At 39.0% G+C, this 144,179-nt stretch overlaps 4 protein-coding genes across 8 annotated transcripts; 2 read left to right on the forward strand and 2 right to left on the reverse strand.

Moving 5' to 3' along the window:
• The first annotated feature begins 242 nt into the window (after nucleotides 1–242).
• Nucleotides 243–23,236, forward strand: Eif3j (eukaryotic translation initiation factor 3 subunit J). Its single transcript, XM_046461812.2, has 8 exons — nucleotides 243–403; nucleotides 490–593; nucleotides 13,227–13,281; nucleotides 13,763–13,854; nucleotides 17,942–18,056; nucleotides 20,363–20,524; nucleotides 21,747–21,820; nucleotides 22,174–23,236. The coding sequence occupies exons 1-8, from the start codon at nucleotides 358–360 to the stop codon at nucleotides 22,303–22,305; spliced, it is 780 nt and encodes a 259-aa protein (XP_046317768.1). The 5' UTR covers nucleotides 243–357; the 3' UTR covers nucleotides 22,306–23,236.
• A 561-nt stretch (nucleotides 23,237–23,797) lies between these two features.
• Spg11 (SPG11 vesicle trafficking associated, spatacsin) lies at nucleotides 23,798–99,453 on the reverse strand. Of its 5 annotated transcripts, none has more exons than XM_046461810.2 (40): nucleotides 99,164–99,452; nucleotides 96,085–96,266; nucleotides 94,610–94,834; nucleotides 93,468–93,666; nucleotides 88,104–88,241; nucleotides 87,480–87,928; nucleotides 86,217–86,362; nucleotides 76,517–76,652; nucleotides 73,846–74,001; nucleotides 73,330–73,505; nucleotides 71,727–71,903; nucleotides 69,022–69,093; nucleotides 68,448–68,575; nucleotides 68,004–68,179; nucleotides 66,525–66,738; nucleotides 65,330–65,533; nucleotides 63,583–63,689; nucleotides 62,816–62,961; nucleotides 61,197–61,358; nucleotides 57,458–57,524; nucleotides 52,243–52,408; nucleotides 48,842–49,047; nucleotides 48,263–48,371; nucleotides 47,683–47,842; nucleotides 46,904–47,176; nucleotides 46,162–46,362; nucleotides 45,138–45,245; nucleotides 41,374–41,536; nucleotides 38,850–39,064; nucleotides 37,664–38,411; nucleotides 33,550–33,689; nucleotides 32,352–32,550; nucleotides 31,810–31,947; nucleotides 29,617–29,750; nucleotides 28,411–28,518; nucleotides 26,628–26,796; nucleotides 26,152–26,240; nucleotides 25,785–25,940; nucleotides 25,091–25,242; nucleotides 23,798–24,384 (listed from the first exon to the last, which is right to left on the reverse strand). In XM_046461810.2, the coding sequence occupies exons 1-40, from the start codon at nucleotides 99,418–99,420 to the stop codon at nucleotides 24,204–24,206; spliced, it is 7,332 nt and encodes a 2,443-aa protein (XP_046317766.1). In that variant the 5' UTR covers nucleotides 99,421–99,452; the 3' UTR covers nucleotides 23,798–24,203. The 5 variants fall into 5 exon arrangements, with proteins under 5 accessions (XP_046317766.1, XP_046317765.1, XP_058440746.1 ...); XM_046461809.2 differs by having other exon boundaries at nucleotides 26,152–26,243; XM_058584763.1 differs by lacking the exon at nucleotides 71,727–71,903 and having other exon boundaries at nucleotides 26,152–26,243; nucleotides 99,164–99,453.
• Nucleotides 99,454–99,498: 45 nt separating this feature from the next.
• On the reverse strand, nucleotides 99,499–110,789 carry Patl2 (PAT1 homolog 2). Its single transcript, XM_046460731.1, has 15 exons — nucleotides 110,774–110,789; nucleotides 109,971–110,167; nucleotides 109,311–109,386; nucleotides 108,375–108,510; nucleotides 107,812–107,877; nucleotides 107,449–107,590; nucleotides 105,807–105,927; nucleotides 105,623–105,720; nucleotides 105,229–105,282; nucleotides 104,992–105,125; nucleotides 104,674–104,833; nucleotides 104,038–104,178; nucleotides 102,543–102,640; nucleotides 101,630–101,779; nucleotides 99,499–99,619 (listed from the first exon to the last, which is right to left on the reverse strand). Exons 1-15 carry the CDS (start codon nucleotides 110,787–110,789, stop codon nucleotides 99,499–99,501), a joined length of 1,710 nt encoding a protein of 569 aa, XP_046316687.1.
• A 19,009-nt stretch (nucleotides 110,790–129,798) lies between these two features.
• On the forward strand, nucleotides 129,799–139,588 carry B2m (beta-2-microglobulin). Its single transcript, XM_046461427.2, has 4 exons — nucleotides 129,799–129,935; nucleotides 135,670–135,948; nucleotides 136,449–136,494; nucleotides 137,645–139,588. The coding sequence occupies exons 1-3, from the start codon at nucleotides 129,857–129,859 to the stop codon at nucleotides 136,460–136,462; spliced, it is 372 nt and encodes a 123-aa protein (XP_046317383.1). The 5' UTR covers nucleotides 129,799–129,856; the 3' UTR covers nucleotides 136,463–136,494; nucleotides 137,645–139,588.
• The last annotated feature ends 4,591 nt before the right edge of the window (nucleotides 139,589–144,179 follow it).

Genomic DNA, 144,179 nt, shown 5'->3' on the forward strand with positions numbered 1-144,179 from the left:
CCAGGCAAGGGACTGCCCTACTAACCTTCCCGCTCTTACTTCTCCCAGGGACCCAGGATGGTGTCGCCGTCGCCCTGCCCAACTAGTAGTGTCCAGGACTGCCCAGCATCGCAAGGAACAGCACACACAGCCCAGCCCCGAACAGCGACCTACGCTCTGCCGGCCCCGGTCCACGCCCCCTCCCCGCCGCGCGCGTCGCCGGCGCCGCCAGAGGGGGCGGGGCCTCGGCCCGACGCACAGTCAGCCACGGTCCCAGCTTGCTCCGCGCGGGCCAACGAGAGCAAGCCCAGTGACTCACCTCCGCCGCGCTAACTCTTCGTAGCTTTCCCCCTCACACACGCTCACACCCGGCTCGAGATGGCGGCAGCGGCGGCGGCAGCGGCTGGGGACTCCGACTCTTGGGGTAAGCAGAAGTTTCCGGGGCAGGGTCCGGGCCGGCACCGGTCCCACGCCGAGGCAGGCACTAACGCGTCTCGCTCTTTTCCGCAGACGCGGACACGTTCTCCGTGGAAGACCCGGTGCGAAAGGTGGGGGGCGGCGGCACTGCCGGCGGGGACCGCTGGGAAGGCGAGGACGAGGACGAGGACGTCAAGGTGGGTTCGGGCTGGGACGCCCGACAGCGCGAGAGAGGGCTGGCGCTGTTGCGGGTGGAGTTGCCTCCGGCGGGCTGGCGGGTGGGCCGACTCTCGGCCCAGGGGCCCCGCCCGGGCCTGCGGGCCGTGTGTCCGGGCGCGAGCGTAGGGCTAGCAGTGTTCTCTTCCCCTTCGCATGCCGGCCATGTGGGCTGGAGACGGCAGCCTGTCTTCCCGGACTCACTCGTCGAGGGCGGTGGCGGCCTGCGCGCCAGCCTTTCTTTGGGGGTCCGCGCACCGGCCTAGATCCCACCCGCCAACTGGCTACGAGAGGTGACAGCAGCAGTCGGACTGGCCCACGTGCAAGCCTCGCAGTCCACTACCGGAATGAGACTGGCAAATTGGGGATTGAACTCCGAGGTTTATCCCATATGGAAAGTATTGAAACCCTCCTGCCTTTTCAGCCTCAGGTCTTCCCAGGGTCAACAACTCACTTATGATCCTAACGGCCCATATATAGAGTTTGTTCGGATGATTCGATGAGTGGAATATTATGGTTTAAATTCGACTTTTCTTTCTACAGCAGACAAATAGAAACAGTGAAGTAAAATAACTTTTAGCTCTCCCTTCCCCCACCCTGTGGTAAAAAGGATGAACTGAGCACAGAGATAACATCATTTAGTGGATAGAAACCTAGGTAGTCCACGCAGCAATATGAGTAATGGAGAGTTGATAGATATACTTTCATCTGCATATGAATGAGGCCTAAGAAAATATTGACGATTTGGTGGTTGTAGTAGACTAGGGGCCAGCATTTTTTGTTTTATTTTTTCTTTCTCCTATGCTTTGTGAATCTATACCATATTCACTTTGTGGTTTGTGTTTGAAAACTTCCAGGGGATTATCATATGGTTTTAGATCATACTATCTCATGTGCTGGTTTTTTTTTTTTTTTTTTTGGGGAGGTGGGGACACCCAGGAATTGAACTAACTGAGCCATATACCCAGACCTATTTTATATTTTATTTAGAGACAGGGTCTCACTGAGTTGCTTAGCACCTCACTTTTGCTGAGGCTGACTTTGAATTCCTGATTCTCCTGTCTCAGCCTCTTGAGTTGCTGGGATTAGAGGTGTGTGCCACTGCATCTGGCTTACATACTTTTTTAATTTTTAAATTTTTATAAGTAGCAATGAGTCTCAAGTTCATAATCATTCCTTTTTTTTATATACTGGGGATTGAACCCAGGGGTTCTTTACCTCTGAACTATGTCCAGCCCTTTTTATTTTTTAGTTTGAGACAAAGTCTTGGTAAGTTGCTGAGGCTGGTCTTAAAATGTGTGATCCTCCTGCCTCTGCCTCCATAGTTGCTAGGATTATAGGCCTGCACCATTATGCTGGGCAAGTCCAGAATTTTAAGATTATAATTACAAACTTTTAAAAAATCTTATGTTTGTGAAGATGAAGTTTTATGTTAACGGGAAAATGATTTTTTTGTTTGTTTTAATTAATCTAGTGAATGTTTTACTCTCCTAATGCTCTTTGTCATAAACTTTATAAAAATCTTTATTTTTGTGTTGGAAAATTTTAAGACAGATAAATCACTATGAGCTTGAGTCTGTTGAGACAAATGTCCAATTTATCAGTCTCAGTTTCAGGTATAATGTGAGCCATGTGAACATAGGAGTTAGTAAATGAATAGTGCTTACTTTTGATACCAGAATTGAACCAGTTGCACTTAATCACTGAGCCACACCCCCAGCCCTTTTTATTTTTTTAATTTTAATTTTATTTATTTATTTATTGAGATAGGATCTTGCTCAGTCCTTAGGACCTCAACTAAATTCCTGAGGCTGGCTTTGATTCTCCTGCCTCAGCCTTCTGAGCTGCTGGAATCACAGGTGTGTGCCACCTTACTTGCCAAACAGTATTATTTTTGACTGAGGATACTTAAATGTGTCCTTTACCTGTTTTATTTTTTTAGTATTTTCTTCTAGGAGTTTCAATTTTATTTTTATTTTTTAAATATTTTATTAGTTGTTGATGGACCTTTTATTTACATGTGATGCCGAGAATTGAACCTAGTGCTTCACACATTCTAGGCAAGCACTCTACCACTGAACCACAACCCTAGCCTATCTTGATGAATGTAATTTTGATGACAGTTTTGGAGATTTACAAGTTGTAAGTGTCCAGTTTTTCAGTCCAGAATTTCTTTTATATAAATGACCTTTTTTCATATTTATTTTTTAGTTGTAGTTGGACACAATACCTTTATTTAATTTATTTATTTTTATATGGTACTGAGGATAGAACCCAGGAGGACCTCGTATATGCTAGGAGAGTACTGCTAAGCCCAAAGACCCTTTTTTTTTTTTTTTTTTTTAATATAAAGTTTGAAGTTGATCTTGGAGGTTGAAAGCTGAATTTATTATACTCTATTATATTCCTACGTTGAAATGAAATTCTCATTTCATGTTGTGGTCTAATTTTTTTTTTCCTTTTTGCATTACTGGGGATTGAACCCAGGGGCACTTGACCACAGAGCCACATCCCCAGTTTTGTTTTTTTTTGAGCAGGGTCTTACTAAATTGCCAAGGTTAACTTCAACTTGTGATCCTCTTGCCTCATTCTCCCCAGATGGTGGGATTGTAGATGAGTGCTATGGTACTTGGCTTATAGTCTTTTTTTTTTTTTTGGCTATGGAAAACATGTTCAGAGTGTTAAGATCTAGTATCTTTGTGGGGCTGGAGTTGAAGCTCAGTGGTAGAGCGTTTGCCTAATATGTGTAAAGCACTGCATTTGATTCTCAGCACCACATATAAATAAATATCTATCAACAACTAAAAATGTTTTTTTAAAAAAAAAAAAAACATTCACTTGGCATATATGGCTGGGCTCCTTCCCCATTATTGAAATGATGTATAGAGTGTGTTGACTGAGAAAGCACTGGAAGCAGGGACAACGCATATTTTACTCCATTGTCTCCCAGCATATCAGTAGAACAGGTTAGAAATAAGTTTTATTCGAAGGATGTGTAGACATTGTTTTGAGGAAACTTCTGGTTGTGTTCAACTGTCTTAGGCATTTGCTTCTATTACTGTATTATAGAATTTCTTAAAAAGAGATCCTAGGGCTGGGGCTTTAGCTCAGTGGTAGAGCACTTGCCTAGCATGTGTGAGGCACTGGGTTGGATCTTTAGCACTACATACAAACAAATAAATAGATAGATCCTAGCTGGGTGTGGTGACACACACCTATAATCCCAGCTATTCAGGAGGCTGAAGCAGGAGAATTACAAGTTTGAGGCCAGCCTCAGCAATTAAGCAAGATCCAGTCTCAAAAAACAAAAAGGACTGGGATCTAGCTCAGTGGTAAATTACCTTTGGATTCAATCCCTAGTACCCAAAAAAAGAGAGATCCTTAAGAACTGACTCAATTCAAAACTGCTTGTCTTACTTGTTCACCTTCTGTTAAGATCCCTTCCTGATTGATAATTTATACCTACCAGAGTAAGGACATTTTTCATGCAATGGAAACATCATTTCTGAAGAATGGGATCCATATTGTAGAGAAATGTGAAGTTATTGGAAAAAAACTCAAAGTACCTGTTATATCAGAAAATTCATATCTTAAAGAGAGGTAAATTTATGTGTGTGTAACTTTTTTCTTTTTGGGGGGTCCTGGGGATTGAACCCAGGGTCACTTACCACTGAGCCATATCCCCAACCCTTTTTATTTTTTATCTTGGGACAGGGTTTCACTAAGTTGCTGAGGGTGGCCTCAAACTTGCCATCCTTCTGCCTCAGCTTCCCAAATTGCTGGGATTACAGGCATGTGTCACTACACCAGCAGGAAACATTTTTTGTTGAAAAATATTTACCTGTTGTATATGTCACGCTGGACCATTGAAAATAAATAAGAGCCTTGTATAGTGTTTAGTGTCTTAATCTTGACCTTGCTTAGCCAGTAATTTAAAGTAAAATTAATGAATAACTTGAATTAAATGAAGTAGAGTTTACTAAGGCAGGTACAGTAGCTTGAGAGATCAGCATAGTTCTGAGAGGTTGGAAGAGGATTTGATTTGAGCCTTATTATTATTATTTTGTACCAGGAATTGAACTCGGGGGCACTCAAACACTGAGTCACATTGCCAGCCCTAGTTTGTATTTTATTTAGAGACAGGGTCTCACTGAGTTGCTTAGCACCTCACTTTTGCTGAGGCTGGCTTTGAACTCATGATCCTCCTATCTCAACCTCCTGAGCTGCTGAGATTACAGGAATGTGCCACCACGCCTGGCTTGAGGTTTTTTAAAAAACTGAACTTTGCTGGGATATCTAACCTTGCCAGACTCCCATTACAGAGTTCTGAGGCTTCACAGAACAGAACCCACAAGACTTATAGAACACCAAGAAACAGCTTTTTTTCCCAGCAAGATATTATACCATATCTATACCACGTATTTAAAGAAAAAAGGAAAAGAATGTTAGCTCCTGGGCTGTTGCTCTGAGGCAAAACAATTTTACTACTCTTTGAAAGCTACTCTTATTTGACAATCTATAAATATATCTTGCTTAAGTTGGAAAACATTTTCAGCCCTAAATGTGTTCTCTCATTGCATGTGACATTCTGTAGTTGCATATTATAAAAATGGCAGTACCAGCCAACTGCTGGCTGCATTGTTAGAAATAAAAAGAAAATGGTGTTTAAAATTTTCCTGTTTTGTTTTTAATAGTCATATTCATTTGGAAGAAGGTTTTAAACTTGAAAAACAGCCATTTCTTTTAGAGAGAAAGTCCAAATCTGCAGGGCAAGCGTATAGATGAGCAAGGAATTTATAAACAGCCTCTATTGAAAAGAAGCTAACCATTTTAGGAGAGCAGCGTAGGTGATATCACTCTTCCCCCAGGACTGGGGATTTAACCCAGGGCTGCTCTACTAGCCGAACTACATCCCCAGCCCTTTTAAAATTTCCTAAAATTTTACTTATTTTTTGGTACTGGAAATCCTTTACCACTGAACTACATCACCATTCCTTTTCTTTGTCCCCGCCCTGCCCCCTCCCCCTTTTTTTTGGTACTGGGGATTGAACTCAGGGGCAATCAACCACTGAGCCACATCCCCAGCCCTATTTTATTTAGAGACAGGGTCTCATTGAATTGTTTAGCGCAACACTTTTACTGAGGCTGGTTTTGAACTCACAGTCCTCCTGCCTCAGCCTCCTGAGCCACTGGGATTATAGGCTTACAACACCATGCTTGGTTCTGAGTCCTTTTTTATTTAAAGACAGGGTCTCGCTGAGGTACTCACACTGGTATCAAACTTGTCATTCTTCTGCCTGAGCTTCCAGGGTCACTGTGACTACAAATAAGCAGATACCACCACACCTCTTTCTAGATGATTCTTTTGAAAATAAACTGGATATCATAATTGGGAAATATATTATTTACCAAAAATATTTGGGAAGGAAATTTTTTGTTTGTTTTTTATGGTGTTGAGAATTGAACCTAGGGCCTAGTATATGATAGGAAAGCACTCTACTACCAAGCTACATCCCAGCCCAGGGAAGGGATTTTTACCAAATAACCATTTAGGGTTCTTTTGAGGTGAGTTGTAGACTTACTCCCAATTTTAAGTGTTAAATTTAAGTCTTTCTCTAGGAACCCTTTTTGCGTTTTCTCTTTTTTTTTTTTGGTCCGCATTTACAAAGTTCTAATATTCACAGGAAGTTGGGCAAAATTTTCTCAAGCATTGTTGCAAACATTGTGCCATAGGTTTCAGGTACTTGCTAATATCATAATTAAGGAAATAAAAATTTTCAGTTATTGGGGAAATTAACCTAATCTTATATATAATCTATATAATCATAAAGATTACAATTATTTGCAAATACAACCTGCCTCTTTTTTGCTGAGATTACTATGCTCTCTTCTTTAGGGAAGAGGTGCTTGTTTGGTAGTAATTTTAGAGCAGACTTATTGAAAGGATTTGGTGTGAGGGTGACAGGCAAGGCTTGCTTTTCATGGTGGTCCTTTAAAGAACTGAGGAACAATTGTCATGACTTCTCAGGATTTGTGATAGGAGCTCCTTTTGCTACTAAAATCCATTCTGTGATGGAATGAGGAGTTTCCAGGTAACCTCATTATGTCTGCATTGATGGGTGTCTAGGGTAAGGTTCATCCTTTGATGGGGAAACCAGGGGCATGATAGAGATGGGACATAGAGTTGGTAGGAATGAGGAGCATTGATATGAGTAGGCTAGAGATGATGTTTTGCTGGGAATGGGCACCGAAGAGCATCAGCATTGAACAGAAATGTTACTCTATGTTGAAGGTATTGTGATGGAATCCCTTATTTTCAGAGGTACTTCTCCCTTTGGCTTCTTATTACCAGAGGATTCTAGACCAGTTTCTTAAAATTCACAGAAAACCACTGTAAGCAGTTTGAGGTTTGAAGTGGGTAATTGACATAACTATAACTCAGTATGAACTGTAATTTTTTTTTAGGAGTGGGAGTGGGGGTACTGGATATTTAACCCAGGGGTGATTTACCACTGGACTACATCTCCAGTCCTTTTTAAATTTCGAGTTGCTTGCTAAGTTGCTGAGACTGGTCTTAAATTTGTGATCCTCCTGACTCAGTCTCCCAAGCTGCTGGAATAATAGGTATGTACCACCATGCCTGGCTATGACTCCCCCACACACTTTTTTTTAAATGAGATTCACTGTGATTCCATGGGAGTTTATTCTAGAACTAACTGAAAGAATGGATTTGGGTGGGGAGGGACTTAATTCCCTGGTTGGCATTTTGTATTTCAGGATGCAAAGAAGCAATTACCTTCACTATGATACTTGAAGGAACTTTGGTCCATTCAGAGCAGGTCTCTTCGTTGTTTTTCACTGAGTCTGGGATAGCTATCCCTGGGCCTCAGTTCATTTATGTGCAGAATGGGGATGATGCCACCTTGCTTCCCAAAGTAATGTTGAGGATTAACCATGTTATTGCTCTTTGCACAGAGTCTGGTACAAAGAGAGCACTCAGTAAATGCTTTCTTTCTTTCTCTCTTTTTTTTTTTTTTCTGTATACCGGGAATTGAACTGAGGGGCACTTCACTGAGCCAGATCCCCAGCCCTATTTTGTATCTTGTTTAAAGATAGGGTCTCAGAGTTGCTTAGCACCTTGCTTTTCCCGAGGCTGGCTTTGAACTTGCAATCCTTCTGTGTCAACTGGGATTATAGGCCTGCGCCACTGCGCAGGGCCCTTTCCCAGCCCTTAAATATTTATTTTTTTAGTTATCATTTGACACAATACCCTTATACCCTTATAATAGTGAAAATAGTGATATGGTCCTTCTTTCTGAAGCACTGCTTAAGCAGCATATCACAGATCCAGTCTTTCTATCTTCTGTGAAGATTAAATCAACAACAAAAACACTTAGTAGTTAACTTCTAGCTCTTTGGTTCTTTTTGAACTGCAGTGTTATTTTTTATTTGTTTGGGTACCAGGGATTGAACTCAGGGGCACTCAGCCACACTTGGTCTGTTAAAACTGTAAACCCTGCATTAAATTACAAAGGTAAGATGACTATAAAAATATGTTTACTTTTTGACTTGGGAGACTGAGGCAGGAGGATTGAGAGTTCAAAGCCAGCCTTAGCAAAAGCAAGGCACTAAGCAACTCAGTGAGACTCTGTCTCTAAATAAATTGGGCTGGGATGTGACCGAGTACCCCTAAGTTCAATCCCCCATACCCCACCCCCAAAAATGTGTACTTTTTATATAAGATTTTTCCCACTCAGCTTTTACCCCCCATGACAGTTTTAGGGTGTTGGATTTTTTATTTCTTTGTTGGACTTACAGAATGTTATTAAGAATCAAGATTCAGTTTGTTTATATACCTAGACTGATAAACATTTATGATCTGTTTTGCTTATAAAACCAGAAGCTTGGTGTCATAGTTGTGGCACAATAGTTAGCCTTTGCATCTTCTAGTAGCATCAGGGCCTCCTGCTTTGCATCTGCTGTTCTGTAGATCAGCTTCACATGGCATTTCAGTGTGGCTTGGTAGTTGCCGGGACAGTGTCTAGGCTACATATAAATTAAAGCCCTCTTTAATGACTGGGTTACCTATTCCTTTTATTTTGTTTATTTGTTTTGTGTTGCTGAGCCTTGTGCATACGAGGCAAGCACTCTACCAATTAAGCTGTATCCCCAGCTCGTGTATCTATTCCTTTATTTATTTAAAATATTTATTTTATTTTGTGTTTTAGTTGTAGTTGGACACGCACTACCTTTATTTTATTTTTATGTGGTGCTGAGAATCAAACCTAACACCCCACACATGGTAGGTAAGCGCTCCACCACTGAGCCAAAACCCCAGCCCTTAAATATTTATTTTTTAGTTATTGTTTGACACAATACCCTTATTTTTATGTGGTGCTGAGGATCAAACCCAGTGCTGAACCTAGGGCCTCATGCATTCTAGGTGAGTGCTCTGCCACTGAACCACAACCCCAGCCCCATCTATTCCTTTTAAATTAGAATCTTCTAAATTCTGTGGAGCCTTTAGGAAATTGTGGGTCCTTTATCTTTCTTTCTTTCTTTGTGGTACTAGGGATTGACTCCTGCCTTTCCCCCAGGGAATTCATGCTTGTTAGGCAAGTGCTCTTGCCTAGACCAGAAAAATGTTTGATAATTTTTATTTATTTATTTATTTATTTTCATAAACGGAGCATAACTTTTCAGTGCTCTGGTTGAACATGATGTAGAGTTACACTATTTGTGCAATCATACCCATATATAGGGTAATAATGTCCATCTCATTCCACCATCTCCCCTCCTCACCCCCTCTCTTCTTCTTTGTTCCCTCTGCCTAATCCAAAGTTCCTCCATTCTTCCCTCCCCCTCCCCACCCACCACTCCCTATGGATCAGTGTCCATTTATCAGAGAAAACATTTGGCCTTTGGTTTTTTTGTAATTGGCTTACTTCACTTAGCATGTTCTCCAACTCCATCCATTTACCTGTAAATGCTATAATTTCATTCTTTTTCAAGGCTGAGGAATATTCCATTGTGTATATATATCACAGTTTCTTTATCCATTTATCTATTAAAGGGCATCGAGATTGGTTCCACAGTTTGGCTATTGTGAATTGAGCTGCTATAAACATTGATGTGGCTGCTTTGCTGTTAGTATGTTGATTTTAAGTCCTTTGGGTATAGACCGAAGAGTAGGATAACTGGGTAAAATAGTGGTTCCATTCCAAGTTTTCTAAGGAATCTTCATACAGCTTTGCAAAGTGGTTGCACCATTTTGCAGTCCCACTAGCAATGAATCAGTATACCTTTTCCCCCACATCCTTGCCAGCACTTATTATTGCTTGAATTCTTAATAATTGCCATGCTGACTGGAATGAGATGAAATCTTAGAGTAGTTTTGATTTACATTTCTCTAATTGCTAGAGATATTGAACCTTTTTTCATATATTTGTTGATCTAATGTGTATCATCTTCTGTGAAGTGTCTGCTCATTTCTTTATCCCATTTATTGATTGCATTATTTATTTATTTATTTTGGTGTTGATTTTTTTGAGTTCTTTGTATATTCTGGAGATTAGTGCTGTATCTGATGTGCGCGTAATAAAGATTTTCTTCCATTCTGTTGGCTTTCTTTTCACACGGTTATTTTTTCCTTTGCTACAAAGAAGCTTTTTAGTTTAAATCCATCCCATTTATTGATTCTTGTTTTTATTTCTTATGCTTTAGGAGTCTTGTTAAGGAAGTCAGGTCCTAAGGTGACATGATGAAGATTTGGGCCGATTAGACACAGAGTCTCTAGTCTAAATCCTAGGTCCTTGATCCACTTTTGAGTTTTGTACAGGATGAGAGATAGAGGTTTAATTTCAGTTTGCTGCATAAGAATTTCCAGTTTTCCCAGCACCATTTTTGAAGAGGTTATCTTTTCTCCAATGTATGTTTTTGGCCCCTTTGTCTAGTATGAGATAACTGTATTTATGTAGGTTTGTCTCTGTGTGCTCTATTGTGTACCATTGGTCTACATGTCTATTTTGGTGCCAATACCAGAGCGTTTTTGTTACTGTAGCTCTGTAGTATAGTTTAAGGTCTGGTATTGTGATGTTCCTACTTCACTCTTCTTGCTAAGGATTGCTTTGACTATTCTGGGTCTTTTACTTTTTCAAATGAATTTCATGATTCTTTTTCTGTTTCTGTGAGAATTTGTTTATATTTAGCTCAGTGATTGAGTTAGGCATAGGGAAGACAGAATGTAGATCTGAGTGCCTGCCCAAGTTTGGGAATAGAATCCATAAACATTTAACCAGGTCATGACTCTTCATTAAACCCAGGCTTAGTATATAGATTTATTTCATTAGTCAGCATTGTATTGCATGGAATATTGCTTGAAATAAATGACCCATCAGCTAGAGTATGGAATACTTTTTACATTTGCTAAAGTTTCTTTCAATCTTCTATTTAAATCAACTGCAAATCATTTTTTTGCAGGGGGGACACAGAGGTTTTCTTCCACTGAGCCATATCCAAGCCCATTATATTTTATGTTTTTGAGACAGGGTCTCACTGTTACCAAAGACTTGCTAAATTACCAAGACTGGCCTCGAATTTGTGATCCTGCTGTCTCAGCTTCCTGAGCCTGGGAGTTGCTGAGATTACAGGCACACACCACCATGCCTGGTGCAAATCACTTTTTAAGGCTATTAGTTTTGGTTTGGTTGTCTTGTATTTTAATTACTAATAAAGAAGCTTTTTTTAATGTAGTTAGATAAGTTGATATAAAGGTCCGTATGAAAAACAAACATGCAAGAATCGTCAGGAAAGCATTAAAAAACTACATGGGAGAACTAGCACTAGTGGACATTAAAGCATACCATAAAAGCTCTATAATTAAAACAGTGTGGTGCTGATATATGAAGTCTGTATGTATGACAGTAGCATAAGATAGAAAGTCCAGAAGTATTCCAAGTACATAAGGAAATTAAGTATATGGTAAATCATGGGGCAAAGAAGGACTTTTTAGTAAATGATGCTGTGACAACTGACTAGGTATTTGGAGAAATAGATAATAGATCCATGCTTTATATCATACACAAGTGAAAAACTCTAAATGGGTCAGAAATCTAAATGAAAAACTAATGAAACCGTATATATTCTAGAAGAAAATATTAGTGAATTCTTTGGTATAAGACTTCTTAGCAGACAAAAATTCAGAGATAATAAATTAAATGATTGATAAATTTATTGCATAAACTTGGCTCCATGGGGAAAATCCACAGGCAGTTTTATTAAGAAGGGAAAGAGGAAGGCGGCAAGGTTGCTCATTATCTATACAGCATTGTACTTAGAGGTTTAGCTATTGCCATTAGATAAATCAATTGTGGAGGTAGAATAATTGGTATCAAAAGTAGTCCAGCTGTCTTGTTTGCAGATGATGTGGTAGTACAGGTTGGGTATCCTTATTTGAAATGCTTGGGATCAGAAGTGTTTTGGTTTTGGGTATTATTTCAGAATTTGAAATCTTTGCATATATATTATGAGTTGAAACGTAAAATTCTTTTTTTTTTCCTTTTATGTTTTATATATACCTTTTACACATAGCCTGAAGGTAATTTTAAACAAAGTTCTGAATTTTGGAGCATTGCAGATTTCAGATATTCAGGTTAGAGTGTTCCACCTATCTTAGAAAAACCCTAAAGAATCTATTATAAATCTAACTTTTTTTTTTTTTTTGTAGTATTGGGTTCCATCCTAGAGGCTTACACATGCTACACAAACTCTCCACTGCTGAGCTACATCCCCAGCCCTTATTTCATTTTTTAAAATATTTTTCAGTTGTTGTTGGACACAGTATTTTTCTTTTATTTATTTATTTTTATGTGGTGCTGAGGATTAAACCCAGGGCCTTGCACATGCTAGGCGGGTGCTCTACTGCTGAGCCACAACCCCAGCCCCCCTTATTTCATTTTGAGATAGGATCTTACTAAATTGCTAAAGGTAGCCTTGAACTTGGAATTGTCGTGCTTCAGCCTCCTTTGTAGCTGGTATTATAGGCATGCTCTTTTAAATTTTGTATTTTGAGACACAGTCTCACTATGTTGAACAGGTTGTCCTTGAACTTAGAATCCTTCTGCATTAGCCTCCCAAGTCAATTTTAAAACTAATGTAGAAAGTAAAATTTTGAACCTCTAAATAGCTGGAATTACAGTTGTGTGTCACCCAGTGTAAGTGATAAATGAATTCAGTAAGATAATAAGATTAACATAAAAATATCATTAGATATTTCTGTATAAAAATAACCAGTTTTTAGAGAATATAACTGGAGAGAAAAACCCTATTTACAAAAGCAGTTTAGGACCTTATGAAATACTTAGGAAAAACCTACAGAGAAATGTATAAAACCTCTTGGAAACTTTCCAACTCTCTTAAAAAATAAAAAAGTGGACTCAAACAATTGGGAAGAGCCCTTTTATAGGGAGCTCAGGTATTTAAAGGTGTCAGTTCTTCCTACATTAATTTATTATGTAATGCATTAACAAAACCCAAAAGTTTGTCTCCATAAAGTTAGACAAGTTGATAATAAAGGCCTCATGGAACATATATATATGTATTTTTTTTTTCTTTAGGATAACTGGGATGATGATGATGAAGAAAAAAAAGAGGAAGCAGAAATAAAACCAGGTGAGCCACTAGTGCTCTTCCATTTTTGGTTTTATATCTTGGTGTAGGCATTTAGTGCTTAAATAACAAAATGCTCACAAAATTGTTGGTATATTGAAACTAAGCATTCTTCTATTTCTTCTTTATTTTCTTTTTCCTGCATCTCTTCTTTGTCTCCTCAAATGTAATCAGATATCTCCTCTTTTTCTTTTTGAGTGCTGGGCTATGAAGAGAGAGCAGAGGGAGTGCAGCATTATAGTTATTTGAATGCTGTTGGTCTTGCTTAAAGGGTGGTAGGAATATATGTAGAGATATTTGATCTTATGGGTCAGATTAGAGAGGAAAAGACTTCTAGAACTTTACCACTTTAATTTTCTAGAATATTACCATATGAATCTGAAAGCTGGGAAAAGTTTGGTCTCTTAAAGTATGTAAGTATCTTATCTGTCCCATCCTTGAACTGCAAAGTACTTAATAATCGTGAATAAAATATTTCTTTCAGAAATAAAAATTTCAGAAAAGAAAAAAATAGCAGAGAAGATAAAAGAGAAAGAAAGGCAACAGAAGAAAAGGCAAGAAGAAATTAAAAAGAGGGTTAGTACTGTTCATTTTCTAAAATACATACAGAATTCTAACATCAGTAGTGGTACAATGTTTAACAGACGATTTGATTTGAAGGGCCCTGTGAAGAATGTAAATAAATGGATACTTATATAGCTAGGTAAATCCCAAAACAAATTGATATGTGGTTTTTGCAAAAATAGAATCCAGATGCTGTATGTATTTCAGGAACAGTCACAATTGCACAGTAACCACAGCCAGTGATTTTTTTTGTCAGTGTTTGCAGTTCTTTCTAGTCATGATTATTTGTGGTGTACATACTGAGTAAAATACAGAAAGCATTCATTTCTGTGTCATACACTATATAAATATTTTTGTTCTTGATTATTTGGAGCAAGATCAGTAATATTGTATTAATTTGCTTTTTGAATAGAAAGTACATTTACAGAATTCAAAAATCAAGATAGTTTAACTCATTTATACTGTATATTTTCCTCTATCCCACAGTAAGGCTTTCTTATCTTTTCCAGGTGTCTTTATGAACTTGATGTGTCTGGATATAACTACATTTTCTTTTCTTTTTTTTTTTTTAATTTGATACTGAGGATGGAACCCAGAAGCACTTAACCACTGAGCCATTTTTTTTTTCCCCCACTCTTCGTGTACTGGTGATTGAGCCCAAGGATACTAAATCCCCAGTCCCCACCCCCACCTCCCCTTTTTTCCCTTGGTACTGGGTATTGAACTCAGGGGCACTTGACCATTGAGCCACATCCCCAGCCCTACTTTGTATTTTATTTAGAGACAGAGCCTGAAGTTGCTTATTAGCACCTTGTTTTTTGCTGAGGCTGGCTTTGAACTTTTCATCCTCCTGCCTCAGCCTCCCCAGCTAGCTGGGTTTAGAGGTGTGTGCCACTGTGCCCAACCCCCCAGCCCTTTTTATTTTTTATTTTGAAACAGGATTTCACTGAGTTGCTGAGCCTGGACTTAAACTTGCAATCCTCCTGCCTCAGCCTACTCTCCTAAGTTGCTGGGAGTACAGGTGTGTACTGCCATGCCCAGACACCTTTTTATTTGATATACCATAAAGATCCTTTCATACAGGTCATAGAAAGCTTTATTCTTTTCCTTGACTTTTTATTAAGAATATTTTCAAACATAAAAAGTAGAGAAAATAAAATAATGAGTAATATGTAGCACCTAAATTTGTCATTATATTGCCAAATTTGCTTCAACTATTTTTGTCTTGCTAAAATACAATAATAAACTTTATGCATTTTGTCTTTAGTTCAGTACACATTTCTGAAAACGGATATTTCTAATACGATTACAATCATATCTCACCTAAAAAATGAACAGTAATTTTTAAACATAATCTAGTATCCTATTTACATACAAATTTCTGATTATCATAAGATGTCTTTTAGGTATGGTCTGCTCAAATAAGGATCATGCATTGCATTTGGTTGTTAATGTATCATAAATCTCTTAGAGTATCCCTCTTTTTCTGTCTCTCTCCCTTCTCCACTTCCTTTCTCTTTCTCTTCATTAACTTGTTGAAGAGACCAGGCTAATTGTCTTATTGAACATCCCACTTTCTATATTTATCTGATTACTTACTCATAATTTCAGTTTCTTCAATTTGGCAATTGAGTATAAAATTTTGGTTAGATTCATATTTGATATTTTAAGCTGGACTACTTTGGAAGTAATGCTGTATGTTTCATCCTATAACACATCAGGAGTCATCTCTCCTGTGTTATTGATGCTAAAATTGGTCACTGGATTAAAATGTTGACATCCTGATGCTTCTGTCTTTCCTTTTATGGGTAATCCAAAATCACATCAACCTCTCACCCAGTTTTAATGTCTTTGATGCTCATTGCCTAATTATTTAATTAGGGATTGCAGAATGATGTTTCTCATAATGGTGACTTTTCTTTTTATTGGCTGGCTCTTTTTTCTTTTTGTTATTTGGTTACTTTGAATATGGTTTGTATTAGAAAGGTAGAGTTAAAAACTTAATCCTCTAATTACCAATTTTCAGAGTAAGAAGGGGGAGTGTAATGTCAGTGAAAGATGAGAGGCAGTAACAGGTTTTTGTAAACTCAAACTCATTTGTAGATTCATTGTGTTTTAATCAATACAGTGTCACAACCCCTGCCTCACCCACCAGTACTAGGAACCAGATCCTAGGGGCGCCTACCACTGTGCTACAACTCTAGCCCCCTCCCCGCCCCCCACCTCTTTTTTGTTTTGACAGTGTCTCCCTTAAACTGTGAGGAATAGCTGGGATTACAGGTGTGTGCTACAGAGTCCCACTTTTCTCTTTTGTATTCAACTTTGTTTTTTTCAGAAATTAAAGCTATATAAAAGTGGCATACTCAGAAACATTTCAAATTGATGAAAGTAGATCAGTTTTTTGTTGTTTTTTAATATTTTTTAGTTGTAGTTGGACAATACCTTTGTTTTATTTGTTTTTATGTGGTGCTGAGGATCAAACCCAGGGCCTTACCTGCACTAGGCCAGTGCTCTACCGCTGAGCCATAACCCCAGCCCAGATCAAAGTATGTGAAGTGACAAATATACTACTGTCCAGCTTGATTTAGTCATTTCACAATGTATATATCAGATTGTATACTGAAAATATATACAGTGTCAATCATACAGGGGAGGAAGATCTCAAACATCCATTCCTCTCCTCTCCCTTTTCCCTATAACTGCCTGTGGAAACTGTTTTCATTAATTTCTGGTTTATTCTAAATCAGTTTTTTGGTAGCTATGTAACATTACATTATCTGGACGTACCATAATTTATTTTACCAGTTCCCCATTGATGGTCAGTTAGATTTGTCGATCCTGTCTTTGATAAATAATACTTCAGTGACTAACCATTACATATTGTTACTTCTAACACATGTATCCGTGTTTGTAGAATAAATTTCCAAAGATGGGAATGCTAGGTAATGGGTACATTTTTTTAATATTTATTTTTTTTTTTAGTTCTTGGCGGACACAACATCTTTATTTTATTTTTATGTGGTGCTGAGGATCGAACCCAGTGCCCAGCGCATGCCAGGCGAGCGCGCTACCACTTGAGCCACATTCCCAGCCCCATGGGTACATTTGTCTCACAAGTATTTCCAAATTGCCCTCCATGTATTGTTGTAATAACTGTATATGTTTCTCTGATCAGTATAAGCAATTGAATCTTAAAACTCGGTCTAAGGAGTTGTATTGATTGACTCTTTCCTGGTCATCTAAGTTAGAATTATACTGTTATATTTTTATATTAGTCTCTAATATGAAGAAACCTTAATTTTAAAAAAAATGAAATGAGTGTGAGATATTGGAAATTGAACCCAGAGATGCTCTACCACTGAGCTATATCCCCAACCCTTTTTTACTTTTTATTTTCAGACAGAATCTTGCCAAATTGCCAAAGGTGGCTTCAAACTTGAGATCTTCCTGCCTCAGCCTTCTTGAGTTGCTGGTTTTACAGGCATACGCCACCATACCTGGCAAAAAGAATGTTTTCAGATGCTTCAAAGAAAATGTGTTCTTAATGGCTATTACTATTGTTGTTGGACATTTTAGGTGGTCTCTGAATTGACTTGTAATTAATAATAATACTTTCAGTGGCTTAAATAAATATGTGCATCTTAGATTTCTTAAGCTAAATACCTGGAAATGGAATTACTTAATTAAAGCATATTAAAGAATTTTAAGACTTGATAAATATTTTAAGTTGCCCTTAGAAAGGTTGTTCCCAATATAGTAATAACAGTATATGAGAGTGCATTTTTCTCTTGCCTACAATTTTAATTCCTTGTTTTTAAAAAAGGCAATAGGAATAATCCCAGTGTTCCTGGGTTCAAATCTTACCTCTGTTAACATTACTAGCTGTGTTACTATCTGTTATCTGTGCTTCTGGGGTTTTTTTCCTGTGTAATTGGGATAAAAATATCTAAAGTGTTTAGAAGAATGTCTGAAATATAGTCATCACTTTATAAATGCTTGCTTATTTATAATTAAGTACTTATAAAAAAATTCATACACTATAGAATTATACCAGGTCCATCATAATCACAGCTCTTTTAAAACTTCTGTTTCATTTCAGTTAGAAGAACCTGAAGAACCTAAAGTGCTAACGCCAGAAGAACAATTAGCAGATAAACTGCGGCTTAAGAAATTACAGGAAGAGTCAGATCTTGAATTAGCTAAAGAAACTTTTGGTAAGATGGGTGTGTGATTTTAGTGCAATACTGAATTATTGTAGCTGAAAACTCTAGGAGTCTTTTAAGTTGTGAAAGTTCAATTTTGCCTTTTTTTTTTTTTTTTTTTTTTGTGGTGTTGAAGAGCAAACCCAGTACCTTGCTAAGGCAAAGCCCCATCACTGAACTGACTTTTGGTACTGGGGATTAAACCCAGGGGCACATAAATACTAAGCCACATCTCCAGCCCTTTTTATTTTCTGTTTTCAGACAGGGTCTCCCTAAGTTGCTGAGGCTGGTTTGAACTTGCTATTCTCCTACCACAGCCTCCTGAGCTGTTGGGATTACAGGTGTGTGCCCCTGCTCCTGGCAAACATCATTTTTTAAGTCTTCGGAAATTTTTTTAACATAATCCTGTCAAATTTAGATATTTGAAAGCAGTTTTGAGATTTCATTACTTGAAGGCAAGTGCATGTTCAGATTTTTGAGTAACTGTTTGTAGTATACTAAAAGATTAAGTCGTCATTGGATCCAAATAAAGTACATCATTGCCTAGCATGTATCAGCTGGGTGAAACTTGAATGAAGTCTGAGGTCTGTAACTTTTTTTTTTTTTTTTTTTTGAGGTCTGTAACTGAAATTTAAGTAGTGAACTTACTATAGTGCTATTATGGGCCATCTAAGACAAGACTTGTAGTAGGTAATAGGATGACAGTCCATGTGACATTCATCTTTGTGCCTTCTTGTACTCAGTTGTTTCTTTGTGTGGTCCTCTCCTCCTTGGCCTTCACCATGCCCTTTCTTTCAGGGGCCACCATTTCTGTGTATCATGCCTGCAGCTGTGGTTCAGGATCCTATACATTTGGTGTGTTTCAGGGGAGATTCACATGACAGGGGTAACCAAGTTTGTTGTTAGGTATTGAGTACTTTTCAGACTAGAAGATCCTGTTAAATCAGTTAAATAACATTGAAACTGAAATCTATAACCAAGAAGGCTCTAGTTGACCTGAGGTTTTGCCAGTCCTTTTCTCAAGTGCATCAGGGGACGATTGCAGTGATCATTCTCTTTATAGAGATCTATGACCTTATTTCTCAGTCAGTCTTTAGCAATTTCAAGTGTGACTATGGGCTGGGCTGGGCCAGGCCAGGCTGGGGACATAACTCAGTAGTAGAATACTTGCCTAGTGTATGAAAGGGCCTTAGTTTGATCCCCATCATCCAAAAAAAAAAAAGTGGCTGCCAAAGACGCTCCTGCTTGGCAAGTCCTAAAAGTACTCATCTAATTATAGAGGGCACTGGGCCCTTATTTCATGTCTTCATAGGATGTTAAAAGCTGCTCATATGCTTATTAAAGAGGTGGGTTTATGCATTGTGCTCTTATAAAGCCTAGTATGGAATACCAATTACAAATTAAAAAGTAAAATTATATGCATCCATATACAGTCATTGTTTAATTAATAGAATTTTACTGTTGTGTTTCTCATACTAAAATACTCAATACATGATTTTAACAACTAATTTACTCTTGCCCTTGAGAAGGATACAGAATCATACTGTCATTTAGTCTATAATTCTTTTAGGTCAGATTAATTTTTCTGTTGGGATTTAACACATGGCATACCTCTGCTTAGCTTTTGGATTTGACTGGGTATTAAGGCTCCATCTTTGTTTCTTACGTTTTTTTCCCCCTTTCCATACTTTGCTGTGGCTGAACTTTTGGACAGACCCTTTAAGAACATCCCTTTTGTGCCATGGGATTCTTTGGCAGCGTGGTGAATTTATGGGCCCTTTTGTAGCATAATATTTTCAAATGAATACAATAAATGCATAGAATTTTATTTACAAAGGAAACCTATAATTGAAAATAGATATCAAAATACTAAAATAATGAATTTATTACAGAATTTTTTTTTTTTTTTTTTTATTACACAGTACATTCCTTCCCCACCTCCCCCTTGTATTGGGGATTGAACCCAGGGCCTCGTGCATATTAGGTCCTCTACCACTGAGTTGCACTCCCGGCCTGTGTAGGCTTTTTTATTAATAAGATCCAGTGGCAAATCTAATAAAAAAAAGGTTTTTTTGAAGGTAATGACCATACAATATTGTAAGATATCTGCTAAAACTATAATGTGATATGAAATTATTTATGGTCTCTATTAGTGAAAATCAAAATGTAAATTTCTCTCATTCAAGTTCATAGGGCATGCTCCCCCCCATACTCCATCCCCAGATCTGTCCAAGGGCTTCAATGGGTCTAAGATTAAGAATCTGTTTTAGAATGAAACAAAACTTTCTGATATTCCTAGTGTTTCTTCTCTTCTACAGGTGTTAACAATACAGTTTATGGAATAGATGCTATGAACCCATCTTCAAGAGATGATTTCACAGAGTTTGGAAAGTTACTAAAAGATAAAATTACCCAATATGAAAAGTCACTATATTATGCCAGTTTTTTGGAAGCCTTAGTTCGAGATGTGTGTATTTCATGTAAGTAATTCTCATTTCTAGTCCCTGTGGGTAGATTTTAAGTGAAATTATACTCAGGGAGAAGCAGGGATGGGGGATTTTTTTTTTTTTCTTTTAATTCTGTTGTAGAAACTCAGGATTTGCTTCTTTTGTTCTACATGTACAGTTAGTGTGAGTGTTGGGTTTTTTGGGTGTGTGTGGGCAGGGGTAGGCTGCCTTCACTGGTGTCCCAAAGAGACATCTGGGCTTGTCAGCAAAGCAACTGAGTAAATTTTTTTATTTCTTGAAAGGGAGGTATCTTTTGGGGGAAATGGCCTCTGGGCTTTCAGGATTTGCAGGTGAGTGAGAGACTTCCAATGTTTGGAAGCTTAAGACAAAATACTTAATAGAGCTGGCACCCATCCTCTGGGGTGCTGCTGTGGTGCCACACCCCAAGGAGTCATACCTTTCAGAGTGACAGCTATGGGTGATACAGTAGTAATGTGGAAAGGACTGGTTTTGCTAGTATTTGCTGTTTGAAAAAAAGGAATCCTACATAATAAATTATAAATTGGGTTTTCTTTGAGAAATGATCAGTAAGCTGGGGCTTCTAAAATTAATCAGTGAAGTAACCAGAGTTGGTATTTCATTCTGCTGTACTAATTTTCCTATTTTGGGAGGTTCTGTATCCCAAACTGAACATTTTCTGATAGCTAAAAGCTAGATATCTTTTTATAAGGATGGGAAGGTATGTTCACCACTTAACAGGCCTGTCACCTTATAGCACACTGAGATAAATCAGTTTTCATTCTAGTTCTGTGATAGAAAATGGAGTCCCCCTAGGGGTATGGGGTTTTCTTCTGCAGGTTCAAGAAATCTTAACACATCCTTGATGCTCAATGAGCAATTCGGAAGTGCATGGTTATCCATCTGTTTAGACTGAAGGAAAGATAGAAGGGAGAGTACTGTGCAGTATTAAGTCACTTTTAGTTTCTGTATGATTGAACAATAGTATGTTGTTGTAGGTCATTATAAAGTTGAATTTTTGTTACTGAATTCACCATTTTTAAGTAGTTCTACCTTGAGCTGAGCCATAAACTCTTGATTTCCTAACCCCTTATGTTTTTAAAAGTTCAGTCATTTTCAGGGTTACTTGATGGACAAATTAGGCTTCTCAAAACATTTTTGGAAGGATATCTATTTTGCTTTAGTTTTCAAAATGCTTAAAATTTGAAGATCAGTGTCTTTTTTTTTTTTTTAATAGTGGAAATTGATGACTTGAAAAAGATTACCAATTCATTGACTGTGCTTTGCAGTGAAAAACAGAAGCAAGAAAAGGTAAGGACAAGCTGTGCAGGGAAACAAGTATTATGTTAGGATGGGGTTGTGAGAAAATTCTCAAATATAATAGGAGTCTGTCAAAAACATAAAAGTCAAGCACTACCAATATCATTTAAGTTGGAATAGAACAGGAGTATGGGTGCCAATACTGTCCTTTTGTTTATAGACATGTTCGCATTTCTCCTCTCAATATTAATAGAAATTGCTATAGATGAGGCTTGAGCTCTCCCTTAAAGAATTAAGGTTTCTTCTGGGACCAGATGCTTTTGATATTTCTATGAGGGTTGCTGTATCAGATAAAATGTCCATAGCAGATAAAGTCTCTTGAAATAACTCTTTCTCATCTTTAGCAAAGCAAAGCCAAAAAGAAGAAGAAAGGCGTGGTTCCTGGAGGGGGATTAAAGGCCACCATGAAAGATGATCTGGCAGATTATGGTGGTTATGATGGAGGCTATGTACAAGACTATGAAGACTTCATGTGACATTTTATCTTCTCCTGGTGTCTTCTTTCTGTTGCCCACAATCCCTTCAACATGTAGCACAACTTCCTTTCCTTTCAGTTCTGCCAAATGCTACAATCAGAAGTGCAGTATCTTTTGTGCTGGTTATTTTACCCCTTGACACTTAGGTGCTAATGTGCAAATGAGGGAACGTGGATCTTGCTGCCAAGGGGTTAAAATTGGGGAACCTCAATTGCTACTAAATCATAGTTTCAAACAAACAAACCTAATAATGTTGTCATTGTTGCTGTTTGATTCCATAGCAGCAGCCACTAAATTGGAAACAAAGGTTGCAACATGACAAAAAATTATGTAGTATTTACCAGCACCATTCAGTAATACAGCCTTAACCATACCTCCTTGAACTACTTCATAACTTGTCAAGAAAAGCAGTTTGCAGCAAGGGCATGTGGTGTGCACCTAGTATTAAAATTGCTTTGTTTTAAATTGAGCGTGAGGATGTTAAAAATACATTGTGAAGAAGACTGCTTATCTCAGACTGAAGATACTGCAGCTGAAAAGTACTAGTGTGATACTTAAAAATTAAATGACCAAAACCCTCCAACTTTGAAGCTGAAGAAGGTAAACTTCTCCATTTTTGCAGTACAGTAAAAGTTGTGGAATCTCTTTATTTATCAAGACTATTTTTACTGATGAAGTGCTTCAGATGGGGGAGGGAAACTCTGTTTTTATTTGCCTGATTCAAGTGTCTGAGAAACAAATCTCTTTGTTCTCCTAGGCTGCAATGGAACAACTTTAACAGGGTTTTGGCATTTCCTTTCCTTTATAAAACATGCTCAGCAAACTGCACCAGTTAACTACAGTTTGGTAAATTGTTATGTTAACAATTATGACATCTGCAATGTTTTATAAAGCAACTAATTTAATAAAATCACTATTGTGAGGACTTAAATTTTGTGTTACCTCCCAAGAGATATTTTTGGAGAGTACAGAATGCACCTCTTGGGACTAGAGTTCTTTATATACTTAATAAAGCTTAATCAGTGCTTGATGTAGTTAACAGCTTTAAAACAATGATTTGCCAGGTCTTTAACAGTGTCACTGTAGAGCAACAAAGGTGTAGGGCTGTCTTCCTCTTACTTGGGAAGTTATTTTGTTTTTAGATACTAAGGCCTAATGAAGTATCTAGAACAACTATTTATTTGGAATTATAGAGTCTACAACTCAGGATATGGCTCTAAGCATAAATTGTGGGATCTTTTTTATTATATCTTAAGTGATTTGACCAAATTTGTGGTTTGAGTCTTTGTTTCCTTAATTGTCATAATCAGAATATAAGAAATATTTCTCATTTTCCATAGGAAATAAACCTCAAAGCTCTATAGACTACTAAGTGGAAAACATGACCATCTAAATGACCAGAAGGCCATGATTACACAGCAATAATTATAGTAAATGTTGTTTTAAGGCAGACAAGGGCTAAGATTTCCTTAGCAGTAATAATGACATACACTGAATTTAAAATCTATTTTATTATAGAAAGATCAGTTTCTAACAAATGAAAATGTATCATCTGTTCCTTAATTGTGTAAATAATATTAAATATATTTGAAACTGGAATCTACAGGCATAGGTATTCTTTAATCATTACTGTATCACCTCCTAATACAGAAGCCATCTTGAGGAAGAAGAATACCAGTATCCATATAAAATGGGATAGATGAACAATAACTTCAAAGTAGAAATTTTCCTGGTGAAGTCTCGCCTTCATTACCTACCACCTACAAAGACTGATATGGTACAGTCCTGAGCTTTTCTAATTCAGACAACAAAGATCCCCAGTGCATTATTCTACTCTGATCATGAACATCTGTCAGAACCTCACATCAGAACAAGAAAACAGGCACCTTTGAGATCATCTAACCTGAAAGCATATCCTTTAGACAGCAACCTGTTTGAGGGTCCTTCAGAAGTACATTTATAATTTCATAAAATTTGTGTTCATATGCCAACTTGTAATACAGGTAGATATCTTCACAGTATGAAAGTAACTTCTTCAAGTTTTCTGTGACCTTGTTGGTAGGCTGATGTTGTTTATATCTAGACAAAAGAAACATAAGAATGTAAAGGGTAAAATTCTCTATCTTTAAAGGGATGTCAGCTCTTAAAAACCACTACTTATAAGAGAATGCTGTAGCCTTGAAATTTATCAAACACCCCCAATAATAGTTTGAGATAAAATATTTTATTAAAGTATGTATGTCAATGCTTAACTTAATAATTATAGTAAGTTTAGGACTCCAAAAGGCATCTCAGGCAAACTGAGTAGCTATCCTTCCATTTTAAGTACAAAACACTAAGCAAACTACTCTCATTCATCTGTTTGCGTGAATCTTCTAAATGATCACTTCTGGAAATTCTTGACATTTTGCCATTTTAAGCTGAAGGTAGTTAAAGGTATGCTGTATGTACTCAGCCATAAATTTCTCTCATTTCACTTCAAAGCTCTAGGGGCTGGGGTTTGGCTCAGTGGTAGTGTACTCGCCTAGCATGCATGAGGCACTGGGTTTGATCCTTAGCACCACATAGAAATAAAAGATATTGTGTTCACTTAAAACTAAAAAATAAATATATTTTTTTAAAAAAGCAGAAATGCTTACAGTCAAAAACCATCCCCCAAAGACGGTCTCACTGTATTCCAGGCTGGTCTCAGCTTTGGTGATCTTCCTGCCTTAACCTCCCAAGTAGCTGGAGCTGAGACTATAGGCTCGTGCCACAGCACCTAGCATAGAAACTTAGTACTTACTTTTTTGAAATTTCTTCAATTATACTAGGTCTTAACAACCTTTGTTGTTTAAATTCTTCCAAATAAGTAAAATCTCCTTTAAGAATCACTTGTTGGTATAGAATTTCTGCCCAATCTGGAACAAAGTCATAGGCCTCGGCCACGATAGAAGCCTTTTTTGAAAGAACAGAAATGAAAAATATCATTAAAGCCAATTTGATGTTAAGATTTAAAGCAAACTATTCTAGAAAATAATAGTGATGTATCATTTCTCACTTTGTTAAAAGGTTCCATGTATCATAATCAATGAAAAGTCATGTTTCAATTTGGCATTTCCTCTCCCATAAACACCCAAATACCTTCTTTCACTGTTTTTAATGTTCTTCAAAATGGACTAATAAAACTGAGAAATAATACTATATTATTCCCACCAGCTCAACTGTATAAGGAACAGTGAAAAGGCTGATACCCTGACATCAACTCCTCTTCATTAAAGGGCCACACTGAATCTCCTGGCAGTCTAAGATTCCTGATGCTGACCTGAGATTCATGGCTCTATAATGTTGGTGGAAGATTGTCTGACAGCTAAACCAGACGGGACTGCTCTGATTCTGTTCTGGTACTGAGACCTCAGACAACTCAATTCAACCTATGGTACCATGAGTGATACAGTAGGAGGGGTATTGGCACTGCCGGCTAGAGTTTTCCTGTTCACCTGGTAGAACCGAGGTAGGGCCATGATACAGTCCATCAGCTTTTGGCGGCCTAAGTTGATAAGCATTGTGTTCTGGCCAGTGTTCAGAAAGTGAATCTGTAGGGTTATCAACCTGGTAAGGCGGTGACAGTGCAGGGCCTGTCGTACACAGGAGTCCTGAGAGATGAGGGTAGAGAGAGGCATAGACAGAAGATTTATTAACATCTTTTATGTGAACCCTCCAACTGTAGTCACCCATTCTGCTCTTGCTTAACCCATGACACCATCCCTACCTTCACTTGAAAAACCCTAGGGACCCAAAAAGAAAAAAAATTATATTGCAGACACCAACTTCCAAGGCCAATCTGGAGTAAGACTTTGTAGTTACCTTGGCATAACTCTCTGCTGCATCTAGCATCAGGGTCAGGGCCTTCAGCAATAGCTGCTTCAGCTGGAGTCCATCCTTTAGGTTGTCCTCTGCTGAGGATAAAAGACACTTGCTGAGTCTAACTGCTCCTAAGGTAGGCTGTTCTTGCCCACACACAGTGATGGTGGGGGCTAGAAGAGAAACATCCCAGCTGTGTTCATAGGGAGGCAAGTGTCTCAGGTAAAGGGTGTTGGGCCAGAAATATACATTCTCAGTAGAACTTCACTGTGGAGGATTTAGTGCCCCTGTAGTTCACTTCTCTCTGGAACATCCAGGAAGGCTTATGTGGCATAACCATAGTTCCTGATGGATACCATCTGCCTGGCTGAGGCTCCCACAGTGATAAATAGCTACCTTAGCTTCTAACAGCCAATCTCATGAGCTCTTACCCTTGGCCCTAAAAACTCCCTGGTTAGCAGCTTTGTGACCTTGCTCACCCCAAGGCTGAGAATCAATCAATTTCAGTTGGATGCAGGCAGCTGCCTCATGGTTCTCTCCGATCTCTCGGCACATACTAAAGCACAGGGCTATCATGTTGTGCTTTTCACTGTCTCCAGGGCGGCACCGTTTGATATAATCCAGCAGGGCTGTCTTCAGGGTACCACTCTGCCAAAGGGAGGAAAAAGGGAATACCACGGTCTCAATGAGGGATTACAAGGCAGGCAGAAATGGCTGAATCCCTTAGTTCCCAAAGTTCCGAAAAAACTACCAAGAAGGAGAGGGGAAGGTATTTGGGGGGTGGTATTAACCCAAATTACATTGTTCTGTTGTGTGCTTGTACAAATATGTAACAACAAATCCTACTACTGTATAATTATAATGTACCAATAAAAATAAGGAAAAAACTCCCAAGAAACAAAAAAAAGTGAATAATTTAAACTATTCTCAGTATAAGGAAACAGGCACATACTTTTTTGCTGCTGGGAATATGAGCAGTAAAGCCTTTTAGAAGGGAGAAGCCTTAAAATTTAATATATATGCATGCAAATGCTGACAATTTGATTTCTAGACATCTATCCTAAAGAAAGAAGCAGAGGAAAGTGCTAAAATGAATGTAATACAGATACTTAAGAGCGATTAATTAGAACTACTACAAATACCCAAAATAAGAGCCATTAAAAAGTGATATAGAAGATTATCTGCTGATTTGACAGTTATGCTTAATGTTAAGGGGGAATAGGAGGCTGTTTCATATCTTTTAAGCTTAATGTAAGTTCTGTTAAAATATTTACGTAAATATGTATGTATGTGTTGGGATACATGTGCAGGCAAAGGGCATATACCAAATTGTGAGCAGTGGCTGTCTGCAGATAGTGGGTAGACAGTGAGGATTTTTTTCCTGTTGTTTTTCAAGTGTCTTACATGGAATTTGCATTACTTTTGTAATCAGAAAAAAAGTTATTAAAAGAATATTTAAATGCAGAAACTGCCTCAAAAACCATTTTACAAACCTCTGGGGGAATTCTGAAGATGTACCTATGTCTAATACTTGTTCTTCTCCCCGTGGCTGGACCAGTCTGTTGGTCTGTTTTGAAACTGGTCCAAGATTTTTTTTTTTTTTTGGCTTTCTTTTAATCTTTTTTGGCTGGCCTGGGCTCTCAGAAGCCAAAAGCATACTCTTGGGTTTTAACTCTTAAGAGGTGAACTAGGCAAAGGCAGTAAATCAGCCAAATGTATGATTTGCAAACAGGCTGTGTGAGTGTTATACCTGGTGACAGCATGCTGGGAACAGACAGGTTCGCAATCCCAAAGACAAGACCTGACTCACGTCTTTACTTCCAAGCCTCCTTTCTAGTAGATATAAATGGCTCAACAGCTACAGGCCTTTGTATTCATTCCTCACTTGACTCTCAGCAACATTTTTTCATGGTCTCCTGAAAATCCTACACTCAAGAACTTCAGACACAAACTTGAGAACTGGACACTCCATTTTTAGCATGCCTCTCAGGAAGGATTTTGTCCCTGCCAGGGAAGGCTTACTTTAATTTTATGAGTAGAGGCAGGTGACAGGCCAAGGTGGAGAAAAAACTTTTTCTTCAATATTTGGTATCAACATTATCACTATTTTGTCTGAACTGTGTAATTCGAAACCACTGAGGTCCCTGATCCCAACCCTGCAAATTCTAGGGGTCAATGCTGATTAGGATTATTCCAGAGAAAAGCCAACTCCTGAATGTTGGTGGTACTATGTCATCCTGGAGCTCATGACTTCAAACTTACCGGATCTAGCTTCTTCCTCATCAGCACTTCGAAGTAGTGCTTTTTATGCAGCAAATCAAATATGTATGTCATCTCATTGTACCTTCCAATGCCAGTGAGGAGACGTACCTAAGGGGGAGGGACTTGTATCAGCATCACCTGGAGGCTTTATTGTTTTGTTTTTTGTACCAGGGATTGAACCCAGGGACCTTAACCATTGAGTTACATTCCCAACCCTTTTCATTTTTGAGACAGGTGTCACTAAATTCCTTAGGGTCTTCCTTTGAGGCTGGCTTTGAAATTCCAGTCTTCCTGCTTCAACCTCCCAAGTCACTGGAATTACAGGTGTGCTACTGCACTCAGCTCACCTGGAGTTCTGAACCATACCACTACTCCGCGCCCCCCATCAGTTTGGCTTCTTTAAGGGGCAAAGTTCCACAGGATGAAGGGCTAATAGCCAGGCTGCCCTACCTAGCTCCCTCCCATGCACCCAACAACGGTCTTCTCTGTTGTCTCTAATTATGATTAACCCATATGTCCCACCATCCTATACAGGACACCTATAAAAACTTAAATTGAGCAATTTTATTAGTGTTCTATAAAATTTTATAGATTTTCAGGCACATGTCTATAATCCCAGCTACTCAGGAAGCTGAAGCAAGAGAATTGCAAGTTCAAGGCCAGTCCCAGCAACTTAGATCCTTGTTTCAAAATAAGGGATAGGGATGTAGCTCTGTGTTACAGTGAGTTCAGTACCACTTTTTTAAAAATTAAGGGTTTTTATCAGTAGGACATAATAGAAGTATTGTGGTACTACTATTCTCTAGGGCAGGTTGTTTCTCTTTACTCTTCATTACAGTGGCCTATAGGCTTCCTCAGCTACCTGGATTGGATAATTTGGGGAGGCACATGAGGCTGGAATTGTTAATTCATTTCAATTCATAGATAAGAAGAAGGTCTAAACCTTGTTTTGGGGAGAAATGGTGCTGTTGAACTTCTAGAAAAGTTAACTGCCCTGTGTGTGTGTGCAACAGCTCTGGAACACGGCAGGGATCCTTACTCTTTGCTTCTTTGGCACAGTCTCTAATTTTGTCAGACATAATCACTTGGGTTAGAGGGTTGGGCTGAATCAGTAGGATCCAGAGAGGAATTGCCTCAGCCCATTTTGGCTCTGAGCTGGCCCCTAGCTACCTCAAGTCAGAAGATGAGAATGAGGGTGCTACTCACCACCAGTCCATACTCTTCATTGGGAGCCAAGTGGTTATCTGTGAGCATCCGGGCAGCCTGTAGGACTCGGATGATGCCTTCCATGTGGCATGTCAGGCTGAAGCAGTGATGGGCCAGGATCAGGAGCTCTGTGGCTGGGAGAGTGAGACAATGCTAAGACTCAGACAAGGTTATGAGCCCTGACAACCCACTGTTGAACTCTGCCTGGCAGGATTCAAAGGGCCTGGTAGACAAGAGGCCTGTCTGGAGAGAGGTCTCTCATTAGTCCTCTGAGGGCCCTGATCTCATCAGCTCTACCTCTGGGACAATCCTCTGATGCCTAGATTTTATTCTCGGTAATAGCACAGGGATTACCTCTATCCTTAAGGTAGTCAAGTAGTGGCCATTTCTCCAAAAGGTACAACATGTGGGGAAACGGGATCCTTGCTTTCTGAAGATTGAGAAACTTTCTGCAGACAAACTAATGGACTTTTTGCCAACATAAATCAAGATATTCTCTCTGTATCTCAGGTATTCTAGCTTTCTAGGTTGGTGAAAGACTGAATTACAGCAGATCTAAAATTATTACCCATATTAATTGTGAGTACAATTAAAAGGTAAAATGGGGAAATATTTGCAATGTTGAGAATTCCCAGCCTTCATACATTCTGTGCATTCTTAGCTGCTACTTTTCAAAACCTATTGACTACTGCGCACCGCTAATAGCTCAGGCCTTAGTTTGGACATTTCCTGTAGAAGCCTATCTTGGCCCCACAAGCTCCAGAGATGAACTTGCTCACCATATCCCAGGTCCTTCTACTACCTGGCATATAGCTGGTACTTAGTAAATAGTCCTGGGCTGGCTGAAGAGAGAGATGAGAGGCTACTTTTAAAGTGAAACTGTTCAACCTCTGAAAAATCTCCTGTATCTCAGAAGCCTTAGCTTGAATCAAGCTGGGCACTGTGCACAACTGTAATCCCAGTAACTAGGGATGCTGACTGCAGGAGGAATGAAAGTTTAAGACCAACCTCAGCAACTTAGGCCCTAAGGACTTAGTGAGACCCTGTTGCAAAGCAAAAACAAAGGGGGTGGGGGCAGGGGGTGGAGTTGTGGCTCAGTGGTAGAGGCACTGGGTTTGATCCTCATCACCACATAAAAATAAATAAAATAAAGATATTGTGTCCATCTATAACCAAAAGGGGGGCAGGGCTGGGGATGTGGCTCAGTGATTAAGCAACTCCAGGTTCAAATCTTGTTTCAAAAAAAAAGAACAATACTTGAATCAGGATCTTAGGGATATAATCATGTATGTGCACAGAGAACGCCACCTATAAGGATCTTCATCAGAGTGTTTAAAACAGCAAACACTGGATACAATTTAAAGGTACCCTAAAGAATAAAATTTTTAGTTACATGAGAAATATTGTATAAACACTTTTGTATAAACATAAGAAATATTGTGTAGACTTTTCTATGTCATGAAAAATGTTAAATGATAGCATATGCATAAAGTAAAAAAAATTATAATCATTATACACCAGTACAAGGTCATTTTTAAATTTTTGGTACCAGGGATTGAACCCAGGTGTGTTTAACTAAGCCACATCCCAAGCCCTTTTTATGTTTTGAGACAGTTGCTCAGGCTGGTTTTGAACTCATGATCCTCCTGCCTTGGCCTCCCCAGTTGCTAGGATTACATGCATACACCACCATGCCCAGCCAGTATAAAGCCATTTTTTACAAAAGAAAACTCTTAGTCTTGCATAGAAAAAGATCAGAGAAACCATATTACTCAGTTATATAATGAACTAGACACATGATGAGCTAGACATACTTGAAAATGAGCATACTTTGGAATCACAAACTGGATACATACATCAGCTCTGCCACTTAGCTATAAATTAATCAGAAAACTTACATAAGCTTCAGTATCCTCCCTTCTAAAGTGGGGACAAGTTATTACCCTACTGTGCAGGGTAATAACAAGTGATTAAAAGTTACCATTTTGTGTGTGATTGTTTTTAGAGTACTTTTCCATATCTTCTAAATTTTCTTCAATGAACTTAACAGTTTTCTACCATGAATTTATACCCATGCTGAAGGCTAGGTATACAGAACAGGAGGAACAAGGATCCAAATCAGGTTTTGGAGAGACTGACCCTGGGAGACCTGTTTAGGACCTGAAACATGAAAGAAAAAGGCCAGGAACTTACTGCAAGACAGTTCCCCATGGGGAACAGAGGAAATCTTATCCAACAACTTCATGCCTAACAAGGTCCGGTCTTGACACAGCATGGTCAGCTGAAGAAATGTCTGACTTTCCTCTGCTGGGCTGAACATCTGCTTATGTCCTGAATGGAAAAATATGGAGACAGGCACTGGATTTGCCTTAAGACTTGAGTTGGGAAAGGGACAAGAGTGTGCCCTCAGAAGACCCACTCTGTCTAGGCCTAGGCATCAGGAGGTTCATCCTGACACAGTTCCCTGGGTAGTTTTCCTGCAGCTGGGCTCAAAAACCTTTACCTAGTGGTCATTTTACAAGATAAAAGGAGTGCTTTAGTTCAGAAAAGAGGCAGAGCTACTCCAAAGCATGATCAGAAAACAATATACAAAGTGTAATTTGTTCTCCTGAAAGTACAATTTAGAAATCTGAGGGACAACATATAGGATGTAAATGAGCGTAGCATCTCAATCCTTAATGCTGGGAACTTAAGAATGCTGTCTAAGAGGCTGGGAGGCCTGAAGGACAAGGCACCTGTTCCCTCTGATGGGGTCAGCAGCTCCCGTGTCACCTCTTCAGCCACGAGTTCAGCCACAGTGTTTGGCTTGAGGCCCTGGGTGCTGATGAAGGCCTGGGCTCGTTTACATCTGTCAGGCTGTTGAGAGGACAAGATTGCTCGGAGCATGGCCTCACCATCTTGGGCAGCAACTTCTGTGTAGGAACAGCCCAACTCCTGAGAGGAAGGCAAAGCTAAAGTCATTTTTAGGAGTCAGGAAAAGATAACTCTTCCTGTAATGTGATGTGGACAGACTCCATTGTTTTCTGAACTTAAAAAACCCTCACTATGAATAAGAATCTTAGAAGAAACAAGTACAGTTTTCTAATTCTATCTTTTCACCAAAACCAGATCCAAGCAAAAGAAAGGTTTATCATCAGAAAGCATAAGGTGACTATCTCTTGACAAACACTAATCTTTTCAAACATGATAAGAACTGGGCATGCCTGTAATCCCTTGGGAGGCTGAGGCAGGAGGATCCAAGCTCAAGGCCAGCCTCAGCAATTTAGCAAGACCCTGCCTCAAAATCATAAAGGACTGGGGATGAAACTTGTTGGTAGAGCACCCCTGGTTCCAATCCTCAGTATTGCAAATAATAATAATAATAATAATTAAAGTGGAATAAAATGCAAGAGCACCTTCCTTGTTTCCACAGCAGCAGCAAAGCCACAATTTTCAAAGATTTTAACACTCGTCTTTATTTCTCTCATTCTACTTTCTACCGTTTTTTCCTCAAACCACCACACGGCCAGATAATTCCTGGCTGTTCTGGCTCCTATGTTTATAGTTGTTTATACTACATATGGAATGTTCCAAACAACCTTGAAGCAAAACCTAAGACATGAGGTCTAGAAGGGACTCTTCATGTTTGAATCATATTTATAGATGAAGAGCAAGAAGCAGCCCTTAGAAGTAAAATGCTTTGCGCTAGCTTTCTGGTTGGCTGAGCCAGAAAGGTAGGACTCAGACTGCCCTGGCACTTGACCTGGTGTCTTCCCCGTTACTACCCAACAATGGGCTCACAGGGGTCAACAGCCTGACAAGGGCTCTATGCCAAGTTATGATTATCATCTGAAGGGCTAATGTGGCAATGTTCAAAATATCCCTGCTACTTCCCACTTCTCTTCCTCTTACAGGGAGTCTACTGTGCCCTCCCCACCCCTTTTTGGCACATACCTTGGCAAGTTCATACAGACAGAGGACCTGCCGGCAGTAGTTCTTCCCATAGAGGCACTTGCTTGTCAGAATTTCCAGATTTGTCACCACCTCATCACCTGAAGGCACCATCACAAATGACTGACTATCCAAACTTGAAGCTGGAAAGCAAATACAAGACTGAGGGGGCTCTCACCTGGTAGGTCAAGGCCTCTCCCAGCTCCCTGTGACTGCCTGTGTGTGTGTGCAACTAGTGCTCTGTGCTGCACTCCATGGCTCTCCTCAGTCAGGGAGGGCCCCACTTTGCTGCCTTCCAGAAAATACCAGCCAAGTTACTTCAGACACTTTACGCTATAAGACTCAAAGCCACCTATGGAATGCTATAGAGATCAGCACCAAGATGCCTATTAGATTCCTTTAAACATACTCCCATTTCCCCTCATGTCAAACAAGTCACCATGTCTACCTGACTATCTCTAAAACATCTCCCCAGTCACTGCCTAGTAACCCTGCATCTGAAAGGCTGTTGCCTTCTGCTGCCAGCCACCATTCTCCCGTGTCAATCTTCCACATATTCATTTCTAAAATGCAATTATACTTTAAAAGTATAATAAAATTTGGGGCTGGGGTTGTGGCTCAGCGGTAGAGCACTTGCGTAGCACATGCGAGGTTCTAGGTTCGATTCTCAGCACCACATAAAAATAAATAAAATAAAGGCATGTGTCCAACAACAACTAAAAAAATTTTTTAAAGTATAATAAAATTAAAACCCATTTCTGATTGGGGAAAAATAGTCCTGGTACTGGGTTTGTGGCTCAGTAGTAGTGCACTGGCCTTGGGTTCAATCCCCAGCACTTCAGGGGAAAAAAAAGAAGCTTAGCCTAAAAGAGAAGAAAACTTTTACCAAATTTTAAAAAATTATCTATTAGGAAAAACCAGAATATTTATGCAACTTTCAAAGGGCAAAAACAAAACAAAAATTTATATGTATAATAAAGCACTGTTAAATAAATCGGGATACATCCATACAGTAGAATACTCTGCAGCCATTAGATGGGGTCAGTCCACTGAGTGCACACCTGTAATCGCAGCAGCTTGAGATGATCGTGAGTTAAAAGCCAACCTCAGCAACAGTGAGGTGCTAAGCAACTCAGTAAGACCCTGTCTCTAAATAGAATACAAAATAGGGCTGGGGATGTGGCTCAGTGGTCGAGTGCCCCTGGGTTCAATCCAATACCAAAAAAAAAGAAGGTGTCAGTCCATCTATATGTGCAGAGAGGAAAACAGGTAGATCAATAATATAATCTCATTTTTGTAAAAAATAAATACTGTATGTGCACTTGGTACTTGCACACAGAAATTAATGCATACCAAGCCAAGTAAAAGATAGTTATTCTGGGTAATTAAATGGGCATGGCATTGAATTCATTTTTTACTGCTATTTGTTTCACTAAGCATGTTAAACTTTTGCATTTAAAATATTAAACATTATAAGAATATGCTTTAAAGACAAATAAAATGTTATTACTATTCATCCTTCACTGAAGGGTTCAGTTCTAGGCAAGTTGGAATAATCATTCACCCTGTCTCTCCCACTGAATTAAATATAAAATCTGGACACAATGCATGCATTGGTATATAAGAATCTTGAAAAGTAAAATCTCACAAATCCAAGATAATCAGAATTACCATCTTCTCCTCTGGTAGCCTCAATGCAGAACAGTGTGATGCCTAGAACTGAGCACCTGAGGTGGAAAAATGGAGGAAGGGAAGAGAAAGAGCCAGTGCCCAAGAGCACTCAATCTCTGGAAAAGCCCTCTAGCACCAGTTCAAGTGTGCAGAAAAAGGAACTCTTCATTTTCATGTTCCCTTACTCTGGGGCTCCCAAGCAACCCCTTGGCAATGGTGGCAAAGGCTGCAGTGGCAGCTGAAATGGACCAAAACCCAGAGAGAGAGGGGAACCTTCTTTTCTAAGCAGAGGTGCTCTGGACTCAAGACGGTCGAGAAAACACTTGTTTTGCATTACTCTTCTGTCACTTGGCTCTGAACGTGGACAGAAAAGCCAGAGAAGTGCAAGACAGAATAAGGCAACTAAACATTTATTTGGTTTTTAGTCACAAACCTGAAAAGGGAGGCCTCAAGGAACCAGAAAATACCTGGAGAAGCCCAGGAAAGCAACCCATCAAGTTTTCTGAACTGCAGGGTTCACTATATGCTTCTGATCCCATCTGGCTATCAAAGTTACTGAGAATTGAATTAATCTGCATATCACTACTCAGATCACACACTAACCACTGGGTTGCATACATACATAAAATGGATCTGAAGAGCATTGCTAAGGATACGGAACTGATATTGGAACTGCAGCCCTCAGAACTCACCCTGAATCTAACCAGGTCTTTTAAAAAATATGGACATTGTTGACAGGATTTGTACAAAATCCAAAGTCTTAACAGTATATCTGAATAATAAACTATTCAAAATATCCAGGATAGAACCCCCCAAATTGCTCAAATATGAAAAAACAGGAAAATCTCAATTCACATGAAAAAAGATGAGAGCTACCAGCTAGAATAAAATGACACACATTGAAATTATCTGGTAGACTTCAAAACAGCTATTACATGAATATTCCAGTAAGCAACTAACTATATATGGTCTTGAGACAAATTGAAATATCAAATTCTCAGCAAAGAAATAAAAATGTAAAGAATAGGAATTTTAGAACTGAAAAACAATTGAAATTTGAAAATAGAAGTAAAGACGACTCAATTACAGAATGGAAATAACAGAGGAAAGGGTTAGTGAAATGGAAGACAAAAGTGAGGTATGGTGGCACACGCCTATAATCCCAGGTACTTGGGAGGCTGAGGAAGGATTGCAAGCTTGAGGCCAGCCTGAGTGATTTCATGAGATCCTGTCTCAAAATAAATAAAAATGGCTGGAGGTATAGCTCAGAGGTAGAATACTTCTGGGTTCCCTTTTCTGGGAAAGGAAAAAAAAGGGTAGGGGATACTTTACACCCCATGAAATCAGCATTAGCCCCCACTACAAAGGACAGAAATATTATAAAGAAAATTACAGATCCGGCCGGGGTTGTGGCTCAGTGGTAGAGCACTTGCCTACCATATGTGAGGCACTGGGTTCGATCCCCGGCACCACGTACAAAATAAATAAAATAAAGGTATTGTGTCCATCTATAACTAAAAAATATTTTAAAAAGAAAATTACAGATCAATATTCTTCACGAACATAGATGCAAAATCCTCAACAAAATAGCAAACCAATTCCAACAATATATCTAAAAAATCATTCACCAGGCAGGACCACATGGAATTTTATCCTGGGAATGTAAGACTGTTTCAATAATCAAAATCAATTAATGTATTCTACCATATTCATAATCTAAGGGGAGGATGCCCTTAGATTAGATTTGTTGATCTGATCAGATCAACATATGCAAAAGAAAAAGACAAAATTCAACAGTGACTCGTACCAAAAACTAGGAATAGAAAGAAATGCTTCAACATAAAGCATACCTTAGAAAAACCCATAGCTAATATCATACATAATGATGAAAGACTGAATGCTTCCTAAGACAAGGCAAGAATGTCCACTCTTATCCTTCTTACTTGCTTTCTTTATTGCACTGAAAGGCCTGGCCAGTACGATAAAGCAAAAATAAGAAACAAAAGGCATAGAGACTGGAAAAGAAGAAATAAAATTGTTTCTATGTGCAGATGACAGGATTTTCTATGTAGAAAATTCCAGGAAAGCTATAAGAAAATTCCTAGAAAAGGTAAGTTTAACAAGGTCATATGATACAGGTTAACCTAAAAACCTACCTTTTTCTATTTATTATCAATGTACAATTAAAATATATTTATTTGTATAGAATAAATTTAAATGAACTAGCTGTAAGTCAGATGAATTCCAACAATAATATATAAGTAGTTAGAAGATAGGTGTTTCTATTTCATTGACTAGTTAATTACCTAGTTTATATATTACCTGGGAAAAAGTTGCTGTCCCCTTAACTTAGTGTAACTATTGTGCCACAGGGGTCTCTTCCTTCTTGGAGAGAATGTCAGCAGCATCACTGGGGACTCAGGTAAGTTTGATCTCCTATACTTACTGCTTTGGACTTTCCTTAGAGGAATGCCAGGCTGCTCCTCTTCCGTAGGCAGCTCAGCACCTTGTAGAAAAGCATAAATCTCAGGGTGCAGGTCATCCATACCAGCTTCCCCTGAGGCCAGTGCTCTGCAGTGCAATACCAAGGCAACATCTTGGTTATAGAAATGAAAATACCGGCATACTCTACTTGCTTCATGCACACAGCCATTATCCAGGAGGTGCCCAATCAATAAGTTTAGTGACTCCTGCTCCTTCCAATTCAATCTATTCTCGCATGTCTCTCTGGATGGAAGGCCATTAAGTTCTAAGTATTTTGATGTGTTCAAAGCAGCCACCTTGGAGAAGGAAAACTCACTGGCTAAGCTATCAAAGGAAAGTTCACCACTAGTTGAGATCTGTCGAGAAAATCTAGGCTCTATTTCCTCCTGATTCCCTGTGAAGTTGTGCTGGGTAATGCGACAGATCCAAATCTGCTTCTCCAGTTCCTCCAGCTTGTCCAAGGGCACTGGGTCCTCCTGGGCAAGCCAGTGTCCTGCCAGGGTGAGCAGCAAATGACGTTCCTCAACACTGCTTCGTCCAACTGGGTGCTCAAAGGCCACAAGGGCTTGGTCAGAGAAAAAGGAAGAAGCTGCTTTATTTGAAATGGAATTTTTCTTAAAATTCTCATGACATTTTTTCCAAAAATCAATTCTTGCTTGTTTCAGGGACCACTGTTCAATGTGTTTTAGTATCTGCATTTCTTGTGTGATCTGTAAAATTTAAAAAGTAAGATTTAGCCTTTCCTGAATAAAGAAGCATCATAAACATCAATGCTCCCTAAGTATACCATACTTGCTAAACTCAAATCAGAGAAAATGGAATTTCACTATAGATAACCCTGGAGATTTTCTGGAAAGTTAAGGTATAAAAACCAATTCTCAATTCATATAACCCAAATGAACTTAAAAAGGAAGCTATCTTATATTTTATTCTATTCAAAGAAAAATAGTTGCAGTATATCAATCAGGCCTCACATTTAAAGCATACTTTCTTCAGAAATGAACATCCTAGCTAATCCACTTCTGAAAAGTAATGTTTGTGTTAAAGGTAGAAGGCCCCATTACCTATAAACTGCCATCTCTTTTAGTTCTCTGTTCAACACTGGTTTAAAAAGCTAAGATCTGAATAAGTTAAAGGACTAATGATACCTCTTTAATAACCAAGTTGTCCACAGGTAACTCAGCTAATTCTGCTACCTTCCTGGCCAAAGCAAACTGTCCATCCATCTGCAGTCTTTCCAAAATCAATCTACATTCATGCTGAAAATTCTCAGTGCTGTAGCTGGTAATAATTACATGATTAATGGCTATGGATGTATCCTTCAAAATTTGGCTAAGGACACACAGCTTCTTCATATCTGGACCTGTGCCAAAGAGAAAAAGATACAAATACTTAACAAAATGCTGCTATAGCGTTTAAAAAGTTATGAAAAATCAAAAAATATATGTTTAAAGGAAAAATAAAAATTTATTTTTTACTCTGATTGATTAGCAGAAGCCATGGGGTAGGGGTAGTTCCTAAATGTCAAAAAAAAAAGATTTGGCCTGCAAAATTCTAAACAGAAAAGTTTGGTTTAAATTGCTTGCCCTATAGTAAGAATGTTACAAATTGGCATATGAATTCAATCTATGCATCTGGCTTTATATACAGGGCAGAGGTTGGGAATCTTAGATATAGTAGCAATGCAATAGTCTTGAGAAGATTTTAGCCATTTGCTCAGGCTAATCCCATCTTTGAATTTTTCTCTTACCTTCATCAAATTTGTCAAATTTCATCAAATCAGCCATCAAAAAAAAAAAACCCAACAACTTTATTTATTTATTTATTTATTTATTTAATGTGGTGCTGAGGATCAAACCCAGTGCCGCATACATGTGAGGCAAACGCTCTACCACCAAGCCACAGGCCCAGCCCTCAGTCATTTTTTTCATTCACTGCAGACAGACATCCTGGGGAATCAAGACAAAGAATGTGCAGGGCAGTAGAAATTACAGCTGGTCAAGAACCCAGGTTTGAATTTGGCACCCTGTATTCAGAATGGAACATCATTTGCTCCTCCTGACATTTATCTACTTAACAATGGAGACTCAGCTGAGGTTTTCCTAATGTCCCTGGAAATTATTATCCTAGTAAAACTAAGAATTTTCCAAAGGGCCGGGGGTGTAGCTCAGTGGTAGAACACTTGCCTAGCATGTATGAGGTTTGAACCCCAAAGATTCAAAACTAACCAACCGTCAATTCTCTCACAATAATTTACGTGGCTAGGTTTGCTTCCACTCACAAAAACTCTACGCAGAGCCTAATTATGTCCTCATATAGGGAGGGGAATGAGAAACATGCCATGTAGGCCATTTCCAATGCCAGTTGCTGGGCAGTGGTCTGATATAAGCAGATTATTGTGTAACCCTGCACAATAACCAATGTACAATATGGGCTTGCTGGGTTTCTTTGCTGCCATCATGTAGTACACAGGCTTTGAAAGAACATATTTCTGTTCTCTTAAGCAGATACACAATACACACACACACACATACACAAACATGACACAAATATTCTATAAAAATAGAATATGAATAAAAGTATTATAGTAATGGTTAACAATGTAGTCAATCCTTGTAATTATTAAAAGAAATTACAAATCATGGAAAATTACAGGAAATTCATTTCAGGAAAAATTAAATCACTCTACAGATCAATGAAAACATCTATCTCTTCATCTGGTCTGCATAGTACTGCGTTTTGGAAACACTTCTTTCAGTCATCAAACCAAAAGCCTACAACACTTGTCACTGAGCCTAGCATTCTGCCAGTGTTCCATGCAGACCTTAGCTTTCCAGTTGAACATCCATGAGTTTAAATGTGAAAATATAACCCTAGTAGTGAAACATTAGAATATAGTATAAAGGAACATCATTCAACAAAAATTTGAAATTAAGTGATTGAGAGAGTAAAGTAGCATTTGTTTAATTCAGTCAGCAACAAGCTTAGAGAATGCCAACATCTAGAGGAATTTGTAATAAAATTAAGCATGATGTGTCTGAAATGTTCAAAATAACCCCACCCACCACCCCATACTGAGGGTTGAATCTAAGGATGCTCTACCACTGAGCTACAACCCCAGTTATTTTTATATTTTATTTTGAGATAGGGTCTCACTAAGTTACCCAGGCTGGCCTCAAACTTGCCATCCTCTTGCCTTAGCCTCCTGAGTTGCTAGGACTACTAGTGGGCGCCACCAAGTGTTACCTTCAAAATGAATCATGCATTCCTAAAACAGAGCTTGTGATCTTGAGCAATGATGACATGTTAAGGTTACTTGCCAGAGAGAACGGCACTGACACTTTAGTGTAAAGGCATACCAGGGGAAAATGCAGCTATTTGACGACAGCTTAGAATAAGATGACTGGTTATATTACTACATTAGATGGCACTGTACTGAAACTTGAAGTTACCTGTAACCTCTTCACATTCAATTATGAACCATAAATATGTTATACATCTTTATTTCCTGATTGCCCTCCTAAAATAATTTCAAGATTAAGGAAATTAACTTTTTTTTTTTTTTTTTTTTTGGCAGTAGTGCTGGGGATTGAACCCAGGGCCAACTGAACTAAATCCCCAGCAATAAGGAAACTAATTTCTTAATAGCAAATTCAGGGTAAGAACTCTTACCATCAGAGAAGAGATGCTGTACTCCAACCAACAGCTGTAAGAGCTTCCCCAACTCGTACTGTGTCTGACACTGCTGTGGCATAAGCTTCAAAAGGAAACACACCTGATCCTTCAGCCATGTGGCAGGGATGATAGGGGGGACCCTAGTGGCCTTTGTGTAAAGCTGTGGGGGGAAAAAAGGAGAGGTGGGCTCAGGGAGATTGGCTCACAGGAATAACAAATCAAAACATCCAAATTTGGAAATGAAAGCCAAGACACCCTAAAAAGTGACTTCCTATCAAAAAAGGAGATGCCTGCACCAGGTTCTTTCCAAATGGCAGGCAATGGTAATGGGGCTCAGAAGACAGGCAAAAACAAGCCCTCCTTAGCAGCTTTGCACTTTATCCCTTTATGGGAAGTTCCTATATAGAGTTGTATGTATGAAAGTCAAGAGTCCTACAGAATTCAACACTAACTATGGAATTCACTCCTAGAAGGTCCCCTCAGTGACTATCAAATTAACAGTCCTGTGAGTTGTTATAACCAGCCATGTTTCCCTTGGCAGCTTCTTTAGAAAAAGATCTAGGCTTGCCCTCAAGTTCAAAAGATTTTGAATTCATATTATGAAGACTTCTTAGACTTGCTAACCATTGCTGAGCTGGTTCTACTACATACTTGGCTGGTACACAATATCTTTATTTATTTTTTTATGTGGTGCTGAGAATCGAACCCTGTGCCTCACACATGCTAGGCAAGCGTTCTACCGCTGAGCCACAACCCCAGCCCCAGATGACATTTTCATTAAAGGATTTCAGTAAAATGCCTGGGTTTATATCATTTCGGCCATATGCTAAAAATATTAATGAGTCTAAGTAGCAGGCTGTATTTCTACAAGAAGGTGTGACAAAGAAACTGCACCTGAGACTGAGGGGAGTGGTGCTTTCCCATATAATGCTTCTTTTGTCACTTCATTCCTAATTTTCATTTGGCCCATAGGTTTGTATTATTTGAAAAAAAAAATATGAAAGACTAATATTTGGTCCTAGTCTAGCTTCATAATTCACTCTAGACTTACACAACATAATAAAAAAAAATACTGGTGTTTTTGTGTAATAAAGTCTTAACTCCCTGCTTTCAATAGATAGATAGACAGATAGACAGATAAGCACCAAAAACTTATAATTCATTAGGTCTGGGTTAGGCCCTAATCTTGGTTGGAGATGTCTGCATACCTCTGACCACATTGTAAAAGTCACTCTAAAACATGCCCTAATGCTTTTTGGCTGTGCTGTAGATTTTTAGAAGCACGTTATTCCCTTCAATGAAATGTCCAAGAATGCTAAGATTCTTAAGGAATGCCTTATAAAATCCTATATCAGGGCTGGGATTGTGGCTCAGCGGTAGAGCACTCACCTAGCACATGTGAGGCCCTGGATATAATCCTCAGCAGCACATAAAAATAAATAAATAAAATAAAGGTATTGTGTCTAACTGAAAAAAAAAAAATTCTATATTACATTACTGCTCTCTCCTTATTGCTACCTAGAATTTTCTTCTCTACCTACTTCCCTACATCCTATGTGGTCTTACCTGACCATTTCTTTCTTTTTTGGTGGGGGAGGTGGGTGGAGGTGGTAACGGGGTTTGAACTCAGAGCACTCAACCACTGAACTACATCCCCAGCCCCCGCCCCCTTTAAAATTTTTTTGTTTTTAGTTGTAGATGAACACAATACCTTTATTTATCTTTTTATGTTATGCTTAAGATCAAACCCAGGACCTCACACATGCTAGGTAAGCCCTCTACCACTGAACCACAGTCCCAGCCCCTCAGCTCTTTTTTTTTTTTTTTTTTGAGAGAGAGAGAGAAATTTTTTTAATATTTATTTTTTAGTTTTCAGCAGACACAACATCTTTGTATGTGGTGCTGAGGATCGAACCCAGGCCACACGCATGCCAGGCAAGCGTGCTACCGCTTGAGCCACATCCCCAGCCTCTCAACTCTTTTTTGTATTTTATTTAGAGACAAGGTCTCACTGAGTTGCTTAGCACCTAGCCATTGCTGAGGCTGGCCTTGAACTTTCAATCCTCAGTCTCCTGAGCCTCTGGGATTACAGGCATGTGCCACTACACTGTTTTTTTCCTTTCTTAAAAAAACAAAAAAATTTTTTGGGGGTGGTTTGGTACCAGGGATTGAACCCAGTGGCACTTACCACTGAGCCACATCCACATCCTTTTTTATGTTTTATTTTGAGACAGGCTCTCCCTAAGTTGCTTGGGTCTTGCTAAGTTGCTGAGGCTGTTTGTGATCCTCCTGCTTCAGCCTCCCAAGCCACTGGGACTACAGGTACGTGCCATCGTGTCCCACTCTTCCTCTCTTAAATTTTAATAGTGATTACCTGATATCCTTTTTTTCTTGGGGAGGGGGGATTTTGCCCAGGTGAGCATCAAGTGATCACCCTGCCTCAGTCTCCTAAGTAGTTGGGACTACAGTCTACACCATTGAGCCTGGCTTACCCTCTACCTTAAAGGAAGATCATTCTACTTCTGGAGAGACTCAAATGGGATGACATGAGATGATAGAACACTAGAGTTGGCTTATTATTAGCTACTATTCCCACTTAGATTTTGTTACTACATGTTTTCTACATCCCTTCTGGTGGGACTTTGATTCTCAGAAAAACCACATCTATTCTTGATTATTCTGAGTGTCCTTATTAAAATCAGTTGGGATTAGGGCATTAGTCCTTAGCTTTTACTTAATTAATTGTTTACCTTACTCCGTTGCAGACAGAATTGGTTAAAGGAAAAAAATAATGGAAGGAAAGGGCTAAGGCAAAGATGGGAGCAGATGCACTCCTTCTCCAGGGGAGGATAGGTAGTCAGGTAAGAATATGAAGGTACTTAGGAGGACCCTCCACAGAGAGTAATAGGTTGAGGAAATTCACATATCTAGTTCCTCTGATTTAAGAGCTCTAACCTTAGTCAAATATCTGACTCAGTATTTTCAAATATATAACCTTTATATCTTCATTACAATTTAAGACCAATATGACTCAGAAAAAAAGCCTGTACTGTGGTTCTACCTGATGTATTTTTTGAGTGGAAGAGATAAATACTTTTGTCTCATGTACATAGAACTCTTTGGGGGTATAAAAGGCAGAAGTACTGCAAGCCCCCAACTAGAACTAAGACATATTCCCCCCCTTCCTTTCTTATAACTTTACAGGGTTAATAAGCTTGGCATGATAAACAGGCCCCAAACAAGCATCTAACAAGGTAACCCCTGAAATTGACCATATATTTCAGAAACATTTAGACAGTGACTTCCAGAAGTATTGAAAGAAAACATTTTCTGTCGCAGTGAATACAGCACACTTTCCCTCATCTGGAGAACATTATTAACAAGGCAGAAGAGCAACACTCAATATTCTGGAGCTATCCTGGATTGGCAAAAGGTGGCCCACATGCCACCACTCTCTTGTTTTGTGGGCAGAGCACAGACTATTAATCCTTTTCCCATTGAGCTTGGCTGCAGCACCAGGATATCAATCACAGTAGTGCATTACATGAAACCTCCCTTCATGGCAACTGATGAGATAATATAAGAGAGCCCACTACAACTCCTGTCCTGGCTTCCCCATGTCTGCACTGGTGCAAACGATATAATTTGAATTATACCAGATAACCACTATCACCCTGCTACTCCATCCCAACTACCAGTAGACAACCAACAAACCAGCCAGTTTCAGATCAGTGAGAAAAAGCACTATAATTCCAACTTACAGTTTCAAGGTTCTTCTGGAACTCCAAAAGTTTAGCTTTGGCTTCCTTATAATTCTTGAAGAACAAACATAGTTCATACATCTCCATCATCAGGAGTAATGGGGAGTCCTTTGGAAAAGAGTTTGAAATCATAAAATCCTGAACTTGATATTTTCTCAGTGAAAAATGCCAACTAACAGGATGTTAGGTGCTATTAGTAATAGCTTCATAGTAGAATTAAGTCATTTATGTGTGTGTATGTATGTCCCCCTCCCACACCAGGGATTGAATCCAGGGGCACTTAATCAATGAGCCACACCCCCAACCCTTTTTTATTTTTTTATTTTGAGAGGAGGTCTAAGTTACTTAGGGTCTTGCTAGTTGCTGAGGCTAGCCTCAAACTTGCAATCTGTCTGCCTCAGTGCCCTGAACTCCTGGGATTACAGGTGTGTGCCACCATGCCCAGCAAATCATGTGTGTTCAAGAAGGAAAGTTAAATTTATATTTCTTTTTCCTTTTGGATAACAGACACTAAGGCTGGACACAATTAACAAATCCATTTTCTGTTTATTCTATATTTGATCTAATGCACATGGCAGAAAACACTCTACTAGTGATACCACAGTGTCTCCAACATACACTCCTGGACAATGGGCTTCCCTCCTCATCACTCCATCACTTTCAGCAAGAGTTGGAGGGTCACAGGACAAGAGTTTGGGTGGGATCAGAAAGTAAGAGTTTGAACTATGAGTATGCCACATATTAAGGTATTATAAATTCTTGGATAGGTTACTTAGGTTCTATGAGCATTAGTTTACTCGTCTGTAAAATGAGGACACTACCACTTCATAATATCCTCACATATTATTTTTGTATTGAAATGTATAGTACTAAGAAAATGTATATAAAGCACTGTGCTAAATAAATGATAGGACTGGGGGTGCAGCTCAGTGGTAAAGTGCTTGCCTAGCATATGCAAGGACCTGGATTCAATCCCTAATACCACACAGAAAAAATAATAAAACAATAAAGTAACTCTTACTACCTTAAAGAAAAGCTGGAAAGCTCTGATGAGAATTTTGCTCTTCTGCCTTTTTAATAATGTTCTCCAGATGAAGGAAAGGTCCTCAAGGTCCCAGGTATGGTCCTCTATTGAGCCCTGAATGTGTCCCACTGCTTCAGCTGCAACACTATCCTCCACAGAAGTAATGATCCAAACACAGAGACAAGGAATAGCACTGGCATCCTGCCCATTGGAAAGAAATTTTCAAAATAAAATAACAGGGCCTGCATTACCTAACATGTACAAATGCTACAGATGGATATTTCCTATTTAGCAAAAGTCACCAAATTAGTTTGAAAGATTTACAAATGTAACAAACTCTAATGAACAATTAAAGAACTATTAATAAAATATCATGCAAAATGAGGAAGATCAAAAGGCCAAGAAGACAGAAAAAGAGTTAGAATGCTCTTCACTGATATGCCAATAACTATGAATCATGTCCCCCTTCTCTGCTACACAAGGTGCTAAAGAAGCAGTGGCAGTCTGACTACCAAAGTGTCTGCCAGAAAAATCAATGCTGCCAGTTCACTGAATGTCAAGGTACAAGGAAGTGAACAAATGTCCCAAAGCCCGAGCTGCAGAAGCACAAAAAATTTCAGTGATCTTGGAAACATGCTGGAGACTGTCATCATCACAAAACTCTGATTACCAGTGTTCCTTGTCCCATGTTACTTTTTCTATTGTTCTCTAGGTCTTAATTTAAGCTTCTCATAATCTTCACCTGAATACACGAAGCCAGGACACTGAGGATAGGAGCCTGCTGTTTCAATGCCTCAGTCAAGAGCCAGCGCCAGGAATCTGGCTCCTCTGAGCACTGGAGCAGAGTTTCAAAGAAATTAGTCATCTCTTCTTTATTTCTCTGGAGTTCCTGGGGGCACTCGTTGCAGATTTGATCACTGTCCACTATAGAACTGGACACTGATGGAAATTTCTCAAAAGCCAACTTTAAGTGGTCTTGAAGAATTGGGCTGAAGTACTGGAGAAGGGACTTCACCTGGAAATCATATTAGATGATTAAAACAAGAAAACCAACTTTCAGGGGCTGGGGTTGTGGCTCAGCGGTTGAGCGCTCGCCTCACACTTGCGAGACCCAGGTTCGATACTCAGCACCACATAAAAATACATAAGTAAAATAAAGGTATTGTGTCCAACTACAACTAAAAAATAAATAAAAGAAAACCAACTTTCAGTTTCAGGTAAAGCTAAACAACTTATATAAAAGTGTATGCAAAATTATTCTCACCCTAAACTCTATCAGAGGTAATCATATAATTTTACAAAGCTGTCTGTTGCCTTTTGAGTAAAATTTCATATTCGATCTGGAGTAAAACACTCTTTAGCATTAATGACTAGTCCATTCTCTGATGCCAACCCACTGAACTCTTAATAAAAACCAATGTCATATCAAACAAAAGCCAATATCTACACAATAAAAGAATACCATCTTCTAAGAAGCGTTCCAATTTCCTCTTGAGTTAATAGCCAACAATCATGACTTACCTCCTCTGGTTGGAAGTTATGGAGTTGGCTGTGAATAATAAACTGCAGCCAATCATTTGCTTGGGCACATTCTCGAAGGTAAGATGTGCTCAGTCTCATATTATGGAGCCTGCAGAATTGTATCACTAATGCCCACTGGCTGCTAGATTCACTGGATAATCTATAATCAGAATTAGGAATGGGATGGTAGAGGAAAAAAAATCTTATTAAAATCTAGCATTAGTCTGAAACTGGAAAATTAGTAAAAAATAAAATAAATACAATCACAGTGTACTTTCTAAAAAGTTTTTAGAACTGGAGATGTAGCTCATGTTTAGCATGTGGCATCCCTGGGTTCAATCCCTAATGCTACAAAAAAAGAAATGCCAATATTTATTGGGTATGAAGCACCTCTTCATCTCTAGAGGAAATCACCACTGGCAAGTTAAATCCATTCTCCATTTATTTAGTGTATGCTATATGCCGAATGAGTAAAAAAAATCAGGTATAGGGGGATTTTAGTGAAAATACCAAATGTACTAAATGATTAGGTCAACAAAGGTTGGCACAGTTTATTAGAAAAGAGGTTGCAAACACAAACCTCTTCATTTCATGCTGCTGAATGTTATTCCATGTACCTTCTTCTAAGAGAACAAGCAATTCTTCTAAGGTGGCCTTTTCATCATCTGCCAGTTTAGATAGTTTTTCAGCTATAAGAAATATACACACAAAAAAAGTATGAGCTAGGCATGGTGGCACATGCCTATAATCCCAATTGCTCAGGAGGCTGAAGCAGGAGGATCATTTGGGCCCAGAAGTTTCAAGCCAGCCTGGGCAAAACACACCCACACACATACACACATACACACACACACACCCATATATTTATATAAAATAACATTTATTTATATATTTTATTTATATGTGTATGTGTAAATATATATCTGCATATCTAAACATATATATATATATGAAATGCAGGCAGCTCCTATTGAAGGTATGTGAAAGGATGATATATATACACACACCCTGACTCAAAAAAAAAAAAAAAAAAAAATAGAAAAACAGCTGGGGATGTGGCTCAGTGCTAAAAATGTCTGTGGGTTGAATCCCTGGTACCAATAAATAAACAAGCCAACAAATAAATAAAAATCAGCCCCATAAAGAAAAAGAGCTATACCTAAAGACTCTCTGATAAAGCAGTACTGAGCATCTTCATTTCTATACTTGTAGCTTAAAATTATATTGGCTACTTTCATATCAACTCTGAGCTTGAGGCTGTCAAGGCCAAGCAATTCCAAGAAACACACACAGGCAGCTCCTATTGAAGGTATGTGGAAGGACGAGAGCCCTAAGACATAGGCCTCCTTGCCTACTTGCTGGATCCTGAAAAAGAAAGGAACTGAAATTACTTAAGCACATAAAATCTATCTCACCAGGAAAAGCAAATGGAATTACACTGGTAACACTACAGTGCCAGACATGTGATTTTTTGACCCCCACCTTTCCCTTTTTGCACCCCTTGTGCACATTCATTTGGGTTTTAGGTAATTTTTTTAGTTGTCTTCTTTCTTCATAGCTCCCATACCCTTCGGTATATCTTTTCCAAAAGCACCTACTCAGTTCGCATTATTCTTGCTTCCCACTTCACCCAGAAAACAGCAGAACTTCAAAAACCTACCAACTTGTGATCTTATTGATTATGAGTATGTATCCAAACTACCAAAAAAATTAATAGCACTTGAAGTTTGACATTTTGAAGCACATTTCAGAAGACTCAAATAAATGCACTGTGTGTGTGGAAAATGTTCTGGAAAGATGCACATGACATTATCAACCATGTTTACTACTGGAATGGGAGATTTGAGGGACTTCTTTCATTTTCATTTTTCTGAACTACTTAACTTGCCGTAAAAAATGTATTCCTTGCCAGGTGCTGTGGCGCACACCTGTAATCCCAGTAGCTGCAGAGGCTGAGGCATGAAGATTGCTATTCAAAGCCAGCTTCAGCAAAAGCAAGGTGCTAAGCAACTCAGTGAGTCCCTGTCTACATAAAACGAAAAATACGGCTGGGGATGTGGCTCAGTGGTCGAGTGCCCCCAAGTTCAATTCATTCTAGTACTGAAAAAAAAAAAAAAAGCATTTGTTAAGTATCAAACCAAAAAAAAAAAAAAATCTATATTTAGCTGATTATATTGAATACATTGTCCAATTCTTTTTTGGCGGGGTTGGGGTGGTACTGAGGATTGAACTCAGGGGCACTTGACCACTGAGCCACATCCCCAGCCCTATTTTGTATTTTATTTAGAGATGGGATGTCACTGAGTTGCTTAGCACCTCACTATCGCTGAGGCTGGCATTGAACTTTCCATCCTCCTGCCTCAGCCTCTCAAGCCACTGGGATTACAGGTATGCACCACTGTGCCCGGCACATCACCCAATTCTGTACTTAATAAAAGTGAATTATATTGGGCTGGGGCTCAGTGACAGAGCACTTGCCTAGTATGTGTGAGGCACTGGGTTCAATCCTTAGCACCACATAAAAATAAAGGAATTCTGTTCATCTACAAGTTCAAAAAATATTTTTAAAAAGTGAATAACATAAGATCTTAATATATAAACTTCATATCTCAGAATTCTTCTAGAGTAACTGCTAATACTCAACAAGCTCCCATATAATTTTAAAATAAATCTACCTTTTAAGATATATTTTTATCTTTTTCCCCATTAACAAAAATCAGACACTAAATGCCCAAAACTTGGTACACCAAGAAAAGCACAGTGAGCCAGGCACAATGATGCAAACCTGTAGGAGGCTGACGCAGGAGGATCACAAGATTAAGGCATACCTTTATTTGGCTTTTAGGGAGCAACATAATGAGACCCTGTACTAAATGGAAGGAGACCCTCATTGTTACACAAAATTACATACAAGAGGAAGTGAGGGGAAAGGGGAAAAAAAAAAAACAAGGGGGAGAAATGAATTACAGTAGATGGGGTAGAGAGAGAAGAGGGGAGGGGAGGGGAGGGGAGGGGGGATAGTAGAGGATTGGAAAGGCAGCAGAATACAACAGACACTAGTATGTCAATATGTAAAACAGTGGATGTGTAACTGATGTGATTCTGCAATCTGTACACGGGGTAAAAATGGGAGTTCATAACCCACTTGAATCAAATGTGTGAAATATGATATGTCAAGAACTATGTAATGTTTTGAACAACCAATAATAAAAATTAAAATATATATATAAAAAAAATTTAAGAAAATAATAAAAAAAAAAAAAGGGCTGGCAATGTAGCTCAGTGATAAAGCACCATCCCTGGGGTTCAATCCCCAGTAAATGCAAAAACAAACACAACAAAGCAAATCATTGTCCAAAAATAAACATTGTTGCCAGATGCAGTGGCACATGCCTGTAATCCTAGTAATTTGGGAGGCTGAAACAGGAGGACTGCAAGTTTGAGACCATCCTCAGCAATTTAGACCCTGTCTCAAAAAGTGCTGGGGATGTGGCTCAGTGGTTAAACACACCTGGGTATCACTGGTAACAAAACAAAAAAAGTAATCATTGTTGCCAGGTACAGTGGTGCACTCCTGAAATCCCAGGGGCTCAGGAGGCTGAGGCAGGAGGATCTCGAGTTCAAAGCCAAGCCTCAGCAAAAGCAAGGTGCTAAGCAACTCAGAGAGACCCTGTCACTAAATAAAATACACAATAGGGCTGGAGATGTGGCTCCATGGCCACATGCCCTCGAGTTTAATCCCCAGTACCCTCCCATCCCCCCAAAAAACACAATGTTAACTGTGGTATGTTTCTAGTATTTTAAAAAATAATTTGTTTAGTTGTAGATGGACAGAATACCTTTATTTTATTTATTTTTATGTGGTGCTGTGGATTGAACCCAGTGCCTCACACATGCTAGGCAAGCGCTGTACCCGAGCCACAACCCCAGCCCAGTTTCTAGTACTTTTAAAAATGTATTTGTAAAATACATAGATGTGCCTCTTTTGGTTTGTTTTTACAGTATTGGGGATAGAAACCAGGTGTGCTCAACCACAAAGCTACATCCCAGACTTTTTTTTTTTTTTAATTTTTAATTGTAGATGGACAGAGTACCTTTTATCTATTTATGTGGTGCTGAGGCTTGAACTCTGTGCCCCACACATGCAAGACAAGTGCTCTACCACTGAACCACAACCAAAGCCCCCCAGTCCATTTTTTTTTTTTTTTTTTGGTGGGGGGCGGGTACTGGGGATTGAACTCTGGGGCTCTCAGCCACTGAATGACATCCCCAGCCCTGTTTTATATTTTATTTAGAGATGGGGTCTCACCAAGTTGCTTAGAACCTTGCAATTGCTGAGGATGGGTTTGAACTCACGATTCTCCACTGGGATTACAAGTGAGCGCCACTGCACCTGGCCCTCCAGTCCTTTGGGGACAGGGTCTCACTAGGTTGCTAAAGTTGGCATCGAACATGGTTATCATCTTGCCTCAGCCTCCTGAATCACTGGGATTATAAGTGTGGGCTGCTGCACATGGCAAATATGTGTTTTAGAGTACAAATTAAGTTTTAAATACTCACAGCTGTTTGGGATTCTTGCTCTTGATTAACTCTTGGATCAGAAAGGTACCAAATGCAAAAGATGGGCGTCCGTGAAGTAAGTAGTAAGTAAAATTCAGATGTTCCACTATAGCATATTTATTCACCAGGTCAGGGCTAGAAAAATGCGGGAGATGATTTGATGCATCTGGGGGAGAAAGTGATGCAATATTAATTCTTTGCACTTCATCATGTTTAATTTCAGATTTGCATATGGAAAGCTTAATTCTCTTTTTGTAGGTACTGGGAATTGAACCCAGGGCCTCACACACGCTACATAAGTGAGCAACATCCCAGTTCCATTTATTTATTTATTCATTCATTCATTCATTCATACATACATGTATACATACATACATCAATTAACCCACTTATTATAGGCTAGAGATGTCAAATATGGCAGAGCTTTTACTGGTCTTTCAATTCCTTAAGCCTTCTGATGGCAGACTTGACTATGACCGCAGAAGTAGTATTGTAGATCCAGGTGCCACCATTCACAGTTTTCATGCAGAAATCATAGTGCCAGAACCCACAGTCTGTCTTTTCATTGTGGTTTTGACACAAAAGGAGCAGTGTACTTTGTGTGCTATAATATACATTATATCTCTACACATATTCACCCTACAAAACTGCAACTGTGTACCTTTTGACCCACATCTTTCCATTCCCCACTACCAGTAACCATACTGTTTTTATACATTCAGTGTTTTCCTTCTCTTCAGATGCTACATACAAGTGAAATCATGCAATATTTATCTTTCTGTGTCTGGCTTATTTCACTTAGCATAATGTCCTCTAGGTTCACCCATGTTGTCGGAAATGATAGGATCTCTTTATTTAAGACCAAATAATGTGTGCACGTGGGTCTGTATGCTGCAATTACTTTCATCATTCATCTACCAATAGACATTTCAATTTTGTTTCCAGAAGTTGGCTATTACGAATAACACTGCAATGAAAATGGAAGTGTATATATCTTTATGAGGTGGTAATTTCTTTTGGGTACATACCTAGAAGGGGAATTGCTGGGACATGTCAAGTTTTATTTTAACTTCTTTAAGAAAACCTCAAAATTGGGCACTGTGGCCCATGCAACTCAAGAGGTTGAGGCAGAAGGGTCACAGGTTCATCAGCAATTTAGCCAGAACTTCAGCAACTCAGTGAGACCCTATCTCAAAATATAAAAAGGGCTGGGGATATAACTTAGTAGTAAAGCACCCCAGATTCAATCCCCAGTACAAAACAAAAAACAGGTAAAAACAAATAAACAAAAAAAACCTCTCCAAACTGTTTTACACAGTGGATGCTATCAACATATAACTCCATCAACAGGGGACAAGGGTTCCCTTTTCTCTACTCCATTGTTAATACTTGTAATCTCTTATGTTTTTGATTAAAAAAAAAAAATCCTAACAGGTGTGATACTGTATCTCACTGTAGCTTTAATTTGCATTTCCCTGATGATTAGTGATGGTGAGAACCTTTTCATATACATTTGACCCATTATGTTTTCTTCAGAATAATGTCTGCTCTCATCCTTTGTCCATTTTTTCTTTTTGGGGGGGATGGGGGTGGGGGGGACCAGGGAATAAACTCAGGCACTCAGCCACTGAGCCACATCCCCAGTCCTGTTTTTTATTTAGAGAGAGGGTCTCACTGAGTGGCTTAATGCTTCAATTTTGGGGAGGTTGGCTTTGAACTCGTGATCTTCCTGTCTGAGCCTCCCAAACCACTGAGGTTACAGGCATGCACCAGCACACCCAGCCTGCTTATTTTTAATTGATTTACTGTTTTGCTATTGGGTTGTGTGAGCTTCTTATGTATTTTGGGTATTAACCCCTTATTAGATATATGAGGACTGGAAGCAAATATTTTCTTCCAATCTGTAGGATGACATATCATTTTACTGATTGTTTCTTTGGCTGTGCAGAAGCTTTTATTTATTTTTTATTTTTTTGTACCAGTGAATGAACTCAGGGGCACTTAACCACTGAGCCACATCCACTCAGGGGTACTTAACCACTGAGCTATATCCCCAGTCCTTTTTATGATTTATTTTGAGACAGGGTCTTGCTTAGTTGCTGAGGTTGGCTTTGAACTTTGCAATCCTCCTGCCTCAGCCTCCTGAGCCACCAGGATTACAGGCGTGTGCCACTGCACCCAGCTTTGTTTCAGGTCTTAATATGTAGATCTTTGATCCATTTTGAGTTTATTTTGTATATGGTTGAAGACAAGGATCCACTTTCATTTCTTTGCATGTGCATATCCAGCATTTCCAACATCATTTATTGAAGAGACAATCCTTTCCTCAGGGTGTTTTTCTTAGTGTCCTTGTCAATACTTAGTTATCATATACCCTTATTTATGGGCTTTCTATTCTGTCCTATTTTCCTATGTGTCTTTTTTTTTTTTAACACTTATTTTTTAGTTCTAGGTGGACACAATGCCTTTATCTTATTTTATGTGGTGCTGAGTGCCTCGAGCATGCTAGGTGGGCGCTCTACCTCTAAGCCCCAGCCCCAGCCCTTTATATGTCTGTTTTTAAGGCCAACAGTATACTGTTTTGATTTCTACAGCTTTGTAGATTTTGAGATCAGGTATAGTGATGCTCCAGCTTTGTTCTTTTTGTTTAAGCTTGCTACAGCTCTTCAGAGGTCTTCTGAGGTTCCATATGACTCACAAGATTGTTTTTTTTTCCATTTCTGTGAAAAATGTCACTGGAATTTGGGTAAGAATTTCAATGAATCTACAGATTGCTTTGGGTAGTGTGAACATTTTAATAATAATCTTTCAATCCATGAACACAGGATACCTCTACTTACTTGCATCTTCAATTTGTTTCACCAATTTTATAGTCTAATATGTGCAGATCTTCCACCTCTTTGGTTGAGCTTAGTCCTAAGTGTTGCTGTTTTTAATGTTTTGTAAATGGGACCCTTGCATTTCTTTTTCAGATAGTTTGTCATTAGTGTATCAAAATACTACTGTTTTTGTATACTGATTTTGTATTCTGCACCTTTACTGAACTTGTTTATTAGCTTTAACATTTTTGGTGGAATATTTAGGGTTTTCTACATACAAAAGCATGTCCTCTACAAACACTGACAATTTATTTCCTTCTTTTTTTCTGAGCGGTTCTAGTGCAAGGGCACTCTACAACTGAGCTATACTCCAGCCAATTATTATTGAGACGGTATCTTGCTGAATTGTTGAGGCTGGCTCAAATTTGTAATCCTCCTATCTCCACTTCTCAAGTCATGGGATTATAGGTGTGTGCCACTGCACCTGACCTAACTTCTTCTTTTCTGCTTTGGGTACCTCTCATTCTTTTCTTTGCTCTAGATAAGACTTCTAGTACTATGTTGAACAGAGATGGTGAGAGCAAGCATCCTTGTTTTCTTCATGATCTTAGATGAAAAGCTTTCGACTGTGGCTGTTGGCTTCTCTTATGTAGCATTTATTACGTCATATATGGCCTTACTTCTAGGCTTAATTTGTTGAGAATTTTTATCATGAAAAGATGTTGAATATTATCAAATGATTTTTCTGCATTTATTGATAATCATATAATTTTTATTCTTCAGTCTATTCATGTGGTCTATCACATTTATTGATTTGCGTATGTTAAGCCATCTTTGTAGCTGCTTTAATTCTCTATTTGATGATCCTTTAGTTTCACAATGGCAATTTCTTTACCTTCTCTGTTCTGCTCTAGTACTGAGTAGAATATCAATATCCCAGAGGTCAAGATACCAGCTATGTAACAGAGTTAACATCATTAAAATAGGACAGGGGATTTTATCTCTCTCTAGAATATTAGGGTACCTTCATTTCATAATACAGCAATTGCTACTTTTATGGGCACCCAACAAATAATTATTGAGCATCTACTATAGGCCTGGAACTTCACTGGGCTCAAGCACAGATAAATTAAATATATCAAAATTTGAATTTATAAAACAAGATACCTTAGAAAATTCATTTTTATGTACATAAATACCTTGACATATATCTGAGCTATGTCAAATATTTATGAGGTGCTTCCATGTACAAAACACTAATCTAAGAGTATACAGAGGCATCACATATTAAAAGTTAGCCCTATAGGCTAGAGTCATGGCTCAGTGGTAGAGTGCTTGTCTAGCATGTGTGAGGCGCTGGTTTCGATGCTCAGCACCACATAAAAACAAATAAAGGTATTGTGTCCACCTACAACTAAAAAAAAAAAAAATTAAAGTTATCCTAAATGCAAAAGTAAAAGAAATAGAAAAAAACTGAGTTTAAGAACAGCACACATGCCTGAAGCAGTGGTGCACGCCTATAATCCCAGTGGCTTGGGAGGCTGGGGCAGGAGGATCACGAGTTCAAAGCCAGCCTCGGCAAAAAGTGAGGCACTAAGCAACTCAGAAGACCCTGTCTCTAAATAAAATACAAAATAGGACAGGGGATGTGACTCAGTAGTTGAGTGCCCGAGTTCAAACCCCAGTATCAAAAAAAAAAAAAAAAAAAAAAAACAGCATACAGGTATGATTACTGTATTGGTGTGACTCTGCACCCTGTACAGCCAAAGGAATGAGAAGTTGTGCTCCATTTCTGTGCATTCTACTGTCACTGATAATTAATTAGAACATATTAATTAATCAGAACAAATTAATAATAATAATTTTAAAACAACACCACAAAATTCAAATTCTCATGGATTACAGAGGATGGCAATGTGATACAACTGGTACTTACTATGTGAGACCTTTATAAATGCTTTGTCTCCCTTAATTCTGACAGTAACATTAAGTGGGTGTTGTTATTAGCTTTATTTCATGGGGATGAAGAAAGGTTAAATCATTTGCTCAAGGGCATACAGCTATTATAGAGCTAGAATTTACTTACTGCTAGAACCAAGAGTACTTATGTTTATGATACTATATTGCAAACAAAGAGGGATTTTTGGAAATGGAGAAATATATACAGATAGGTACATATTACATTTCCCAACAAGTATAGCCCTAGTAGCCTAACAAATTAAGTTTTAACTCATAATATATTATCAATTAGTCTACTGGAAAGTGTCTTCTAATGAAATGTGCCTTTGTTTTTTAAAACAAAGCAGTACAAAAATGATTTGGCTTTACATATATTAACTTCTACCATCAATACTGCTAAAATGCTTCTAAAGGAAGAAGTATTCATGATGACTTACCTCCTATGGCTAGTGTGTTAGCAGACTGCCAGCCAAACAATCTGCTAGGATCAAAGGGTGACAATGACTGAAAAAGGAAAAAAATAATTCAAGTTAGAAGGTCACTGACTATAAAATAAGTAAGGCATGATGGCGCAAACCTGTAATCCCAGCAACTCGAGAGGTTGAGACAGGAGGATTGCAAGTTCAAGACTGGCCTCAGCAACTTATTGAGAGCCTATCTCAAAATAAAAAGTGCTGGCAATGTAGCTCAGTGGTAAAGCACCCCTAGATTCAATCCCCAGTACCAAAAAATAAATAAATAAAATAAGTAATCACAATGATATATGCAAGGCTTTCAGAGGCAATCTGCTTCCCTTCTCCAGGGAAATTTAAAAACTTAAAACTCAATGGTAAAAAGCACTTGTCCTGTGTTTGATCCCCAGTACCAAAGGAAAAAGAAAGAAAGAAACAAAAAACTATCTGTACATAAATTGTTTGGAAATAGCTAAAAAGAATGAGACAGCTTTCTATTTTAATAAAAATACTATGTTCCTTTTAAAGATTCCTCTTAGTTCAAGAGACATTTCCAAAGTCTACTCTCTTGGCAGAAGCAGCATCAATTATAATATAACATGGACATTAGAAATGTTTTTGGAATCAAAAGGCAAGAGGCTGGGCTTGGTGGTTTGGGAGGCTAGGACAGGAGGATCTGTGTTCCAGGCCAGCCTCTGCAACTTGGCAAGACGCTATCTCAAAATAAAAAATGAAAAGGACTGGGAATGTAGCTCAGTAGTAAAGCACTCCTAAGTTAAATCCTCAAAACAAGGCAAGAGGACTTCAGGCTAGAAAATATTACCACATAAACATGATGAGATATATTAAGGGTAGGGAAGGAAAGGAAAAAGTAAGATGACTAGGATCAATGGTTGAAGGAATATGAAGACCAACATCATCAACAAAGAAAAAGTGGTAGACTAAGGTCAAGATGCTTAGAAAAGGGTTGGCAGAAGGGAGTAGTGGGTGGAATCTGTCAGGCCAAAGATTTAGTAGTCTATGAATAGATGGTGGAAAGGATCAGGAAAAAATAAGCTAATGATCAGGATTTGATAACTAAGGAAAGAGCAACTTTAAATGAAGGAAGGAATAAGTTAACACATTGTACCACCTAAGTGACCTAGATGAATTTCTACCCACTATAATCTGGTTATCTTCAAGAACAGGATGCCTGTAGGACAGAAGTTCCTCTTTTTTTTTTTTTTCTAAAATTTTTTTTAGGTGTAGATAGCCACAATATCTTTATTTATTTTTATGTGGTGTTGAGGATCAAACCCAGTGCCTCACATGTGTGAGGCGGGCGCTCTACCACTGAGCTACAACCCCAGCCCCAGCCCCAGAAGTTCCTCTTTAACCTAGCCAGATGAAACTAAATGGACCTAAGATGGCTGCCAGAGTAATTGCCAGACAACCTCTGACTTCATTATAATCCATCTGCATGCTAAATAGCACATTCCCTCCAGTACTAAGAAAGTTGACAATTGCCATGATGATGACCAGAAAGGATTATAAAAGGAGTGAAAAGAGGGCTGGGATTGTGGCTCAGCAGTAGAGCACTTGCCTAGCACGTGCGAGGCCCTGGGTTCAATTCTCAGCACCACATATAAATAAATAAAATAAAGGTACTGTGTCTAGCTACAACTAAAAAAAAATAAATATTAAAAAAATAAATAAAAGGAATGAAAAGAGGAAAATTTTCACTCATTTCCCTGTTAGCCCATCCCTCCCCTCATTTCATTTACCCCATTATCTATAACCTTCAGACCCCCAATGAATTGAGAAGCCAATCAGTGAGCCTCTCTGCTTCTCTTATTATAGGCTAAGAATAAGTCTTTCTTTACCACTCAATGGCATTCAGTCTTGTTACTGGTTTCACAATTCCAAGAGGAAAAAAGGACCCAGTTTGGGGTCAAAATTGGTAACCATAATTTTTCTAAAATAGCACTAAAGAATTCTCTCAGTGTAGCCAGACATGGTGGTGCATGCCTGTAATCCCAACAGCTCACAAAGCTGAGGCAGGAGGATCATAAGTTCAAAGTCAGCCTCAGCAATTTAGAGGCCCTAAGGAACTTCGCAAGATGCTGTCTCAATAAATAAATAAATAAATAGGGCTGGGGATGTGACTCAGTGGTTAAGCACCACTGGGTTCAATTCCTAGTATCCCCCTCAAAAAAAATCTTCAATTTAACAACAAAGAACCACGTGAAATCATTTATGTTTTAACTGACTCAAACCACTTTATGTAGTGAAACTATGCTTTCATATAATCCATTTGTAGTGCTACTCAAAAGTGCTGGTCTGCAATAAGACCCTTGCACCAGAATGTAAATCCGGCATACTGCTTCTTTCTTCAGGAAAGTCTGGCTACAGCTTACAATTAGACATTATATTAGACGAGTGTTGGTGATAACAGACTTATGTTCTGACATAGGATCCAAATTTTGTCACAATCCAACAACAAGCAGATCTCTTGGACTAGCACCAGTCTATGAACCACACTTTAAAAAAAAAAAAATTATTCTTAAGTTTTAGGTGGACACAATATCTTTATTTTACATTTATGTGGTGCTGAGGATCGAACCCAGTGCCTCATGCATGCTGAACTACACATTTTTGATAAACACCAGTCCATCTCCTAAGAATTCTTCATATTAGAGTAAGAGAGATTTTATACCTTTATAGAATTATAAAGCTTATATTGGACTGAAGACCAACATATTTGAGAATATGAATATCAGAGGGAAAAAAAGGAAAAACCTTTTGAACTGAGCTAAAGCAGATGTTCTTAACTGAGATCCCAGTATGTGAATCCCTTTTAAATATAAAAAAAACTTTAGGCCTTATGTGTAATTTTTCTGGGTATAGGGTTCATAGCTCTCTCACATTCTGAAAAATATTAAGAAGCTCAAAGAGCTCTGATTCATTGAGAAGAAAATGTTAGATAGTTTTCACTGGTAAAACCTCCAGGGTGGTCTCTGCCCTTCTAGTACTGGGAATTGAACCCAGGGGTGACCTACCACTGAACTGCACTCTCAGCCCTTTTACTTTTTGAGACAGGGTCTAAGTTGCTAATGCTGGCCTGGAATTTATGGAACCTCCTACCTCAGGTTTCCACGTAGCTTGGGATTAAAAGCTTGAGCTACCATGCAAGGTTAATGGAGCAGCTTTTTATGAAAGCAGTGGGTAGGTATTCTAGTCAATTGTTTGCTCTCTGCCGCCTTTCCTGCTCTTCTTTATATTGCAAGAAACATGCATTTCCCAAGCATTATCATTTGGCTACCAGGGTAAGTATAGCCAGAAGAGATACTGTGGGAGACTGAAGGTAAGAAGAGAGATGAAACCAAGATGTTTTTACCCTGCTTTTTTTTCTATGAGCATCTCCAAGTTTCTAGTTTTATCCTCTATGTTCCCAGCTCCCATTAGGTAGTCTAGTTGTGAGTTTAGATCTGAGAGATAGCTTCAGATTCTTAGTTCTGACAAAACCACTTTCTTGCACTGTTCTATCAGCCTCCGAGATGCTGACTGCTTCCTCACTTGCTGATTTTTGAGTTGCCTTAACTGTCACATTTGGTTTCTCCCTTCTGCTTCATCTTGTGTAAGTTTGTTCTTATGCTGAATGCCATCCACCTGAAAGTAGTGTTTTCTGTTTTCCTGGCTGAACCCTGACTGATACATGTAAACACTGGCTCCCTAAATACCATACCTGAATGAGGTGGTAGAGTGTAATATCGGCTGGCAGGACAGTAGGAGAAATGCATTGCGGGAAGAGAGCAGTTTTTAGCTTTGGATAAGGAGTTAAGGCCATCTTTAGTAGCTGGGGATCCACTTTCTTCAAACTGTTTTCATTTTCTTCATTCTGAACAACCTAAATAAAAAGATGGCAGTTACATTCCTTTCTCAAAACTTTAATCTCTTTTTCACAAGAATCCTATAAAACACAATTAGCTTGAGAAGATTTGTGGTAGTGAAAAATAACTTTGGTAAACAAGTCACATAGATTAACAGTTCTAGTTCTGGTTCCAAGACAAACTAGTTGTATGACATTGGACCAGATATTTAATATAAGGCCTTAGTTTCCTCATCTGCAAAATTATGAAGCTGAGCTAAATTAGTTATTTTCAAACTATATGTTGTTTAAAATATTTAAATTCAGCCAGGTATGGAGGTATACACCTGTAATCCCTGGAACAAAGAAGGTTGGGGGTAGGAGGATTGCAAATTCAATGCCAGCCTGAGCAACTTAGTGAGATCCTGTCTCAAAATGAAAAAGAGCTGGCAGTATAGCTCAGTGGGGTTCAAGCACCCTTAGGTTTAATCAATCCCAGCACAACACACACAAAAATTAAATATTTAAATTCAATATTCAGTAGTAAACACTAAAAAAAAAATTGTAGTTGTAGATTGTCAGCATGCCTTTATTTTATTTATTTTTGTATGCAGTGCTAAGGATTGAACCCAGTGCCTCATACATGCTAGGCAAGTGCTCTGCTACTGAGCCCAAGTCCCAGCCCCAGCCCTGAGTAGTAAATATTTTTAAAGTCTTAGACTACTAGAGTAGATGATTCCTAGGTCCTTCCTCCTCAGCTCTAAAGTTATTTATGACTAATTTTGACAGGTTATTAAAAACAGGCATAAACAACTTAGCCGTATAAGTTGAGTATATAACCACAATCTAAGAGAGGTTGTATTAAATTAAACCAGTATCAGTAAGAAACTCCTAAAGATAAGATGTTTGACAGCATTCTTAAGTTCTCCCTAATCAGGCACACTTTAATGTTAAAAAGCAAAAGATGAGCAAGTTCTTCTGGGTACCATAAAAAGAGTTTATATGGGTACCTAAAGATTATGATTTTTTTACTTTGCTAAAAGGGCAAATAGAGAATAATTTCCAAGCCACAAATCTACAACATACTTATTCCCAGAGAAGCAATCAGACCCTGATTCTATTCTGAAAATAATCTCAGAGTTATACAAAACATATTAAATGGAGGCTAGAGATGTAGCTCAGTGGTAGAGTGCTTGCCTAGCATATTCAAGGCCCGAGGTTCAATCCCTGGTACTACTACACACACACACACACACACAAAAAAAAAAAAGCCACTAAAGGAGGAAAAAAAAAATCTCTACAACACATTAGTTCCAAGATATTTTAAGCTATTATACAAAATTTTTTAATTCACCCATTTTATGCTCTTTAATGAAACATCTGAAAGTGTTTATATTTCAATGTCAACTGAGATCAAGACAATCCATAGATATTTCTGAATTTCAAATCAGTACAATTTTGTCATAATAGACAAACAATAGGCTGTCCATCCATACCTGGCTGACCCCCCCAGGAGCATACATCATAGTAGCAAGGGCCAGGAGAGTATGTCCTTCCAATAGCATACTGCTTACACCAGCCCGATTGGTGGGAATCAAAATTTGAGCATTTGCAAGGCTAGCCTGGAAGATCAGTTTGGGATCTGAAAAATAAAAGGGTTTCTTGTTATATCCTTAGCACTATCATAAAGTTAGGTACTCAACAAATATTTTTCAGATGAATGAAATACAATATAGACTGGGTATGAAAAAAAGTGCAAAGAAAACAACTGGAATAAAATACATTAAAATACTATCAGTACTTACTTAGCTACGTGTGATTACCTTTTTACATACTTAGGCCACGTACCTATAGAGGAGGTGTTAATTGTCTGTGTCTCCCAATTTATTTATTTTTTTATTTTGGTACTGGGGATTAAACCCTGGGGTGCTTAACTACTGAGCCCTTTTGATTTTTTGAGACGGGGTCTTGCTAAATTGCTGAGGCTGACTTTGAACTTGTGATCCTCCTGCCTCCCGAACTGCCTGGATTATAGGTGTGCACCACCATGTCTTTTTTTTTGTTATATATGACAGCAGAATGCATTACAATTCATAATACACATATAGAGCACAATTTTTCATATCTCTGGTTGTACACTTTTTTTTAACAATGAACAAATATATTACTTTATAATAAAGCTGCACCCAAATCCCAAACCAAAAATCTACAATAGACCAGTTATTTATCTAAAGAAAATTTTTGTAATACAGTATACACACACCTGTTAAATTACTGGAAACTTGTCGACACTGAACTAAAAATTCAAACCAAGGGTGAGCTTCATATAATTCCTTCTTTTCCAAAAAAGAACAATTTTCAGGACTAAGTCTGCATTAACGGGGGAAAAAAACAACTCTGGTTAGTATGCAGCATAAGACAGTTATAACCATGTTTGCTCAAGAGATAACCAATATTAGAAAAAAGAATCCTGGAATTACAAAAGGGCAAATAGAGAATAATTTCCAAGCCATAAAATAAATACTTCCACTCTTGCCTTGTATTTTATATACTTTTTATGATCTAAAAGTAGAGAATATTTTAGAAACAATATTCACTACCTTGATCAAATTTTACCAACGCTGCAAAAAACCTGAGATCTTACACTTTAAAATACTTAATATTTTATTGGTTTTTACTAAGAAAACTTTTAAAAACTTTTCATCTTGTTTTCCCCTTGCCACCCCCCTCTGGACTCCCCCACTGGGGATGAAGCAGGAGCACTTTACCTCTAAACCACATCCACAGTCCCTTTTATTTACTTATTTTAAAATTTTGAGACAGGGTCTCACAAAGTCTATAAGGCTGGCCTCTGAGACTTTGCATCCTGGGCACAGAGGTGCATACCTATAATTTTTCTGCCTCAACCTCTCAAGGTGCTGGGATTATAGGCATGCACAACTGTGCCCAGCCTTTTTGTCATTTTTAAAACAAGAAGTTTTCAAAAACCTTTACATAAATACAGAGATGCTAAAACTGAGGAGTTAAGGTTCAGAATATGTATTTTGAAAATATGGCTCTTAGCAAAGCACAGGGGCGCATGCCTGTAATCCCAGTGATTCAGAGGTTGATGCCAGCCCCAGCAACTTAGTGAGACCCTGTCTCAAAATAAAAAATAAAAAGCACTGGGGATGTGGTGGAGCACCCCTGGGATCAATTCCCAGGCCACAAAAAAAAAGAAAATATGACTCTCAAATTTGTTCTTTTTTCATAGCAGTTTTGGAGAATCACTTCAGTGTGTGAGTAAGCCTCCATGATACAAACCTGGACTACATTCTCTGTTCAAACTTCTAGTGTTTACTACATAAAGTTTAAGAAAAACAATAAACCAACAAGTCTCTATTAGAGTAGAAGTGTGGACTCTAGAATCAAAGTAAACAGAATTAAATCTGGGTCTGCCCTTACTAGTTATGTGTCTTAGGTAAAAAATACTTAAGTTTCAAAGCCTCCATATTTCCTTACTTGTAAAATGGAGATGGGGGTAACCACCACAGTTTTTGTGAAGATGAAATGAGTTAATGCATGTAAAGCACTTAGCCTAATGCCAAGAACATTGTAAGCACTTGTATTACAAACTACTTTCACTGCTGTTATTCTTACTGACCCAATAACACTGGCCACCAATACAATTTTGCAGGTTGATCTTAGGTAAATATATACTGATACGCAAAAATTTATATAAGTTTTAGAGTTTATGTAATATGCCTTGCAGAGGCTATGAAATCAAAGTTGCTTAGCATTCTCCTGGCAATGAAAGTATCAAAGAATTACAGTGAAACTTTAGGATCTTCCTTTCTTTTTTTATGTATCTAGTTGAATGTGAATATCTACTAAACTATGTACCAAGTGTTGGGATGGGAGAAACTACTTCAAACAGATTAATATCTCTCATGTAGATGCTTACTGTTTTCCTAAAAGTCCAGAAGTAGTATGAGAAGAGGAAATATGAAAAGTCAATTCTCAATACTTACTTGTAATAGTCGAGAAAGACATAAAGAAGATACTGTAGATCATGTTCCAAGCAGTAGAGAATGAAGTGAGAATGAAAATCCCAACCTTCTTTGGTCCTATAGTTTTGGACAGGGAGAGTATCTTGCATCACACCCCCAATATGGCTGAGTCTTAGAAGGAAGAGTTCAAAATCTTCTAGTTCAGACCCAAGAAAAATTCCATTCCTGCCGGTTTAAGGTGTAAGAAAGTAAAAAGTTGATATATTCAGAGCAGACCAAATCACCTCCACTGTTTAAGTATCAACTACTTAAAACAATAAGCATTTATAGGGGCTAGGGTTGTGTCTCAATAGAGACAGCTTGCCTAGCATGTATGAGGCACTGGGTTTGATACTCAGCACCACATATAAATAAATGAATAAAGATAAAGGTCCATCAACAACTAAAAAAAAATTATATATATATATATATATAAAATTAAAAAACAATAAGCATTTACAATATAAGGGTAACAGTTCTTACTCTATAAATATATTCTAAGGCACACATTTTGCCAGTTTCCTATGTAGGTTTCTGTAATATTACAGCATTTAAAGGTATACTAATTAAAGTCTCAAGTTATCTTTGATATTTTGAAAACCTAACTAAACTATCTCTCCGTTTTTTAAATATTTGGTTGGAACTATACAAACCAATGTGACAACAGTGGCAAGCTCTTGAAGTGGATGCTCTGTGCACTAAGAAAAATATCTCACTAAGAGGCTAAAATAATAAATAGACTACTAAATCAGAGAAACTTGCATTTCTGTATTACTTTTAACAAATTTACTGTTAAACACATTACGTCTACCAAAGTAGTACAGAAAAATAGACATGGAGTTTAAAGCAGCACCATGTAACCACCACTCATATTATACAACATTGTATTTTGAGATGTTTAGTATATTCCTCCCCAATGCATGCACTTTGCTATCTCCAGAGCTAAAAAAATAAAAAACAGTACTGAGGAAAGAACCCAGTGATACTTTACCATGAAGCTACATCCCCAGCCCCTTTTACTCTTTGAGACAGGGTCACGCCAAGCTGCTGAGGACCTGTCTCAGCCTCCCTAACTGCTGGGATTACAGGTGGGCCACTATGCCTGGCCCTCACCATTTTTTCTTATTGCTCTTCCTTTTATTTTTCCCAAGGAGGATTAATTCAACAGTTATAATACCTGGCCAATTTATCTAAAACTTCATTCCTCATGTAGTTGTTGCAGCAAGTATTCTGATCAATAACATCAACAGTCAGAGGGGGCCATTTGCTCTGCTGAAGTGAAAGGTAACCTTCCTGGGTCTGAAACTCTCCAATCCACAAGATAATGTTTAACCAATCATGGTGAGCTGTGAGGTATCTCCACAGGGCTTCCGGGGAATACAGTTTATATTCTACACAAAGAACAAAACACATTTTAAAGTGCAATGAATTATGATGGTTAACATGTAACTCAATACTGAATTAAATATTCAGTAAATATAATCTGAACATGAATATTCATATAATGTATGAATTATTCAGGTTATTTGCTTCTTTTACAGTTTTCCTCTTGTATTGTTCATTTTACAATCAATAACATCTGGAAGAGTTAAATGTTTCTCATCGCTAGTGGTTAAAATGAAATGGGTATGTTAAACTGCCCATTTCACTTATCTATTCAACCCTCTTTTTTCTGTAGTACTGAGAATGGAAACCACAGGCGCTCTATCATTGAACTACACACCCAAAGCCTCTTTTTAATTTTATTTTGAGACCCTGACTCACTAAGTTGCTGAGGCTGGCTCAACTTTACAATCCTCCTGCCTCAGCCTCCAAAGTCCCTGGGATGTACAGATGTGTGCAACAATTCCTGGCCTCTTTCCTTTATTATAAAAAGCTTTGCTGGATGCAGTGGTGCCTGTAATCCCAGCAACTCAGGAGAACGAGGAGGATCACAAGTTCTAAGCCAGCCTCTACAACTTAGCAAGGCCCTAAGCAACTTAGCGAGACCCCGTTTCAAAATAAATAAGAAGGGCTGGAGATACGGTTCAGTGGTAGTTCAATCCCTGATACCAAAAACAAACAAACATTGGCTATAATAGTAAAAATAAATTTGATTCTCTGATATACCACTTTTCATCACTGTTATCCTCTAGAGCCCTGATGTGACATGGATCCTTAACTTACACAAGAAACTCAAAAACTATTTGGAAAAGCAAAGAATGTCACTCTGAAGCTGGAATAAAAACTTGGTCTTGACTCTCAATTCATTAAATCATATGACTTTATTTTCACTATCACATTGTAAATCCATCACAAAAATGTTGGGATAAGAGGTCTTAACCCATTTTGTCCCATTGTTCCAAATGTGGAACATCTATGAAAACTTAAATACAGTATATAATTGGAATGTAATTCTAACAATTATAATAAATCATAAGCTCTGGATTGATTTCCAACCTATTTTAATGCACCCATGTCAATTCTGTTGAAATATTCACAGAATGCAAAACTTGAGACTCAATGAATTAATACAATGTCTTGCATTTTAGAGAAACTTAATATCTACCCCCTCTCAAAAGAATTCTAAAATGGAGACACAAAAAAAAATTAAAATGCCAGTACCTAATTTAACCCTTGTTTAATTTGCATATATTTAGCACTATCTCATACTTGCCTTCTGGACTTATCCTGGGGAGAAGGATATATTCTTGCATTGGTTGATCCCACCACTGAGCCCAATTTAATGCAATTGCATGGTCCAGTTTGTTAAATTCATCTTTACAATCATATTGGAGGAATGAGTCCAAAATAGATTTGTGCTTGAAAAAATCTTGTTCCTTTATCCAATACCTAAAAACAGTAACATATATATATTTTTTTAACTTTGGAAGAAAAAGCATCCTTTTTATCTACAAGAACACCTATTCTTTGGGGGGTATACAATTCTGATTATGCAAATATTAAAATGATGGGAAATCCCTTCTATATGATACAAATTTTTCTTTCTGAGAAGGTTGACTCAGTTCCATGTTAAGAAACTTGTGCTCATAATTATTACAAACTAAATATTATCTATAATATTCTTCCAATATTATCAAAAGGAGACTGATGAGACTACCTGGGAAAGGAACGTATCTGCAAATTTCCTTGGAGACGTCCCGAATAAAATTTTTCAACTTGATGCACACAATCTATAGTTCTTTTTTCTTTTTCAGAAAAATAATTTTTTTCTTTCAAAATTTCAACCTTGAATAAAAGATAATTAAAACAATGACCTCACAAAACTCAAGCACATATGCAAAACAAAAATCATGAGATTAAATGCCATTTAAAAATTGTATTTTTAATTCTTGAATTTACATTCACAAAAATTTTCCTTGACCATAAGTGTAATAATTTAAAAAGAAAGAACTGTCATATATTTACTTATTAGATATTGGTTGAATATTAAAATTATTTTATAAAGTTTTTCTTCCATATTTTTCTAAAAAAAATGTAAACTACACAGTCTCATCTTTAAATGGGACAGAAAAATTTAAAGGCAAGGCTACCATACATCTAAGATAGGCTATACAACAGCCTGCCATGATGATTCACTTGTAAACAAAGGTCAATGTAAACAATTACACTCTAAAGCTGGGGTTTCTTAAGAAAAAAAAAATGGTAAACTACACAGTTTCATCTTTACCTACCAAATAATCCCGTATATTTCTATTTGTTGTGTAGAAGCATATCTTGAGCAAGTGGTCCTTTACATCAAAGCCCTATAATAGACATAGAAAATCAAAAAACCTTACATTTAGTAATGAAATTATTTGGAACACAAACATGTTAGATACAGAAGTATTCTATTATAGACATGCATTCTATTAGAATACCACATCTTTTCTTTTCTTTTGCAAATATTTATTTTCCGAATACATATTTACTGCATATTCCTAAAGTCCTTAAACACTTTGTCAGAGCAAAGATAACATGTAGAACAATTTAAGTAAGGCCAGGCTACCATACATCTAAGAAAAACTATACAACAACCTGCTATGATGATTCATTTAAAAGATCAATGTAAACAATTACCCCTTACATAGTTTCACTCCTCTGCACTTCCAGGAAGTTACTATGGACAAGACCCCACCAATGCAGATTAGGGCCAGATCTCAGTTTAGTCTGGGAACACTACTTCTAGGATTTCCCTTCTCAGATGAAGTAAATTCATGAAACATGAAGCCCTAAGCAAAGGCACATTCCACTAGAAAGCACAAAAAAAGATGTAAGGGGTCACATGAACAATACAGAAGATCCTCCTATAAATCATAAGTCCTATCAACAGGGAGATGATGAAAACTCCATTTATTTTTATCTATCTATTTATCTATTTATTATTTTTTATGCCAGAATTGAACTTAGAGGCACTTAACCACTAAACTACATCCTCAGTCCTTTCTATTTTTATTTATTTATTTTTGTGGTGCTGGGGATTGAACCCAGGGACTTCTGCATGTAAGGCAAGCACTCTACCAACTGAGCTATATCCCCAGTCCAACCCAGGAAGTTACCATGGACAAGGTCCCACTAAGTTAGTTAGGGCCTCACTAAATTGCTGAGGCCAGCTTTGAACTCGCTATCCTCCTGCCTCATTCTCCAGAGTGGCTGGGAATACTGGCATGTGCCACCGTGCCCAGCAGGAACTCCATTTAAAAATAATCTTCAAACTGGGCACGGTGGTGCACACCTGTAATCCCAGCAACTCAGGAGGCTAAGGCAGGAGGATTGCAAATTCAAGGCCAGCCTCAGCAATTTAGAGAGAACTTGTTTCCAAAAAAAATTTAAAAAAGGGGATGAAGCTCAGTGGGTTCACCCCTGGGTTCAATTCCCAGTACCAAAATACATACATACATACATACACACACACACACACACACACACACACACACACACATCTTCAAGAAGCCAGACACGGTGGTGCATGTCTGTAATCCCAGTGGTTTGGGAGGCTAAGGCAAGAGGATCACAAGTTCAAAACCAGCCTCAGCAACTAAGCAAGGCCCTAAGCAACCTAGTAAGAACCTGTCTCTAAATGAAATATTTTAAAAGGGCTAAGACAATCCCAAAGAACCAAAGGTGTTTACTCTGATATCCAGATACTAATTCACAATGGCAGGGAGGAAAAGAGAGGGTCTTTGGATTAGACAGAGGGGAGTGAAGGGAGGGGAGAGGAATAGGGATAGAAATGATAGTAGAATGAATCAGACATTATTGCCCTATGTGCATATATAATTACACAACCTGTATAACTCTACATCATGTACAACCAGAAGAATGAGAAGTTATACTCCATTTTTGTATGATGTGTCAAAATGCATTCTACTGTCATATATAACTAATTAGAACAAATTTTTTAAAATAAATAAATAAATAAAAAGGGCTGGGGATGTTGCTCAGTTGTTAAGCACCCTGCATTCATTCAATCCCCAGTATCACAAAGAGTGGGGGGGGGGGGATGTGTGTGTGCGCGTGTGTAAAAGCAAGAGAGTGAGTGTGTGTGTGTGTGTGAGAGAGAGAGAGAGAGAAAGGAAATGTATGTGTGTGTGCGTGTGTGTGTAAAAGCAAGAGAGTGAGTGTCTGTGTGTGAGAGAGAGAGAGAGAGAATGATATCAACTTATTGTCCATCAATAGCTGTATGGATAAAGAAAATGTGGAGTGTATATATTTAATGGTACATTATTCAGACTAAGAAAGAAGGGAACCATGCCATTTACAAGCCAGACACAGAAAGACAAATGTTACATGATTCCATCTACATGTGCAATCTTAAAAAGAAAATTTAACTTGTAGTAACAGAATAGACTGGACGTCACCAGTGGGCAGCAAGTATGGGAAAGGAAGAGATTGGCTAAAGGGTACAAATTTTCAGTTATAAGACAAATAAGTCCTGGACTTATAGCATAAGCTAAAAATATATGTTATACATGATATTTGTTAGGAGGATAATAATATCTTGTAGACTTGAAATTTGCTAAGAGTTTTCAAGTGTTCTCACCACAGACACACAACTATATAAGGTAACATTAATTAGTTTGTGGTAATCTTTTTCACAATGTATACACACATAAAGCATCACATTTTACACATTAAATATGTATAATTTTTTTCATTAATCATACCTCAATAAATATGGGAGGGAAATCTCTTCAGGAAAGTTCTCAATACCAAAAAACATTTCTCAGTATAATTAATGTCACTTTTTTTCTAGTAAGGACTACATAAATTTCTTCATTTGTAATGCAACAATGAAAAAACTCAGTTTTTACAGTAACCAGAAATTATATTAAGTGACTGGAGATCTTCTCTTACATCAGGGACTTTAAGATCTGACAAATGTGATTATACCACTCACCATGTTCTTCAGAAGTTCAGAGACTTCCTTTATATTGTTCTTCCTTAAACTGTCAAAGACCAAACCTAGGCCTATCCTAATCAGTTCCTCAAGTTTTTGAGCAGAATGACTGTTACTCCTAAAGAAGGTTTGTGCCTCTGGTATTTTGTTGTTTAAAATGGCATTGGCAATAACTTCCTAGGAGAAGGAAGAAAAAACATTTACCTTTAGGTTCTTTTTAATTTTCTTATTATGATTATCAACATAGGATTTATACATTCACTGAATACCTACTAAGGGACCTTTATTGAAAATCTACTACTACTATCTGCAGCTAGGCATAGGGAATATGAAGCTGACTAAAATAAACCCTGCTCTCCAAGAGCTCAGTGTCTAGTGATAGTCAGTGTCAGTAACACAAATAGAGCACTGTCTGTGATAAAAAGTATCCCAGGATGTTCCAGACCAGGGTTCAGAACAGGTGTTACCAAATAAAAAACAAAAAAGCCACAGGGCTTCTTAGTAGAAGTAACTAATGAGTAAAAAAAAAAAAAAAAAAAAAAAAAATCAAAGATCAATAACTGTTCCACACATATATTAAGAAAAGATGACAGGTGCTCCAAAAAGTGAGACTATCAAGTAATAGAGACAAAAGAAAAAACTGCATCAAGTCTTCAGGGACTTGACAATACTTCAAATCCCAGCAGCACCAAGGGGAAAAAAAAAAAAGTTTGAGAAACTGGCAGCATCTCAACCTTATCGTTTCATTCCCCATTGATTTTTTTTTGGGGGGGGAGGGGGGTAGTGCTAGGGATTAAACCTTGCATGTGCTAGGCAAGCTCTCTACCACTCAGCTACATCCCCTGGCTCTTTTTATTTTTTATTTTGAAATAAGGTGTCCCTAAATTACTCAGGCTGGCCTCGAACTTGGGATCCTCTTGCATCAGTTTCCCAACCAGCTGGGATTATAGGCAGATGCCACTATGCCTGGCTCTACTCATCATCTATGTTAAGTCATTCTGGCTTTTGTCTTTCCAACACCAGTACTCTTCATGTGAATAGAGGAATCCTTCCAGTCTCTAAGTAATACAGAGGGCAGCATATTTTGGCTATATTCACATCTACTGTGTAAAGAAAGGCAAAAGGATGGAATCAAGAAATGTAACTCACAAAAAGTGTTAATTAGAATTACAGACATGACTCAAATTGAGTATATTCCAAATAATGATGCTATAAAGCAAAATTTTCCTAGATCCAATTATCAGTAGATCTAATAACTCAATGTATTCAGAGGTCAGGCAGAACGCATGAGTCTGAAGTGCCAGGCCCAAGACAGTGAAAAGTATTACTTGGGGAAGGGCTGCTTCAAATGGCCCTGGGGTCAGGTGCTGGATACAAGTGGGCAAGATTGGCATTAAGAGGGAGCCTGTGTTCTGAATTAAATAAACAAATCTCTTGTAGACATAAATTTGAAGTCATATCCAGAGATCCCAAAACCTATGAAACCTAAAACCCTTTCCGAAGATTCTGAATCACAGGTGTATAGATTCTAAATTCTATTTATTTTATTGTTTTCAGGTCCTCTGAATCTAGCACATAAAATACAATAATTATTCATATTTACCTCAGAGCTGAGTTTCTCCCATATATCACTCTCTTTCACTGTGCTGACACTTTCACTGACATTATATTCATCTATAGTATCTGTTGGCTTCCAAGGAAACTTTATCATGAAAGTTCTAAGTTCATTAATGTAGCTGGTCAAAATATCCACTGCTTTCTGTAGATGTTCATCTATCTCTGTGGAAAATATCAATGTGCCAATTCACATACATGTACATATTATGGCAGCGGAAGGAAGAGGACATGACTAGTTAGAAAGAATTCTAGAGAATGCCAAAATTGAAAATTGCTATCTTCAAATTTTCAAAATATATTTGAGGACTGTTTTCTATTTACAAGCATCTGTGTTTTAATATAGTCCTTTTTACATTCTTCACAATGATTAGTCCTAGGTCTTTTTGCCAACTTTCTCAGTATCAAAACTCATTTCACTTAATTACATGTCAACTTTATTCAACTTTAGCAAATGGCATTTCACTGTCCTGACACACACCCGTTTCTTTGCTGCTATTCTTACCTTCAGTGTGAATACAAAGTTCCTTCATCTGTTTGTTAAGGAAAGACAATGTAAGACTAAGCAATTGCTCTGAAAAGTGTTTGCTTTGGGTTTCAGAATCACTTTCTCTAATTGCTGAGCAAAGTAAGTCCAATGCTGGTATCAGCTCTTCCACATCTGAGAAAGAAGCAAAGAAATTAGTATGAAGGACACTAGACTACTCCCAATAAAATTAACAAATCCAAAAATTCCATGTTGCAATATTTAAAATACATACAAGAACCAATGTGCTATTTTCACAAAACTTTTATGAAGGCTTCTTACCTGCAACTTTAATGATTTTCATTACTACTAATAATTATTTACTGGTATTACCATTAACTACCATTTTGCTAATTTACTACATCTTAAGTACTAAACTTAGTATTTATAAATTCTTTCTTATTCCAATAGCTTAAGAAGTAGATGTTCCTTTTTCCACAGATGAGGAAACAAGTACAGAGAGGATAAGTAATTTGTCTAAGCTAAAAATGGCACAGGCAAAATTTGAACCTATGCCTGTGTGATTCCAAAGCTACTCTCTTCAACACACAGAAATGTAAGCCCCTGAATTCTCTACTTGTTGCTGAAGGCCCTAATGAAGTGATTCCTGTTATGACTGCTTATGTGAGAATGATAGGAACCATGGGCAGTCCTCCCAGGAAGTAGGTAAAACTTATTTCTATGCTTTTTTTTCTTCTTCTTCTTCTTCTTCTTATTATTATTATTGGTACTGGGAATTGAATCCAGGGTCTCACACATATTGGGCAAGCACTCTACTACTGAGCTAAATCCCAGCCCTTGCCATGCTTATTATTCCACGTTCACTGTTGCCCTTTAGAGCAGAGCACTGCAAGTGAGAGTAGAGGAGAAATCATTGACCACCAAACAGGGGAAGTGAACAATGACCACATACTTTCAGATGGAGCATCACTCAATATCACAAACCAGGATTTTTTCTATAAATTCAAGTGGATTAAAAAGGGGGGGTATCTTAAAAAGTCAGCAAGTTGGGAGGTAGAAGACCAAACTCTGCAATCAAAATGAAAGAGGACTGGGAATATAAGCTCAGTAGTATAGTGCTTGCCCAGTATATCCAAGGCCTCCAGGTTTGACCCCTAGCACCAACCAACCAACCAACCCCCTCTCAGCACCAAAAAAAAAAAAGAAAATTTCTAATTCATATTATCAGTGAGAACTAACACTGAGCAGATTGTCATTTTCTCTATATGCAACTAGGGTAGAAATTGATAGAAGTTCTTTGGAGGAAAATTTATCAAGGCAATTAAGAATGTGCATTATGTACACTCACTGGCCTGAAAATTTCATGTCTAGAATTTATTCCAAGTATATTTATTCCAATTATACATACATAAAATTACACATAGCATTTATGGTATATTGCCAATATTTAAAAACTGGAATCAATCTAAATGTCTAATAGTTGGATGAGTAAATTATGACATAGTCCATACAATGAAATTCATGTCATCATAATATCTATCTATGTATACAAATATGTCTAAAATATATTATTCAAGTAGGGAAAAAAAGCAGATGATAATATCACATGTATAGGGGTGAGGTAATCAGGGACCACCACAGGGACATTAAACGTATGGTATTTTTTCCCACCCTCCTCACTCTTCCAACCCACCTTCTCAATCACAAAAACCAGATGCATCATAAAAGCTAGAATGCCTTCAGGGGCTGGGGTTGTGGCTCAGCGGTAGAATGCTCGACTAGTGCATGCAGGGGCCCTGGGTTTGGACCTCAGCACCACATATAACTAGGTTAATAGAGGTGTTGTGTCCAACTACAACTAAAAAAAAAAAAAAAGCCTAAAGATGCCTTCAACATAATGTCTCCAAGAATAAACCAGATGAGAGAATGAGACTGTTGGAAATCACCACAAAATTTGTACAGGATGGTGATAATGATTAAAAAATACAGGACTTCAGCACCCCCCTCCCAATAAAAATAAAAACGTACATCTCCCTTTGTTTGGGGAACAGCCTGATCCACTTCTCCATCAGTGTTTTCTCTCTGCAGGTGAAGTCCCAATTAAAACCTTGCCTGTATGTTAATGCTCCCTTGATTCAATTTAATTTCAACTGTCATCAAGTCAGAGCTTCCACCTCAGGTTTTACCTGTCCCTCTAAACAGAGGATTGACATGATTATCTGTTCCAAGAATAAAAGTTAGGCTTCCTATTTTTTAAGGAAGAATAGCCAAAATCTTAGGAAGAATTGATAAAGTAGCAAAAAACGAGTCAGTGTGAAAATTCTTATAACAAAATCTAATCCACAACTCCACAACTCAGAAAGCAATCAGTATAGTCCATATACATCTCAGACAGTTGCAAGTATCAGCAATGAATTTTATTCTTTCTTGTATAAAATTTTCATGAATTTGAAAGATCATCTTCTCCTTGCATATTAAAAATATCAAACACAGCACAGAATATGAATAATATCCCACTTAGAATGACAACATCTATAGATTCTGAAAACTCTCTCAAGTTTCCACAATGTATATAAATCCCATACATTAGTTCTGGTAAGTAGAGAAGTCAACAAGCCATCAGAATACACGATAATTTCAAAGTAATTAAAATGATCAGTACAAATGGAGAAGTCTTTATTTTACTTACTTCTTAAATATAAATGAGATGGTGGCAAGTGATCAAACTGATCAGGTACAGAAGATTTTGAAGACAGGGTAAAAAGATTTTCCTTGCTCTTCAAGAAGAAATCTACTGTGTCCAGCTGACGATTTTCTATTCCAGCCTAAAATGGGGGGAAGGAAGAATCAGGAAAAAAAATCAGGATTCAGATTTTTTTTTTTAAACTTTAGAACTTAACGTGCAAAGACTGATGGAGATGTTACTGGGTGGCTCTAATAACCACCCGGGAGGAAAGAGATTAGGCCATGACACTCAATGCTCCAGAAATATTCAGAGCCAAACTGGTAGGAGAATAGGTTTTATCAGCTTTGAAGGTAGATAAAGCTTTTGAAATAAGATAAAGATGCTCACCCTTACTTCTAGATATTATACTGAAGGTCCTAACACCAAAACAGGACAAAAAGAATAAAAGCATAAGTATTTTTTAATATTCTTTTAGTTGCAGAGGAACACAATATATTTATTTCTATGTGGTACTGAGGATCAAACCCAGTGCCTCACACGTTCAAGACAAGCACTCTACCACTGAGCTATAGCCCTAGCCCCCCAAAAGCTTAAGTATTCAAAGAGAAGAAACAAAGTTATATTATTCTGATGTTAAATGCAGATTAACTATATAAAGACTTCCATAGAGTAGATCCATTATTAGGATGAGTTAACAGATCAGCTAAATACAAAAATCAAGATATAAAAAGTTAACTGTATTTTTTTAATATTTATTTTTTAGTTATAGATGGACACATATTTTTATTTTATTTTTATGTGGTGCTGAGGGTCGAACTCAGTGCTTCACGCGTGCTAGGCGAGCACTCTACCTCTAAGCCACAATCCCAGCCCCAACTGTATTTCTTTACACTGGAAAGGAATGATGTAATTTATAACATACCACTTATAACAAATAATAGGTAAAACAAGATGGCAGTAAAGTAAGACCTTCTAGAAATGATTGTCTCTTCACAGAAATATCAATTTGAACAGCTATTAACACATGAAATTACCTTCACCAAGAAATAAAGAAAAGGTGAAAGATCACAGTACCTGGTTTTGACACACACATACACACACAAAACAAACGACTAAGGAAGGCAGAAAAGAGTTGCCTATGTCACCTCTCGTCCAACTCAAAGCAAATGATATGGGAGAGATGCCTTCTACTTGGGGGAAAGAGAGGGAATTAGGTCCTTAGACTTGGAACTGAGTACTAGGACTACCACAATGAAACCCAGTGCTACCAACAGCCTATTTCCACCGCCCCTCCCCAATTCCATTTCCTAGAGGTAGATATGCCCAGTGTCTGCTAAAAGTCTATGATTGGTGTGTTGTCACTATTTCAGCACTAAAGGGCAGAAAAATACTCTGCTGGGCCAGTAAAACCCAACCCTGAGCAGATTCTAATGGCTCCTGTTCTTGTGCTAGTACCACTGGACAAGGCCTCTGGACCTGCCCTACGCCAGATGAAAACCTGAGGCCCTGGTGGACACACTTGTACTTCAGTCAGCATCACGTCTAGCTAGCAATACATGAGTACAATGAGTACACAGCAGCAGACAGGTGACAGGAGCATGAACCTTGATCCTGCCCATGCTGTGCTAATTTCAGCAGGCTGTAGGCTCCAAGTGCAACCCAGCATTGAAGCATTAGTAGTCACAAGACTGCCCACTCTACCCTAATACAAACCCCAAGTAACATAGCTCAAAGAGTCAATATCCACTTGGGAAGAGTGAGGAAAGTGTGAAGTCACTTCTGAGAACCCCAGGGCCACTCCTTCCACAGTAAGACCCTGTGACAGGCAGAAGCCTGAAGTGACTAAACATGGTGACTATAGACAAGGTGTTTGGGCCGAATGTGGTCCCAAACAGAGACTTCCAAAGACTGACTACATTTTTTAGACACTTCCCCAATCCATCCTAAAGAACTGACCATTATGGATTTGTGACAAATTTGGGATTGGGGTGCCCTCTCATGCTGAAACAGTGACAACATATCAATCATGGGCTTAAAAATCTGAGCTCAGGATACCATTCAGTCTGAAATATCAGCAGTGACCATAGGTTCTGAGAAAATAAGCAGCCAACTTAGAATTTATGCAAGGACAGGTACAAACAAAGCCAGATTATGAAGAATGGAATAAATACCCAATCCTCAAGGTGCACATGTTGTGGTATACCAACAAACATCAAGAACTTCCAGAAAACCTTGACTTCACCTAAAAGGCAAAATAAGGCACCAGAAACTGACCATAAAGCAACGTGTATGAATTCTCACACAATTTTTTTTGGTACCAGGGATTGGACCCAGGGGCACTTAACCACTGAGCTACATCCCTGCCCCCTTTTTAAATTTAGAGACAGGGTCTCACTGAGTTGCTGAGGCTGGCTTTGTACTTGCGATCCTTCTGCTTCAGCCTCCTAAATTGCTGAGATTACAGGTTGGGTGAAACAATACCCGGCGCTTGGACAAAGAATTTAACCTAGGTATTTAAAGAAAACTAATGTCTCTTCCCCAGAATTGCCTACAGAGATGACAGCCATTTTCTATTTAGTGAATCTTAATCATTGGCCACTCATACATCTACAGTCTACCTGTCCCTACTGCCCCTGGATTAGGTTTGCTTTCAGACCTCTTGTGAAGCCCAATATCAAAAAGAAGATGAAGGAACTGGTATTGTGGCTCAGCAGCAGAGCACTTGCCTCCCACATGTGAGGCCCTGGGTTCAATCCTCAGCACCACATATAAACAAACAAATAAAATAAAGGTATTGTGTTCCATCTATGACTAAAAAATATTTTTAAAAGAAGATAAAGAAATTCATCCAGCAACAGGCAGATTGATACATCAGAATTAAGATAAGTAGCAGCGAACAGATGTTTGGACAAGGTGTAGAGAAAATTCAAGGGCCGATCTTGATTCTCAACATTAGTTATGGAAGCACTAAGAAAACTGAACATGCTGCCCAGTGGCTTTTAGATGTTACTGGTCCACAATGTTAAGGATCAGGAAATCTTCCTGATATACCTCCTTTTTTTTTTTTTTTTTTTTTTTTTTTAAATACTGGGATTGAACCCAGGGAGTACTAAGCCACTTAACGAGACAGGGTCTCACTAAGTTGCTTAGGGCCTTGCTAAATTGCTGAAGCTCGCCTCACACTTTCAATCCTCTTGAGTTACTGGGATTAGGGTTGGGGAGTGTGCCAACACACTTGGCTCAATAAATCTTATGCAGAGATTGCTCACAATGTTTTCCCTAAGAACTGGAAAGCTCAGCTAGCCATCACAATCACCAATTCCAGTGCCAGGCTGTGCAGCAAAGAAAATAGATGGTTTGAGCACACTTTATTTGTGTTTAAGTAGAACCATAAAAACTGCCAAAAAGGACTGGGGTTGTGGCTCAGAGATGGAGCACTCACCTATGCATGGGGCACTGGGTTCAATCTACATTCTGTCTTAGATTCTAAGACAGAATCTACATAATGGGAGAAAATCTTTGTTCACTACTCTTCTGACAGAGGACTATTATCTAGAATATATAGAGAACTCAAAAAACTTAACACCAAAAAACCAGATAACCTGATTAATAAATGGCCAAATGAATAAAGAGACACTCCTCAAAAGAAGAAATACAAATGGACAACAAATATATGGAAAAATATTCCATATATTAGTATAATTAGAGAAATTACTAATTAGATTAGTAATTAGATTAGTAATTAGAGAAACGCAAATCAAAACCACATTGAGATTTCCTCTCACACCGTCAAATGGCAGTCATCAAGAATACAAACAATAATAAATGCTGGAATGTGGAGAAAAAGCAACATTTTTACATTGTTGGTGGGATTGTAAATTACCACAACCACTATGGAAGTCAGTATGGAGATTCCTCAAAAGACTAGGCACGGGCCAGGCGGAGTGGCCCACGTCTGTAATCCCAGTGGCTTAAGAGGCTGAAGCAGGAGGATTGAGAGTTCAAAGCAGCCTCAGCAAATGCAAGGCTCTAAGCAACTCAGTGAGGCCCTGTCTCTAAGTAAAACATAAAAAAGAGCTGGGGATGTGGCTCAGTGGTTAAGTGCTCTTGGGTTCAAACCCCAGTACAAAAAAAAAAAAAAGACTAGGCATGGAAACCACTATATAACCCAGCCATACCATTCTTCAGTATTTATCCTAAACAATTAAAGTCATCATACTATAATGATACATGTATACCCATGTTTATAGCAACACAATTCACAACAAACTATGGAACCAACCTAGGTGTCCATCAACCAATGAATGGATAAAGAAAATGTGGTGTATATATAGACAATGGCATTTTATTTAGCCATAAAGAAAAATAAAATTATGTCATTTGATGGAAAATGGATAGAACTTGAGACCATTATGTTAAGGGATATAAGACAAACTCAGAAGGCCAAGGGTCATATGTTTTCTCTCATATGTGGAAGCTAGAGAGGAAAAAGGAAAAGAGGACTGAGGCTGTAGCTCACGGGTAGAGCACTTGCCTCGCACGTGTGAGGCACCAGGTTCAATCCTTAGCACCACATAAAAATAAATAAAGATACTGTGTCCATCCACAACTAAAAAAATATTAAAAAGAAAAAGAAGGCAGGGGAGAGGTGGGAGATCTAATGAATATCAAAGGAAGTTCAGTGGAGGAAACAGATGGGGGTTGGGGGTGGCAGAAGGAGGGGGAGAGGTGAAGTGTTGGGGAGCTATATTGGCCAAATTTTATTGTTATATTGTGTGCAGGCATGCATGCATGAATATTTACATAACTATGTACTACTATAAGGTACCAGTAAAAAATGTGGGGAAAAAAACTGTCAAAAATTATTTATAAAAAAGGAAACTCAAAAAACTTTAAGGAAACAAGTAATTCAGTAATTTATCAGAGAAAGTTAAAGGATTGAAGTAATTTAAAAAAAAAAAACAGAAATCCTTGAGCTGACAAATACACTAAATGAAATGAAAAAATGTAACAGAAGGGATCACACAGAAGAATCATTGAACTTAAAGAAAAGGTATTTGAAAATACACAGGGAAGAGAAAGAAAAGAGAAACGAAAAAAAGCTCTCTTGGGTCAGCTTTTAAAAGAGCAAATATTTAGCATTTAAGAGGGACTTGAGAATAAAGCTTATACAAAGGAATAATAACAGAAAACTTCTTAAACCTAGAGAAGAATACAAATATCCAGGTATAGGAAAGTCTAAGGTCACAAGTCAGATTCAACTCAACCAAATCTACTCCAAGATGTATAATCAAAATCTCAAAGATTAAAGACAAAGTAAAGGGGTTGGGGTTGTGGCTCAGTGATAGAACCCTTGTCTAGGGTACATGAGGCACTGGGTTTGATCCCCAACACCACAAAAAAAAAAAAAAAAAGCAAAGCTAAATAAACAAAATAAAGGTATTGTGTTCATCTACAACATTTTATACACACACACACACACACACATATATATATAATGTTTAGTGTGTATGTGTGTGTGTGTGTGTGTGTGTGTATATATATATATATAGAGAGAGAGAGAGAGAGAGAAAGAGAGAGATTGATTCTCAAGACAGCAAAAGAAATAAATAACATAAGGGTATTATGATTTATCTGACAGCAGACCTCTCAGCAAAACCTTTATAGGCCAGAGGAAAGATAATGAGGTATTCACAGCACTGAAGGAAAAGAACTGGCAACCAAGAAAATTGTACCAAACAAAGCTAGCTTTTAGAAATGATGGAGACAGACAATCCCACAAAAGCTGAGAGACTTCATCACCACCAGATGTGTCCTGTAAGAATTCTAAAAGGAGTTCTTCAAACTAAAAGAAAGAGATGCTAACAAGTAAGAAGAAAACATCCAAATGTCTAAAACTCACTGGGAAGGGTGACAATACAAATCCAGAATGCTTTAATTCTGTAAACACAGTTTTGTAAACCACTTATATCTTTGGTATTGGAACATACAAAAAAATAATGACTACATTAATATGTTAAGAGACAGGCAATATAAAAAGGTAGAAGATGGGACATCAAAAATTCAAAATGTGGAGAAGAAGACTACCACTAAATAGGGAAGAGAGGTGGGAGGGAAGATGGAAGGAGAATCTCATTGTTATACAGAATACATATATGATGTTGTGATGAGAAAAAGAAAAAAAAAATGTGTCACATTAGATTGGATAGAGAGAAAAGATGGGAGAGGAGGGGAGGAGTAGGGGGGATAGGAAGGGCAGCAGAAAAGAATAGACAATATGATTGATGTATGTACATTCCATTATATGTCAAAATACATTCTGCTGTCATGTATGACTAAAAAAAATAAAAATAAATCGTATGGTAAAAAAAAAGAAATTCCAAATGTGGACTCTGGACGTGGTTCAAGTGGTAGCGCGCTCGCCTGGCATGCGTGGGGCACTGGGTTCGATCCTCAGCACCACATAAAAATAAAGATATTGTATCCACCTAAAACTAAAAAATAAATATTAAAAAAAATTCAAAATGTGGGAGGAATGCAGTTTAAGTGCAGATTTTTTAAAAATTAGTATTTTTCCTCTTCCTATATTTATAATCAATGTTAAGTTACTATCATTTCAAAATAAGTGTGTTATAATCAAAAGTTTTTTGTAAGCCTCAGGGTAGACACAAAGCAAAAACCTATAGTATGCCCAAAGTAATAATAAAAATATACTATATAAAAACACTACAAGATAAAAATCATTTAACCACCAAGAAAGACCATAAGAGATAAAGAAACTAAAAATAAATAAGAAAAAAAAAAAACACTAGAAGCTGGATTATAGGAATACAACACCATGTTGTATTCCTATAATCCAGCTATACTAGGAAGGCTAAGGCAGAAGGATCAGAAGTTCAAGAATAATCATGGCAATTTAGTGAGATCCTGCCTCAAAAAAATAAAAATAAAAAGGACTGGGGATGTAGTTCACAGTGGTAGTGCATCTCTAGGTTCAATCCCCAGTACTGAAAAGGGGGGGGGGGGAACAAAAATAATTTTTAAAATGGTAGTGGTAAGACTTTACCTGTTAATAATTACCTTAAATGTAAATGAATTAAATCCACCAATTAAAAGACAGTGAGTGAATGGATAAAAAAGAAGACCTAACTACATGCTGCTTACAAGAAAATTCAGCCAAGTGTGGTGGCACATGCCTGTAATCTTTGTAACTCAGAGACTGAGGCAGAAGTATCATAAGCTCAAGGCCATCCTCAAAATAAAAAAAACAAAAATAACTGAGAATGAATGCCACTAGGTTCAATCCCCAATAGAGGGTAGAAATAACTTAACATGCAGGAACGTGTACAGACTAAAAATGAAGGTCTGGAAAAATATTCTATGTAAACGGAATCCAAAAGAAAGGAGAAGCCATACTTTTATCAGATAAAATAGACTTTAAATTAAAGGCATTAAAAAGAAAAAAAAAGATGATTATAAAGATAAAATGATCAATTCTGCAAAAGGAAATAACCTTTGTAAATACATATACATTGAATATTGGACCACTGAAATTCATAAAGCAAAAAAACCCAGATCCTCATGCATGCTAGGCAAGTGCTATACCACTGAACTACATTCCTAGTTCATTTTTCATTTTGAGAAAGGGTCTCATTAAGTTGCCCAGGCTGGCCCCAAACTTGGGAGCCTATGGCCTCAATCTCCAAAGTAACTGGGATTATAAGCATGCACCACTGTCCATAAAGCAAATATAAACAGATTTAAAAGGAGATACAACTACATATTAATGTAGTCATTATTTTTTGTTTTTAGTTTTCATACGAAAAGATATGATTTACACATGTTTACAATATGAGAACATTCTGAATTTGTCTATAAAATTAATTGTACCAGTGAGTTTTATACCTTCTGATGTTTTCTTCTTTCTTATTAGCCATTTTCTTTATAATAAAATAACAGGGGACTTTCATGCTTTTAGCAACAGATCATCCAGACAGAAAAATCCACACATACACACACACACAAAAAAAAAATAGAATTAAACTGAACCCCAGGACCAAATGAACCTATCAGATTTCTACAGGACATTCCATTCAACAGCTGCAGGATATACATTCTTCTCAACAGCACATGAAGACATCATATGGTAGGATACAAAACAAATCTCAATGCCCAAAAAACTGTAATTGGATCAAGTATCTTTTCCATCCACAGTGCAATAAAGTAAAAATCATTAACAAAAACACTTCAAAAACTATACAAACACATGGAAATTAAACAATGTACTCTTGAACAACTGATGGATCAAGGAAGATTAAGAAATTTTAGTCAGGCATAGTAGTGCATGCCAGTAATCACAGATAACTTCACAGATGAGGCTAAAGGGTTTTGAGTTCAAGGCCAGCCTGGACAATACAATGAGACTTGTCTCATAAAAAGGGCTGAGGGGGGCGGGGGCACAGAAAAATCTCAAACTATCCTTTTGCCTCAAGGAATCAGAAAAATAAAAACAAACCAAACCCCAAATAAGCAGAAGAAATAATAAACATCAGAAGTAAATGAAGCCGGGCAGATGCAGCTTCATGAGCCAGGAGGATCACAAATTCAAAGCCAGCCTCAGCAAATAAAATATAAAAAAGGGCTAGGGATGTGGCTCGGAAGTTAAGTGCCCCTGAGTTCAATCCTCATTGCCAAAAAAAAAAAAAAAGTAGTAAATGAAATAGAAACAATATAAAAGATAACAGAAATGAAAAGGTGAATTTTCAAAACGGTAAACAAAATTGATAAACTACTGACTAAAGCATGTTTCTATCCATAAAACAGAATAAAAACTACCTAATCCATCCATCTCATCTAATTGTTATAGAACAAAATTAAATAATGTATATAAGAGTAGGTGAACTGTAAAATGTTGTATAAATTCAGGATGTAGCCCCTAAAGCTGGATAGGAAGGGTAGAAAGTATAAGGTAGAAATAAAGATCATTCCTGTTCAAGCTTGACCACAGCTTGCTTCCACTTCATTTATTCTTTCTTTGTTTTCGCTACTGGAGATTGAATCCAGGGGTGCTTTACCACTGAGCTACATCCAAAGCCCTTTTTATACTTTGAGACAGGGCCTTGCTGAGTTGCTGAGGCTGGACTCTGACTTGCAATCTTCCTGCTTAACCTCCTGAGTCTCTGAGATAATAGGCATGCACCACCACCATCCAGTTCATTTAGTCTTACTAGCTTACTGTGGCCTCCATTTCCTATAACACTATCTGTCTGAAACAATATGTATTGTAATCTCACTTAAATCCAAAGGGGGTAAAGTGCTAAATAAATTAGGGCAATGAAAGAGACCTGAGCAAATAAATAGGTAAAGACTATAGTTCTATTGGCTTCTAAGTTGAATGAATTTTCTCAAATCCTCAGTCAAATAAGAGTACATGACAGTGCGCAGCATGGTGGCACACTCCTATAATCCCAGTGATTTGGAAGGCTGAGGCAGGAGGATTGCAAGTGCAAGACCAGCCTCAGCAAATCAGTGAGGCCCTAAGGACTTAGTGATTCCCCATCTCAAAACAAAAATAAAAATAAAGGAGTGGGAATGTGGCTCAATGATTAAGTGACCATGGGTTCACTCCTCAGTAACAACAACAACAAAAAAAAGGTTATGTAACAGCAAATAAATTTCTACAGAAGACATTTAATTCTGTTACCTCCAGTGCATGTATGGGAATTGAGCACCTTCCCCAACCATTGAGATGACAGAGAGAGTCCACAGTGCTGGCACTTCCATGGATCATTAGTCTGTTTAAAAATTCCTCTTGAGTCAACCCAAACAAAATCAGAGAAAGTCCATTTTCTACAGGAAAAATAAAAGTTTTAATAAATTACTAAGACTTACATCTTATGTGAGTCCTACTTATATTTTAGTAATAACAAATATTACAAATTACCGTAATTACAAATATTTATTAGATGCTATTTATTGCTTCCACTTCATTTCTATTATGATCTTAATACCTCATGGTTTGTCCAATTTTTTTTAAAGAGTTTTATTTTTAAAACATTTCCCACAAGGCAAATTCTGATAAGAACCCACGGCACTGAGACGTAGCCCAGTGGCAAAGGGCTTCCCTCTGAGGTATGCAACCCTAGGTTTAATACCCAGCACCACATACAAAAAAAGCACATCCTATGAAATAGCACTAGACTTCGTATTTCTAGTCCCTACTCACTATTATGTTGCACAATCAATATTTGGAAACGGACAGGCATGCTGGCTTGTGCCTGTAGTCCTAGCATATGGAAGGCTAAAGCTGAAGGATCACTGGAGACCAAGAGTTCAAGATCAGCCCAGGCAACATAGCAAGACCCCATCTTAAAAGAAAACAAATACAAGGAGAAAAGAAAACAAATACAAGGAGAACAATGGATTAAAAAAAAAAAAATCCTGAAGCCAGATATAGCAGCTGGAAAGGCCGAGGCAGGAGGATCACAAGTGCAAAGCCAGCTTCAGCAACTCAGCAAGGCCCTAAGAAACGTAGAGAGACACTATCTAAAAAATAAAAAAAGGCTGGGGATGTGGTTCAGTGGCCCAGTACCAAAAAAAAAAAAAGTCCCTTCTAAGAAAACTGAAACTTGGCTCCAACTCTTCAGTTAGTATGCACGAATGCAGGTCTACCACTGCTAGATCAGTAATAACTAGAAATCTAGATGTTGTGTAAAATCCTCTAATATTTCATGTTTATAATAGATATCTTTCTCCTAGTATCTTAGAATTTAGCCAAACAGAAATGATGTTAATTAAAAATAAAATACATAAGACCAATGTTACCAAGAGCAATACCAAATTTCCTCTGTGAATGGTTACCACTACAAGGTGAGAGCAGGCACACATAGACACAAGGACAACAGAAGTAAAATACATCAAGAAAGCACACCTCTTGACAATGTATTTCAGTATAAGACCTTCTTACCTGTCAAAAGAAGGCACAGTTGCTGGTCTCCACTATTGTCTATAGGAATACACTTCTGGCCAAGGAAAAAACACTGCATGCCCTGGGTCTCCAAATCCCAGAGGACAATGGTGCAGCCTGTCATTCCCACTACCCATGTAAACAGTGCAGAGAATCCTGTCACAGACATACATGTGAGCTCTACTGGTTCCTCTTGTTCACTGAGGTGCATTAACTTCCAAGCTTTTCCTCTATCACTGGTCTTCATATGAGCTTTCTGTGGAAAATTAAACTGACCATGCATCATTGCCCGTGGAAGGAAAGCACAGCTTGGCACATCAGTACTATGGTTACCAGATTCAGGGGACTCCAAATGTAAAATATCCTGGAACCATGAAGTACAACAGGAAACCTCTCGTTTGGAGCTCTTTATTGTTTCCTTCAATGACGACAGCTGGGCATTCCAAGACCTAGAAGATAGGGTAGCACTTATACCAGTTACAGTGAAAGGCATTAAGACTAAACCAGAACAAAAATGCTCTTTAAAAAAATAAGTATCTACCAAGTAAAAACCTTTAGTGAAAAGTTAGTCAGCAAGATGAAAAAAATGGAAATGAACAAAATCATAAAAGGAAGTTTCTGTACCTATCAACCTGGAAGGAAAACTTGGTCAGTTTCATGTTATGGACAGAGTTAACAGGATCATCTTCATCTATCCCCTTAGGTCCTTGAATAGGAAGGTCTTCTAGTGTTCTTTCGCATAGTAGGTGTCCTGGGTATTGCCTATATTTAAAAATAGTGACAGCCAGAATAAAAAGTAATGACCAAACCCAAATTTCTGTTATAATTGCTCTTGCAAAAATTGGGGGGGGGGGGGGGGTCACAGAGAATGAACAATAAATTTCCCAGAATGAAACTCCTTATCTCCCTGCCTTATAAAACAGTGAGTTAACTTCATCAATTTGACTGTTGGAGCATATTGTAATCCCAGCATCTTGGGAGGCTGAGGCGGGAGGATCTTGAGTTAAAAGCCAGTCTCAGCAAAAGCGAGGTACTAAGCAACTCAGTGAGACCCTGTCTCTAAAAAAAATACAATACAGGACTGGGGATGTGACTCAGTGGTCAAGTACCCCTGAGTTCAATCCCCAGTACTCCCCACAAAAAAAGAATTTGATTTCCAGCTGGGTGTGGTGGTATATGCCTGAAATCCCAGAAGCTCAAGAGGCCTAGGAGGATGGCAAGTTCAAGGCCAGCCTCAGCAACTTAGTGAGGCCCTAAGCAACTTAGCAAGACCCTGTTCTCAAAAAAAAAAAAAAAAGGTGGGGGGCTGAGAATGTGACTCAGAGGTTAAGCACCCTGGCTTCAATTCCCAGTACCAAAAATTAAAAAAAAATAAATAAAGCGGTAAGAGCATTTCTTGACTACTATATTGTAGATGTTTTACTCAACACTTTATGTAAGCTCTTATGTCTTTTAACAACCTTATAAAAATAAATAGTCTAATTTTATAGATATAAAAATTAAGCTTCTGAGAAACTTTGAACCAGGTTAGTTTAACCATAAAGCCCAGAGTTTTAATTACTCACTATACTGCCACCACAAAGTAAGAGTTAGGCTGAGACCAGGCAAATGCATACAAATTAGAAGGCAAAGTATTATGTTTAAATATAGGCGGAAGAGTGTGTGTGGAAAGAGGGCTGTCACACTGAAGAAACAAAAAAGAACCTAGTGGTGGCTAAAGAGCAGTAAATGAGAAGGTGGAGAAGGACAGATGGCTCAGGGCCATGTGAGCTATTTAAGAATTTTTAACTTTTATATTGAGGTGGAGAGAGGTAGCTGAAGATTTTCAAGCAGAAATGAGAAATGATCAGATGCAGAAGACAGCTAGGGAAAGCATATAATCCTCAAGAGCACTTGGTTAAGTAAATATTAACCCTTTCAATGACTTAAAGGTAATAAATTGGTACAATATTTGTCAAGGAGATGATGAAAAGTCAGAAAAGACAGGATAAAAATGAAAACAAAGAATGTATGAAAAAGTAGTTCCCTAACAGAAAAGATAGATCTCCTGCCCTCCGACGTTAATACCTGGCTATACCTCTGATAAATTCATTTTAACAATGTCACTTTGTCTACTGTACAAAGGATAGATTTGAAGAGTAAGAGCAGACATGAGACTAAGTGGTTGTTAAGGTAGTTCAGATAAAACAATGTAGTAACATGGATTAGGAGTTAAGAAGTGGACAGATTCAAGAAACATTCAGGAATAGCTAGAACTGGTGATTAACTTGATGTGGATCCAGTACTGAAGAGACTGGAGACAGAAAAGAGAAAATGGAAAAGATCCCTAAGAAGAAGGGAAGGAAAAAGGAAACTACTAAGAAACTGAGGAAGTCCCAGGAAATGCGTTTTAATTCCTTTATAAAGGAGACAACGTCAGGGCTGGGATTGTGGCTCAGCAGTAGAGCGCCTGCCTAGCACATGCAGGGTTTGATCCTCAGCACCACATAAAAATAAATAAATAAAATAAAGATGTTGTGTCCAACTACTACTAAAAATTAAATATTGAAAAAAACAAAGAAGACAAGGTCAGCCAAAAAAAGGTTGATGTAAAGAGATAAGTGGGTTTGAAAAAATAGAGGTTTAAAAACAATGTTGTAAAAATGAGTTCATGGAAAAAAAATTGTAAAACTTCGAGGCAATACTGTGAAATCAACTGACGATAATGAATGCAAACCTAAGCATCAATTTTCCTTTGTTGATTTCTCACAAGTTCAAATTGCTTGAGTATAGACACTAAAAAGGCAGAATAAAAGGTTTAACTCAGAATAGACATTTTTCAGACCAAGTGTTATCACAGGGCAGAAGCAAGAGTTTAGAGAGCAAGCAGGAAATGACTAAAATGAGAAATCACAAAATCTACACTGGAAAGGAAGGGAAGTGAAGACAGAAGGGGGATAAAGACTATAAGGTCAATGAACTGGAAATTCCAGTGAAGTTAGATGACTGGTAAGGTGGGAATACTTGAGAAAGTAAGCCAGAAAATTTGGGAAGTTGTGGTCAGAGTGCAGCTATGTAGAGAAGTGATCTAGGGGAAAAGTAATTTCAAATATTAACAAAACTCAGGATATGCATATGAGAATAGACAGCTAAGGTGGATGAACTGAAAGAACCCCAGCTACTGAGGAGGCTGAGGCAGGAGGATTGGCTTGACCCCCACAAACTCAAGACCAGCTTGTGTTGAGCTAGGATTGTGGCTCAGTGGTAGAGTACTTGCTTAGCACATGTGAGGGACTAGGTTCAACACTCAGCACCACATAAATAAAGCTATTATGTCCATCTACACATACACACACACACAAAAAAAAAAAAAAAAAAAAAAAAAAGAGTGGCTTACCCCATCTTAAAAAAAAAAAATCTCAAGGAACAAACATGAGTTTGGTTTCTCAAGGAGCTTACATGAACTCTATGGAGGGAAACATAGGATTATATAATTAAATGTTATACTCTAGTTCAAAGTAGAAGTGCTACAAAAGTTCAAAGAGGAAAGAAATTTTAACAAGTAGAAGGAGGGAGTTTTAATAAGTAAAAGGCTTCAAGAAAGGTGGATTTTAATTGGCTCTCAAAAGATGAACAGGGCTTGATCAAATGAGAAAGAGGCCTAATGTTCTTTATCAAGGAAAGAGGAGTTTTTATCAGGAGGAAAAAAAATAACAAAAACAACTTTAGACTTCAGAGCACACTCAGAAAATAAGGAGTCAACTCCAGGAAAATTACACTAATAGCTGGGTGTGGTGGGACAGGAGGCTGAGGAAGCAGGATCATCTAAGCTTAAGAGTTTAAGGCAAGCTTGGATAACAGAATGAGACCCTTTCCAAAAATAAATAAATAAATGTAAGTAATAAATACAGATCAGTCATTTAGTTGGATAGGATAGATCCTTAAATTTGGTGCAGGAAACAGAATAGTAGTCCTGGTGTATTGCCAGTACATCCAAAGGAGAACCCTATACATAATGACTAGAGTAACTGAGTAAGCTTTCCTCCTTTTTTAACAAATTATTTTCCAAATGTATGATCAGATGATAATTCTACAAATATAAAGAAAGTGTGGTTAATCAGCAAAAATAGCCTTCTAATAAATAGAAGAAAACAATCTGAGAATACACTAATCATCCCTGCTCAAGGATTGAAATAAAAAAAAATTCACACTTGTTAAAGACATCTGGTAGATAAGTGAAGATGAATTTATCCTTTCTTGTAATCCAAACAAATAGCAATAAAACTCATCAAAAAGCATTACCAGGGGCTGGGGCTCAGCAGCAGAGCACTTGATTAGCACGTATAAGGCACTGGATTCAATCCTCAGCACCACATTAAAAAAATAAAATAAAGGCATTCTGTCCAACTACCAAAAAAAAAAAAAAAAAAAAGCATCACCATTTCGTCAGGTGCAAAGTGGTGCACACCCATAATCCCAGCAACTCGTGAGGCTGAGGCAGGAGGATCAAGAGTTCAAAGCCAGCCTCAGCAACTTAGTGAGGCACTCAGCAACTCAGTGAGACCCTGTCTCTAAATAAAATACAAAAAAAGGGCTGGGAATGTGGCTCAGTGGTTCAATCCCCAGTACCAAAAAAAAAAAAAAAAAAAAAAGCATTGCCGTTCAAGGATTTGTTTATCTCATTCATATTAAGGTAGAACCAAGATTCTAATGGTTTTAAATGGCCCTAAATATTGGAAATGATAAATGTTGACTGGCCTATTTTTAGATAAGAAAGTTACAATAAATAGTCTGTTGTGTGGACACACACATACCCTTAAACATCAAAATTAGAAGCAACTAGAATACCTATATCAAAAAAACAGCACAAACTAGGTGTGGTGGCGCATGCCTATAATTCCAGCAGTTTGGGAGGCTGAAGCAGGAAGATCACAAGTTCAAAGCCAGCCTCAGCAAAAGGTGCTAAGCAACTCAGGGAGACTCTGTCTCTAAATAAAATACAAAATAGGATTGGGGATGTGTCTCAGTGATTGAGTGCCTCTGAGTTCAATCCCTGGTACCCAAAACAAAACAAAAAAAACAGCACAAACAAGCACTCAGTTATTATTAATACATTTAGACAGTCACAAGTTTAGATCCTCCAAGGTAAACATTTTGGAAATCCACAGCTAGAAAAAACAAGAGGATTACATCTTGTCAAAGTCCTGTAAGAGGAACAAGAACCCCAAGGTAATCAGGACCCCAAAACCACAGAAGCAACTCTAACACATTAAGATATTCCATTTCTCTTCTGCTTTAATGTGGGGCAAGAAGTGAGTGGATAATATATAATAAGCAGGTGCTTTTAAAATTGTGCAATCTTGATTGCTTTTTTAAAATTCATGATATAACCTACACACAATCAAACCATCTATCAAAATCAAAACTGATGTGTATGCAAAAATCAAATATAAAAAGAAAGCCAGTAGTTATTTGTATACCTTAAACTATACACTAACAACTTTTCTGTGTTGTAGCTAGAACTTATCTGACTGCATAGAAAAAGAAAACTTTTTTAAAAAGCTAATGAGTAGGGCTGGGGATGTGGCTCAAGCGGTAGCGCGCTCGCCTGGCATGCATGCGGCCCAGGTTCGATCCTTAGCACCACATACAAAGATATTGTGTCTGCCGAAAAAGCTAATAAATAAATAAATATTAAAATTCTCTCTCTCTCTTTGAAAAAAAAAAAAAAGCTAATGAGTATATTTTGTTGTTGTTGTTGGTACTGGGGATTGAACCCAGGGGTGCTCTACCCCTGAGCTATATCTCCAGTCCTTTTTAATTATTATTCTGAGTTAGGGTCTTGCTAAGTTGCCTGGGCTGGCCTTGAATTTGCAATTTTCCCACCTCAGCCTTCTGTACTGCTGGGATTTTAGATCCATGCCACCGTGCTCACCTAACAAATACATTTTTAACCTTATATTAGTTCTGATAATTTACCTCAAAGTAAAAATTGCAATATCTACATACCTGAAATATAAATTTAAGTTAACAGCAATTGCAGAGTTGGAAGAGCTGACAATCACTACATCTAGATCCTGAGATACTTTCAGTGAAGTGAAAGAAGAAATCTTGGCTGGTTCCTGTTGCTGCTTATTGTATGCATTTTCTTGGTAAAGTGCTAATTCCACATGAGCTACATTTCTGCCATTCACAGTATCAAAAATATCTGAGTTAGAGTTAAAGAAAACATCAGTTTATAAGTATACCTAACCATTTAAAACACTGGATGGTACAGTGCTACAGATTCCATTGCTGCAATCTTGTAGACAACAGAAGACTGAAAACCAAGGCAGATCCTATGGTAGTATCGAAGGAAATATGAAGTTGGTGGCACAACATACAACCTGATACAGGATTCATTCAATAGTATTCACTAAATAACCACTCTGTGCCAGACCCTGAGACAATGCTAATATTTTCCACTAGGGTTCAACAATAGTGTTATATAAGAGATCAGATGAAGCTAATTTTAACATTTTACTTAAGCCAATTGATTCAAAATATCATTTCAACACGTAACCAATATTAAAAATTGAAATGTTTTGCATTCTTTTTCTTAGTAAAGTGCTTGCCCAGCATGCATGAAGCCCTGGGTTCAATCCCAGCATGCATGTGTGGACAAAGAATTCAGATCCCAAGTTACTCCACCAATTTTGAATCTCAATAGCCACATATACCCAGTGCCTATGTTAGGTAGCACAGATTCTATAATCCAATGACAAAAATTAATTTAAATCTAATATTTTATGACATCTTTGCATGTCATAAAAAGTCATCTAAATCCTTCCTGGAACAAGCATATAATAGGTACTCAAGAAGTATATTTTGAATAAACAGCTAATGCAGAGTACATACAATTTTAAAACAACACAAGTATGGATAATTATGACTAAAAATACATCTATACCTTAGCAAATATTTCAATAGAATATAAAGTGATATGGTTTGAGTATTTTAAGTTTATGAGAATTTTTTTCTCTGAAAAGTTTTACTGAAAAACCAACCATTCTCCATATACTCAGTCCCCAAAACTACAAGCTTAAAAGGCTTGTCTTTCTAGACATTCTCCTTCTCTATATATGAATTAACATATTTATTGCCAAGGATACAGATCCAGCCTAAACTACTCAAAACAAAAAGAACTCCTCTGCAGAGCTGCATGTCAATAATCGTGTTCACTGTCTGTGTAGGCAAGGATAATGTGAAGCAGCTGAGTACTCTGATTTCAGAATCTCTTTCAGGAAACATGATATGGAGGATGATACATTTGTTGATGAACAATAATGATGTATTATTGTTAAATGAGAGAATCCTCAAAGACAGTAAGGAAATACCTATGAAATAAAAGGATGTTATTTCAAATTCATTGCTCACAATTTTACAATTGGTAATCTTGATCTTATAAACAAAAACAGGTAAAACAAAAAAAACTAAACTTACTTCAAACTCAAGGTAGTTATTACTCATACTCATCTAAGCAAGTGGTCACTGGGAGGTGGGTAAAGGAACAAATAAAGATGCCCTACAATGTCCCTGGTTTCTTCTGTTTATGGCCACAGTCTGGCAGCACAACAGGAGGAAGATTTTAAAAAGCCAATTTGCCCACTGGACCCCACAGATCAGAAATCTTTTTTAAGGAAAAAATATGAAAACTTACAATTCAAGGACAGGGAGTTTGTTACTGCTTTAAAAATAGAAACCTGCATGCTTTAATTTTTGCTCCTGTAACCATTCAGAAAAACATAGTCAATAGCTCTATAAGCAGTCTAGATTAGCACCATCCAATAAAAATGTATGAATCACAATAAATGAGACACAGCCACATTGAAAAGAGGTGAAATTCATCTTAGTATGCATTATTTAGTCCATTATAGCCAAAATTATCATTTCAACATGTACTTAAAAAGTAAAATTTTAGCTGGGCACATGGCACACACCTGTAATCCCAGCAGCTTGGGAAGCTCAGAAAGGAGGAATATAAATTCAAAGCCAGTCTCAGCGACTTAGCAACAACCTATCTCAAAATAAAAATTAGAAAGGGCTGGGGATGTGGCTCAGTGGTTAAGTGCCCCTTGGTACAATTCCTAGTGTGTGTGTGTGTGTGTGTGTGTGTGTGTATAAAAAAAGTAAAACATTAACAATTTTTTGTGTTAAGTACTAAATCTTCAGGGCTGGGGATGTGGCTCAGCGGTAGAGCGCTCGCCTTGCATGTGTGCGGCTCTGGGTTTGATCCTCAGCACCACATAAAAATACATAAATAAAATAAATATATCGTGCCCAACTACAACTAAAAAATAAAAAAAATATTTTAAATAAATAAATAAAGGTGTTGTGTCCAACTACAACTAAAAAATATTTTAAAAAGTACTAAATCTTCAAAATCTAGTACATAAATGACATTTAAAGTATATCTTTGTTTTAACCTCATTTCAGTGCTTAATACCCCAAGTAGTTAGTAGCTACTATAGTAGACAGTGTAGACCTCCCTCCCTGATTTCACCTGAGACATTTTCATGAAATATCTAAGAATACAAGGTAATGTCACAAATTTAAGCATGCTGGAAGACCACATATATGTACTTACTGACTCCTTGCTCTTCAATAAGCTTTTGCAGTGTCTTCCCACTGCAGTTGTACAATATGGTTGCATCACATCTTCCATCTTTCAAGTTAAATTCATAAATTAACAGTTCATAATTTTCACAAAAAGCGAGCAGTTTGGGTTTGTCCGTTGAAGTGCCGTTATGAGAGTCCTCCCATACAAAACTAAGGAAAAAGATTAGATTTATCATATTCTATATCCAATCATATTTATCCAAAATAGTAGGGATAGTTACTTCACTTGGTAGCATCAATTCTAGATTCAAACTTAGAGAATATAAATTGTTCCAGGATTTGCCACCCTCGCTCCCTCTTCTTTCACTTCTATCCCATCTACTCCTTCATACTAACATAAGAATATGGAACTGGGTGATAAAAAGTGGCCATGGAGCAAGAAATGCTGCCTCATTTTATTCTTTCATCTTAAATCCTGATGTTTAAAGAAACTGTTATGATCAAGAATAAGTATCAATAATCAAATATGTATATTATTTATGAGGTGGTGCTTAATAGACTTTTGCTGGGCTAAATTTTTTTTTTTTTTTTTTGGTTTTTATCTTTTATTGGTACTGAGGATTGAATCCAGGAGCACTTTACCATTGAGCCACACCCAGTCCTTTTTGAGACATGGTCTGCTAATTGTTGAGGCTTCCCTTAAACTTATGATCCTATTGCCTGCCTCCCAACTCACTGGGATTACAGATGTGTGCCACCACATCCAGCAGGTAAATGTTTTTTAAATATGTTAAAAACAAAAGTGATTCTTTGTATCCACAGACTTTAAAGACTCCAAAATGGCATATAACAATTGTTCAATACAATTTTGTGTGAAAACGAGAATACAAACTGCTGCCTAAGATAGTTATCAATAACCAGAAATGGCTACAGTTCCCTTGAAATGTGGGTAGTGCAACTGATAAAATGAATTTTTAACAGCCACGTGTGGCTTATGGCTACCATACTAGACTGCACAGTTATAGAATTCTTAAAGTACTGTGACATAAAAATATCAACACTGGTTAACAAGTTTAGAAAACTAATGATGCTATAGTTTCAAATATTAAATTACATTTAAAAGGTAAAAATAAAAGGGCCCAAGCTAGGTGCAGTGGCATACACCTCTAGTCCTAGCTACTCAGAAGGCTGAGGCAGGAGGATCTCGAGCCTAGGAGTTGGAGGCCAATTTGGGCAACAAAGCAAGACCCTATTCTCAAAAAGATAGGAGCGCCCAACACAAGGCAATAGAAAAGATAAGGCTACCAAGCTGATATAGTTTCCTTTTTAAAAGCTTCCTTTTTCTACAAAAGTTTTATATCAAGTAGGAGTGGTGCTATTATGTCTTTATTAGATAAGATTAACAATGTTTCCATCTGTCTTTACAACCAAACTGATGGGTTTTTCACTAATGCTCAATTTGTTTACACTGAAAATATGGAAAATATCAATGAAAAAAGTTAATCAAATTTGTATTTTATACAGATGATTCTGTAACATTAAAATTATTAGCACATAGAATGACTATACTGCCACTTGGAGAAAGGAAATTTTTGATGAAAATAAAATATAATTTCAATAATGCAAAAAAACTACATATTTAAAGTACGAAGTAAACTTCACTACAAACTTGTCCTTGTTTTTACCTTAGAAAGTATCTTAACTGAATTAAAATTCAATTCAAATAAAGTTGAAAAGCAGCCTTTTTGATCCTCATTTCTTAAATTCATGAGCCAGCATATGAATACCCAAATTATTCTTATCTCCTCTGATAGGCTCTCATAACACCTGTAGAGTTCTGGTTTTTTCTCCACCCCATTTCTTTACTCTGCTGCATTCACAGGTATTTGATACTGTTGAATAAACTAACTTCCCTTATGGAGAGATTATTCTTCCTAGCAGCCAGAGGCAAAATAAGGCAGGCAAACAGAACAGGTTAAAACATTTACTGATTTCACAAACTAATCTCTAATTGTCAGGTGTTGTTACAGGATCTTGAGATTTCAAGGTGAGAGCAGCAAAGAGATGTCTCACCTTGAAATCTCAAGACTGCTACTCTAAGTCTTTAAAAAACTTTTTTTTTTTTTAACTGGGGATTTAGTCTAGGAGCCATGTTACCACTGGGGTACATCCCTAATCCTTTTTTAGACAGGATCTAAATTGCTGAGGCTGGCCTTGAATTGCGATCCTCTTGTGTCAGCCTCCCTAGCCATTGGGATTATAGGCGTGTGCCACTGCACCCAGCATTAAAAGAGATCATTTCTAAGATATTTTCTATTATTAAAAAATGTAGTCAAATACTCAGAGGACACTCAAACTTTATGATGTAAACTGTAAATCCTGGACCAAAAATAAGTGGAAAGAATCCTTTTTTTTTTTTTTCCAAGTCTGCCTCCCCAGTCACGGGAGCAGCTATCTCACAAGTAAGAATGGTGCCTTATGCAACTTTACATGCACTGCTTCTAGGTAACAGTAGCTATATAACTCTTTATTAAACAAATCAGTAAGTGAATGGACAAAGTAGGCTTTAAGGGGACGGGGGAGAGTTGGTGGTGGTGGTGGTGCAGGCGGGTATCTGTTAAGATAACTGCTGAGAAAGAAAGAAAGAGAAAGAAAGAAAGAAAGAAATACATAAATAAATACATACATAAATAAATGCATACATAAATAAATAAATAAATAAATAGGATGATTCAAATTAGAGATAATCCCTGGCTAGCATCTTGGCATTGTGACAAATAATCAACTTGTGTTGAATCAATGAAAGTAATCAGGGCCTAAACCAGGACCCATTCCGGGTTCCACAACTAGCAGAGGCGCTGGATACCCTCTCCGCCCACCCACAACCGGAAAGCTGCGTGTGGAGATGCAGGAAAGTGAGCTTTTCGCCTTGGGTCCGGGAAAATGTTTGAGAGGGAACAGTGCTCGCCTAAGGCGCTTCCCCCGACAATCACCTCTCTTCCACCACCCCCATCCTGAGAGAGGGTCTAGCTCTGACCCCGCGGGGTGCGGCCACAGGAGTTAAGGCTTCGGACTCCCACCCTGCCCAGCTTTGCCGCCGTACTTACTGGCCGAAAGGACCCTTAAGGCAGCAGCCACCCCCACCCGGGCCGCCGGGTGCCAAGGAAAGCACTTGGAGGCTGCCCGCGGCCGTCAAGCTCCCTAGAACCTCCTGCTCTCTGTGCATCTGCGCTCGGGATCCCAGCCGCTCGATCGCCTCGGAGCGGACCGGCACCAATAGCATAGGTAAGACTGGCTCCATGGACTCGGCGCGGCAGCTACCGCCGGAGAAAGCAGCACTTCCGGTCTTTTGCTTCGCCGCCATCTTCGTCAAGCCGTTTCTTCCGGTCACCTGTGTTCAGGAATTGACTGCGTCTCAGGCATGCGCAGTGTCTCGAGCCGCTCACGTGCCGCCTCGTGATTCTCTCCAGAAGCTCTGGGCTCTTTCTAGCCAGTTGACTTTCCTTGCTTTTTGCAGGCGGTGCCGAGCTCCAGTACGACCACAGCTGCCTTTCACTCTTACGCTTAACCACAAAAATGCACGAAGGCCTGATTTAGCCGCCTAACGCAGGCTGTTGCAGCTGTTCTCATTGTGGTATTACCCTTAGCTACTTAGTCTAGTCGCTTCCTGCTCCTTCGGTCCCGACTTCTCCTCTTATGCCATTATTTGTTTACAGGCTCTGAGGTGGTGCCATTTCCTTGGTAGCAATAACCAAGTCTTACAGTGCAAATCCATCATGAAAGGGTAGACCTGAATGTTGAGGTCAAATAATAACCATTGTAACTGGGAAACGGGTAAGTTTAAACGGTGGAGATGGTGGAGCTCCCATTTCATTATTTATGCTTTACTGAGGAAGTATGGTACAAGATCGTCAGAAGAATGAGGGTTGAGGACATATTAAGAAGGCGTCTGGGGATGGTCTCTTACTAGCAGTACTTTAACACATTAATTTTCATATTCAGAACATTTCACTTTAACTTGTATGGAGAGACCTTTATGGACGGTTCAACCTAAAGGCTCCTTTATTCCAATTACTTTCTAATCATCGATTTTATTTCCCCATGATGCTTATTACTACTTGATATTTTGCATCAGTTCCTATCCAGCCAGTTATGTAAACTTTAAAAAAGCAGGAACGCTGTGTTGCTCATACTGTTACCCTCTGCCTAAAACAGTGCCTGGTTCATAAAAAGCTCTCCATTGTTTGTTGATGAATGCATAATTTTGTCAAAATGAAACCAAAATAGTTGCTTAATCACTGAGCCAAATCCGCAGTCCTTTGTGAGAGGGTCTTGCTTAGTTGCTTAAGGCCTCACTAAATAGATGAGGCTGGTGGCTTGCTTTGAACTCGCCTTCCTCCTGTCTCAGCCACCATGATGAACTCTGAAACCAAACATTTCTTATCCAAAAGGAAGATGCTTATATCCAATCCTTTTAGCTCCGTTTGAGCTATTTTCTTTAGCTAAAAAAGGGGCAATAATGAAGCAACTTCCCAGGTTATACCTTTTTAGCTATAACAAGGACTGACTTATAGTCAGGTCTTTCTTGGAACATTCACACATAAGATGCCCTTCATCATAGCTCCTAACTTACAAACAATTAACACATCATTTGATTACCTCTTTAATTATATTTTAAGTCATGCCTTATTTTTAGGCACATCATTTAGATTCTAAGAAAGGATATGAAAATGTTTGGGGCAGGATCCTCCAATATATGAATGCATAAGAACTGTCTTAAGACTCTCTGGATCATTGATGATTAATTTCCCACATAAGTAGTCCAGAACAAACAGATCAGTAGATCCAAGTGAGCCTACAAAGAGAACAGATGTTAACCACAAGCGTAATTCCATTTTACAATTATTTGTGTGATTTAATTAATACCTGACTTTCTAGCAGATGGCCATTCTGAGGACAAAGATAACCTCTATGTATTTCATGTTTATATCCTAGAATAGTTGTCCCTCATTTCTTTTTATTTTTTAAATTTTTTTAAAGTTGTAGGTGGACACAATACCTTTATTTTTATGTGGTGCTGAGGATAGAACCCAGTGCCTCACACATGCTAGGCAAGCGCTTTACCACTGAACCACAACTCCTGCCTCCTCATTTCTTTTTTAATATTTTTAGTTGTAAATGGACACAATACCTTTTTCTTTATTTACTTATTTTTATGTGATGCTAAAGAGAACCCAGTGCCTCACACATGCTAGGCAAGTGCTTTACCACTGAGCTACAACCCAGTCCCCCCCTCGTTTCTTGAATGAATTCACTTTTCAGATTAATTTCTGCCCTGCAAATAGCACTATAAATGACCCAACACCTAGGAATAATAAAATTTGGCAGAAGAAACAAGCTATAAGGCCCAAACTTGGGCCAGACTGGTTACTCAGTAAATGCCAGAATATCTGAAACTGCTTGTAAAGCACATTATCCTCCATGCTCATAGTTTATAAGAAAGTAGGGAAGGGAAAGAGAATGTAAATTGGGCTTGAGCAAGGGGCTATAACCTTGTTTCTGCTATCACTTACTCCATCCTGGCCTCTAGCTGCTGAACCAGTTGTTTGTCTACGTGGTGACAGAATAGAGGAAGTAGATTGCTGGGGAAGGCCAGGGGTTCTGCCAGAGAGGCTGTAGGCATTTGGGCTATCTCCCAGGCAATCAGAACCACCATGTCTGTCCTGGAAGACAGAAGAAACACATCAGAGCTTTTATATTTATGCAGGAAACAGACTCTAGGACAAGGTTTCTTGTCTTTCCACCAGTACTTCATTACCCCTGCCCCCAGATAGCAATTTGGTATGTGGTATGCAATGCTTAAGGCTTATAAATCTTTCATTTTGGGGAGGAGGGGGTTACTAGGGGGAAAAAATTGAACTCAGGGGCACTCAACTACTGAGTCACATCCCCATCCCTATTTTATATTTTATTTAGAGACAGGGTCTCACTGAGTTGCTTAGCACCTTGCCATTGCTGAGGCTAGCTTTGAACTCATGATCCTCCTGTCTCAGCCTTCCAAGCCACTGGGATTAACAGGTATGCGACACATTACCCAACTTCTTATTTAAACTTAATAGCTCTAAAGGATTAGAAACATCATCCTTAGTTTATAAATGAGGGAACAGATTAAGAAGTGAATAACTTGCCCCAAAGTTAAATTGCTGACAGGTGACATAGCCAGAACTCGAACCTGGGTCTATTTAACTTAAAAGCTTGTCCTCTTAATTTCTACATTACACTGCCTTCCATGGAAAACCAACTCTCTAGGGCATTATAAGAAAGGGGGGTAAAATGCAGAACAGCTACAACCCTGCTATTTCTCCTTTCTCTGCCCAGCCTCCTTTCAGAAATGCTTGAATATGCCACCTAGTAAATCTCTTATCTGGCTCAGCCTACACATCCCTAGGATACTGAACTAACATCCATGTGCCTTTATGATCTTACCAAGCTGTATGATCACTGATGGGTTCCTCTAGGGAAGAGTCCAGAGATACCAGCTGTTCCCCATGACTCAGCAGGGCATAGAGCAAAGATATTCCAAACTGCAAGTGAATACACACAGTTGAGGGCAAAATGGGTTTGTGGTAGGCATTTAGTGCTTCTCTTGCTGTGCTTTCTGTAGGTTCACATTTACAGATAGAGACCAATACCCACAAGAACTGTCAAGTTTTATTCTGGTTAGCCAAGGATTCATGACTTTCCCAAGGAATCTTGAGCTGTTCCGAACATTCCACAAGCCTCTCTATGAGCTGACTAAATGTACACTCCTAGGCTCCAACCCAGGAATCTTGTCTATTGATCAGGAATGGATTCAGAAATCTGATACAGGTGGTTTGTGAACTCCACTTTAAGAAGCATTACTTTAAGCAAAGGTCTTTAGAGGGGAGTACACAAGGTAATCCACTGGTATGTTGGAAGACAATATCAGAACTTTCACATCTCAAGTCTCATCCTTTAAAACTTTCTATCTTATGTTTATTATATACCTAATATTATAGTTTTACATGTGATTTTTAAACACACTTATAAATGACTTAGAAGGTCTTACTAAAAGGAACACAAGGCCAAATGTGGTGGTCCACACTTGAAATCCCAGCGAGGCAGGAGGATGGTAAGTTCAAAGCCAGCCTCAGCAACTTGGCAAGGCCCTGAGCAACTTAGCTAGACTGTCTTTTTTTTTTTTTCTTTTTTTTTTTTAAGAGAATTTTTTAATATTTATTTTTTAGTTTTCAGTGGACACAACATCTTTTTTTTATTTTATTTTTATGTGGTGCTGAGGATCGAACCCAGCACCCCGCGCATGCCAGGCAAGCGCGCTACCACTTGAGCCACATCCCTAGCCCCAAGACTCTGTCTTTAAATAAAGGAAAAAGGGCTGAGAATGTGGCTCAGTGTTAAGCACTGCTGGGGTTGATCCCTGGTACCAAAACAAAAGGCAAATAGAGTTTAGAGATTGCTATAGAAGCTCACACCAGCAGTAACAGAGGGAGTCTGGTAGAGAAATAGATGCGTACCCATCCATCCATCCCTGAATTTCAGATGGATAGGACAAAGAAACTGGTGTTTTAGTAAGCTTCCCAGGTTAATCTGTGCTCAATAGAAGTTGAGAAGTGCTGCAGAAAACAAGACATGTGGAGAGAGGAAAACATTCCCTCGCTTATTCCTTACCAGCAATACCACTTGGAAGGTATCAAACAGCAAAAAGAAACTTTTTGCTATTTGTATTGGGGTGTTTGTTTTTTTGGTACCAGTGGTGCTTAACCACTGAGTCATATCCCCAACCCTTTTTTGAGACGGGGTCTTGCTAAGTTGCTGAGGCTGGCTTTGAACTTGGCAATCCTCCTGCCTTAGCCTCCCTAGCTGCTGGGATTACTGGTGTGCATCACTGCGCCCAATTGGGAAGCTGTTCATGGAAAGAAAAGACTCCCAGATGTGGTACCTGGTTCTGAAGTACTGCAGTGACTGGCCGTTCAGAGGAGCCAGGTGGTAGCAACATTAGCCCCTGAAGTCCTTGGAGGAGCTCAGGGAAGGTCATGTGACTGATACATTTGCCTAGAGGCTTGAATAACATGTGTAGGGCCTGCAAGAAGGTCAATAAGCACTTCTATCAAACTCCAGTACAACTTCACCTGGTCTTATCTTGCCTCCAGCCCCTTTGCCTTGCTGGCCTGCTCTTGGTACCTTCCCAGCTAGGTTACTTTCTAGACCTATCACCATTTATTCATCTCCATCCCTAACACTGAGTCCTGTAGTACCACCTGTTCCCTGAGGGAAGAAAATATGGAGCTCAACACTTATCAGGGGGCCCCTATCTTCTTTTCAAAACACCACAGCACCCATCTATGGAACCATACACACATTTTCTTTTGCACATCATACCTGAAAGATGATCTGCTATTCTTACAGTTTATTCTGTAATTTCCTTATCTGAGAATGGTGGGGACAGTCCCACCCCCACCCCTTTACTGCCCAGAACCCTGTTAGCATCTCTGGGGGCTGGGGCAGGAATGGAGGGGAGGAAGGATCACTAAATCATGCAGGAGACCATCCTATTCTCCACTGAATATCTTAGTACCTGGTCAGCCACATCCCTCCGGACCAGGAGGGGCAGATTGTGGGTGATGGTCAGAAGAAGGCTAACTGCTTGATTATGGGGCAGGAAGGGGAGCAGCCGGGCTACCAAGGTTTTCCCCTTCCTTACAGAGAGAACCTGCAGGAAGCTATCAGCTACTTCCCTGCGGGAAGAGGAGAGCATTTTCAGAGCTCAGCTACACACACACACACACACACACACACACAGGAACTACATGCCAGGAAGGAAGGGCAGCAGCAATCCCCATGTCTTTGCTGGTCCTTTCCTTCTTGGGCTGCGGTGAGGCCCTCCCACACTTACTCCAGACTGTTCTGCTCCTGGCTCTTTAAAGCTTGAAAGAGCTTCTCAACCTGGTTCCTCTCTTGTCTGGAGTAACAGGACAGTGGAAGCCCATCCTTATGGCTTTCTTCTATTTTTAGTAACTGAAGGAACATCTGAAAAATTGTGGGTAGGGAAAGGAGAAAGAGGAAGTAACTGAGAAATATCCTGTTCTTGAAGGTAAATCAGGAACTCCTCCCCAAGGAACTGCTGTCTTACCTTCTCAATCCGGGATAATACCCGAAGCCTCTGACTGCTTGTATCTCCTGTGTCCTAGAAGGAAGTCTCTGGCCATCAGCCACACACCACAGCTGCAGCCCAGGCCTCAGATTAGCTAGAAACTGAACTGGAAAGGCTGGACACAAAGTCTGAGCACACTGCCTTCTCCCTCTTAGGTCACAATCAGAATTCAAACATGAGGGTATTCTAGACCTTTCAAATGGAGATGAAAAAGGCTCTGGGAAGATAATCCTTTTTATTTAATATTTTTTACTTGTAGATGGACACAATACCTTTATTTATTTATTTTTACATGGTGCTGAGGATTGAACCCAGGGCCTCATATGTGCCAGGCAAGTGCTCTACCACTGAGCTACAACCCCAGCCCTCTTACCTGCTCTTGAGTTCCATGACATACAGCATCAATAGCTCGACGAGGGGTAAAACATGTTGATACAGCTACCTGACCCAGAGAACCTTCAATTCGAACCACTGCAAGAAAGGAGTCATGAGAGGCACATTCCACCCTCTATCCATTCAGATGTCTAACCTAAGCCAGTCAGTCAGCCTGATCTTACCTGACTCATAAACCTCTGCTTTCTGAATGTAAGGTGTTATCAGCTTAAGAGAGTCAGTCTTTTTCCTTTGTCCAAGTAGCTCTTCATCTGCTTGCTTTTTCTCTAGTTTCTGATAATATTCCTGTGTGTCCAGGGAATAGGGGGAAAAAAAAAAAACTCATAAGTGACTATCTTCTCAACTACTCTTCTACAGCAGTCTCTCATATAGCATTTTTTTAAACCTTTATTTTTTGTTTATTTTTATGTGGTGTTGAGATCAAACCCAGCACCTCGCATATGCTGAGCAAGCACTCTACCGCTGAGCCACAATCCCAGGTTTTCCCCTTCCTCACAAAGAGAACCTGCAGCTACCTGACCCAGAGAACCTTCAATTTGAACCACTGCAAGAAAGGAGTCATGAGAGGCACATACAGCATTTTTTCCCCTGCTGAAATGATTCTGGCACCTAGCAGTTTTCTGTTTTGAGGTAGGGTCTTGCTAAATTTTCAAGGCAAACCTCGAACTTGTGATCCTCCTGGCTTAACCTCTTCAGTAGCTGGGATTAAAGGTATGTGCCACCATGCGCACATTGCCTAGCAGTTATTCTAAAGTGCCTTAAGCCCCATGTCACCTGTCTTGGGATTCTCATACCAAGCACTTAACAAAGCTAGCTAAAGCTACCAGATCTCATAACAAGGTAGAGAGCAAAGTGGAGCCAGAAAGCAAAATTGTTCCAGCATCTGACTGTTCATACATTCTTCAATAAAGTACATGCATCACCTGTCCTTCCCCTCCCCATTTTAATCTTGTGACTCCACTTGTGCTGTCCTAAATCAGTTATCTGATGGTTAAGAAGTCCAGAACTGGCACTAGGGAGGTATTGTCAGCTTGCCTCTGGACCAGTTCTATACATCTGTGGATTTACGCATCAACCCTCACATCGTCTTAAAAGTGAGAAATCCTAAACTAAAAGCCACTAACTCTTAATGGGGGAGAAAAAAGTTTGAGTAAGGCTTTTTCATTTAGGTGCAATGCCAAAAAGGCAAGAAAACAAAACTTTCATGACAGGAAGGGGACGATTTTTGAAGCTCACTAAAAAGAAAGGAAGAAACTGAAACTAATGTAAATGAAAAGGAAGTGAAGGTGGGAATGTTGGTAGGGAGCTCATGGATGTTGAGAAAGTGAAAACAGCCCAGATAGCCCCAAAACCTGTGGACAAAGCGCACAAAAGTCTGCAGCACAAATAGAGGGGAGGTAGGAAGTAGGGGGAAACAAAGTGTCTGCAAGCATTTGTTCAACAAACTGAATTTCACCATTGATAAGATTCCTGCACTTTTAGACCTAAAAAGAATAGATGTTTATAACAAGATTCACAAAAGGATGCAAAGGTAAGAAAGTACATATTTTCAGGTAAATAGGTGAAATTCTCAGAAAAAGATAGAAACAAAATCCAAGTGTGTTTGGACAATTGTAAATAATCCTATTTGGCTGAAGTGTAGAATAGAAGGAAAAGAACTAGGTATGTCAACATGAGAAATATGACTCCTGTTCTTTAGTGATCATCTCTCCCATCTGAATGGCATGGTCTCCATGAGCTGAACCAGTGGAGTGAAGTCCTGGCTCACTTGGGCTCAAGGTCAAAGGCTGGGGCCCTGAGGCTCACCTGGTAGTAATAATCATCCAGGCGGGGATTTTCACTCTGCAGCTGAACCATCTGCACTTTTATCACCCAGTCCTTTTCTTTTCTGGTCATGAGGTTAGCATACGGATCTGACTGCTGAGACCAAGGCTTCTTGACAGGGGGACTTCGAGCCAGGAGAAATATACCTTCAGGCCTACCCACCCCTGCCAAAGTGAACCTCCCAGAGCATTTTACTGCTCACCACTCTTTGAAAAGGATGGGGCAGGGTGCAGTGATAGGCAACAATTCAAGAGTGCAGGGGCTTTGGGCGAAATACCTGGCCACAGGGGAATACCCATCATGCAGATAGGCTTCCCTCAACCTTGTTTCGCATCTAGGTTTTACCTTGGCGTTTGACTCTGCTGCTGAAGCAAGATCCGTTGATGCTGAGGGTGGAGCTGGGTCAGATGACTGTGGAGACTTAAAAGGAAACTTGAGCTAGGTGGAAGTAAAGTCTCTGCTTGCCCACCCTTTCCATTCATTCAGCCCAGGGTAAGTTCAGGTGAACATCAAAGAGAACCCTATTTATTCACGTGCCTCCCTCAAAAAAGCCAACATGAAACATCACAATCCTCATACCCCCAAGATGTATTTTCCTGCAATTTGGCTGTAGAAAAACCTTAGCACAGTAGGAAATCTTTTGCCCTGCTTTTCAGAATTGTCCTAGCCTTAGTTCTGCCATACTAGACGACCTCAAATTTTTACCTCATTGGGCCTCACTCCATTTCCTCCTCTGTGAGGAGGAGCTTGGACTATGCTTCAGACCTGTTATTAAATTTCTGTCAGTATTTTTTTCTGTGGCAACTGGTAGAGTGGCACCCATCCCTCCTCAGCCATCATCTCCTGATATTTCTAGGAGGAACTCTGTTTGTCCTGACACTGGGGGCCTGGGCACCATGAACCAGTACCTGAGCCGAGGTGGGCATGAAGTCTGTGGGCTGCAGAAGAGAGGTGGGTCTGGTAAGGGCTGTTCAGGTCCAAATTGCCGGGCTGGAGAGCTGGTGCTGGGAAATATAGGCTGGAAAGGAATTGGCAACAGATGGTCTGGGCACCAAGAGGAATTAGGAGATCTGGAAGAGGGACCTCTCCACCAAGAGAATGCTGCTCAGCCCCAGTTCCTCTTCCATCTCACCTGCTTTTTCCCCCTTGAACCACATTTTTCTGTGTTAGGGATCTCTCAAGCCAAACTGGTTCCTGCCTTGTTTCAACAGAGTTCATTATCTCCTAAGAAGCTGCTTTCAGTCCCTGACGTGAGGAACATGTGCCTTTCAATGGCTCTTATTCTCTTAGTAACAGTCTTCTCAGGTTGTTTTCAGCCAGTGGAGCAGAGCTTATCTGTCTTTTTTGACAACCTCATCAGAGCTGTAATTCCATTCTAGTTCTCCCTGTAGTATTTCCTGATCTTTGGATTCCTCCCTCCCAGGCCATATTCCTAATATTCAGTTAATTGAGGGCAGGACTCTTTTCAGCTCTAAACTCAGTGCTGCTTTTCTGATAAGATGTTTCATAAAGTAGAAGTAGAGATCTAGTTTGTCCTTTCTTATTTGAATGCCTGGTTCATCTGTGCCCCTGACTGGGCATAATCCCTGCCATTTACCATGCTCCTCTACATGGAGCTGCTCCTACTTCCCATATGTACATCATTTGAGGTTTTTATCTTGAGATGGAGAAAGGTAGACTGAACATAATGTGACAGTGTGCAGTGGTGGACACCAATGCAAGAGTCCCAGCTGTGCAGAGGGACACTCAACACACTCCGGGATGAAATACTCCTCAGCAGCCAGTGATGTGAGGAACATGTGCCTTTCAATGCCTCTCCTCATAGAGTGGAGACTGGAGAAGACTCACCTGCCACAGAAAGTGCAAGGAACTGGGTGATATCCCCAAGGCCTTGACTCTAGGGGAGCTGAGCAGACCTCTCTGAGCAAGGAGGAAAAACTTGGATTCAATAGGGCATTCGTGGCGTCATGTCTTCTACATTTACTTGTGTCCATGGAGATGTGGGAGGGGACAGCAAAGCCAGCCATTTCAATATCCAACCTAGTCCTCCTTCATATTTGAATTCAACTGTGCCAAGTTCCCTCTTTCCATTAAGAAGGAAGACTATTATCTCAGAAGTAGTTGAAGGAGGGTCTGAGTTACCTCCTTTTTATATGAGAGTCCTCATCTATCTTCCCTACTTATACGAACAAATATCAGGAATGGACTAGCAGGACAAAGGGATTCAGATAAAGGTGAATCAGCAGCAGCAGGGCCTTCACCTATGGTGATGCACAGCCCAGGTAAGACCTGGCTTCAAGTTAAGGACAGCATCAGAAACTTTAGTAGCAGACAGGAGGAAAGAGGAAAGGAGAGAATCCCTAAATCAGGTTCAAGGATGAAATAGAAAATGTTAATTCAGAACTTGTCTTAGGAATGGAGGAGAGGAGAGGTATATTTAATCACGGTCTGAGCTGCAGACTGTTCAGGACAACCCTTTCCCCTCCTGTTAACTGCCATGGTACCTGTGTGTTATGGACAGCACTGAGTAAAGCTGGATCCCGGAGATTATTTTCTTCCTCCTCTGGATCTGCGGCCAGATCTGGATCTGGATCCAGACACTCCTCCTCCACCTCCTCTTCATTTTCTTCCTCTTTTTCCAATTGGGAAGCAGATACCAGCTCTTCCTCAGGAGCCAAGGGGTCACAGAACTTGCCAGGCCCTTGGGATAAGTGTGAATCTGTGGAAGGTGGGGCCTCAGGTGTGAGAAGTCTTGTCTAAGGGGCTGCTATTCAATACCATTTCTGTTCAAAAACCATCTCTGGAATTGCCTTCAACCAACACCTCTGTTCTATGGGTTCTCAGCCTCCCTAGCTCAGGGTGCCCCAAATATCCCCCACTAAAGAAAACAGAACCTGGCAGGTGCCAGACACCTTCACTTCCCACATCCCATCTTCAGTGGCCTCATTGAGTGCTTCTACAGGCTTCTTTCTCCACCTGTTCTCCCCCACCCAACAGCCCCTTCTGTTTCCTCTTTAACTGAAGTGCCAGCTGCTCCAACTCCCTGTAATTTAACCCTGTCCGACAGATATTTTACATGTATATGTTCCTACAAGGTTGTCAATGAATCTGTTGATAAATTACTATGTAGATAAGGAAAATAAGAGCCAGAAAAGTTATCTTAGGTGCCTGTGAGATGTGGCTAGCATGTGGAAGAGTTTGGAATCTCTTCCAGTTGTTCTGGATGCCCAAGCCTTTAGGAAGCAAATCAGCAAGCCTCTGTATGCCCGAACTTTTTATGTGGACACCATAGTCCATTTGGTGATACCTTCAAGGCATTTCATCTTGGCAGGCTGGGAGGCTTCCTGCATGTCTGTGTCCTCCACTGAGAGAGCATTGTCAGCCTCTGGAAGGTAAACCTGGGACAAGAAAGAGACCCAGAGACACCCCCCCTGGTCAGTAAGGATGGCATGGTTCTCTAAAATAACCACTCTTCTCCCAGAAGGTGGTCAGAGAATTATTGACCTTAGGTATTAAGGAGTGAGACCCTGGGTTCTCAGACTGCCATAAGCCCCCACCCTTGAATCTCACCATCCCAGCTCTGCAAAGGGAGAGAAATAAGGAATAGGGCCAGGAGTTGGAAGAGAAGCACTTCACACATGACCACCACCGGCTACCATTTGTGTATCGTGACACCTTGTTGCTGACACTCACCGCCTGACTGTTGCTGTCCTTTCTGCTTAGGTTAGCCATGGCAGCCTGGGCCAGAGCCTGCTTGCTGTTCTTGGCTTTAAGAGCCCCAGCCCCTCCCCTGCTTACCTGTTAAAGGGCAAGCATCCCTCAATCCTGAGACTTATTAGAAGTATGAGAACATAATCTAATGAGAAAGAAACCTCTTGATCAGGAAAGAGAAATAAACTGCACTTTTAACCATCCAAGTTTGTGGTAGTTTATTGGAATCTTAGGGGCAGATATTTAAAAAGAGGGTCCCTGTTTCCCACATTCTTTATTGGACTTTGCAAGATTGCGGTCCATTTAATCCCACCCAGGTTTAGCTCCTAGAAAATTGGATAGACTAGCTCTGAGTGCACCCTGAGGAAGTTTCTTTAACAATCAAGTTCACAGAGCTTCAGGGCAGTGCCCTTGAGGCTCCATCAAGGCCACCTGGGGCTGCTTGCCTTTCCCTGGTCACAGGAGTTTAAGTGGGCTAGACAGGTGTAATTATTGAAAGACTCCTGTGAATTTAGAAGCCAGATCTTTAAGGTAAAACACTTTTGCCTAAGGTAAAACACACTTTTATCTTCTTGGCTGCTCTAATTAAAAAAAAAAAAAAAACTGGTCCAGAAACTCAGGAGAAAAAACAAATCAACAACAACAAAAAGTATGCCACCGGTGCTTGGAGGCAAAATTTATGACACAACTAAACCTCATCTAACCCCTTAGTGTTCCTGGGTTCTGTGCCCACATCCTGTGTTCAGCTGAAACAAAGACTCTGTAGAATATCTGAATAAAATAAAAACAAAGCTAATTTCTCTATACCACAAATGTGAGTTAGAGCCCTACTGTCATGGTTAGAAGACCAGTATTCTTGGTGCTTTTAAAGGAAAAAAAATGTTTCAAATGTTCTGTAGCAGGTCAGAACCAAATGGGTGAAGGAACACATTTAAGTAGCATGATAATTGCTGAAAAATGTTTCAAATATCTGAATTGAATTCAGGCTCTTTGGGAAATGCTTATCTCCCAAATTTTCTAATAACTTACTTTGGCATTATTAACAAAAGAGCCAAAGGGTAAATGTCAGTGTTTCAGAAGTAATTGATTTAGGTTGTTTTAGAGAGAATGTCATAGGGAGAAACATTTTCTGCAAGCAGATTTTTATTCTAAAGGGTCTTAAGAAAATTGGCTAGTGCAAGTTTCATTTGTGCCAGGACTGTGCTAGGCTTGGGACAACAGTGAATTTTCATAGATACTTCCTGTGGCTTCTTAGAGCTTCCCACAGAATAAGAAGTACAAGCCAGGAGTGGTGTTGGAAGTCTCAGCTACTTGGGAGACTGAGGCAGGAAGATTCCTGGAGCCCATGAGTTCAAAAACAACAAGAAATAAAAAAGAAAGAAAGAAAGAAAAGGAAAGGAAAAAAAGAAAAGAAAAAAGCAATACAGGCAGGCAGACATGATTGTTGAATCTGATTTTTAAAAATACATTTAAAATGCTAAGAACTGTCCCACTTTCATGAGGAGAACTTTATTCCTTTATTTCAGTGTCTTTAATGGTTGTAAATCTATTCTGTTTTTTAAATTTCTTTTTGAAGTATTGTGTGTTTGTGCTGGGAATTGAGCCTAGGGCCTTGCATGTGCTAAGTATTGGAACTACTATTGAGCTACACCTTCTGCCCTCCTCTTTTTAATAAAGTTACACATGATCAAACGACAAAAATTGCAGCAATTTAAAGATCTTAACTGACTTTGTTTTCTACCCTATATTTGGGCAACACTTTTTTAGAAAAGATTAAACATCACAATGAGCCAAGCAGAGGAGATTGGTTTTACATACAGAGAAAAGCTCAACAACAACAATAAAAACTGGTACCCATCTCTCCTTAGAAACTATTCTCAGTACCGTTACCAGTGATTTCTGAACTATAATTGTAAAAGAAATGTTTTAATCTTGAATTTAGCTAAACTCTCTGTGCCCTCCAATGCTGTTGATATACCCTCCTTGAATCTTTATCCTCTCATAGCTTACTGACAGTTTAGGCTCAGCGCTCGCTCTCTCTCTCTCTCTCTCTCTCTCTCTCTCTCTCTCTTTCTGATGCTATTCGGAATTGAACCCAGGATTTCTATCACTGAGCTATATCCTCAATGTTTTTAAATTTTTTTAAATTTTTAAATTTTATTTTTAGGTACCAGGAATTGAACCCAGGGATGCTTAACCACTGAGCCACACCTTCAGCTCTTTTTATTTTTTATTTTGAGACAGGGTCTCTCTAGATTGCTTAATCTTGCTAAATTGCTGAGGCTGGCTTTGAACCTGTGATCCTCCTGCCTCAGCCTCCCAAACTTCTGGGTTTAAAAGCATGCACCACCAGTAATGCCCAGTCCTTTTTATTTTATTTTTATTTTTTTATGTGGTGCCAGGGATAAAACCTAGTGTGCCTCATACATGCTAGGCAAGTCCTCTACCACTGAGCCATAGTCCCAGCCCCTGGTCCTTATTATTTTTTGAGACAGCCTCTCACTAAACCCCTAAGGCTGGCCTTGAATTTGGCAATTCTCCTGCCTCAGCCTCCTGAGTCGCTCTGGGACTATAGGCAAGCGCCACCTCACCCAGTTGATTTTGTGTCTCTTGGGTCATCTTTCTTTCACTCCTTTCCTGCTGTTGTTATCCTCTTCCAATCCCTTAAATATCTTCTTCCTCAGTCTATTTCTCTTCCCCCTCTATATCAAAGATTCTTAATCTGAGGATTCCCTAAAAATTGTCTATATTTTATGTGATTTTTTTTTAGAGAGAGAGAAAGAGAGAATTTTTTTTTTAATATTTATTTATTTTTTTTAGTTCTCGGCGGACACAACATCTTTGTTTGTATGTGGTGCTGAAGATCGAACCCGGGCCGCACGCGAGCGCGCTACCGCTTGAGCCACATCCCCAGTCCCTTATGTGATTTTTTTAACATGCATTTTTCTGGAGAGTTATACCTTTCATCACATTCTCCTAGAAAACACAGATCCCTAAAAGGTTAACTTTTCTGCAACCTAAGATCCTGGGCAATCTCATACACTCCCATTTTCTACTGCTCACATGCAGATGATTCCAAGTCCTCTTGTCAGATCAGATATTTCCCAACTTAAAATACCTCAGTGGACTCTCTTTTCCTGTCCTTTATGTGAGGCTTAGGGCACTTTAAGATCTGACCTTGACTGCCTCTTCAAACTCTTGTCTTAAACTTTCCAGTCTTCTAGTTTGGGTTTCAGAAACAACAATTTTTAGCCTTGTGGTGAGTTTGAGATTTTCTCGAAGGCCTCTCTTTTCATCATTCTGCACTACAGCGCTTATTCCCTGGGGATCATTCCCTTGGTCTAGGACATTGTTGATTAAGGCAGCTTCCTGGCCCATTATTTCTTTTCTTCCCTTTCCCTTCCTTCTTTCCAATTACAGGGTTAGGGCCTTCCGGAAAACTGAGGCAGTGTGAAGGCTTCCCTTCAAACCCAGATTCTTGCGATGAAGTCAGAAAGATTCCAGACATGTCACTCAGAGTAACAGGCATGAGTTTATTAGAAGGGATAGGAGTCAGACACAGTGGTGCAGGAAAATTGCAAGTTCAAAACTAGCCTCAACAACTTAGTGAGGCTCTGAGCAGCTGAGTGAAACCCTGTCTCAAAATTAAAAAATTAAAAGGGCTGGGAGTGTTGTGCAGTGGTTAAGTGCCCCTGAGTTCAATCCCCAGTACCAATTTAAAAAAAAAAAAAAAAGAAAAAGAAAAGGAGAAGAGGGGGCACTCTCAAGGGAGAGAGTGGGTCCTCTCAGAGAAGAGAGGGATGGCATGCCTCTCCTGCCCTCTGGGAAGTTTCCAGAGAGTCCAGCCCAGGTCCATTTCTTCACTTTTAACTGACAGCAGGATGACATCAGACCTTTAAGTCTATACTGCCATGACAACTCTAGATCACTTTGGCCCATGCTGACAAGTTTAATTGGAATCTGTTCTTACAGATGCTATGGTTAGGGGGAATTCTCCTATCTCCCTGAGTCCCAGGATCTGGTCTGTGTAAGGGTCACAGAAGTCTACCCCACCCTCCTTTGGGGGTAACTGTGTTCTTATTAGCATTTCAGGGCCTGCTTTTCTTCAGGTAGTTTGCTGAGTAATTTAACATATTCTTTCAACCTAAGTCAGGCAGGGTTTCTGTTAAATTGCTTTATAAAAGATAAACCAAGGGGCTGGGGTTGTGGCTCAGCAGTAGAGCGCTTGCCTGCCAAGAGCAAGCTGCTGGGTTCGATCCTCAGCACCACATAAAAATAAATAAAATAAAGGTATTGTGTCCAACTACAACTAAAAATAATAATAATTAAAAAATACATATAAACCATGTGGGGGTCAGCACAATGGGCCCATTTTATAGAATTATTTCCTTAACCTCATGTTTCCCCCACTCACATCTGTCTGTCCTCTTCACTTTCTTCCTTCCATCTTTCTTTCCTTCCCTCCCTCCCTTCCTTTTCTTTCTGAATGAGGTCTGGACATGTCGCCCAGTTTGGTTAGAGAGAACTCCTAAGCTCAAGGGATCCTCCTGCCTCAGCCTCCTGATTTATGGGACTAGGCACAAGCCACTGTTCCTGGCTTTTCTTTCTTTTCAATGACATTAAAAGTATTTTAGTTGACTGGGCAGGGTGACACATCTGTCTATAATCCCAGCTACTCAGGAGTCTGAGGCAGAAGGTTGCAAGTTCAAGGCCAGCCTGGGCCACTTAGTGAGACCCTGTCTCAAAATAAATTTTTTAAAAAGGATTGGGACTGGGTGTGATTGTGCATGCCTGTAATCCCACCAGCTCAGAAGCTGAGGCAGGAGGATCCCAAGTTCAAAGCTAGCTTTAGCAACTTAGTGAGGCCGTAGGTAATTTAGTGAGACCCTGTCTCTAAATAAAGTAAAAAAGACTGGGAATGTGACTCAGTGGTTAAGTGCCCCTGGGTTCAATCCATAGTACCAAAATAAATAAATAAATAAATAATAATGAAGGGCTGGTATATAGGCCCAGTGACCTAGCATACTTGAGGCTTTGAGTTTAATCTCTGAAACCACTACACCAAGAAAAAAAAGAAAAATCCAAAGTATTTTATCAGGTAATATGCTGTTCATTGTGTCAACAAGCAAAATTAAGTTACAAAGGAAGAGTAGTTTTTGGTTTATTTTTTTCCCTTGGGAGGGGTGATATCAGGGATTGAACTTTTGTTTTTTGTTACTAGGGATTGAACCCAGAAGCACTGAGCTACATCCCTAGCCCCCCCCCCCCCTTTTTAAAAAAATTTTATTTAGAGACAGGGTCTCACTGAGTTGCTTAGCTACTTACTAAGTTGATTAGGCTGGCTTTGAACTCCTGATCCTCCTGTCTCAGCCTTGGAGCCACTGGGATTACAGGCATGAGCCACTGTGCCTGCAGAAGCTATAGTCTTTTCCCATGAAACCTATAGCTAAAGCTGATTTGAAGATTTTCATGATGAAAATAATATTGCAAAAAATCTTCATTAAAAAGCTCATTAGGGGTAGGGAGGGGAGGGGTTCTGGGGATAGGAAAGATGGTGGAATGAGACAGACATCATTACCCTAGGTACACGTATGATTGCACTAATGGTGGGACCCCACATTATGTACAACCAGAATTGAAATGTTGTGCTCCATTTGTGTGTGATGAATTGAAATGCATTCTGCTGTCATGTACAATTAAGTAGAACAAATAAAATAATAACAAATTTTAAAAACTCATTAGACTATGAGGTTCAGTTCAGTGTAAGTCATATATATATATATATATATATATATATATATATAAAACAAAATAACAATTATGGTATTTGTAGATGAACAGTCCACTCTCCAAGAAATGACACATTCTTACTATCTGTTTAAAAAAAATCAAAAGTTAGTTATAAAATTCTATTTTGAGAGCAGGAAAACAACTTGTTCCATGTCACTTAAAGTATCAAAGCACTTCAAGATCAAATTCAAAGCCAATCATCAACCAGGTGCAGTGACACAGGCCTATAATCCCAGTGGTTTTGGAGGTGGAGGCAGGAGGATTGAGAGTTCAAAGCGGGGCTGGGGATGTGGCTCAAGCGGTAGCCAGCTCGCCTGGCATGCGTGCGGCCCGGGTTCTATCCTCAGCACCACATACAAACAAAGATGTTGTGTCCGCCGAAAACTAAAAAATAAAAAAAAAAAAAAATAAATAAATATTAAAAAAAAAAAGAGAATTCAAAGCCTGCCTCAGCAATTTAGTGAGGCCCTAAACAGCTCTGTGAGATCCTGTCTCTAAATAGCATATAAAAAATGGGCTGGGATGTGGCTCAGTAGTTAAGTGTCCCTGGTACCAAAAAAAAAAAAAAAGCTAATCATCTCATAGCAGTAATATACTATAAGGGAGACATTCCACTATATCATGGTTACGTGTAGATCATACAGTGTGAAGCTAAAGGGTTGAAGGAGTCAGTAGCAATACTGTTGCCAATTTTAAGACATAAGGGTTGTTTAAAAATGCTTACAGGTCAAATGGTGGTTCCATTCCCAGCTTTCCAAGAAATCTCCATACTGCTTTCCAAATTGGCCGCACCAATTTGCAGTCCCACCAGCAGTGTACAAGTATACCCTTTTCCCCACATCCTTGCCAGCACTTGTTGTTTGACTTCATAATGGCTGCCAATCTTACTGGAGTGAGATGGTATCTTAGGGTGGTTTTGATTTGCAGTTCTCTGATTGCTAGAGATGGTGAGCATTTTTTCTTGTACTTGTTGATTGATTGTATGTCCTCCTCTGAGAAGTGTCTGTTCGGGTCCTTGGCCCATTTGTTGATTGGGTTATTTGTTTTCTTATTGTTTAATTTTTTGAGTTCTTTGTATACTCTGGATATTAGGGCTCTATCTGAAGTGTGAGGAGTAAAAATTTGTTCCCAGGATGTAGGCTCCCTATTTACCTCTCTTATTATTTCTCTTGCTGAGAAAAAACTTTTTAGTTTGAGTAAGTCCCATTTGTTGATTCTAGTTATTAACTCTTGTGCTATGGGTGTCCTATTGAGGAATCTGGAGCCGACCCCACAATATGTAGATCGGAGCCAACTTTTTCTTCTATCAGATGCAGTGTCTCTGATTTGATATCAAGCTCCTTGATCCATTTTGAGTTAACTTTTGTGCATGGCGAGAGAAAGGGATTCAGTTTCATTTTGTTGCATATGGATTTCCAGTTTTCCCAGCACCATTTGTTGAAAAGACCTAAAAAGAGCATACTACAGGGACACTGCTACATCGATGTTCATAGCAGCACAATTCACAATAGCTAGACTGTGGAACCAACCTAGATGCCCTTTAATAGACGAATGGATAAAAAAAATGTGGCATTTATACACAATGGAGTATTACTCTGCATTAAAAAATGACAAAATCATGGAATTTGCAGGGAAATGGATGGCATTAGAGAAGATTATGCTAAGTGAAACTAGCCAATCCCTAAAAAACAAATGCCAAATGTCTTCTTTGATATAAGGAGAGCAACTAAGAACAGAGTAGGGAGGAAGAGATTGAGAAGAAGATTAACATTAAACAGGGAGGAGAGGTGGGAGGGAAAGGGAGAGAGAAGGGTAATTGCATGGAAATGGAAGGAGACCCTCATTGTTATACAAAATTACATACAAGAGGAAGTGAGGGGAAAGGAAAAAAAAAACAAGGGGGAGAAATGAATTACAGTAGATGGGGGAGAGAGAGAAGATGGGAGGGGAGGGGAGGGGGGATAGTAGAGGATAGGAAAGGCAGCAGAATACAACAGACACTAGTATGGCAATATGTAAAACAGTGGATGTGTAACAGATGTGATTCTGCAATCTGTATACGGGGTAAAAATGGGAGTTCATAACCCACTTGAATCAAATGTGTGAAATATGATATGTCAAGAACTATGTAATGTTTTGAACAACCAACAATAAAAATTAAAAAAAAAAATGCCTACAGGGAAGGTCCAGCTGCAACAAGCTAAACAATAGCACCGCCTTCCTTCACAGTGCTTTTTGCCAGAAAATAGTGCTTCCATCCCTAATGGTGACTTTCTTGTCTAGTGGCAGCCAGCTGGATAAGTAGCACTTATCCTGCCACAGTGTCTTCAATTCCTTACCAGTTACCACAGAGAGAGGGATTCTAAAACGTAGGCTACACAAGCAGTGACATCTCAGTTTGCTCTGTTCCTCATATGGCCAATATTCCAAAGTGCAGCTGTCCTGGCATGTGTGCAAGAAAGCAGCTCCCTACAGATAACACTAGTTGACCTTAGTTGCAATACACATAAGAAAGAGAGCGACAAGAACTTTCAGTATAATATTTATCTGAACATTCTGATCTGGGCCCACTCTTACTGTTCCCTTAACCTGGCTAGGCTCTTGGGAATGGAGATTTGGTGTTTCGCTGCTCTTTACTTCAAGGATGATACATATACTGCATATCTCCTTCTCTTTTTTTCCAAGTTAAATAGATCCATTTTTAAAGACCTATTTTAATACTTATCCTCAAAAGGATGGTTTAGCCTAAAACCTGAATGGTTGACACCATGACCATGTCCATGAAATTTTTCATTGACCAGAAATTGATTCTATCAATGTTGGTTCCTTAAATATTTTGATCATGAGCTTCAAATGCTCTAAGCAGAGCTTGAATATGACCACATTTGCTTAGTGGGGATTTGATGCTAATGATGGATTCCACAATCTCTTCCAGTTAAATATCCAATACAACTGTACCTGTAACATATTCCTTCCTATTCTTGCTCTTTTTCTCCCCTATTATTTAGGATAAATCTAAGGAAAGTCATCTTTCAGAAGTGATATTGAATTTATTATCAAAGCAGAACATGCAGCCACCAATTTCAGACTCCACTGTGTGTATTCCTCCTGATTTTCTGTTTAAAAACTGAGTTTTCTTCCAGCTAAGGTCAATGTTTTCAAGTTAACTGTTCTTCCACTGTATCAAGACCTCCAATCCATTGGCCTCTGGCAAATTAAAAATGACCATGAAACTTTTGCTTCTCCACCTATTGAGAGGTGAAGCCTAATCCTTCCTTTCCTTTGTAAATGCTGACTTTAGTTCAATACTGAACTAGGTGTTCTGGTGTTTCCAAGGCTTAGGTCTTCTTTGATCATAAGAAGCCCTGTAGCTTTTATTCCAGTTTTTTGAAACATACTCTTGCAATCTATCTGCAATGTCATGAGGAAGCCTAAGCAGATCTGTGGACAGAAAAAATCTAGAAAAATCTCAAATGCAGGATTGGGTGAAAAAGTATTATATATTCGTGTAATGAAATACTATGAAATTATGAATAAACAATATAGATCTCTATTGTTCTAGAAATAGATACATTGTCCATGATATATGGTTAAAAAAAATCCCAATTTGCAGAGAAACATATGCAGGAAGATTGTATGTGTGTGTGTGTGTGTGTGTGTGTGTAAGCTATATATATATACGCCAAAAATAGATAAATCTCCATATTTACATCTGTATATAAATAGGCAAAGTCTGGGTATAAACATTCCAATGCACTAGCAATGGTTATCTTGGGAGGTAGAATAACAGATAATCTAGATAATCTTAATTCTTATCTTTATTCTTATCTGAACTTGGCATTATGGCCATGAATTTTATACTTAGAAAAAGGCAAAGCTAGTTGGAAAAGCTTTATAAAATGTTCAACAAAAAATACCTAAAGAGGCCAGTGGTGTATTCAATAGCAGAATGCTTGCCTAGTAAGCATGACGCCCTGGGTTCCATCACCAAAACAAAACAAAACAAAAAACACCAAAGAATGTCCAGCTTTGTTGGCAGTGCATCACAGTATAATGGACAAAGTTCACATTCTATCCCTTGGTGCCAAGGTCCACTGTTGGCTCCTCCTTAATGCCTCCAGGTAGCATTAGCTGCAGTCCTGTATCATGATTTATTTATAGGTCTATAAACTACAGACTTTGTGTTCCTCAGGGGAGGAACTTCCCTGTGCTATCCAGTGCCTAGCAGCTAGCGGGCTCTCAATAATAAGTTGTCAAATGATTGAATGATCCTTGTGAGCCCTGAGACTAGATGAACAGTTGGGGACCAGATTGTGGAAGCATTTAGGCCAGGCTGAGTGAAGCCAAAGCTTTGGGGCACCTTTATCCTGGGCCCCTCTTTTACTCTAACTTCCTTTTTGACACTGGCAATAGCAGGTAGGGAACTAGTGGTCTGGCTTGTTTGGAGTGTATTATCTGTGAAACAGCCCATATATGGCAATGCCAGCGGGGCTGAGGTCTACCATTCTGATATAGTGGGCCCACATCACCAGGGCTGACCTAGCACCATAGCAGACAGAAAGAGGAAGGGAGGACTTGGCTCCTGACCAAGCCAAACTGAGTAGTTAGAAAGTAGAGAAGTGTGTCCAGATTTTCTGTGAGGCTGAGATTCTCTGGATTAGCTGAGAGATAAACTAAATTTTAGAAAGGCAAATTTTTATACTAAACTAGGCTCTTGGCAACCAAACCCAAATGTGCAAGGTTCTGGAAAAGGGGAAGGAGGTGAATTAGTTCTCTATTGTTGCTGTAACAAATCTCCACAAACTCAGTGGCTTAAAACCACGCAATTTTGTCATCTTATGTTTCTGTAGATCCAAAGTCCAAGTTTCATGGAGCTACAGTTAAGGAATTGGCAGAATGACCTTCCCTTCTGGAGATTCTAGAGGAATCTGTCCTTGCTTTTTTTCAGCTTCTAGAGGCCAGCCTCATTCCTTGATTCATGGCCTCTTCATAGCTAGTAAACTCAATCTCTCTGACCATTCTTCTGTTACCATATTGCCCTCTGACTACAGTCATAAAAAGTCTCCAGATTTTAAGGACCCATATAATTGCATAAGATTTACTTGAATAATCCCTGATAATCTCATTCCCAAGTCCTTAAGATTAATTATATCTGCAATCCCTTATGCCATGAAAGGTAATTAATTTACAGGTTCTAGGGATGAGGACCTGGACATCTTTGAAGGAGGGCATTATTCTGCCTATTCCCAAGTATAACACAGAGAAAAAAATGTTGATAATTAGAAGTCAGTTCTATATGTAATGACCCAGAAATATCTATATTTTATTAAATGAAGATAACCAAATGCAACGAATATCCCAATTTTGTGGAACCTTCTATTCCCCCATTAGTCTCTGAGTACATGGTCACTGAGCCCACTTCCCAACTGCCATGGCCTGGCTTCTTAGGATAGATGGTGGAACTCATCTCACCCACACCTGCAGAGCATTGGAATGTGCAGAGAAGGCAGTCCCATCTCAGGTTTTACTGTAATTGGTCATTAGAATAATAGATTTTTGGCTAATTTGACTTATGATAAATTATCTTTAAGAAAACTCATTTGTGGCAAGTTGACCTACAGTTTAAACAGCAACAGTAATTAAGATAATAATAAACAATGAAATAAAGAACCATTATTACAGACCCACCAACTTTATGTTTACTGGCTATCTTCTTCATACCTTGACTGGTCCTTCTGAGTATATGAGTGGATTTTGTGGACATCCCTTATCATTTTGTGCTGTTTATTTTGTTTCGAATTTTTGATTCTTTATTAAATAATTATTCCCGATTTCTTCATAGTTCTCTTTTAATGGAAGAGTTTAGAGCTGGGTACAGTGTTACATAGCTGCAATCCCAATGACTCAGGAGGCTGAAGAAGGAGGATAGTAAGTTTGAGGTCAGCCCAGGCAACTCAAAATAAAAATGAAAAAGACTGAATATAGCTCAGTAGCAAAGGACCCCGGGTTCAATTCTCAGTACCCAAAATTTTTTTAAATGAAAAAGATAATAGTTTGGAGGAGAGTCATCTTTGTGTGTGTGTGTGTGTGTGTGTGTGTAGTACTAGGGATTGAATCCAGGGCCCAGTGCATCCTAGGCAAAGGCTCTACCACTTAGCTACATACCTGGCCCTTTTTATTTTGATACAGTGTCTCAATAAGTTGCCTTGAACTTGCAGTTCTCCTGCATCAGCCTCCTGAGTTACTGGAAGTACAGGTATATGCCACAGCACTCAGCTGATTCTTGATTTTTTTGCTAAGAGCCATAGCTGAGTAGGAAATATGCATGGCATTTTTGGTTGAAAGGTGACACCAGCAAGCCATTGAGATGATAATGATTATGTTAAGATGTGCATTCAATTGGATATTAGACCCCCCGCTGTCCACCTTGGCCTGCTACTTTAGAGCTCTCTGGGACTCCAGGAGAGTTCCCATTGGTTGGGGAAGTGCGGTAGGAGGGATTGCCGGAGGAGGGATTGCCGGTTGGTGTGGTGTGTCCTGGGAGAAGGCCACGTGCTCGTGTGTGGTGTTCCCTGGAGTTTTGGAAATAAAGTTTGTTCCTGCTTGAGTGGCTCGTGATTTTGTGCCCAGCCAGACTGCAGCATTTTTTATTAGTGCTATACAGAATCCAAAGCAATCTAGAAAATATCCAAGTTAGAATTTTACAGTTTTAGGTAGGAACTGAGATAAAGACCCAAGTACAAGAGAGAGGTTGTGCCAGTAATTTAGAAACTGGTAAGATTTCCCCAGAGACTCTTCCCAATTCTTGGCATCTGGGGCAGCCCTGTTGTCCCTGCGCAGTTAAGGGGGTTGGCTTCAGCATTTATTCCCTCTCTCTATGCAAGGTGACAACTGATGTTACCTCTGATTACTTTTGTGCTATTCTTCTTTTTTTTAATTTATTTATTTGTTTATTCTAATTTGTTATATATGATGGCAGAATACAATTCATTTCATATTACACAAATAGAGCACAAACTTTTGTGCTATTATTCTAATGACTGAACCATAGTAATAATCTTTGTAATTATAAATTTAAAATTCTAGGACTAAAGGCATAGCTTACTAGTAGAATGCCTGCTTAGCATGTATGAGGCTCTGGGTTTATCCCCAGCCCCATCAAAAATAAAAATAAGGGCTGGGGATGTGGCTCAAGCGGTAGCATGCTCGCCTGGCATGCATGGGGCGCTGGGTTCGATCCTCAGCACCACATAAATATAAATAAATAAAGATGTTGTGTCCACTGAAAACTAAAAAATAAATATTAAAAAATTCTCCCTCCCCCCCTCTTTAAAAAAATAAAAATAAAACTCCTCTTCTTCCATATTATATACAATGTACATTCATGGATGGATATGGGAGGAGCTGAAGGCAAATTTCACTTTTTAAATATATTTTTTAGTTGTGAATAGACACAATATATTTATTTATTTTTATGTGGTGCTGAGGATTGAACCCAATGCCCCAGATATGGGTGACAGGTGCTCTACCACTGAGCTACAGCCCCAGCCCAGCAAATTTCACTTTTACTGGGTAGACCTCTAAAAGAATGCATTTTTACAAGGGTAAAATACACTCATGTGTCAGACTTATAATTAAAAAATGAAAAATACTTTAAAACTGGTTATTATTGAGGGGATTTGGGGGAATTAAGGATTTTATACTTTTGTACTACTTGATTTTTTCTTTTTAACCAGGGATTTAACCCAGGGACACTTAACCACTGAGCCACATCCCTAGCCCTTTTTATGTTTTATTTCTTTCATTTTGAGACAAGGTCTTGCTAAGTGACCTAGGGCCTCACTAAGTTGCTGAGGCTGGCTTTGAACTTGCAATCCTCTTGCCTCAGCCTCCTGAGTTGATGGGAAAAAGGCATGAGCAATACCTGGTGATTTTTTTTTTTAACAACAAGTTTGTGTGATTTTTCTAGTGGAAAACATTAAAGTTTGCAATCAGATGGGCTAGCATTTGAATCCCAGCTCAGTGCCAGTTTGGGCAAGTATCTTATTTACCTGAGTTTTTATCTTATCTGTAAATGTAAATGTAGAAATATAGATTTTTGTGTAGTTTGGGCCAGCAGCTTCACACACTTTAGTGTGTACATGAATCACCAGGGATGTTGTTGAAAGGTGATTCTGATTTAGTGGGTCTGGGATGGACCTAAGGTTCTGCATTTCTAAAAGATCCAAGGTGTTATTGATGCTCTTGATACTTGGATCACACTTTGAATAGTAAGACTTTAACGACATAAAATTTGAAAGAGACCACCATAAATGTCCTATGAATACTTGTACTTTTGTCTTAGTGGGCCTGCTTTTCTGGCTCAGAAAACTGCTGATAGAGCTGGACGGGGTGGCACATGTCTGTAATCTCAGTGGCTTGGATGGTTGAAATAGGAGGATCATAAAGTTCAAAGCCAGCCTCAGCAACTTAGTGAGACCCTGTCTCAAAGTAAACATTTACAAAGGACTGAGGATGTGACTCAGTGGCTAAGCACCTCTGGTTTCAATCCCTAGTACCAATAACAAGAAGAAAAACCTGCTGACAGAGATCCATTCAGGGTTTTTTTGTTTTGTTTTGTTTTTAAACCTAACACAATATAGGTATCTGTGCTTTCAGGGTTTGTCTTTTTGTGTGTGTGCCTGTGTGGTGGGGGTAGGAGTGGGTACTGGGGATTGAACCCAGAGGTGCTTTACCTCTGGGCTGTATCCCCAGCCATTTTTTATTTTTTATTTTGGAACAGGGTCTTGCTAAATTACAGTGGCTGATCTTGAACTGAAATTGAAATCCCCCTCTCTCAGCCTCCAGTGTTGAGATTACAGAAGTGCACCACGGTGCCCACCAGGGGTTGACATTTTAAACAATTCTAATTGACATGCAATAAATCAAAATGTAAAGTGAGCAGGGCATGGTCGTGCATGTCTTTAATCCCAGCTACTCATTAGACTGAGGCAGGAGGATGAAAGTTTGAGGCCATCCTGAGCAACTTAGTGAGACCCTGTCTCAAAAAAATTAAAAACTCAACAAAAACAAACCAAAAAAAAAAAAATGGCTGGAGATGTAGCTTTGTGGTAGAGCACTTGTGTACTATGATTCAATTCCCAACACTGCAAAAAAAAAGAGTATGCAATAAATTATAACATATGTACACACTTCTGAAACCATTATCAAACATAACATAATGAACAAATCCATCATCCTGAAAATTTCTTCCTGGTTTTTCTGCTCCCTCCTTGCCCATTGATTGGAAACCACTTAACTGCTTTCTGTCATTATTAGATTAGCTTATCTTTTCTAGAGTTTCATTTAAACAGAATCATACAGTTGTACTCTTGTTTCTTTTACTCAGTATAATTTCATTCATGTTGTTGTCTCAATGGTTCAATTTTTGTTTATTGCTGGTAGAATTCTATTGTATAGATGTACATTACAATGTGTTTATCCATCACCTGTTGATACCTGTTTGGATTGCTTCTAGTTTATGGCTATTAAAAATAAAGCTGCTATGAACATGTATGTGCAAGTCATTGTACAGACATGCTTTCATTTTCTGTTTGGCACATACCTTAAATGGAATGACAGGGTCTAAACGCCAGTGTATGTTTAACTTTTAAAAAAATTATCAGATTGCTTTCCAAGTGTTTATACCATTTTACCTTCTTACTAGAAGTGCATGAGCATTCTGACTCTTCTGCATTCTTGCCAACATTTATTTTTTATTTTTTTCATTTTGAGACAGGGTCTTGCTATGTGACATAGGGCCTCACTAAATTGCTGAGGCTGGCTTTGAACTTGCAATCCTCTTGCCTCAGCCTCCTGAGTTGATGGGAATACAGGCATGGGCAGCACCTGGTGATTTTTTTTTTTTTTTTTGTATAAATGTTCACTGCAAAAAGTTTTTTTTTTTAATTTTTTAAATATTCATTTTAGCTTTTGGCGGACACAACATCTTTGTTTGTATGTGGTGCTGAGGATCGAACCCGGGCCACACGCACGCCAGGCGAGCACGCTACCGCTTGAGCCACATCCCCAGCCCCTGCAAAAAGTTTTAAAGAAATTCATACAGGCAAAACACACACACACACACACACACACACACAAGCCATCTGTTAGTCTCCCAGGTAATAACACTCTTCAATTGTCATGTTTGTACATTTCCAAAGTTTGCTCCCCACCAAGAAAACAGTGCTCTTTTTTTAAAAAAAAATAGTTTTATTCTCTTTTCATCCTCACTATTTGAAGAATGTCATAAATGAAAATCCAAGAAAAATACAGAGATTTCCCACATTCAGAAGATTGAGAAACAAAATTTTCTCTGTCTTTCCTATGGCTCTTTGTTTTTGTTTTAAGACAGGGTCTCACTTGGTTGCCCAGATCCACTTTAAACTCCTGGGCTCAAGTGACCTCAGCCTCTCATATAGGTCTGACTATAGGCATGTTCCTTAGTGCCAGTCTTTTTTTTTTTTAAATATTTATTTCTTAGTTGTAGTTGGACATAATACCTTTATTTTATTTATTTTTGTTTGGTGCTGAGGATCGAACCCAGGGCCTTGCACATGCTAGGCAAACGCTTTACTGCTGAGCCACAACCCCAATCCCTGTTGTTCTTTTTTAATTGACTTTTAAATTGGCTTCCTAAGTGAATATACCAGAATCTATCTTTAATGAATTTTAAGTTTAGTATTTTTCTGTGACATAGAAAAAAAGAAACTGGAGGCAAGAAAACAAACAAACAAAACCCTGTCCTTTTCTATATTCCTAAAGCATTTTTCTAGTACAATTCAACACTACAGTTTTCCAGTACAATTCAACACTAATATTTTAGTCTTTAAGCATCTTAAATGAGATTTTTAAAGGGTGATGTTGGGAGGGTGGTGTGTTAACTCATAACTTCATACATTACAATTATTCTTGTATTTCAAAAAGAGCTGATAGGAAAACTAGTGAAATAACATTAATAATTATAGTTCTTATTAAACATTACCGAACACTACTATATGCTAGGCCACTGTTAAAGGATCTCTCTGTGCATTATCTCATTACCTTAAATCTGTGGAGAGTATTCCACTTTCTCTAGTTTAGACATGACCTCGACAATAGGGATTATTTAAAGTTAAAAAAATATTATAAAAGAAATCCAGAAGTTATTTGTTCTTCTCCTTGGGGAAGCCCAGTGCAATCAATTCCCTTTAAACTGACACTATGGGGATTTCCAAGACATGGGCTACTCTTGGTGTCCATGGTCCACTTCCTCCTTTCAATGTTCTACTCTGTAAAGACTAGTGTGGACTTGGCCCCTTGTAATGGCATCACCTTATTTATTTTATTTCATTTTATTTTTTGGTACTGGGAATTGAACCCAGGGGTGCTTAACCACTGAGTCACATCCCCATTGTTGGTATTTTTTATTTTCAGACAGGGTCTCACCAAGTTGATGAGAGCCTCCCTAAATTGCTGAGGCTGGCCTTGAATTTGATATCCTCCTGCTTCAGCTTCCTGAGTCACTGAGATTATAGGTGTGTGACACCACTCCTTGCTCACTTATTCATACTATCTTAGAGTATAGGTTTTCTTAGTTTGCTCATCATTGTCATGCTCTTACTGTCAGGGGTGAACTTTCTTCTTGGACCTATGGCAGAAGCAATTCAAAGTTTCACTAAAATTGCCCAGGCTCTGGTCTTCTAAGTGAATAAAACATGAATGCCAAGGGAATCTGGACATCCTCTTAGCCTTTATTTTCCCTGTCCATAAAATGAATAGGGATAATTCTATGACCTAAAGTTTATTAATGGATTCACTCATTCAGTTTACAGAATACCTACTATGGCCCAAGCACTGTTGTGTAGGTTGGTAATGCCAAGGTAATGAAATACCTGAAGAGATCTGGAAACTTTCCAGCTCTAAGTAGTTATTGCTTTTACTGTCAGTGGTCACCACCCCAACCCCAACCCCCACCCCTATACACACAAATCAACTGAACAAAGAAAGTTACCTAAACAATAGTGAAGATTCAAGAAGGAAGTTCTCTGCACAGAACTTTCCAAAAACAAACTTTTCCCAGCGGGGTGTGGTGGTTCACCTGTAATCCTATGGATTAGAAACACTGAGGCAGAAGGGTCTCAAATTCAAGGCCAACCTTAACAATTAGTGAGGCCTTAAGCAATTCAGTGAAATCCTGTCTCAATTTAAAAAATAAAAAGGGCTGGGAATGTGACTCAGTGGTAAAGATCCCCTGGGTTCAATCCCCAATAAAAAAAACAAACAAAACCTCTTCCCTAAACCTTTTCAAGAAGCAAGAAAAGTCCTAGATCTGAACAGTTCTCTGGTTCCTGATTTTTTTTTTAACCCCTTGAGCAGAGAATCTGAAACCTCCCAATGTATTCCTGGGCTGTAGTTATCAACCAAAGTTTGAGTTCTGTCGGTCACTGCTTAGCGCTCTTAATCTTTCTGGACATCATTTTCCAAGAATGAAAACATCAGGTTCTAGGTTTTTCACTGACAGGGGCACAGTTAGCAAATCTTTTAGCATCTCTGGAAGGGCCCTGGATAAAGGCACTTCCAGCCAGAATCTAGGATGGGTGGCCTGATACCCCAAACCCAGGCGCGTACCCCAGATCAGAGGACGTCTATGTACAGTCCAACCTATTGCCATTCTAAACATCACGAGACTTTATGAGAAAATGAAACTGAAAAGGGGAAAATCCCTCTCTCTAACCTGGCCCGGCGTCGCAAGCTAGGAGACTGGTGACGCGCCCCGCGGGCCGGGTCCTGATTGGCTGTGTGCTCAAGGAATTTAAGTGGACGCGCCCCGCCGGGCTTGCATTTTGCGTTTGACTTTGCTCGAGTCGCAATGTCTCGCTCCGTGGCGGTGGCGGTGGCGTTGGCCTTGTTCATGCTACTCTTTCTGACCGGTCTGGACGCTGACCCGCGTAAGTGTCTCTTCTTAACACCACCCTCTGTGACCCTTTGGCAGTCTCTTAACTCTAACTCCAAGTTCTTCCCAGAGTGGGGACCAGGGCTCGGTCTCTGCGTAAATCGTGGCGTGGCGGGGGATTAGGAAGGGAGTGAAAGCCCAGAACGCCTACTTCTTGCTCCTTTGCTCGAGGATCGAGGGAGACCTCTGGTTGCTGGGACAAGGTGGATCTTGACCGAGTTTGCGGGTTTGGGTAAGTTTTAGAGCCCCCCGAGATGGAGAGGGTTTTCCTCCCCACTTCGCACCTCCTCTGGCTCCCGGAGCGCAGCGGTAGGATGGGGCGAATAGGCCAGTCCCAGAGACACGGAGTTGGGGTCTGTGAATGAGTGGAAACCGGTGTCTGGGGTACGTGGAAGACACAACCCACGGGAAGACAAACCGCGACAACTCTGCTTCCTTCAGACTGGAAGCGCCCGGCTAGGTACACTTTCTTCTAATGATCCAGTGGCACCAAACCAAGGCGCGCAAACGCTGTTCTCATTACTTGTTGCTTTATTAATAATTCTAAAAGCTACCCGTTATTACAGGTAGCTTTTATAATCAGGACTGTACATACTTTATATCAGTGTTGCTTTTTTTTTTTTTTTTCCAACGGTGTTTGGGATTGAACCCAGGGCATTGTGCATGCTCAGGAAAGTGCTCTACCACGGAGCCACACTCTCAGCCCTGTGTGAATTAACTTTGAAAATGGATGTAAATACTATGATTACCCGAATCAAGCACCTGAGAAAACTGGGGTATCAAGATTTATTTATTGATTGTACTGGAGATTGAAACTAAGAGCACTTTATCACTAACCTTATATCCCTAGACCTTTCTGGTTTTTTTTTGTTTGTTTGTTTGTTTTTTAATTTAGAGACAGGGGCTTGCTAACTTGCTTAGGGCCTCACTAAGCTTCTGGGGTCGACCTCGGGGCACCAAAATTTTAAGCCACTTAATCACAGGCGATAAATAACAATTAGGATTGAAATTGAGCCTGACCAGTGCCTTTGTGGTAGGTAGCTAGGCATTTTGATTGTAACCCATCTTTTTTTCTTTTTCTTTTTCTCCTTCTCTTCCCTCTTCTCGTCTTCCCTCTCCACTTTCTTCCCTAGAGGTGTTTTACCACTGAGTTACATACCCAGCCCTTTTTACTTTACATTTTAAAGTCACAGTACTGCTAAATTGTTTAGGGCGTAGCCAAATTGCTGAGGCTGGTCTCCATTTTGCAATCCTCCTGCTTCAGCCTTCCCAGTCGCTGGGATTACAGACATGAACTTTCATGGGGCTGGGTGTGACCGTTTTTTCAGAAACCTGCCTCCTCACCTTCCTGTGTTAAGTTCTCTGAAGCAAGATGGGTGATCAAGGGCCCTCCTTGCCTTTTCTTCATAGAGAGCTTCCTTTTTGGCAACTTGCCTGGTTCTTTCCAAGATATAGGAAGCCTCCACTTTCAGTTTTGAAAACGTGACTATTGGTCAAAGTCAGGGAGGTAAGGGTAATTCAAGATGGTTACCAAGACTCATCCGGACACCCAGGATTTTGTGCGCTTTTTAAATACTCGGTGACAAATTGGAACTTCTCAACTTTTTCCCTTACAAATCCCCTGTAAAACAGTGTTTTGATCATAAGAAAATGGTAATTAATTTGAATAAAATTTACTTACAAAATAAAGAATAATGTATCTAGTGATGATAGGTGTCATTTAAAAAAATAGCAACCTGACATTTAAAAATCTTATTCTGAATATATAAAGAACTCAAAAAACACCAAAAACAATAAGCAAGCTAATAGCCCAATTAATAAATGGGTAAATGATCTACATAGATATTTCTCAAAAGAACAAATACAAATGGCTAACATATGAAAAAATATTCAACATACTTAGCAATCAGGGATATGCAAATCAAAAGTATACTGAGAGGTCTGGGGTTGTAACTCTGTGGTAGCACACTTGCCTAGCATGCATGAGGCACTGGGTTTGATCCTCAGTGCCACATAAAAATAAAGAAAATAAGGTATGATGTCCATCTACAACTAAACAAACAAACAACAACAACAAAAACACTGAGAATTCATCTCATCTCAGTTAGAATGGCAATCACCAAGAATACACAGAACAGCTGGGCATGGTGGCCCATGCCTATAATCTCAGTGACTCAGGAGGCTGAAGCAGGAAGATCAGAGGCCAGCCCCAGCAACTTAAAAAGAGCTGGGGGTGTAACTCATTGCTAAAGTGCCCTTGGGTTCTATCCCCAGTACTGAAAAATTAAAAAAAGAAATAAAAATTGCTGTGAGGATGTGAGGGAAAATATACACTGATACATTGTTGATGGGAATGCAAATTAGTACAACCACTTTAGAAAGCAGTATGGAGATTCCTTAAAAGACCAGGAATTAAAAAAAAAAAAAAAGGACTATGAATGGTGCAGGGCAGGTGGTTGATGCCTCAGCAATTTAGCAAGGCCTTAAGCAACTCAGTGAGATACACACACACACACACACACACACACACCCCACATTTTCTGGTACACTATACCTACATACATACACAATGGAGTTTTACTCAGACACACACAAAAAAGTGAAATTGTTATTTGTGGGGAAATGGATGGAATTTGGAGAACATCATGCTAACTGAAATAAGTTAGACTCAGAAAATTAAGGTTCAAATCTTTTCTCTCATATGCAGAGCAAGAATATGGAATCTCATGAAAATAGAAGGAAGAATGCCAGGCAGGGTGGCACATGCCTATAATCCCAGTGCCTTGGGAAGCTGAGGCAAGAGGATTGAATGTACAAAGCCAACTTCAGTAACTTAGCAAGGCCCTAAGCAACTTAGTGAGAACCTGTCTCTAAAATATATATATATATATATATATATACACACACACACACACACACACACATACCACACATACACATATACACACACGTATATATATGATATACATATATTCAGAGGGAGGGAAAGAAAAGTTACTGGGGAATGAGATGGATCAAAAAAAATTTTTTTTTTGAGTATTGAAGAGTAGGATTTATTGAAGTGAGAAGAAAAGAGACATAGCTCCTACAGGCCGAGAGGGGACCCGATAGGGGTTGCCACTTAAGTGTACTAGTCAAGGGGTAGGGGCATTGATCAATTTCTGTGCTAATCAGGAAAAGTGCTAAGGCTATTGTTGGTTAGCCCTTAAGTCTGTAACCTTCACTCAGATCTGGCCCATCTCATTTTTCCCACTGTTCTGGAACAAAGGAGTTGGCTGGAATGTTTGGAATGTTCCTATATTTCATGGAGTAGCCTGTTCATGTAGAGAAACCTCTTTTTCAGGGGCCCATTTTCTTAACTGCCTGTTTTTCTATCTATCTATCTATCTATCTATCTATCTATCTATCTATCTATCCATCCATCCTATCTATCCTATTCTATCTTATTCATTTCCTCCCTCTGAAGAAGAGCCCCTAACTGCCATTAGGGATAGGGGTGATGACCACTCTGGTTACTTCCTATGGGAGCCTATCTAAGGGTCCCTGGTAGATGGGGAGTTCATCTTGGATTCCATCTGTACGGCCATTTGTAGCTTGATATCTTGTGTATCAGGGATCCATGGTGACCGTTGGTGGGTGATTGGTCAGGTATACATTAGGCAGGGATCATGCCTTCCAAGAATCCTGGACAAACCCCCAAAAGATGAAATGAGATTTTCAGCCTCTGCTGCTGTATGTAATGTTACAGCTGATCCTAGCTCCCTGCCAGAGACTTCAACTTCTTGTCTCAAGATTTTGAAGAATGAAATCCAAAGACAAGTAAGAGTGAATATAAAAGAGTAAGATTTTTTTCAAGTGAGAAGAAAAGAGACAGCTCACATAGGGTTTGAAAGGACCCAATAGGGATTGCCCTGGATTGATCAAATTATATTATGTGCTAGTACCAATATATAGCATAATGAATCTCACTATTATGTATAATTATAAAGTACCAGTAAAAAAGTCATTTTGAAAAATTCCAAAGAAGATACCTAGTTCATTTCTGGAAAATACACAAGAAATATTCAATGTTGATTGCCTCTAAAGATCTATTTTCCCCATGTTTGTATGTGAGTTTTTTTGTTTTACTGTAGGCATGGATTAATTTTTCTGTTAAGCTTTGGAAACTTAAGTAATTCTCCCGAAGTCACAAGGCTAGTAAGTGACTGAGCCCACAGATCTTGGCCAAATTCAAACCTAGCTCGATATTGTCTTTATCCTAGAAGACATTATAGTGATATTCTTGCAAAATTCTGCCTGCTTCATTCAAAGAGAGAATTCTGGGCAGGATGAAGTTGTGTTCTGACCCCTGAACAAAATAAATGCTTTTTTGCTTTTTTTCTATTTCTTTGTGGTGTTGGTATTGGGGATAAAACCAACTCTTGTAGGCATTTAATTTTTTTTGTTGTTGTTGTTTTGGTTTTTGATACTAGGGATTGAACCCAGGGATGCTTAACTACTGAGCCACATCCCCAGACTTTTTTAAAAATATATTTTATTTAGAGACAGGGTCTCTCTGAGTTGCTAAGTGCCTTGCTAAGTTGCTGAGGCTGGCTTTGAACTCAGATCCTCCTGTCTCAGCCTCCCGAGCCGCTGGGATTATAGGCAGGCTCGCCACTGCATCGGCTAATTTTTTTTTTTTTAAACTGGGAATTGAACCCAGGCGAGCTTTACCACTGAGCTACATCACCAGTCCTTTATATTTTTTTAATTTTGAGACAGGGTCTCGCGAATTTGCTTAGGGACTTAGTCATTTTTGTTTCTTTGTTTTCTAGCTCATGTAATCAGAGATTTGACATATAAACACTGGGCAGGAATAAACAGGTTATGTTTGGTCTCAACATATGTTGGCTTGATTTGCATAGGAAGCTGAGCAAGGAGGTAATAATAATAACTTCTGCTACTTACAGAGCAATTGCTGTGTGCTAGTCACTGTACTAGACACTTATTATACATTAGGAAGTCAGATGGGCATAGATGTAGGCAGAAGCAGGAACCAAAAAGGAAGTGGGTAAACATAGGAAAGAAAATGTAAGGGGTTGAAGTAGTGTACAACAGCGTGAATAATTTGATGTAGCTTCTATGCAGGGTATATTAAATGAGAAATGAAGTTTGAAAAGTAGGTTGGGACCTTGAGTGATGTATTAAGAAATTCAATGGGTACTGAGAGGACATTAAATATTCTTGAGAGCTGCCCAGAAAGTTTCTTTAAAATAATTTCCAGTATGGGCTGGGGATGTGGCTCAAGCGGTAGTGCGCTCGCCCGGCATGCGTGCGGCCCGGGTTCGATCCTCAGCGCCACATACCAACAAAGATGTTGTGTCCGCCGAGAATTGAAAAATAAATATTAAAAAAAAAAATTCTAAAAAAAAAAAATAATAATAATTTCCAGTAACCAAAGATACTGGTAGAAATCAGCTAGAAAACAAAACCAGACCAAAACCAAACAAGCCAACAAACAAAACTCAAAAAGCATATAGAGAACAATTATGTGGGAAACATAGTAAGTTCTACTCTGTTTCACGAAATAGAGTAGCCTATTGGGAGAGTAGAAACTCATTTGGCCAGAGTGGAAATGGCATCCGGACAAATAGGTCAAATTTAACCTTTGGTGCCTAACTTGAGACCGAGTTAGCTCCAAGTAAAATACTCTTGACAAATTTATTTTGTCTTTCCCTGATGTTTCTCAGGTTCTCCGAAAATTCAAGTTTATACACGGCACCCAGCTGAGAATGGAAAACCGAACTTCCTCAACTGCTACGTATCTGGGTTTCATCCACCCCAGATTCAAATAGATCTGTTGAAAAACGGACAGAAGATAGAAAAAGTCGAGCAGTCGGACCTCTCTTTCAGCAAGGACTGGTCCTTCTATCTTCTGGTGCACACTGAATTCACCCCCAATGATAAAGATGAATACGCATGCAGAGTTACACATGAAACTCTGAAGGAGCCCAAGATAGTGAAGTGGGGTAAGTTTTCAGGTTTTTTCCTTAGCTGTTGAAAGTTATTCCTAAGTAGAGTCACAGCTTAAAGCTTTTTCTGTATTTAAAAAAAAAAATTGTATACTGGGATTGTCAGGGAGTGTTTCTAAAGCACTGATGAGTGGCACCTTCTGAGAGACTTCTGCATGGCATATTCCCTGAGCCAGTGGGGTCCTCGTAGTGAAAGCAGGGAGTAGCAGCAGCACTCCCAGTGCTTCTTACCACTGTTGGCTTCCTCTAGCTTTTCTGGCAGCCTTATGGACACTTGGCACCAAGAAGCATCACAGGGAGGCACAGGTCTTCGCCTATAAATCCCACTGTCCTGACACCTAGAAACCTGGACTCCTTTAATACTGGCTGGGTTTGGCTCTGAGGCCAGTAGGCAGGATTGGGTCTACAAGTGTTCAAAGCTACACAGTTTGGGACATTTGTTAGTACATAGTATCTTAAAAAGTAAAGCTTAATGTTTCCCATTTTCTTTTTCATAGACCGAGACAACTAACCAGCATCCTGGGACTAACCAACAACACAGAGGTGGGTTTTTGACTTTAAGAAATGTTTTTGTTTATTATCCTAGGGACTATTTAGAGACAACTCTAACATGATAATCTTCACTGTATGGAGGACATTAACTAAGGTAGCATGTTAGCAGGTAAAGAATTCTTTGAGTCACATTCCTGGGTCATATTCCTTTCTCCTGTGGAATGGCATGAGGAAGGCCTGTGGTCCCAGGTGTGACTCTGTCAGCATCACTGACCCTGTAACAGGAAGACAGAGGAGCTGCCAGTGAGATGTGGCTGGATAGAGGCAGCTGATTACCCACACCACCTGCAAGGGTTTGATCTTTCTTCTGTCATTTTCATATCAGGCATTTCTGCATAGAAAAAGACCTCAAAAATGAATTATTCTCACACTGGACATGGTGGTGAATGCCTGTAATCTCCAGCTACTCAGGAGGCTAAGGCAAGAAGATTGCACGTTTGAAACTGGCCTCAGCAATTTAGTGAGAGACCTCATCTCAAAAGAAAAACAAAAAACACATAGCAGTTGTTTTGTTCTTCATCCAGAAGAGAGGGGTGACACAGTTCTGCAGATGTCCTATTCTTTCAGTTTCTTGTTCAGTCTCAGTGTGTGGGTACTCTGTTTGCCTTGAAGAAGCTCCTAGCCACTTGAGGAAAGAAATGGAAACAGACTGGTTTATATTCCCTGTAAAAATCTATAATAGATGTAATTACAAGGAGCTCTAGAAGCATGAAAGAAGGAGAAACTTTGACTTCTTGATATCTTCAGCTGCATTCCAGTAGTGGTAGAAAATTCAGCTTTTCAATGAAATTTTACTGCCCAGGATATCTTGATGCTGAAAACCCATTCAAATCTATTATCTTTAGGACAGAAAAATTTATTTAAGAGAAGTTGGGTTATCTGCACAGTCATACAGTTATTAAATGGCAAAGCCAGGACATAAACTCTAATATTAGAATTCTTTCCTCTAAGATTTTGGGAGCACCGATAGAATAAATTACTGGGATATGTTCTTTGTAATGGGTTTTGAAAATTTTCTGTAGCCACTTCTAAAAAGGTGACCTACATTGAAGAAGTTAGACAAATTGATGGTGGGATCTGTAATCCAAATAAAGTAAATGCATTCACAAATTTTTTTCCTTTTCTTTTTTCTTTCTTTCAGGACTGAAGATGCTTTATTTGGACTGGACTAATTTCGAATTATTTTCTTTCTTTCTCAAGTTGATATGCAAATACACTTTATGCACGTAGGAAGTTGCAATGATGTAACAGTAGTCTTCTTAATAATTCTACTTTAGGAACTATCCTTGTGTTTGTCTCTCCCTGGTGTCCAGAAAAAAATTCAGAAATTATAGACTAACATTTGGGTAGTAGGTGTCTTATAAGAAATAATAAACTATCTATGACTACTTTGATTGGAAACCTTATGCATAAAAGCCATTTTTACATTTTGGAGTTCCACAAGAAGGGCTGATAGAAAAAACAAACGAACTAGTAAATATAATTGAAAGTAAGAGTTGATCATATATCAAGCCTTAATCCTGTAGGAAACTCCATATATCTCTCATTAACTGGATGTAGTTATTCACCTTTAGTTCTCCACAATATAGATGATTAAAAAATATAACTGAAGATATATTTATATCTTGTTGGTGAAGCACAAGGGCACAAATGAAGCCTGCACATCACTGTGGTGCATTAAGAAAGGGCTTTTATGGGGGAAGAAAAGCAGTAAAGCAGTGGATGACGAAGGACAGAAGCCAAGTGAGGGTGTGATATTAGAAGTTTCCACATAGCCTTTTCCCACAGGGACCTCTATATAACAAAGAACACACCTTAGAATTTGTCCTGCCTCAAAGCAAAGGATCTGGCTTTTGGTAATCCACAACAGCCTGTCTTTGGCTATATCAGGCTATGGGATGGCATGAAACTTAAAATTTCCAGTTCTCTCCAGTATCCTCAAGCAATGTACAGGTGCTAATTGTTGGCACAATAGGCAAAAGCTGGGAACTGGCTCACTGGGGCAGATCTGAATGGGGCATCAGTTGCTACTGTGAGTTTCCTATTAAATTCCTCTGGTGGGCCCCTAACACATGTAATCCCAAACTCCCATTACAACTTCAAAGTTTCTAAGGGGTTAGCATTAGAATTTGAATACCAGTAGGCTCAGAACTAAGTTTGAATCCTAATTTCACAAAGGGAACTGGAAAATTCCTGACCCAATCTTAGGTTGGATATGGCTTAATTGTGTCCTCAAAAGTCCATTGTGGTTAGAGTCTTGATTTCCAGGGTGGCAGTTTGGGGAGGTGGTGGAACCTTTGAGAGGTGGGGTGCTGCGCCCCTCCCCTGACTCAGGCAATGGCAAGGCCCTACTGAGGAGGATGGCGCAAGGCGTCCATCCTCTGGAGGAGCGCAGTATGTTTCTGGGAATGGGCTGATTTGTTTTTGTATTCCTTTAATAAGTATAGTTGCGACTTCTCATATGAAAATTAAGTATGAAGGAAAAAACATGACTTTCCCAATTAATGCAACTACTTCTAAAGAATAGATCTGTTTGCTCTAAATGCAATGATTCAGCTGTGGAGCGTAAATTGTTAATGTCTAATGAAAAACTCCCTGTATCCTGCCAAGGAAGTTTTTGAGAAATTAAATTAAAATCTAGAGAAGAAAAATTAATGTTAAGAAGACAGATTAGTGCTTAGTACTGGGCAACTTGTTCTTGTTCCTGTGCACAATGGTTTGTGCTCTTACTCTTGTTTGATTAAAATTAATAACAAGTCAACCACTTGCCATAACCATGGCACCGTTTCCAGTCAGTAAGTCAAGAAAGAATAGTCAAGGTATAGGCCAATATTTTGGGACATTTGTAACTATTATTAAAAGTTAACTAAGCAGAAACAGCTCAAAGCAAAACTCGAACTGAAAGTACAAATGCTTGCTTTTGCATAAGCCAAGATACGTTCTTCTATTCTAATTGTAGCTACTTAATATTTTGTTTCTTTGAATAATGATTCCTGTTTTGTAACCTACAAAGTACTGTGAGCCTGCCAAAATGAAAAGTATATATGATCAACTTCACAAGTAAAGATTGGGATCAACACCTTCACTTTGGTGTCTGTGTTGTTTCTCCACCCCCCTTTCACCGACTCCTCACCATCCGTTTGTCTCCTGAGACCCCCTGTTGGAGCTGGTCTCCGACAGTGGGGCCTAGAGCAATGTCTTTAGGTCGATGGGTGTATGCTCTCAGAAGGTAGTTCCCATGAGACCTCTTGGGTTCTTCTGAGCGGTTTACTACGAAAAGAGGATGCCTAGCCCCTCCTATGCTATCTGCTTCTGGCTTGAGATCAATCACTTGTTTTCTCCTGCATGCACTCCTTTCATTGCTATAGGCACCACGAGAATTACTGTATTCAAATTCACCATGTGGTGATGCAGACAAAGAGTCAGCCTTCATCACAGAGCCTGGGCTATGCTTTTTAGAAAAACAATAAACTAAATAAATCTTTTTATTAAGTAGACTGTGTCAGGTGTTTTGTTATGATACAAAGCTGACTAATAGAGTCATCATATCCACAAAATGGGACAATTATTCCTATGTCACAATTCATTTATTCATTCAATTTTTTTGTTCAATAAATATGGAGTATCTACTCACCTGGCAGCGTTCCCAAGGTTGTTCTGAGAAGGTGATAATAACGAGAATGTCTCTGTAAGATGTAAAGCTCTAGGCGATGCCATTTACTTTCAGTGGTTCTTTATTTGCACAGCTAATTAGAACAAATTATCTAAAACTACAGCAGGGAAATATAGGAAAATTTCTTAGCACTGAACTGCTGAATCATTTTTCCTAATAGGCTTTAGGCAACAAGATGGTCCTCACTAACTCTTTATTTATTTATTTATTTATTTTAAAAGTTTTTTAGTTGTACACGGTCACAATACCTTTGCTTTATTTATTTACTTTTATGTGGTGCTGAGGATCGAACCTAGGGCCTTGCATGTGCTAGGCGAGCACTCTACCGCTGAGCCACAACCCAAGCCCCTCTTTATTTTTTTAAAAATATTTTTTAGTTGTACATGGACACAACACTTTTAATCATTTTATTTTTATGTAATGCTGAGGATCAAATCAGGGCCTCACTGGTATAGTTAGGCAAGTGCTCTACCACTGAGCTATAACCCCACCCCTTACTCTTAACAGTTCCTCCAAGGATGGACCTGCAGGCAAAACTTCCTTTTGTCAGCATCAGGAATTTTGAGAATAACCTTTTTACATAGGGAATTCATGAAGTCTAATCGCATTTTCAGGAGATTCTAGTTCTGCCTGTCAAAGTTCATCCTCTTGCTGGGTGTCGTGGCGCATGCCTATAATCTCAGTGGCTCGGGAGGCTGGGGCAGGAGGATCACCAGTTCAAAGTCAGCCTCACAACTTAGTGAGGTACTAAGCAACTCAGTGAGACCCTGTCTCTAAATAAAATACAAAATAGGGTTGGGGATGTGGCTCAGTGGTCAAGTGCCCCTGAGTTCAATCCCCAGTACCGCCCCCCCCCCCAAAAAAATCACCTTTTATCTCTGTTAACTCCTCAGTTTTCTTACCTGTAAATAAAAATAAAGGATTCTTACTGGTGATGGTGCCACAACCACTTGTGTATCAGTTTTATCTGTTAGATTTATAGGATAGAAACTCAGTACCAACTCAAGTTTGGCAGAACGAGGTAGGTAAAGTGTCCAGGACGCCAGTGTACACTAGAGTTTTCAACTCAATCAGACTCAACACTCCCCTTTTTTTTTTTTTTTAAAAGAGAGAGAGAGAGAATTTTTAATATTTATTTTTTAGTTTTCGGCAGACACAACATCTTCGTTTGTATGTGGTGCTGAGGATCGAACCCGGGCCGCATGCATGCCAGGCAAGCGTGCTACCACTTGAGCCACATCCCCAGCCCAACACTCCCCTCTTTCAAGTTTCAATTAGTTAATTAACTTTGAGACATCTTCTTGCTATGTTCCCCAAGTGGACTACAAATTTTAGATCCTCTTGCCTGTCATACTGCTGGGATTATAGGCATGCACCCCTCACCCAGCTTCCTCCCCTCCCCCTTTTAAAACACTTATTTTTAACTGGCCCAAGATCTCTGTGAATGGTGGCATTTAAGACTGAAAGATAGACTGCATTGGTGGTGTAAGAGCAGAAAAGTGAGTGATCCCTTTGCTGCACATCACAAAGATTCATGGCTGACACCTTTACAACGAAAGAAAGGTTAATAAGAGCAAAGCCTAACAAATTTATTAACAATGCAAATGTACATGGAGCTATACAAAATATGAAAACAAAGAAAAGTCAGATGGCTGCGGCTTAATTGCCTTCTTCATAGGGGAGAGGGAAATAGGGAAATAGCAAGACACTTACAAAGTGATTTAGAATAGTAAATGATTTCAAGGTGAGATGAACAAAAGACCAGGCCTAGGACAAAATTCTTGGGGCTCTAGTATGGTGTTTCATTTTTAATCTTTTCATCTGTGAAATGAGTTTAATCTTCCTTAATTAGTAAAGTTTCAGTAAGAAGATTGAAGACAATTGTGCTCCTTTCTGGAGAACAGGAGAACTTCAGGAAAACCCCTTCTGTTGAAAGAAAGATCAACAGAAGGGAATGGAGAAGGTTTGAGAGACCTTGAAACTACTTCTTTTCTTCAATATGTCAAAGTCCCATCAGTTGTTCAGATTCAGATATAGTATTGGTGGTTCTGGCATAATTCTCTGAAATGGTGAGAATTTTTAGGTAAAATTCCCTCAAACAACATCTTTGAGTTGCCTGGTAGTTACATTCCTGAAAAACTCCAGTAGTAGATGGTCAGTGTATGTTCAAGAAATAAAAAATAAGACACATTTTTACATGTGATTTTGAGCCCAGATTATAAACAGATTTTTAATATATTTTGCGCGTGTGTGTGGACGTGCTTGTGCACACACAAAGTAGGCTGGAACTTCTGGCCCTCAGCCCCTAAATACTCCTCATAATTGGAACAACCAAATATTGCTCTATTAATTTCCAAAATGCCCCATACGTATTGCCCCCTTTGAGAATCACTTGTCTACAGAGTGTGGAAGTTACTGATGTAATCACGCGGGGGAGAGGAGCAGGAGGTACTAATCCCTCCCTTGCCTTTTCTCGGAAAGCACTGGCCTTTTGAGAAAAAGGAAACTAAGTGCAGGGAAAGTCCCGTTCTCTAATCTGAACCAGCTCTTTTTGCCCAGAGGTTGATGACGAGCCATCCTGGCCTGTGTTTCCATTGGTCAATTGAGAAACAATAAAAGTAGATAGAAAGTGGGGGAGGGCAATGTTTTTCGCTATTGCAGTTGTTGCACCACACCACCTGCTTGGTGACTGGCTCAGCTCTTAGGGCGTATCCACCCTGAGTACGCTGTCCTGCGCCGCCCCCTTCCTTTGCGTGTCCCTATCTGTTCAACTGTTCCCCTTGGCCTCTAGCCCCAACAACCCAGCACCGTCCTCTTTCCACACCCTTTGTAGTCTGGCACCTAGGTTCTTCTTGGTCGTGGACCGAGAAGAAGCTGAGCGGGCAAAGTAAGCCCGCTGCTGCAGGGCGTGGTTTTTGTTCTCTTATTGCTGAATTGCTGCAGACTGGGCTGGGCAGAGTAAAATAGCTGGGTCATTGATGCACCCTTGGGTGCATGGATGCACACAGGGGTGGTAGGTAGGGCTCTTTTTCTGGGAAGAGTGTGAAGGAGGAGGGGCTAGAGATGGGTGTTGATCCACTCAGAAGCAGGCAACTCAGGATATACATTATATTTCCTCGGTAAATAGGTCAGTGCTGGGTTTCTGTTCTTGAGACTAAAAGGCTCAGGGGTCATTCCGGTTAAATTGGGCTAATTGGGCTGCGTGAAATAACCACACAAGAGATACAAATACCTTTTTCTTTGGGGTCGCTGTGATGGCTCCTCTGACCTTAAGGGTCCTCAGAAAGAGAGAGCGAGAGCACTTGCTGACCGCATTTATTGAGGAGAATCTATTCAAATGAGGCAAGGGGTCAGGTTTCAGGGGGCTAAATCTACCTTCATGATGTCCACTGTCAGCAGGTTGACTGACACCTGGATAGGCCACACCCAAGGGCACAGTAAGAGAAGGAGACACACACAAGGCACTTCCATGGAGATTCTATCCTAAACAGGGCAAGGGTTATATTACAAAGGAACAGGTGAGCGTAGCTTCACCCATGGGGCTGTAGCAAGACACACCCATGCGAGAGACACCGACCCTTGAACCCAAGAAGGGTGGGGAAAGCGCTGCCACATTTCTGGGACTGAGCAACTCAGCACCTAGCTGGGGAGTGTGACTCAGTCACGTGTAAGGTTGGTCTCCCACAGGTCGATACTTATGATGTACAACCTACCTCTGGGTTCCATCCATTTTTGTCTTGGGTTTTCACTTCTCCTTCTAGGTTCCAGGGCTTGGTCTAAATCCAGATGGTGTGACGGTATTGTGTAACATTTCTGTTAACTTACATGTTTACTGAGACATAATTAATAAACTGTAGTGGCACCCCATTTTCCACAGAAAAGTCTCCAGAAATCTTCACCATGGCTGATTTTTAGGACTGTCAGCAAAAGAGTCTCTACCAAAGAGTTCAATGTAGATAAACTTCCTCTTTTCGTGCTGCCCTGTTTTACTTGGCCACTGGCC

Source organism: Marmota monax, unplaced genomic scaffold (assembly GCF_021218885.2).
Source record: "Marmota monax isolate L192 unplaced genomic scaffold, Marmota_monax_Labrador192_F-V1.1 WCK01_AAM20220418_F8-fsc00001, whole genome shotgun sequence".
Taxonomy (NCBI): Eukaryota; Metazoa; Chordata; class Mammalia; order Rodentia; family Sciuridae; genus Marmota; species Marmota monax.

What these genes read in the sequence shown, in the direction of transcription:
- Eif3j (XM_046461812.2), top strand. Translation starts at nt 358, where the DNA reads ATGGCGGCAGCGGCGGCGGCAGCGGCTGGGGACTCCGACTCTTGGG. An exon ending in GGAAGCAGAAATAAAACCAG is followed by an intron (nt 13,282 to 13,762) that starts GTGAGCCACTAG and finishes TATTTCTTTCAG; the next exon opens with AAATAAAAATTTCAGAAAAG. An exon ending in AAGAAGAAATTAAAAAGAGG is followed by an intron (nt 13,855 to 17,941) that starts GTTAGTACTGTT and finishes GTTTCATTTCAG; the next exon opens with TTAGAAGAACCTGAAGAACC.
- Spg11 (XM_046461809.2), bottom strand. Translation starts at nt 99,420, where the DNA reads ATGGCGGCGAAGCAAAAGACCGGAAGTGCTGCTTTCTCCGGCGGTAGC. An exon ending in ACTGTGCCTTCTTTTGACAG is followed by an intron (nt 86,363 to 87,479) that starts GTAAGAAGGTCT and finishes TTTTTCCTGTAG; the next exon opens with AAAATGGACTTTCTCTGATT. An exon ending in GTCTTTCTCGACTATTACAA is followed by an intron (nt 63,690 to 65,329) that starts GTAAGTATTGAG and finishes CCGTTAATGCAG; the next exon opens with ACTTAGTCCTGAAAATTGTT.
- Patl2 (XM_046460731.1), bottom strand. An exon ending in TGGATGATTATTACTACCAG is followed by an intron (nt 105,928 to 107,448) that starts GTGAGCCTCAGG and finishes CTGGACACACAG; the next exon opens with GAATATTATCAGAAACTAGA. An exon ending in AGCAGAGGTTTATGAGTCAG is followed by an intron (nt 105,721 to 105,806) that starts GTAAGATCAGGC and finishes CCTTTCTTGCAG; the next exon opens with TGGTTCGAATTGAAGGTTCT.
- B2m (XM_046461427.2), top strand. Translation starts at nt 129,857, where the DNA reads ATGTCTCGCTCCGTGGCGGTGGCGGTGGCGTTGGCCTTGTTCATGCTA. An exon ending in CGGTCTGGACGCTGACCCGC is followed by an intron (nt 129,936 to 135,669) that starts GTAAGTGTCTCT and finishes GATGTTTCTCAG; the next exon opens with GTTCTCCGAAAATTCAAGTT.